General features: G+C 34.8%; 4 protein-coding genes and 1 long non-coding RNA gene across 5 annotated transcripts; 4 read left to right on the top strand and 1 right to left on the bottom strand.

The window, feature by feature from the left end:
• The first annotated feature begins 18,901 nt into the window (after positions 1 to 18,901).
• LOC110452323 lies at positions 18,902 to 21,889 on the top strand. Its single transcript, XR_002463176.1, has 5 exons — positions 18,902 to 18,968; positions 19,515 to 19,586; positions 20,761 to 20,838; positions 21,246 to 21,317; positions 21,825 to 21,889. It is a non-coding gene; the product is annotated as an uncharacterized LOC110452323 (long non-coding RNA).
• A 92-nt stretch (positions 21,890 to 21,981) lies between these two features.
• On the top strand, positions 21,982 to 33,273 carry LOC110452314 (leucine-rich repeat-containing protein 15-like). Its single transcript, XM_021500751.1, has 15 exons — positions 21,982 to 22,022; positions 22,210 to 22,368; positions 23,116 to 23,193; positions 23,473 to 23,607; positions 23,869 to 24,021; positions 24,410 to 24,544; positions 25,724 to 25,789; positions 26,607 to 26,750; positions 27,288 to 27,431; positions 28,495 to 28,620; positions 29,629 to 29,769; positions 30,798 to 30,944; positions 31,229 to 31,297; positions 32,086 to 32,229; positions 33,033 to 33,273. The coding sequence occupies exons 1-15, from the start codon at positions 21,982 to 21,984 to the stop codon at positions 33,271 to 33,273; spliced, it is 1,923 nt and encodes a 640-aa protein (XP_021356426.1).
• Positions 33,274 to 34,013: 740 nt separating this feature from the next.
• Positions 34,014 to 61,225, top strand: LOC110452322. The gene is made up of 38 exons (XM_021500766.1): positions 34,014 to 34,094; positions 34,369 to 34,474; positions 34,987 to 35,420; positions 35,730 to 35,847; positions 36,261 to 36,470; positions 36,600 to 36,686; positions 37,264 to 37,442; positions 37,765 to 37,862; positions 38,286 to 38,517; positions 39,108 to 39,224; positions 40,051 to 40,244; positions 40,866 to 41,035; positions 42,724 to 42,983; positions 43,965 to 44,084; positions 44,510 to 44,715; positions 45,243 to 45,399; positions 45,760 to 45,929; positions 46,958 to 47,120; positions 47,583 to 47,908; positions 48,259 to 48,507; positions 48,912 to 49,061; positions 49,462 to 49,566; positions 49,943 to 50,050; positions 50,536 to 50,740; positions 51,228 to 51,351; positions 51,983 to 52,068; positions 52,851 to 52,946; positions 53,263 to 53,496; positions 53,877 to 54,058; positions 54,443 to 54,615; positions 55,124 to 55,267; positions 56,245 to 56,322; positions 56,746 to 56,948; positions 57,122 to 57,207; positions 57,855 to 57,923; positions 58,355 to 58,481; positions 59,421 to 59,491; positions 60,625 to 61,225. The coding sequence occupies exons 1-38, from the start codon at positions 34,067 to 34,069 to the stop codon at positions 60,664 to 60,666; spliced, it is 5,907 nt and encodes a 1,968-aa protein (XP_021356441.1). The 5' UTR covers positions 34,014 to 34,066; the 3' UTR covers positions 60,667 to 61,225.
• A 2,008-nt stretch (positions 61,226 to 63,233) lies between these two features.
• Positions 63,234 to 73,807, bottom strand: LOC110452320. Its single transcript, XM_021500763.1, has 6 exons — positions 73,750 to 73,807; positions 72,247 to 72,433; positions 71,489 to 71,641; positions 69,969 to 70,163; positions 68,645 to 68,829; positions 63,234 to 66,757 (listed from the first exon to the last, which is right to left on the bottom strand). The coding sequence occupies exons 1-6, from the start codon at positions 73,796 to 73,798 to the stop codon at positions 65,640 to 65,642; spliced, it is 1,887 nt and encodes a 628-aa protein (XP_021356438.1). The 5' UTR covers positions 73,799 to 73,807; the 3' UTR covers positions 63,234 to 65,639.
• Positions 73,808 to 91,114: 17,307 nt separating this feature from the next.
• On the top strand, positions 91,115 to 94,337 carry LOC110452313. Its single transcript, XM_021500750.1, has 2 exons — positions 91,115 to 91,251; positions 93,064 to 94,337. Exons 1-2 carry the CDS (start codon positions 91,236 to 91,238, stop codon positions 94,335 to 94,337), a joined length of 1,290 nt encoding a protein of 429 aa, XP_021356425.1. The 5' UTR covers positions 91,115 to 91,235.
• Positions 94,338 to 124,901: the final 30,564 nt, after the last annotated feature.

Raw genomic sequence — 124,901 nt, 5'->3', positions numbered from 1 at the left:
CGGAAAATATTAGAATTGACGAAAATTCAATTTTTTGGTATTTTTTCCAAAAAAATCCCCAAACTATCGGAATGTTTAGATTTTCATAAAATCAACTCGACATAGTTGCATAACAATTATATGAAAGTTTCAACGAATTTTGCTGGTTAATTGCGAAAGTGTGGAGCCACCTTAATACCGGTGAAACCGAAATCGCTGTTTTTTTAATCATATTTTTATATATATTTCGATTTTGATATTTATCTTACAGCTAATCAAGATATTATAATCAAACATGCCAATGTACACAATCAGTGCTAATTGAACTTCTTATTCAATTTAGATATTTCATTTTTGTAATTTTTGATAGTGCTGTGTAATGTTTCCAAATACAGGAAAACTTCTTAACATTTAACACAAATACTCTGAATATCACTTCCTTGATTTTAATATACATTACCTTATATAGATTTTACTGATGCTTCCTGCTTTCACGCAGAAATTTGTGAATACAGACTTTTTCTCGGATACGGTATGGTTTATCAAGACTTCTATGTAGAATTGATAAATGAATATTGATCCAGAAATATCCTCTTAGCTTCCGATTTATGTATTATTTTAATGATGAAATAATCCGTCCATTTTACATGTATTTATACAAAAGTGTCGTTCTATCATATTTTCTCGGCGCTGGTCGCTGAGGGTTTATTCATTGTTATGATTTATATTATTGTTGATATTTTCCTTAATTTAATGCATTCCACACCTTTTGTTTCACGCCATATTGTTGCAAAGAAAAGTGACAATTTGAGTAACATTAATGGCAGATTACAGATAATAAGTGTTCAAATATACTTACATTTTCATGTTCACAGAATAATGGAGTTACTTATGCTGTCAATTGTACATGTATTGTTGTTTCCTGAAAAGAAAGAAAGAAAATGTAGAAATAAAAACGACATAGAAACATGTATCTACAAAATGTATCACGTTATATATATGAAAAAGAAAACTTTATCAGATAGTGACAGTAAATGCCCTTAATTAAGGTTTTATTTTAAAAAAATAACATAATGTTTTGAATTTGGTTATGAAGAAAGATATTTTTATTTTATTTTCCATTGAAAATTGTCTATTCATTATTTTTAGTTCTTATGATAATAGTACTTTGATATCCTGATTTACCAGTAGAGGTTATAAAGTAGTTTTTAAGCTAAATTTCCTGAAAATGTTTAGAAATTTACTAATTGTCAAATCTTTGCTAGTGTCCACATCTTATTCTTTAATCATCAACTAATACAACATTATGTTTTATATAAGAATTATTTTTACATTGATAAATACATATCTGAGATATGTTAATTTATACAGACGTTCATTTTATACAATAAAACAATATTTTCCTTTCTTGTGGTTCTTGGTTTTCCTTTACTGTCACATAGCTTTTATAATATAACTTTCAGCAGTGAAACGAACCATCCTGTAGACGATAGTGTTAGCATTAAGAATGGTCCTTGTCAAAATGTCATTGCAGCTTTCTCAATATGTTGTTTCCGAGAGATAAACTTTCCTGACCAACAGTCAGTGTGATCTGGTGGTCAATGGTAGTACATTGCAGATTCGGAAGGTAGGGGAGTATACGTCCGGTATAAATGTAAACCAGTCGCTTGCCTACTACCTCGGGATGCTATCTGTATTAGCTTGGACGAATATGGATTAAATTTCTATCCTCCTAGAAACAATCATCTACTGACCAGTGCCCACTTCAATTATTAGTTTGGACGAATATGGATCAAATTTCTATCCTTGTAGAAACAATCATCTGCCGGCCAGTACCCACTCGACAGACATGCAGTGTGAACCAATGTTTCGGTATATTTGTTGTGACTGGTGTCGTATTATTGGCGTTTACGATAAACACATCCTCCCTTCCACGTGACATGGATACATTTTGTTAATATCGGTCAAATCTGGAGAGATGTTTTTTAAAAACGACGTTTTGATATGTCGCCTATTGAATTACCATAGATCTTCGACTCGGATCGACTGTTCTAGCCAATGTTTTTACGTACTGTATTAAGGTAAAAATGGATCAAAAATGTTAATCATCGTCAATTCACGGAGAAAGCAAAACCAAGAGTTAAGGTGAAGAGTAAACATAACCATAATAGAACTTAAATCAATGAAACTAGGGCAACCGTATACACAAGGGGACGATTTACACATGAAGTCCCTGGAAAATACCATTGATAATACGGCTAGGTGTTCTGGAAGGGTTAGCGTCGTTTGTGAAATATACTGGTATCAAAGCATCGACACACAATAGGCGTCATTACCACACAAGGGCACCATAGACCACAGCCTCAATGCACATTGACAAATAATTCCATGCGTCAATTCACAAGGACACAACCTCAACTGAAGTATCGGATAAGAAAGAACAACAACACGAAATGAGGAAACGCAAAAAACAAAAGGAACCCCAATTAAACAAAGTATGAAATCCGTGTCCAATAAGTCACTGCTATAGGACCACATGTTTTTGTATTGGTAATACGTTGCCCAAAACGATCATTTTTTTAAATCATCGCCATATCTCTTTTATCCTACCCGTGTCGAGTCTATATGTATTGTTCCTCGTCGGTCATCTTCGTTGCTTTCGTCTCAGTGTTGTTACTGTATAGCAGAAGTGGCTTCCAGTATTGCCGCTCTTACCTTTAAAAAAAAATCTAAAGTTAAACGCGCTTCATTACAGACCATGATTTATGTTCGTTCTAGATCTCCACCATTAAATTATTCATACTTGAACAAATTCACATTTGAGCGGTTCAATGCCCTTTCATATCGGCATGTTGTAACTGAGTGGTTCGGGTTTTTTGGGTTTTAAATAAAAAGGCTTATTCAGACCCAACACTGTACCTTTAGAAATCATTGCTAATGCCATGAAAGCAAATCCAAGCGCATGTGAACATCTGCATTGGTTATAAATTCTGAAAATCAAGTGTAGTGCGTCTTTAAATTCTGTTCTGATAAGATCAGCGGTGATCGACCTGTACCTGACAACATTATGGGTACTACGTGGTGCACAGTAAACGCCTTTACGGATATGATGATTACATGTTTAATTGTTGTTATGTTTTTGTTTCAATTTCTCAGCGGTTTCAGGTGGTTTTTGTATCGACTTTTAATTCCGATTTGATTATTGTTTTGCTTAGGTCATTTTTTTTTTCCTTTTCAGGTTTCAGCAGATTACAAATTGAAAATTTTGGGTAAAGTTCAATAGACAACTCTAATACAGTTATAAGCGGAGGCTGAATCTCCTTTTCACCTTAAAGACAAGGAAAAGGAAGGGGGTGCGATTAGTTAAGACGTATGACCATCTACGATCACTATAGCTCTCTTTCTCTGGGTCTTGGGTTCCAGGCCTACGTGGGGCATTCGCCAGTTACTGGACGGTGTTTTTCCCCGGATACTTCGTTTTCCTTCACCACCATACGCCTGGCACGTCCTTAAATGACCATAGCGGTTAAAAGTACGTAACAACAAGCAAGAGAGCAAAAAAGGCCTTCCAAAACAGCTGGTCTTTATGGAAAGGTTATTGTATATTAACTCAACCGAAGGAATAGGCCTGTTGTATCCTACATGTTACTGTGAAGCGATATTGGCCCCCTGCAGATATCCAGGGGTTACGCTCACTTTCGCTCTCTATACCCCTGGAATATGTCATAGCAAAATTGAAGGCACGAAGATAGCTGTTTGATTGGTCTCAGGTAAAACAAATCTGACCAATCGCTAGGCTAATACCTGTCATTTGAAGATACGCCTGATTTCAAAGCCTGTCGATGTTTACCTTTACGTGACCGCGAGATTCTTTTGATGGACATCAAAGGATCGAACTAGTCTTCTTGTCTCATCTACAAGTAGGCGCTGTGTGAACCTTCAATTTTGCCATGACATATTCCAGGGGTGCAGAGAGCGAAAGTGAGCGTAACCCCTGGATATCGAGGATGTTTTACTTATAGGACACGGAGTTAACCAAAACTGATCTACTAATTCAACCTAGTTGCACCACTTGGGATCTTTGTTATCCTTTCACACTTCCCTTGTGTATATTTTCGTCGGGGTGTTTCTGTGCACCGTCTTAAATGACTTTGCTATAGCGAGAACGTTAAATCCATTAACAAACAAACAATGGTATATAAAACGCTGTTTTTAATATCCTTCTCATTGTAGATAGAACCAGATTGTTTTTAAAGATTATAATATTGATAATAATGAATTGATCACGTTTAAGTATCGTTTCTATCTCGGAAAGGTTATCTGCATACAAAACACACACTTGCTTACATGATATACATAAATTTATATAAAATATTTGAAATAAATTTAAACAATGCCATTACACAGAATAGATTGTTTTCATGAGGAGGAAATATTATATACCGGTAATAGCCTTATATACACGTATTTTGGCACTGAAGTGATTGAGAGGTATGTTGTTGTTCAGGTCAGATTATATACTACAGATGGCGCGTTCGATACTAGATTTACATTTGATATCCTGTCGTATACATTGAGCAAAACACTCTGAAATTACAGCTGTTACGTAAGTACGGCATTCCACTTCTATTCGTTAAAGGTTTATAACTTATGCACCTGCTTAAATGAAAAGAAATGTTAGTTATAAAATGCTCTTTTTATTAGTCAACAATGGAGTGACTTTCTCAATGAATGGTTAACTTGTGCATGACAAAAACGGGTAATACATAAAGAGGTCTTTTATGATATGTTTTATTATAAAATGGTTTAATTGTTATGATTTATATAGCTGTAGTTAACACTTGTAATAGTGCTGATATACCCTACACCAGTCAATGTTGCACTTTAATGTACAGTATCACTTTACCAACAAATATTGAGGAGCAGTAAACAATCAGCGTTTCTTATACATCAAACTTAATACTACATTTTATCGTCACATGTAAGAATGTCCCTTTAAACGTCTTCTCAAACAAATAAAGCGGCACCCCGTTTCACCTGCAAATTCATTCACGATTGTAGCTAAGGATATATAGGTACTGATATTTGGATACCCGTGTTTGCTTTAAAGTCATCTCACCTGAAAACGATTAACAAACGTTAAGAACTATGCCTACCTGGTATGTTTGTATTACCAAGGTATGCATCCTTGTTTCATCAATTAAGTTAATCCAATTAATTCGTCAAAATCATAACCAACAAAAGAATTTGTATAGGGTAAATGTAGCTTCCCTATATATAGATATTACTATCTAATTTCCACCTTCGACAGATCATAACTACTGCGTGTAGATTCCAGTGAAGATAGTAATGTACTGTTAGGTCGTTGTTGTTGTGATCTCTGTCTTAGTAAGCTTTAAACCTTGACATTTATATACAAAACAATACAGATCAACTGACAACATGATGTATACTAACATGGCGAGTTTAAATTTCACGACTGTAATGTTCAATTTCTTCATTACAAACATATCTGTCTTCTTAAGAGGTTTACGTCGTACAATTAAGGTCCTATTCAAGCTAACAAATATTAAAACAACTTTTGCATACTAAACTATGGGTTGTTTATGTTTTAAGTACTTTTAACTGACATGGTCATTTAAAGACGTGCCAGAGTTTTGCCATAATAAACAACAATTCTAATACATTGTATACCCACCGTTGAAAGCTGGACTTAACAGAATGATGTTGAAGACCACCAGTACATAGCCATTGTGTAACATAACTGATCTGTAAAGGTAGATGCACATAATGTATCAAAGAGACTCGCAAAGAACAGAACGACAATCTCGCCATCTCTGACAATGCACTAATACATCGTTGTCACCTTAAGCAAAAATTCCCTCGACTTAAACAAAAATTCCTCCAACACAAAGGTTTTCAGAAACACTGTACGTTGAGTCACCGACATTGTAATATATATAATCACTAAACCAGTATTTTGTTATCTGTTCTGACCATACACATGTTAATATTAGTAATGACTTCGATATTGACCAGGAAAAGACACATTCATATATATGTAAGTACATGATAATATGTGGCAGATTTTACTTGTACATAGGATTATAATCGCCTTCTAGATTCTCGCTATAGGAAAACATCCTTTAGTTTAGTAGCAGAGCGTCCAAATAGGAAGTCGGGGATCGAGGAAGCACACCCTTTCCTGTTACATATATATTTAAAATGTGACATGACAGGTAAAAAGTCTTTTAACATGAGATTTTAAAATTTGATATATTTCAGTACCATCATTGGTGAAATCCCACATAACCATGAAGTTTTGTACAATACTAATTGCTGAAAATGGGTATATGCAGCAATTGATATTCGATATATTTAACACTTTAAATCGTTTTATGCCCTAGTTAAACTGTACAGCCCAACGTCAGCGTATAGGAGATTGAGTAATTACAGCAATACACGTGCGAGGTACATGATGCACATATAATATTTATTTGCATGTTTTATGAGTTATATTTATTTATTGAAAAATAACCATACCAATTCTGGTAGTGTAAGAAATTAATTATAACTGTCATATGCATGTAGCTATATAATTCATGCTTTCATTTTATCGTACAATTATCGATAATAACAATACCGCACAAAATCGCGATCGTTACATTGGCACAAACAGTAACAGTACATACGGTATTCTTGATTGAAGTAAGTGACCTATATTGACATTAAACAGCACATGTACAAAATGTAAATCTGTCGAACAATGACATGTTGAGATATGGCATGACAGTCACATCTGTTTAAAAACATAGCTGATATGGATAAAATCTAATATTTTCATAAACTCACAGAAATAAAAAAAAATAAAAAAAGAGAAAGAATGTTCAGGATAAAATGAAATCAAGAAGACATTATATGAATGGAGGGAAAATGTAAGCCACCTGTGAGAGAATTGGAATAAGCAAAGAGATGCTAACATGTATAGCAGTCTTATAAGGTGGGTTTGTTTGAATTCTTTGTTTTCTATAACTAACAGTGTTAGAAAGAGCTTTAACGTGTGTCCTAATGGTTGTAAAACATGTCAGGTAAAAAGTCTTATATCGTGAGATATAAAATGAATTACAAGGAACAACGTTTGTACTTTAGTATACATCTGTTGAAAGACTAAATCAACTGAGCCGTTTGAAAGGGGTGTGTCAAGACCTACAGACATTTAAAACAAAAATGTACTTTCACACAGCTAAATCTATTTGATCATTTTAAACAATGAGCAAGTGTTTGTCATTAACAAATGCCTGGACGCTCAATGTCATCGTCAGCATTCAAAAAACAGTGAGGTAGGGTATGATCAATTTATATTTTGACACAAAAGTGAAAAATCACGAAACAAACATTGAATTAGCATCTCACATAGATTACATACACACGAGCTTCAAAACGGAACAAGGTTACATACTGTCACTTCAGTTTGTAACACACCGTCGTTGAAATTTAAATTGTTTTTTAAAAAGTGCTTTTTATCTTGTACTTGCATTTTTTTCTATACGAAGAGTGGACAAGATTTAGTAACTTGTCTTTATTCGATTATTGCCGCCAATGTATAAGGGATGAGACATTTCTGTGATACAGCAATTTGCTGTCATAGAATTGTCGGCAGTTAAACCAATCAAATATTGGTCAGTTAAGTCACAGATTTATATATTTAAAAACTGATTAATGTTAATATATAAAAAGAAATATGATACAACGGAGCAACCTCGCCCGGTGAACTCCGCTTGTGGCAGACAAAGACTTCTGTTTATTTCAATAATTACAGAATATAAAATGTTTCAGCAAATATCTAAAATAATATATATATACTTTTCTTTCAGAACAACAATTGTTCAATTATACTTTGTCAAATTTAAAATGTGTTAATGATATAATAAAAATATGGGCTTTGGTATAGGGCACTAATTCCTTTTAAACCTTTATAGTTAGTTTGTCAGCGGGAATTGATATTTATTGATAACATCCAGAATCATTAAATGTCGTGAAATGAGTTGAGCGAGTGTTTAAAAGTCATCATAACTCGCCCGAGTACACATTAACACAACCTTCGCTGTTGGTCACACTGGATGTGTTGTGCTTTACATATAACAGTAATAATGACATGGGATGCATAAGGTAGGTACATCTAGAGATATCTAATTAGAAATTTGAACCAAAATCTATTTCATTTATAGTGTTTAGACATTTTATGCAATACATTTTGTATTTAGTTTCTTTCTTTCATATATTTATATATTTTTTTAATTTTATTTATTTATTTATTTTATTTATTTATTTATTTATTTTATTTATTTATTTATTTATTTTATTTAGTGTATTTTTTATTAAGATATATGCATTATTATCAGTTTTTTTTATTCAATTCCAGCGTTAATATGAATGCTATAATACTGATATTTCATTGCTGAATAATTGTGGTGGTATGTGTAGATAATTTAACACTGATATGCCTATTCATGTAAATGATTTAAGACACCTTAGAACTCACGCGCATAGTTAACAATAGAAGTGGACCGGAGATGTGTGACAAGTTTTATAATCAGTACATACTGAAACATACTCATAAGAAGTTAATTACTTATTGCACACTTAATAGATTTCTGCTACAACGAGGGGGATCGGATAACAATATGTTCGAGAATAAACTAGAAAATGATAGTTAGAACAAAACTTTGTTCCGCTCCAAATCATATATCAGGTGCTTGTAGTGTTTTGTGAAATGTTTTTCAGTACCAATTGTATGGAATGGCAGTTATAATGAATAACATAATACGAACATGTACCATGATTGTAGCCATACCTCGCTATAAAATAACAGTCACCTTTATATATACAGTCTCTGTAATCAACAAGTATATATGATTCTTGTCTCGTTCGGAATTTACGAATCTACTTTGAGGCATTTTAAGACTGCTATTTCGTTTGAAGCCATTGTATCATTAGGCACTGCTCACAATATAAAAAAAACTGCACACTGGCATTATTCTTCAATATTAGAGCACCAAGTTCACTTTTTACAACATTACTACATTTCCTTTCCTCGACCTGTACAACAGAGAACAAAAGTTGTCATGCAAGACACCAGATAGAACATCGTCTCGGTGATGGAAGTAGGTTGTCACACACTGTCCGCCTCTCGGTCACAAGGGTTGGAGTCAGAATGCTTTGTAAAAGTCCCAAAAGTTTGTACTGTGAATGAAATATTGGGACAAATGTTTCGGAAAAACTGCAAAATGCTAGTCGACTTCAAGAACGGGATAAAATCCCACCTGCTTAAGTAAACATTTTAGCTTTTTTTTTTTATATAAGACGCTTTTTTGATCCTGTCATTACAATGTACATATATATATATATATATATTCGTAGCTGGTACTATTTAAAGCATAATGATCAAGATTGATTATATAAATTATGTTGGGCACTAAATGTTACATGTTCCTGACAAAAAGGCTCACAGAGGTATTAGTTATAGTTAATGTATTTATGTTGTCTTCGTGATATAGCATCTGCTATTAAAATGGGGAACTGATAAGCCATGATACAGAAACAAGTAAACATCACTTTCTTTGATAAAAAATAATACGGTCCTTTGTTTGGCCAGGGTCAAATGAGGTCGGGTTACTACGGAGATAGCGCCTGAAACAAAAGGCGGATAGAATAAAAATAAAGACAGAAAAGATAGGAAACGAAAACGACCTAAGGTGTTGCAATGGGGGCAGCAGATTCATTTTTGGGGGGCACATAAGTCGCCCCTTACGATCATTTAGTGGGATGCAGCAGGGCTAATCTACAGGGGTTCATATTGTCCTATTACATAGAGCAATTGCCGTTTGAACAAACGTTATCTTGCGTAAGAGTTTATGGGAGAGACATCTCTTTCTTCCTCTAATGTATACTTCGAGATATGTTTGCGTCATTGAAAACTCCTTGATTGACTAATTCCCGCTCACGAAACGCAGAATGATTCTTGATTTATCATAAAGAGTTGTGAACAACTTTTAACTAGAAAAAAAGTTTTCAATCAAAATGATTCATTTAGCAAAAAATAACATGTACCATAGTATCACATTTCAACTTAGTTAACATTAATGGTGGGGCTATCGTTACAATCGGTCTTGTACAACAGTTGATTGATTGACAGCAAAGCAATTACCATATTTCAATCCAATGAAGCTTGTCCTAGATTTAAAAACATGTGTACTTACGGATTTGTTTTACTAAAACATTAACTTCGATAAAAGTTTAATTAACGAAATCGTATAATAGATCATAAATCTTTCGTGTTTGAAATATTTGTCATTCACTTCGGAATTATCTTATAGTATTTTTATTCTAATAACGAAGTTTCAAACACAAACATTATCACTATTTCAAACATTTGTTTTAGTTTTTAATTTTGGAAGCTTAGAGCTAAGGCACATTTTTGTAAAGGTTGTTTTAGATGTTTAATTAAGATGTCATTAAGGTGTACTTTTAACAAAAACGTTAATGAATTTCTGGTCTTGATATCATAGAATAGTACGTCTTGTGGAACTACGGTAATTGCTAGGGCAGTATTTCGACGAAGTTCTAGATGGAAAGGAGATGTGTTCATTTAAATACTTTTGATGTAGACTTTGAATAAAAATGCAGAACACATTACATAGTACACGAAATATAGTATAGATACACACGTCTGTAAATATAGAGATAGGATCGAGACAGTGGTGCTCTCTACAGTATATAAAAAAGATGAATGTTTTATATTTGTTTCCTTCTATTTGAAAACATTATTCAATCATAGCCTTTGACCCGAGAAAAGATATATAAACACCCAGTCCTTCAACAAAAATCACGCGCTCCAAGTCAATATCGGTTTTTATCGGTGGACACGTGATGCACTCCTGGCGAATCACCTGTTGGGAATAATATGAAAAAATGTTAAATAATTTTGTCAGATTACAGTTTTGAAATTATTAAGTTTATACAAGTATGAATCTCAGTTAGTGTGAAATTTCATTAAAAAAATAATGTATCAGTTTTTTATAAGCTGTAAACATTACATGTACAAACTTTAATTTACTACAGTAAATGTAATGGTCCTTGCAAACATGGAACTTCGACAGATATCAGAGATATACAGTATTAACCGTTAGACATTTGTTGATGTAAATCGGCTAGTTTTGGGGCTAATTTATATTTTTGCGATCGTAATTTACTTATCTACTTAGATAAGCAAAAGTTGACAACTTATAAACAAAACAGTGTATACACTGTTTAAATATGAATGAAAAATATTGAATTAGTGATTTTCGCTTGTTAAAATATGCGCAGTTTAATTCAAATTACCACCATGTGGGAATTTCACGTTTGCGATGCTGAATCAATGTATTTTGATAGTGTGTGAATATCTTCGGTGAAGCATAAACTTTCGAGCTAACTTAATAAACGTAAAAGTAGCCAAAAAATATACAAACAAGCATTTCTACCGTACCGGTATATCAAGGGATAATATAACGTGCGATCTGTCCACATTGCTCGGGGACTATCAGAACAGTAAATAACAGAGATTTGCGGTATGTCCAAACTTTGCAATGCTAATTAATATAAGCATTTAACGTTTGATGCCTGTATTATATAGTTGAATGCTAATATTACTTTTTCAAACGCCTACGCTTATGGATCATAAATATTTGTTTCTATTTTAGGGTCATAATTAGTTCACCTTTATTATGGAGTCAGCTCTGTTCGTGGTTATATTTTGATCTGCTTCCTGGTGGTTTTCTTTTTACATCTCTGCGGTATCTGTTGTTTTATTCTGGTGTTTACCTGAGTTCCTATTGTTTTATTCTGGTGTTTACCCTGGTTCCTATTGTTTTATTCTTGTGTCTCCCTCGGTTCCTGTTGATATATTCTGGTGTCTCCCTCGGTTCCTATTGTTTCATCCTGGTGTCTCCTTGGCTCCGATTGTTATATGCTGGTGTCTTCCTCGGTTCCTGTTGTTTTATTTTGGTGTCTCCCTCGGTTCCTGTTGTTATATTCTGGTGTCTCCCTCAGTTCCTATTGTTTCATCCTGGTGTCTCCTTGACTCTGGTACTTATATGCTGGTGTCTCCCACGGTTTCTGTTGTTTTATTCTTGTTTCTCCCTCGGTTGCTGTTGTTATATTCTGGTGTCTCCCTCGGTTCCTGTTGTTATATTCTGGTTTCTCCCTCGGTTCCTATTGTTTCGTCCTGGTGTGTCCTTGGCTCCGATTGTTATATGCTGGTGCCTCCCTTGGTTCCTGTTGTTTCATCCTGGTGTGTCCTTGGCTCCGATTGTTATATGCTGGTGTCTTCCTCGGTTTCTGTTGTTTTATTCTGGTGTCTCCCTCGGTTGCTGTTGTTATATTCTGGTGTCTCCATCGGTTCCTGTTGTTATATTCTGGTTTCTCCCTCGGTTCCTGTTGTTTCATCCTGGTGTGTCCTTGGCTCCGATTGTTATATGCTGGTGTCTCCCACGGTTTCTGTTGTTTTATTCTGGTGTCTCCCTCGGTTGCTGTTGTTATATTCTGGTATCTCCCTCGGTTCCTGTTGTTATATTCTGGTTTCTCCCTCGGTTCCTGTTGTTATATTCTGGTTTCTCCCTTGGTTCCTGTTGTTTCATCCTGGTGTGTCCTTGGCTCCGATTGTTATATGCTGGTGCCTCCCTTGGTTCCTGTTGTTATATTCCGGTGTCTCCCTTGGTTCCTGTTGTTATATGCTGGTTCTCCATCGGTTTCGGGTTTTTTATTCTGGTGTTTTCCTTGAGTACCAAAATTTGTTTTTGCCGATTTGGTTTACGTGTTCTAGTTTAAAAATATTGAAATTGATGCTTAAGAGCAGACATTATTATTTTCTCTATACGTTAAAAGGATGCATTTTGTTATTCAACTGCTATATTTTTTTTTATATAAACCGATATATAAAGTTTTGATACGGATACACCTATGCTTACACAGAACATCTACTTTCGAACAGCATTAACAAATAAAAACTGTAGATTGACAAGGGCAAATTGCAATTTAAAGTTTGCTTGTTTGTTTTCAGGTTCAAAACTATTCCTTATATAATACCGGTGCATGAATATCATCAGAAATCCTCTGATAGCATTTCAGATACAAAACATATGTACTATTGTGAGGATTTCGTGGTGTGATTTTCCCGTGTTATCTTCTCTTAAACATTTCACAAATCCTTCATTCATTCAATTTTGGTTCCTTTATACACCTTGTGCAAACTACATTTTGTATTATTTGGAATATTTACAAATGATTGATATTTTAACAAACACCTCCAACAACGTTCGATGTATCCACGTATGTTTTATTACTCCATGTATTGTGTCAACATCATGCGGGGTGTTCTATTGTCATCCTACTATATTGTTAACTGTTATTTTGAAGACTTTGATCATGATAACAGGAACACAGCTACCACCTGTAACTTTCGGGCATCACGACATTGAAATCACAAATCCCCGTGTGCCACTCCAGTGTTGTCTGCGATCACAATGGATACGCTTGGTGTAGTCCTCGTTCTTTGTTTTGTTGGACCAAACATTGCTCAACAATACTGGTACGGTGCGGAATATTGGAACGCACGGCATTCTAAGCATGGAATTAATTATGACAGTACGTATTAATGTATTATCATTTTCTTGTTAAATTGGTTACTTATTTATAGAGTTATTTTTACTTAGCTATAGAGTTAGTTACTTAGTTACTTAGTCATAGAGTTTTTTTACTTAGATATATAGTTAGTTACTTACATGTAGTTACTTATTTATAGTTATTTTTCCTTAGCTATAGAGTTAGTTACTTAGTTACTTAGTCATAGAGGTTTTTTTTACTTAGTTATAGAGTTAGTTACTTACATGTAGTTACTTATTTATAGAGTTATTTTTACTTAGCTATAGAGCTAGTTACTTAGTTACTTAGTCATAGAGTTTTTTTACTTAGTTATAGAGTTAGTTACTTACATGTAGTTACTTAGTTATATAGTTATTTTTACTTAGCTATAGAGTCAGTTACTTAGTTACTTAGTCATAGAGGTTTTTTACTTAGATATATAGTTAGTTCTTACATGTAGTTACTTAGTTATAGAGTTATTTTTACTTAGCTATAGAGTTAGTTACTTAGTTACTTAGTCATAGAGTTTTTTTTACTTAGATATATAGTTAGTTACTTACATGTAGTTACTTAGTTATAGTTATTTTTACTTAGCTATAGAGTTAGTTACTTAGTTACTTAGTCATAGAGTTATTTTTTTTTATAAATATTGTTTGAAATATTACTTAGCTAGTATAGTTAATTATAGCGCGATCCAGTACTGTAAGCTATAGAAGTGAGTAACTGACCAGATATTGTTTGTTATATATTATCACACCCAGTATCACCCCGAAACTGCAATATCAGCCCAAGGGCCGAATGCCCGCGGGCTGATATTGGTCGAGGGTTGATACTGGGTGTGATATGGAAAAAGGCGTGTTTTAATCTGTTTATTACATACTTACTAATAAAAACTACTATCTTATGATGTATTTTCATTTTTGAAATATTGAAAAACGATTGTTTTTCCAAATGGGGTGTGATATGGGTTTTGTGGGCTGATATGGGTTTTGGGGTGTGATACGGCGGGGGCTGATACGGGTTTTGGGGTGTGATACGGCGAGGGCTGATATGGGTTAGAGCAATTGTGTCGTATCGCATATACAAAAAAAACGTATTTATTAGCAAGTATGTAATAAAAGGTATTACTGACCAACTTTGTTGTTTTAAGTGTATCAATGACCAAACATTGCTTTTTATTTTACAAAAGTGTATTACAATGTACTGACCCAATCTTGTTGGTTATAGTGTATACCAGGTATCTGACAAAAGTGTATTACAATGTACTGACCCAATCTTGTTGGTTATAGTGTATACCAGGTATCTGATAAATAGTTGTATGCCGACCAACATTGTTTGTTAAAATGATGTATTAATGACCCAATATTGTTGGTTACAAAGTGTATCAATGACAAAATAAGGATAGCTTTAATTATTGTCTTACTGACTCTGTAGTGCTGGTAATACATGTAGTATATATCGGACCAGGTATTATTGATTTGTTTAAATGGTATAACTGACCCAATCTTGTTGGTTATAGTGTACACCAGATATCTGACCAAATGTTGTTTTTTTTTATAAAGAACGTATTACTGACCCAATATTGCTGTTGATTGATGTAGTAAATATCTGACCATATATTGTGGTTTTTTTTTATAAAGAGCGCATTATCTAGTACATGTCTGGTTGTTAAAAAGTGTATATCTGACTCAATTCCAAATTGCTAATGTGAAACAATCATTAGAGGCATTTCGGGATATTTTAATGTCTACAATTTGTATTTTAATGTCATGATGACCAGCCGTGGCGTAAATATAGATCTAATAGATGATACATGTCCGTATGTAGCAAGGATATGACAAATCCGATTGCATTCGCCAAACTTATTTGTGGTTTATTCTTCCATCAAATACATGAAGTTTACTTCTACATAAGTTGATAGCAATTGCTGAAACTTATGAAATAGAAGTTATGTAGAAAGGATACTTACACGTATCGAACCCTATTATCGATTTCTATTGCATTGCTGTATCCCACAAGAATAATTTATCATACAGTGTCAGTTCAAATAAGTTGGTAGATGGATCTGACATAAAATTGAAGGTTACTGATCACACAAAAGATATAATAACAGAGTGAACCTATTGATTGCACAGACAGTAATGTCATTGGCTTAGCGTAACCTCGACATAGCCGTTGCGATAACATTTCTTTTAAATATACACATGAATCTGTTTCTGTTAAGCAAGGACGTGGACACATTTGCATAGATGTTTAAATCATCCAATTCCCTTTAGATGTTTATCTCACTTCCTAAATCGGGTTTAATGCATGCGGAAAAAAGAGTTAGCACAATTTTGTTACCAAACATTGCTAAAGTAAAGATACCATACGGGTTATTGGTCTTATTAGGTAGACTGTATTTTATTCAGAGAGGGTCTTTTTAGAGAATTATTATTTCCCCTTATTTTACAAAAAAGACACATAAAAACGATAAAGTCACTGACACGTGGCACCTTGGTCTTCTGTCCGCCTGGTTTAACCAGATCGTAAGATATTATCAATTAAAACTTGTGTTTCATATTTGTTTCATCAAATATGTAATCTGGCCTCAGATTTTTTTATTTATATTGAAATAAAAGTTTGATTTTATTTTCAGCGACCGATAGGTTCTGGGGTATATGGAGCAATACTCCGTCGGTCCAGGATCACTACTTCCTGAACACGGGGAGTTATAACAAGCTTGTAAAGCGATGTACCGGATGTGCGTGTGATTCAATCCGTAAAACAGTCAGCGGCTGTAGAGGGAACATGTAACTGTTTATTTATGTTGGATATTTGATATTTGTTGGAGAACATAAGTACCACCTAAATTAAATATCTTTTTGTTTGTCACTAATCTCTCGAAAAGCTAAGTGTCTCGAAACGATGAAATAACTCGATGTGTATATGCTCCTTAGCTGTTCCCGTGCGATTTGAAGCTTTAGCAATTATAGGAATGACTTTGAAATCGTTCAATATATGATTTACCTGAGTATTTAAAATGACATTTCTTCAAAAAAGTAACTCTGTTGTTTTTCAGTCATTTACAACAACAGACGTTTACTCGGCTAACAGCTGACTCCTTTGCCGAACCATCTACAATCAAAAGCATGTGAGTGCAAAACGTTTAAACCCCTCTCCCCCACCATGATCTGGGGTTGTTTATAACATTTCGTAATAAATTAACTTTAAAGTGGTAAACTAGGCATCCATTAACAACAATCACGTGTAACTGAGAATTTTCAACCGAATTAGTTACTACATGTATTTCATTAAGGTAATATAGCGTATCTGTTATCCAGAAAGATCGTTCGGGAAAATATCTCACCCTGCAACATTTTCAGACATACAAAGCATGTAGTATAGTGAAAACATGCCGCCTTTGAGAAAAGCAACCTTATGTTATAGTTGATTTTAAAAATTGAACTGAACACTAATTTTAAATTTAATTAAGAAAGTTATACTGAACCGAACATTTTGTTCTTGGTGACGAATTATCTTTACAGAATCATCATTGATGTCCCAGAATTCGTCGAGTTCAAAACAGGTTCATTGAGTTCACTTACAGCTTTGGAAGAATTGTGAGTACAGAATAGATTCATTGCATGTCTTTCATATTGTATTGATTAGTCAATTCAGGATCCCCGTACCACTGCCAATGATGTTACAATGCATTATAAACTGTTATTACTGCAAGCCTCTAGCTTTGATCAATAAATCAAAATGACCGACAACAGTGTTCTGTGTGTAAAGATTCAGCGAGGGTAGGACCGGAATTCGAACAGTGTCGCTCAGGTTGTTATACTCTCCAAATCTAATAAACTATGCTACTTAGTCACCAGTAGTACGATGGATCTATCGAGTTAAAACATCAGGTATCTTGACTCAGTGTAGCGAATCATCGTAGGTTTTGTATCATTATGTTGATCGACACAGATATTACATATTACATTACATTCTTTTTCGGTTTACTGTATTTATTACAAAACTTATATATACAATATGTTGTCTCTTTTTTAGAATCGTTACCGTGACAGGTTTAACCATATTCCCTGACATATCGGCCACTGCATTGACTAAAATGTAAGTCATATGTTTGCCAAGCTATTTTAACAACGGCATTGTCACCCTTACATTTGTTTACATGTACGATATCTTAAAAGAAGGACTTAAATCCTATCCCATAGCCGTAATCAACAACAATGATAATTGGTAGAAAAAGGGTTATTGTTTACTTGGAAATGTGTCTATATTTAAATTAAGCTAAATATTTATGTTTAAATAATTTTAGTCATTTAGTTGTCTCTTGCATTTTGCATTAATTGACAGCCTTATAGTTTTTAACTTAGTTAGTTGATGTTTATAAATTGAAATATACAAAATAAAAATGCAATTTTTCTGATTTCAATAAAACTGGAACCTTTAAAAAACACTGTGGTGTGCGACAGTCACAAATCTGGTTGATTCAAATAATAAAGGGGCAGACATGAACAGGGTTATAGTATTACGATACCTGTTTATCGCTAAAAAGTTACAGCACTTTCAAGGGTTATCCATTACTATCGTTTATCAAACATGTTTTTAATTCGTTGTGATCTGTTTTGACATGCATACAGGATGCTTGCTGACAATGCGTTGAAATTCTCGAGTGTAACTCCGACAATCACGTGGCCAGCCTCTCTGAAACGACTGTAAGTTTGGTACCGTATTTAAGATCTAAAACGAGGTTCCGTTTCATGTAAACTATTTTACAAATTCTGTTGCAGTTGGTCTTTGTGGATGATTTAGAAAAACAAAACAAAAAAATCATGAACCTGTTTTCATTTATTTTTTTAATTTTCCGAACTTGAAGTCGTGGCCTTGATACTACTGCTGTTTGTTACAAAAATGAAATAGTTAACATATGTATTTAAGCCTCGTTACGTCGAAATTGATTGGACACTAGTACAAAAGGCGAGATATATGTTGGATTCGATATTTCTGAGTTATTTTAAAAGGTATTTAAAAAAATAGATCTACAAAGTGTATATTAATAGATTTATAAATAACCGAAATATATGAACACAATACATATTTAAATATCATCAAAGCACAAAAATAGATCTACAAGTACATAGTTATAAGTTTGTGATAACAGAACCTTTAGGACATCCTCTTGAGCTTTCGAGCATTGTACAGAACGATAAGCCGTTTTATGTAACTACGTTATCATATTTCAGATCTTTGATCCAGAACAAAATCGTGCATATACCGGATGGTTATTTTACTGGAAGCCAATTGGAATATATGTGAGTCGTAACCATTTTTCAAAAACCACGTTTAAATAACATCATACACTTTTGTTACCTCTCGACATAGTTTAAGAAGCGTTGAGTGGAAAATATTAAGAACGCATGCATATTAAAGTCGACAGTTGTATTTGATATATCGTCTATCACTACTTCACAAAAGAGTATTATTATATGATTGTCAATCAAAAACAACAAAAGAAAACCAAGTATAAACAAGAAAATAATTGAACTCAGAATCGATGAAAAGTCGACTAGGGCAAAATATTAAACGAAGGTTAGATCAAATAATGGAGATCCTTAAAACTCAATGATAGATTAGTCTTTTTGTGAAACCAGTATGATTTACTCCAAAAGATACTATTTATTCTTAGTAGGTAAAAAGGGAGTGTCCTTCGAGCGAGTCATTACTGTACATACCGTTCCGTATCGACTTTGATTTCGAATATTGTACTTGCACGATTACGTCTTGATATTTATTTTGTTTTGAATTATATATGAGCGATATCTTCAATAACGTATATGATGCGATGTTTCGTTTTATAGAGCACTAAGCCGAAATCAAATAAAATATGTACCGGGAAAGGCTCTAGCCGGAGTGGACAGTCTGACATTTCTGTAAGTAATGCGTGTATGTCATAAATGTTCTAATGCTATTTCCTTATCATAAGAGACTTAAAAAGGTTTTCTAAATTTAGATTTTGGCGATGAACTCTTATAACGTATATATATTAATTGGTATTGCCTTATTGATAATTTTCCTCTTCACATTGGTGAAAGATAAATGATTAACTCTCTACTTAAGTTTTATTCATTTGCATATTTTTTTTAAGAAATTACTTTTTTAAAAGAAGATATATGTATTGAATCCAACTTGAAGTACATACACAAACAAAAAACATTATCCAAAAACTAGGACCCCGATCCTATGGTATTAAGCTTTGAGCTGTTAAATAAAACTTCAAACACTCAGTTCATTATTTATTATAATATACTCTCCGTATATCTCATATAATCACTCTCATAATTGTATGCATAAAATTATGTATATTTCAAAATAAATTAATGCAATTTTGTGCCTTCAAGTGTACCTTTAATCAATCTTTCGTCGGGACTCCGTCAAAGCAATACTCATTAGTTTAATCGTGTATTAAAAGGCCCGTTTTAAATTAAGTGATAGTTTATTAATTAATAAAAATCAAATCGAGGTATATAGGTCCAAGTGTTCAATATGATCACTCTCATTTGACATACAAAGAAAACATATATCTAAACAAGTTTATTTGCGAATTTTAAAATATGAGTTCACATGTCAAAATTTTGTTTAGATTGATACAATTAAATGCTTCTCTTAAACTCTTATTGACGACTGAATAGCTATCGATTGCTGACTACATTTCCCTTTAAACTGTGTGTTTAAGCAACGCCTCTCTAACCTATTCGACAATGTAAAAAAATCTTAAATCTGTCCCATTTGTGCAAACAGCAGTAACACTTTTTACCGTGATGGGAAACATAAAGCGCAGTTTTAAATGATAATTTGGGTCATGCTTCGAAAAAATAACATTATATAAAAAAAACCATCAAATCACACTTCTATATTATCTACAAAAATACTCATCAAAGTTCATTGTGAATTAAATATATCATTAACGTGAAAGCTATATAGAAATATTCAAATATATATTTCCCATTTTTAGTTCCAGTTATCATGAATTTTTTAGTTATATAGCCGCAAAAAATTCTCATTTAAATAAATAGTCAACATTACATTTCACTTTTGTTTCAACAGGAGTGTGGATGACAATGCAATCAAAGGGATATCCAAGTCTCACCTGTCTTATCTAGCTACGTCACAGCTGAAACATCTGTGGGTATTAAAAAATATTGACATAGAGGCACAAATCTTTATATCTTCTCCATCCTTACTCATGTACGTATCATTTTATGATATAAAGTGTTAACACAGGACTGGTATAACTCCTAACGAACATTACAGACAATCTGCTATGAGGTTTAAGCGAGTGGCGTCATTTGTACCCTGGTGTCATGGTAAATTTGGGTTCAAATGACGGAGTCGAAGGTAGTGTATCGGTAAGGGTCATGATTCTTTTCAATGCATATATCCTTTTCCTGACAATTATCGGTGTACCATTGTATTAAATGTGCATATGAATTTTAAGCATTTAAAGAAATATATGATGGACGGAATACGACATTATTCTGAGATGACTATCTTATCACAGGAAGATAACTCTGACGTATTTGATATTCTAGAAACCTGAGTAACAACGTTATAAATTACATCGAACCATTGGCATTATCACAGCTCGGCCAGCTTCTTATTTTGTAAGTATATCTACTTTAAACCTTTAAAAAATACATAGTAAGGAAACTGTTTCGAGTTAATTATTGTTTTAATCATTATTGATTAGAGAATTGACAAACACTTATTAAATAAAAACTGTATAGTTTGTGTTAAATCAATTACGTTTTACAAGTAATTATTTTCACGGTAATTCACAAGATGAGAGGGATGCAAAACTATAATAATATTATAAAGAAATGTGTCAAAATAATTCTTTGTATCGTTCTCGAAAATAAAATCTCAAACAATAGTTTTTGAACGACAGTCAGGTAAATAAATAAATAAATAATTTTGCAAAGTGCGAAAATGTGTTGCTTTGTGGTATATAAGTATTAGATATATCGGACTAGAGTTTTGATACATCAAATATTGATGCAAAATATTGATTATATATAGCAAATTGAGAGCACTTCAAATATAACGAAATTTACGCAACAGAAGTCAGGTGATATGGAAACGATATGTACAACAATTGTATTTTGTTACAGGGAGCTACATAATAATCAGCTGACTGGGCTAAATAGGGGTGTATTCACACACATACCAAACCTAGTACATTTGTAAGTATCTACATATACAAAAACATCTCCAGTAATAAAAAAAATACTTTAATTACCTCTTAAGATGAAATAGAGAATTTATATAATGCTGTCGCAAAATTGTACACCAAATCTGAAATTGCGTTTGTGAGATTGCTATAAAGACATTGAACTCTTTGTTATATTTAATTTGATAAAATAAGATATTTAAATTAAATACATGATGTTCAAATAAGACATTGAACCCTTTGTTATATTTAATTTGATAAAAAAATAAGATATTTAAATGAAATATATTATGTACAAATGAGATGCATATTTGATTTACATGTAGGGATCTAGTGAAGAACCAACTAACAGTTCTAGAGGAAGACAGCCTTGCAGGGCTTCCGGCTCTATATACTCTTCGTCTTCACAGTCAGCAGCAGGGAAACGGTCTTACGACAATACACTACAACGCATTTAAAGACATAAACGGCAATCTTACAAATTTGTAAGTAAAACATCTTGTAAAAGATCAAGAGCAATCACGAAAATCTGTAAGTAAAACCTCATTAAAAACATAAACGGTTATATTAAAAGCCTATGATAATAACACAATTAAAGATGTCAATGACACTCTTACCAATCTGCACGTTCGAGGCCTTTTAAGACGTCAATATCAATTTCACAAATTTTAAGTACAACACCTTAGAACCATTAATTGTTATCTCACAAGCCTATAAAACAACGTTTTCAATTCAAACCCTCAACGGCACACTCAATTTATATCATTATGCTGCAATAAATTACTTATATACTACATATTTCGAATAAAAATCAACTTAATAAGTTAACAAAGTAATGTCTTTGCAAAAAGTCTTAATTTCATTACTGAGAAAACAGATATTACCGATTGTGTATAAACACAATATTAATAAAACATGTATATGTATGATTTCATTTAGAGACAAGGTCATTCATTCATTATGAGTCCAGAAAACTCTGTCATTTAGTAAACAAACTTTGTATATTTTTGATTTTCAACAATCTTACTTTTGCGTTTCCTGATTTACAAATTTACCAAAAACTTTAATAAGTCAGTCAGGAGTTAACATAGAATGCAGTTTGGTGATTACTAGAGTGTTTTACTTACACATATTAGTTGTATGTTAATAATTTATTCTGTTTTATTATATGCGGAATATGAAGATTAACTTGTAAATAATTTACTTATATATATTTAAAAATATGTTCCTAGGTGGCTGAGTGACAATGCATTGACCACCTTTCCTCATGGCGTGTTGTCAGAACAACAATACGACAAACTAGTCAATGTGTAAGTATGGTTGTCACATTCCTTCTGTTGATATAACGTAATGTGTCTGGAGATATTTAGTTATAATTAGTTAAAGATATTCATGGCAACTAAACGTATGCATACTAGGTACCGTAACTGTATTAAATGTAATTAAATGGGCCTTGATATGATTATAAAAGATTTTAATATTTATGAAGAATTTTTATTATTTCTATATCCTTATTGCATGAAGATTAAAGAATTAATTCATTCTCAATGTTTCTCTGTGATAAAATATTTTCTTTTGTTTTATTACAGACAGATTGATCATAATCGGATTTTCAATATAACCCTATACAGTGACAGGGACTTTCCTCCTAGGACCAAGACGATACATACAAAGAAAGAGAGAGCTTTTAAATTATGGAAATCTACACCATACATTGCAACGTTGTAGGTTCCAGCGTAAAGTTTGGAGATACTTATTTTCTCAAATATTTTCACCTGTATATTTTTGCATTATATAGGTCCAAGCAGTGTTGATCACCAATTTATTATTTCGCAATTTTGTATTCAAATGCATGTACAATGATAATGTATATTATAAAAGTTATGTTATCCCGCTTTCTGAAATCGTTGACCTAGTTGAAAAGGTTTTCTCATTCTCTAATGACAAATAGAATGTTTACTAATCACTTTTTTATATTCAAACAGGAACGCTGCTTACAATGTTATCCTAGGGATATCGCCGACTGATTTGTGTGGTCTGCAATACCTCCGAGACCTAAAGTTGGCAGCAAATACCCTTCTGAATAGTCAAACTTTCGGGGATGGAACTGTGGATTGTTTAAAGAGACTGTATCGAATGTAAGTCACCTTTTCCCTAAACTCAACCATGCGTATTTAATTTATATGTATGTATGTTGGGTCAAGTGATACTAAGGATGTTTTATCAATCTGGAACAAGTTTCGGTATTTTGAAACAGTCTTCAAGTCATTTTTTCAATTTGTTTTTAAAACAAAAGCAATTTCTAAAAAATAAATAAAAACTAACGGTCCTAGTTGAGTAAAAACACAAAGGTTATACAAATACTTGAATAAACAATCACACTTCGGTACAGTAGTAAAATTGAATCAATGCGTTTAACTTATATCTATGCTACTGCATGATCCTGCACGTTTACTTAATAATTACACAGTCAAAATGTACAAATCTAACAAAGATCTGCCGTTGTATTCTTGATGTTGCAAATAGAGACCTGAGCGATACCAGTTTTTCGCTGGTGCCGACGATGACTGATATGCCAAACCTACGAGAACTTAAAATGAACCGATGTGACCTCACTGCTTTACAGGCTGGCATCTTCGGGGATCTCCAACTGACACACATGTAAATATTTAACTAGGTCTCTAATGAAAATGTTAATGCATCCCTCTTCTATTTCAACAGTAGTTCTGGTCAATTTGGATGCCCCCCCCCCCCTTTGACCCCTACCATCACCGATGAGTCTCCTCGAAGGACGGAACAACTGTATGTCGCAATGCTATTTATTTCTGGCATACTGTATAAATAACTTAATAGATACATTTGCTATTGCTTCCCCTAGCAAATTAACGCGAAATAGAAATGATAAATATTAATTCAGTTAACTCAAACAGCTTGTTCGTCTATTCGTCTGTCCGGCTATGTATTCGCTCATTTTTCAATCTTTGAAACTTGTTGTGTATTGGCGGTTCCATATGTAGTTGTGTCCCCTGAAATAATTTTGTAGTTCGAATCATTTTAAGAAAGTTATGTCCCCTTACGTAAAAAGTTTGACAAAACTTTGTCCGGCTATGCATTTACTAATTTTTCAATAAAATAATTTCTTTGAATTTGTTTGTGTAGTGGCAGTGCCATGCAAAGGTTCCAACCCTTCCTCTTATGGCCTAATCCATATGATTTTAACAAAAAACATACGCATTACAATTTTGCACATTCACTGTATGATTTTGCCTATTTCTGCCGATTCTTGAAGTTTCTGTCCGTTTCTGCATCGTTTCGTTATAATATCCTGATTGAATTCTTCTCGGTGTTTTGAATAAGCATAAAAACTGAAGCGTATATGTAACTGTGATCACACTTTCTCTTTCATTAGCGAGAAAATGGCGGAAAACATGCTCTCGACGAGATAGGTAAAATGGATAGTTCAGGTAGCCCACCCTGAAAAATCAAAAAAGCAATGGGATCAAAACTTTAAACAAGAAAACAGAGAATGACATTTCCATTGTCATTATATACAATTTACGTGTATGCGGGGTTATACGTGTACCCTCCCTCCTCGGCGACAGCATTAGTTATTGTAATTATTATTATCTATTGAATGTTGGTTAATGGGTAGTCTTCGTTTAATACTATTAAATAACAAAACGGAGAATGTGTGTCTATATAATTACAATAATTATTCCTCGCTTTTTCACATTGAACTGGATATGTACTCTTAACATAAGAGCTAAATGTATACAGATACAACACATTTTTATATATCTAATAAAATTTATTGGCTGGTTTTGATATATCTATTTTCAGAAATATGGATGGCAATAAGATCATCACAGTTGAAAACAACGTATTTCCTCCATCGGTTATCTATATGTAAGTACAAATAATGTCAAACCTGAATACCTTAGGTTATATACTGAATGAAATAATTTAACGGAAATCATAAATTTATTTAAGATAGAAAAAAATACCATTTAGATAGAAATATATATACCATGAATAAGAGAGATGAATGACTGGTAGATACAGTTGTCTTGCTAATAGTTTAATCGAACAAGTTAAACCTTCTCCGTACTTTGATGTTTTCAGCTTAAACGTATATAGGTTAATTATAGGCTAGGTGTACATGTATAAACATACTCTTGTGAGCAGGTATTGATTGTTACGGCATTGGTTTGTGTGAGAAAATTACGTCGTTTTCTCAAAAATTGATGACGTTAATCTCACAAACAAATGACGTAACAATCAACACCTGCTCACAAGAGCAGGTAACTCTGTAATACGCAAAGACGGAATTGATCTACGTTTGTTTGGTAAACGGCATAAAATAGAGTTAGCTAGAATTAAAGACCCCGTAACGCTGTTGCACGAAATGTAATACCAAACGAATTTATTTCAGGAAAAGCACTATGAAAGTGTGAATCCGCGAAAATAAAGCGCGACCGAGTACATTTATTGTATTTGAAAAGCAGGAAAAGCAATACCGTAAAACTCCTACACATAGTCATTGTCGTTGCAATACAATTTACGATACCTTGGCTTTAAAACCAAGTGTTTGATAACATACTAATAAAAACACATCATCAAAAACCTTCAATCTCAAGCACCGTGTGTTTTATTCCAAATTCAAATTGTGTTGGTCAAACCAAATTTGCCATATCAGGATTAAACTATTTTTCATCTTTTACAGATTTTTACAGAGCAATTGCTTTAGATTTACTCATGACAATCCGTTCACCAATCTACTTAATCTAAAGTATCTTCACCTTGGTCATAACAAGATTGATTACATACCAGACACGGCATTCCACAACTGTACCTCTTTGAGAACACTGTAAGTACGTTAAATGCTCCTCACTGTTATATACAAGTCGCACCTTATCTCTGTGATTCGTCAAAGTACATGTAGAATCATAACAGAACAATGTTCGAACTTTCTAAACATATCAATAGTGTTAAAGATAATAGGGTTGGGATCTTCTGCTAAGATCACATCATGGTAAAGTAGCCATGGTAGTTAAAATGTCTTACAATTTACTATCGTCCGTACTGAATTCTCTTAATCACACTCATTAACGTATATTGTTTGTGTTCATTATGATTGGCTCATAATTGACATGGTCAAAACATATTAGATATTAAATTTTGGAAAATGTTCAAACAATAAAAAGTAGCTAACAGCAATTTAGATTTTTACTTTTTTTGTCTCAAGCATCACCGATGACTCATAGAAAGACAAAACAGCTGTATGATACAGTGCAATTTATTTTTGGCGTACGTTTTCTATAACCGAATGTTACAGGTGAATTCACCTGTGCATTTCTTATGTTCGTCTTTATAATTTCATTAAAACACTGATTTTGTTCGACAGATTACTTCACAGAAACAACATCGGTTGGCTATCTAAAGGCATGTTCAAAGACAGTCCATTAACTGATCATTTCTACGCCTATGACAATGATATCTCATGTATAGAGGATGGTACATTTAATCACACTAGTCGAATCAGCTTTCTGTGAGTATCAAATACTAATTATAGTAGTGCTTATTATAATGTAATGATAAATTCATCATAAAGGCTTTTGTGGGAATACTCGAGAACAACAAATGGATTTTCTCATTTTGGAATGTATTTATAAAAAAAGAAACGCCTGTTCTTGCTAGGTAACGTAATGGACCGACAAATCTATCCACCCACAGGTTGTGCTTCTGTGAAAGCAAAATATCCTTCAAGAACAAACATTACATTTATGAAAAATGTTTCATGTAGCTTTTTTTATCGTTAATGTGCATGAGGAGAAGCGAAGAACAAGAATATTGTTTTGAACATATGTTTCTACATAGATACATTCTTAAGATTTATGGTGTTCCTCAGAGTAAAACTTGTATTTGTTAAAGTTGATCATTAGGCCTACAAGTCGGTCAGAAGATATAGTATTTGCTGACTGTTTTATGATTTAGGAACTATATTCGGTAGTAGTATATGGATGACACACTGGTTATCATACAGTGTTTTGACGGTTTGTTGTTCGAACATGTTTTCTCATCGCTCGTTCCTTGATAAAATCTCGAGTCCACTTTTGGTGGCATATCGGTTTTATCGACGTGCCTGTGATGAGAAAATTGTTTTCACAACAAACCCTAAATACATAATCTACAAGTCTTTCCAGAACATCTAGTTAACCTCCGTAGATTTTAAGATAGTACACAATGTTTATAGTTATGTTGTGGTGAATGGTCACTTCCTGTTATCTATGTGAATCGATTAACGTTTACATGTCCTCCTTCTATATTGATGATATCATATTAATTGTAACATTTTAACTTAATCGATTCCTAGAAATGTACTTTTTATTGTAAAACCTCGATATAATTTTCCTTGACAATTGGTTGTAGTAATTTAACGACTTTTTAGTTTATTGATATTCTTAATAAATAAACAAATGAGTCATTTATGTTTAACGAGAAATACATTTTTGTGTTTGATAGCCAATCATTTAGTCGTTTGAAATACTTGCGACAATAATGTGACTTACGGTAATCTTTTTTAATTCCTGACCTGTATTACATTTTTTCAGGTATCTGTATAATAACAAATTGACAAGGTTACCGATGGGCGGGGATTTTTCATCCAAAACTGTCGTCATATTGCAACTGCAAAATAATCGCTTCACAGAAATACCATCAGGAGTGTTCGAGGATCTGTATGTATCACACTTATTGTAAGTACCCTTGGAATACCATCATGAAACACGTTTCTTCTTCTGAAGTATTTCAATTTTTCCTCGCAATGCGTTTTGTTTACCCACTACAGTAGAAGGCCACACTACTGGCAGTGAAACGTTTCTGTTAAACATACGTATTTCATCCCAATTCATACAGAAACAATGTCTTTACATTGCAAAATGAGTTGGAAACATTTTGAAATTGTTAGTAGTGTTGCAGAACATCATTGACAAATAACATGAGCAGCCGTACAACAAATAAACCCACTGCTTTTTTACTTAATAGATCCAATCCTTGAGTCGGATTTATATGAAAATAAAAAATAATAAAAAATATATTTATAATTCTTTCGCATATGTTTAAATCCCTTTAGTACCAGTAAATGGGCAAGCAAATCCAAGCAAAAAGCAAAAATAAATAAGATACTGATATTTGAGTATCAAAATATCGTATCTTGAAAACATAAGTAACGCGTTCTCATTTATTATTGAATATGACGGTGTATGATCTATATGATTTACTTTCACATCACATTAGTAAAGGAATCTACACGATTTTTTTGGTGTTTTATCCAGCTCTAAGGTACCATTGTGAATGGAGTTGCACCATTCCTATATTAAATGGAATGATATTAAACCTCTTACATTGTTTCAACGGCGCCATGTGAAAGCCTACAAAGTCGCGTTCATTGTCTCCAAATTGAGAATTCAGAACCATGTGATACTAAAATGAACAATGTAAAGAATTATTATACTGCTTTGCTGTAGTAACAGATAATAAAAATGTAGTGGCATATTCACTTTATTACACAAACTTAATGTTATAACGACACGTACAACGTGAATATGATATTTGTTTTGTGTTTTCGCTTTCAATACTTTCCACAATCATCACAGTCAAAAGTGTTATAGAAAGAATATGTATTGAATTGATATCTATACTAAACACAAACATTAATCATTATTACATTCTCATCAATCTTACAGTACAATAACTGGTTCCTCCATCACTACTGTGAGGTCAGGTGCTTTCAGGAATACCAGATTTGGAAAGGATTTTGACTTGAGAGGTAACCCACTAAAAACAATAGAAACGGGTGCATTTGATTCTTCGACGTTTAATATGATGTAAGTAGACGCTTAACTGATACGTAAAAGAATATTGTATATCATGTGGATATGTCGTCAATGTTCCTGAGGTTAGAAAAGTGTGGTAAACATTCTAACTTAAAAGTATGTATAAACTTAAACCTCAATACAAGAGCTGTATAGCTGTTAACATTGGCAGGGTTGAATCTTCTTTTGGACCTATATTTAATGTAGGTGTTATGTAATCATGCTAGCTGTATATCTGAATTCATTGCAAACGTTGTGTAATTGCATGCCTAAAATAGCCTGTATAGCTGTGTAAATTATACAATTTGATTCTCTGGGGTATAAAGGTATATAACGTTTGTCTTGTAGGTACATGAATGGTACGCAGATTACCCATTTACCTACTGGAGCATTTATGTCGGTGACCACTAGCTACTTGTTCCTACAGTCAAACGGTATATCTCACATTGAAGACGCTGCATTCGACAATGTCCATGTGAATATTGGTTTGTACGTAAATTTGTAACTTATGACAAAAGTTTTAGAAATACCGAACCATTGCAGACATTGGGAACGTTTGTTAAACTATACGCTACACATTAAGATTTTGTTTAAGAAATTATTTTTGTTCCATAAGTCTATCATGACAGGCTTGGAAAATGAACACAAAGCTATCTATTTTTTCTTTAATCTTCTATTTTCTATGGACGTGTGCATGGAAGTAGGAAGTGGCAATTGGAAAGACCAAAAAGATCGCATTATAAATATGTACAACTGAGTAATAATAGTAAAATATGAAAACAGATTTCCATATATCCAACTTAAAGGGAACAACATTTCATTTGAAACGTATGATAAAGATGAAGAAGTTATCTTATTTGAAATTTTTATCTTAGCATTTTTTGTTATTTACCCAAACTTCAATATAGGAATCAATTTCCATTTCTACAAACTATAAAGGATGGTTATGATTATTTAATTCTTTACATGTTAAACTATAAATATAATGTATTTAACAGCTGATACTGTATTAAACACGTACATGAACCTCTATGTCACAGATACTTACAAGGTAACAAGCTAACCAACCTGACGAATTCAGTATTTGCCAACGCGTCTAGTATCAATGGTATTTTAGATCTTGGTATGAACGAAATAACAACTGTTGCAAGTGAAGCATTCGATGGGTTAACATCGGTTTCATCAATGTAAGTTTGTGTTTTATCGATGGTAAGTATGTGTTTTATCAATGCAAAATGTGTCTATGTTCGTCGATACGTGTTAAACAAATGGAGTGTTTCGTGCAGATAGTAAATTGAACACATAAGCTAAAGAGTGTCTCTGTTTGTAAATATGTATTAAACAAATAGAGTGTTGCGTGCAGAGAATAAATTGAACACTTAAGTTTTTTAAGTTGAACATGTTGCCCCGATGAAGTATGCATTCATATAGGTTGTTTTTAATAATGAACTATTCTCGATTTCCATTGCAGCTTTTTAAACGATAATGACATTGGAGATTATCCAACGGCTGCCCTTGCCAATCTAGGAATTAAGCACGTGTAGGTAATCTATATATTTGACGTCTATCGCCACTCAAAACCGTTGCATCTATAGTTTTCTTAGAACAATAATATTTTGCATTACTTTATATAAATTTTAAGATGTTTTACTGTAAACGTACATCTTTCAGCGGTAATCTAATTTAAGAGCTTTTCAACATTTATATATTCCGAAATATATGATCGCGCTAAGTGAAGATTTGTATGCATTTTGAATTATATATACTGCGAATGCGCAAATTCACTAATCTGTTTGAGCATCATATTGTTCAAAACATCAGTTCTATAATGCTTACCAGGATAATGGAAAACAAACAAATAAACAAGCAAAACAAAACAACAAAACAACAAGAATACCGGAGTGTCAACAGAAAATAATTCAAACACAAATTCGATAAACTTGGCAAGATATGAACAAAGGAAACATTTACATGGATGACATTGGAAAAGTCAAGGAGAATAAGACCAGATGTTCCGGAAGGGTAAGTGTCTTCTTCATCGATGCCATGTAAATCATAGTCGAATCCAAGTATTTTCACGTCGTGACACCGAGAGCTCTGGTAATGACAACAACACCACAAAACACTCTAAAACGCATATTTAAAACATTGACCCTCAAATCACACAAAGGAATAACATATTTTCTTCTAGATCATGATAGCGACCTAATATACATATATTTATAATGTTTTGCATACAATTCAAATTAAATATTCTATAGTCATTTTGAAAGTTCATAATGAAAGTAACTGTCGGTATTTGACTCTAAATTCTCTTCGTTTCTTTAGCAATATTTCCAACAACAACATCACGGAATTGAGCCTAGTTGCATTTCGGGACCAGAACGACCTGGTCACGGTGAATATGACTGGAAATAGGGTTACAAGACTACGTAAAGGAACATTGTCAAATCTGGCCAACATGCGAACACTGTACGTTTATTACTGAATCAGAAAACTCATCATAAACATTTCCTTTTGTGTGTTCGTACCAAGATATTCTTTACAATATGAACAAGTGATGAAAAGTCATTAATTCCTTTCCCTCGATATAAGATTGATTAAACTGTTTTCGAAATTGTCATTATTGTTCTCCTAATGCTCTCTGCAGTGAGTTTTTAGACTCGTTTGATACATTTTCATTTTTTTGCTTATTATCCTCTAGAATTATGTTAATCCTTCGCCACATTTTACCAGGAGAAACCTTTTTAATATAATTACTTAAGCGTTAAATGTAACGACAATACGGTTCAACTGAAAACGTTATATATATAAACGAGGTCGGGATGAGATCGGGTTGGGTATTGGGGGCGAGGCGATGGTGGTTGGTATACCTCACATATCTGGTATTTTTCTGAATAGTTTGAATGGAATCTTTGAAATAAATTGAACGTCCTTTTAAATGTTTATACATAAAAGGAATAAGTTTAAGCCATAATGTTAAGCATGCATTTTTTTTATTAACAACAATAATATCATTTTGTTATTTACAATGTTCTTATAACTTTTGTAAATGAAGCCGCCATTTTCCCGGCTGGAATGTTTGGCGGTTTGACACTTAATATTTTGCCAGTTTTACGTTTGCGTTGCTGCTGCAGTTGATAGATAAAGGCTGTTTGAGAAAATGTGAAAGTAAAGAGATTATATCCATACCGTGAAACTTTAGATGTTTACAGTTATACGAAAATACATTGTAACACTGACCGGTATTGTATTATGGTTTTGTCTTATTTCAGATTGTTGAGCAATAATCTCATCAGCTACATCGAACCGGGTTCGTTTTCAGGTCTCTATTCCGTTGAACAAATTGATCTGGCTGACAACGAAATTTTCTTTTTTCCTGCAATGGAGAATTTGACGGACCTAGCTTTAATTGATTTAAGCAACAACCATCTCAAAACATTTGAAATTGCTGCTTTTGATGAGTTGGCAGACAACAAGGCTTTTATGACACTGTACGTGTATGAAATGAATTAACTTTGTTGTGCCTGAATGGGAGATTTCGATAACGCTAAAACATCATGACAAAATATCCGTTGAAGCTCAGATTTGAGTTTGCAAAAAAAAAAGGAATCATTTTACAATTTTTGAATTTATGATCTTTTAGAAAACGCCCCCCACTTATATTGATAAAATGAATTGAAACAAGAAAAATGTTTTCATAAAGGAATGCAAACTTAACAATTTAAAAATTGAAATGAATACTTTAAAAATATATATATTTTGTGGCATAAAAGTACGTGAAATCATTCATCCCTGTTGTGCAGACGTAGTTCTGAATGAGTCTTTGTGAGTGGGTATGGGATATATTATTTCCACCTACGTTGATATTAAGAAATACAGATCAGTAAGATATTTCTTCACAAATTGAAGTCCAACATTTTTGTCTCGGGTAATCTGGGCCTTGTCTTTAAATATTTTCAGGTGATATTAGTTCCGTCGGACATTTATTTTTTGACATTTGAGTAAACATTTCGTCTCCAATCAATATATTATTCTTTTATAATTTGCTTTCATTTCAAAAGTTCCCTGAGTATATCTGTATCATTTTATTAAAATAATGTCGTACTTTCCCGTTACTTTTGCTCTTAAATGTTTAAGTGATTTGACGGGAAATCAAGATATTGGGTGCGATTGCTACATGATTGAAACCTTAAAAAAGGTACGTAAGGTCATTTCCGGTGGTGCTTGCGGGTCACCAGAAAAGGCGGTGGGAATTCTTCTGGACTCCTCTTCAAACATTACGTCATCGAATGCGATATACTTTGTTATGGCAGATCCTGAAGTTTTCCTTTGTTGTAAGTATTTTTCATTAATTTAAATTCCTTAGATAGGGTTGTAAGATGTACGTTCCGTTAAGAGAACGGGATTTTGATTACTCAAACTGAAATACTTTTAAACTAAAGATCATTGAAGATCATTTCCATCATTTTTATTTTTATATTTTGTAATAGCTTTATTGGGTTATATGTCGTCTTTCCTGTAATTATTGTTTACTAGTTTCATATGAAACGCTTTATATATTTATATTCATAGAACAGTTACACGTATTGTCCTGTTATTATTGAACAGCTCCTGTGAACGTCACGGCGTCAACTATCACGTCAACTGATGTCACACTGACTTGGACGAGACCTGATCGCATCACGATATTGTCCGACACGGAAGCTGAAGCATGGTGATATTTTTGCTACCATATAGAACATGTTAATGCAACAGTGAGTGTACGCTCGTTGATAATTCCGGTGGCATGAACAGAATCAGTTCAGAAAATACAATTAAAAAAGTAACATCATGGAAAAAGATAAACAGAAACTAAGGTGCTTCTTTTCATTAGTAAGGAGTTTACTGATTTAAACGAATTTTACACACTTTCACGTGGGTTTAGACAGCTAATGGTGGAACGAATCTCTCAGGTTTTCTGCTTTAATTTTATTGTGACTATTAAGATGTTCAATGACAATTGTCATTGACTGAAATATGTATTGGAAATTGTTTACATTCATTGTTTACTTGATTTTTCTGTCGCCTATCATGATAAGTATGTACGAAGATCTGAATTAATCTTTCAACCTCTGTCTCAATACCTATAACTTCAGATACGTGGATTAAACAACGTTGATTAATTTGATTTTTTCAACCATGAATGACTCACCCGGAAAGTTATAGTAAATATTTTTATAATTTCAGGCGATATAACCTTACCTGTTCTAGTTCAAGTGGCAATGTGATAACTACCACAATACCTAGTATACAAGACTCGTTGAAAAACACGAACCCGTCAAACAACACTTTGGTAAATACAACCGACGCAAAGAATAACACTGGGTCGAATACAACTGACGCCTCCAACAGTACCGGAATGAATACAACTGACATATTCAACAACACTGGGTTAAACACAACAGACGTCTCTAACAGTACAGGATTGAATACAACTGACACATTCAACAACACATCTACAACAAGTTTACCTAATACATTTTCGCATACGTTCACAAAAGACGACAAAATTCAGGCTGACACGGAGTATGTTTGTGTTGTTGCTGTACTTGATGGAAATTCCAATTTCACATCTAGTCCGCCGAGTCAACCAGGAATAGTCAAGACACAAAGGGAAAGAGGTGAGTAACTTAATGACAGTGTAAACACATAGATAAACAATTACAAATACATTGAATATGTATATGATTTGAATCAAGGTCCATTTAAATTCAGTTCTATTTCAACTCCGTTTAATTTATCAACATAATCACATCATGACATCGTCATTTGTTTTGTTGACATTTAGAGCATCTTCGTTAGCAAACAGACGAGCCATCATATATTACAGACATATTTTACGTTGAAATATATCAGCTTTATTTGCAACATAACACCTTACATTATATTGATATAAGTCGTAGTGTATATGTTGTTAAATTCTCCTGCAGTGACACAACCAAATCTAACTACCAGTGACAATTCAACTAACTCGACAAATTCAACCTACGGGATCACACCTGCTGATATATTCGACTGGGTACTTCCAATTGTCTATTATGATTTTAGGTATGTACACATACTCTGTGTTTCTTTTTTGTATTGTACCTAATGGTATCCTCAGACATTATCATTTATCAAAATAAAGGTGTCCGGTTCGTTAACACTGTAATTTTTAAGCTCTTTTTCCTCCTGGTTTGTTGATAACTCAAAAAGAATATTTTGGAAACAAGTTTGTTATTTTTTTATATAGAAAACTTATTCATCAACATATATACGTAGTTAGATTGCAAGACCAAAGTAATTTATTAATTAACATTAAATTTCTGAATGATATTATTTTCTATAACAATTGGTTTTATTTCATGATGGATGGAAAGAGACATTTGTTGACATTTTCACTTTAAGAACTATGAATCGTTTTAGCTATTTATTAATTTCAAAATGTTTTGTTTGAATGGGAGAAAACGTTATAATTTTAGTCAAACACATCCGGACTTCGTGGGATATGAGACCGCCATAACCACTAAACCAACCTACGTACCAAGTCCGTTTGGTTCATGGTTGAAGCGGTCGGACAATCTTAGCACTGACTCCTTTTCCTCCTGGTTTGTTGATAACTTACCAACAAACATGGCTGTTCATGGTTTGATCACTTTGCAGATAATTGGAACCGTTCCACCGACACATAGGTGAGAAAAACCTGGTACATGTAAATATGTCGTTTGTTTTAATGAAAGTGCGTACGAATTTTTTATTTTTTGTAAATGCATCTGTGCTTTAAAGAACGTATCTAAGATTAGTTTCAATTTCATCCCCAGGTACGAATCTGAAACATTTTATCCAATCGATGGGATTGGTTTTGGGGACACTCAGAAGGACTGCTTTGGAAAAGACCACAATTTCGGGTGAGGAGTCGATACCATTATATTTCTGAAACTGAATTAAAATGGTGTACTGTACCTGGTTACATTAATTTATTAGCCTAGGCAATCGAATTATCTCGTGGATTTTCCTTTTTCATGTGTACACGACAAACTATACAACGTGGTATATTGTATACTCTAAACTCCCTTCTCAATCAATTACCTCAATAAATAATATGGTATTTTGTACTTTTCATTACTAAATATAAGCTTGCTTTGCTGCTGATTGACCATAGATCTCAACATGATTCCGTTAATTTGACTGTGACAATAACGGTAGGCCTATGTAGCAATAAAAGTTGTTTAATTCGAACCAAGCACTGATGCCTGCCTCTTCAGTCAGTTGTTAATACATGTACTTATATCTTTGTAAATCCAACATTCATTATTAATAATATTGTTAAAATCAAAACATGGCTGTCAGGAAAGTAAAACGCGAGAAGGAAATGGAATACGATATGAAACAAAAAAGTGTGCAATCAAATATATTTTTGGATCTGAAGTATTTGATAAGGGTACATGTAGAGCTGCTATGTATATGTATCGTCCGTTTGTTTAGCTTCACATCCGCTCTCCGAGTAGGATTTGTTTACCAAGGCATCGAAAACGAAACAATAGCCGTCGGGGGAGGGGATGATCTTTGGGTCTTCATCAATGACGTTTTAGTGTTAGAGGTCATTACTAGAGGGAGCGGCTTTCCATGTAAGATGATTGATCTTTCACCAGCATCAGCTGCAGGTACGTTTTAATTACAACCTATATATATTTGCTTTAATTAATGAAATAGAGAAGTAACATAGAAAAAAGATTTTGTTCATGGCATACAAATTAAAAATCAATACAATGCTCTTGTATTGAATGTGCTTTGTTTGTGAAGAATATGATGGATAGTTTTAGATAATCACAGCACCATATGTTATGCCTGTGCAATATATCTCCTCGAGTTAAAAGGTTTCATATTTAACGTGTGCCACTGTAGTAATGTGTATGCTTGTGAGTGTGTAGTGTACCGTAGTATACCTATTACACCATGTATGACCTCGTTTACGTATTGTTACAGGTGGTGCCGCAGTCACACCTAAGACAGGCATCATAGTCAGTGGACAATGCGTCGTTACAAAGACAGAATCGATCGACAGCGTGTTTCTTGAACTAGCGGTACATATTCTCATAGCTTCACCCTCCATCTGAATTGATGACGTCTTCTCATTTTTATTTGCTCTGTCATTATAAATGACGTTCGAAAATTAGTGTTAGTAATTGTCATATCATTTATTAATATAACGTCATTATAAATTATGCAATCCATTCCTTATAATCTGTGGAACTGTTACTATATATTGATGATTTACTGTAAACAAACAAAAGCTATGTAACAAAATATTTTCATCTATTGTGTTAGATTTGAATATTTTGATAATAGGTAGCACAATTATATTTGTATGTGGATTGTTCATGGGAACATGTTCCATCTGAAATCAAAAATTACATAGCATTTTACGAGTATATAATCTTTTTTTGTGATATCATCTAGTACTATTTTTAGAAAATACATTTCTAGATAATCCTTTATACATTTAGGTTGGTGAGAGATACCATATGTCAATATTTCACGCCGAGCGTATCACGTGCTCCTCAGGTCTGTATATACAGACAGAAAACATTCAGTTCCTTACTGACCCACTAAAGGAGTTCCCACCTGATTACGTCATCAATCCGTTGGAGGACTTCCATGTCAATGGAACGCTCCAAGAGCTGTACCTCGCCGACATTTTCTCAGTTGGACCTCCGTTCAATGTCACAATCATACAAGGTATGACTGCTTAGCATCAGATGCTAGGCTTTAGTGAAGCCTTAATTCAACTTCACTATCGTCTGAGATACGCATGCAAATTGATATGCACAGGCAAAAGCCGGGGTTAACCATGTATATATATATAGATAAATGCCTATTTCTATTAAATGCAAACTGGCGTAAGTCTGCATCTGTTTATATAAAATTGGCTTTTAGCGGAAAGATGATGCACGACAATTTGTCGATGCTTTTTTTTTTTTTTTTTTAAAGTATAATGTATACCTTTGCAAGAATGTGATGTTTTTGATAATGTAATTCCTATTTTTATTATCACCATTTCAATATAATCACAATCGTTTGTTCGTTTTCAACATAATTAATATGACAAAATGGGTTGATCTATGTAGCAGGTAACTATGTTGGCAATTTCAATATATACGTAGCTATCTATTCCAGCAAGTTGGTAGATTTCCTGCTATATAACCATACAGTCTCAGACCCAGAAACATATTTTAATTGTGAAAATTTCAAATTCATAGAAAAAAGAGCCTTTTTTTCCAACTAAGACAAAGACTAGTATATGAACAAAATAATACTCAACAATTTAGGGAACGAGGCAAGGCATTTCACAATACTGGACAATACTGCTGGAAACAATTTGGCAGCTGCGCCCCCTACCGTCGTAACCCAAAACTACACTACAGTCGACAGTTTATCCTATGTTGGTAAGTTTCCTCTCAGAATGTTTTAGACTTTCTTCGTATGATTAAGATTTAACAATATCACGAGAAAAAATGTTGGAAAATATATTTGGAGAGTTTCTGGCGTTCATATGATCATGCGCCGTACCAGGCAACATGTCATCAGGCTCAGACATCCATGAACAGTCTCAGCATATTTATGGTTCCTTTCAGTGCTCGGCGTCAGAGATGTTCCTCAAATCTTTTATCGAGGATCCCAATCTCATTTAGAGTATCGGTGTTTTTCTTACACCATCCGCCTCTTGTACCAATGGCAAAACCTGACTTTAACTATGTTCACTTTAAACTGTTCCTTAACCACATCCACTAGGTGAGAGTACTTTGTCACTTTGGCAGCGTTGGCTTTGCCTAACGCGCCACTTTGCTCATATACAGTGGGTCGGGTCAAGAACAACTGCCGTGTTGCCTTTTGTCAGGACCATATCCATATAAAATAAATGTGAACATTTCATATATGTATTTGAAATTAAATGTGTTTATTTATCAACTTCCATGTTATCCGTATCATCAGAAATCATCATCTTCTGAAATAGTATTTATAATCACCGTAAATTTTCAATTTTTTATATGATCATTTATTATGTAAATTATACAAAGCGAATACAGCCTAGTCTGTATCAGCCATCAATGCTGATGCATTCCAAAAGTAGTTCAGTGGCATCATAACGTATGTCTGTCTGTTTTGTATCAAGTTTGAAACCCTACAACATTTCACTTTATCTAAGGTTTCATTGAATTCCTAGGTCTTCTGAAAACAAATTTGATCCCTGATTTTTTTTTTGTTATTTAGAGTGCCCCGACCCTTCACCAGTGACTCCTCAGGGTAATGACACATCTATAGAAACATTCATCGTAAACACTGATGTGGCTCTGTTCACTCTCGCTTTGCCGTTTGATTACGAGGTTAGCAGCTCATATAATGTTGTAATGGAGATTGTCGATCCTGGAAAAAATCCGCCATCCAACGGCACAATCACAATCAAGGTATGCAAATACTATAAATATACATTTGTACGTAATAAGTTGAATATAGTTTGATTCTTACTGTACCAAAAGTATCGTATTGTAAAGAAAAATTGTAAGATGTTTAAATAAACATCCTGATTACAGACTTCATCTAGGTCACGGTGTTTTAATTGTTTAAGGTCACACGATTTATCACTATCATTGTTCAAATTCCTATAATTAATTGTAGTGTAGATCATGATGGTGCTTTGTTTAAAGAGGTTTTTTTGAAATATATTGTGAAAAATTATTAATTCTAGCATTCCAATCTCAAAGGAATATATTAAGAATAGAGAATAAGCAAAGGAATCATAAAGAGATAGGTTAAGTGACACCAGTAATTGTAATAAAATTATTGTATCCCGATTGAAAGCTCCGGGAACGTATAAATCCTCAAAATAATGTGTGCAGATATGTTCTTTAAATTTACTGACAGGTCGGTTTCCTTTGAATGCGAGTTGTAATTGTCAGGAAGCACATCCTGTTTCAGTCCAATTAATGAAATACATATAATTAGCTACTAAGGTTTATTCATTATATCAATTCTTCGATTTATTAAAGCTCTAAATTAACGAGGTGTCGTCGAAATTGCGTCAACAGGTAAACGTACAAGATATCAATGACAACTGTCCGGTGTTAAACGAGACCAACCTCCACTTAAAAGGCGATCCCGCCCTGCAGATCCTTCCTATCGCTACAATGACAGCAACTGACGCAGATAGTGGCAACAACAGGGTGGTTTCCTACTACATCTCTACTGTTATAGAAAAGTAAGTCTATCTTATCTACATCTTTGTTCACCTATCCGAGGAGGGAATGCTGTCCGGATAACTCCCCCTTAATTCTTCAGCCGAATTTTTCTGTAACTGCTCAGATGTAATCACCACTCTTAAGTTTTGCGTATCTATTACTTTTTAAGTCCGGCTATTTTTGCGGGAGTTATGTTCCTTTTACAAAATAATTTGGTTCTCTCATACCGGACAAATTCTGTAGTTTTTATCCAAAACGCTACATATATAACTACCACATGCTGAAAGCATTGGAACCGGAGAGGGACGTTGCATTGACTTGTTGCTTACTAGCCTTAAAATTTATTTAAATCTAGTTTTAAAACAACTACTTTGACATGATATTTACATCATAGTCATACCCACTGCTTTCCCCTCCGTTCATGTTTTCTCATCCTCTTTATGGGCACTTTACTTTTTTTCTATAGTTTCTCTGGAAGAGGGTTTTCACCTGTATTAAAGATATATACATTTCTTTATTGTTGTATGATATATTGTTTTAATCACGTTAGCTCATATCATTTTCACTTATAGCATCAAACTGCATATATTAGCTACGTTTTACTTTTTGAAAACAATACATCCGTCTCATATACGTGCATCATACCTGAGTGTATCCTACAAGAGCAAATCATTTCGTTGGTTTCCAATATGCACAAAAGTGATCTTGTAGGCCATGCTATTTGCTCTAATGAAACGTTAATGGTGCCCCATATCGGCATATAGTCATGTTATTTATGACGATCATATCACCGATGTCATTAAAGTAATGCTTCTATATTTTACCTTAGATTGCATAGTAATGCATTTAAATGTATTTTAACTTGCACAATACGATTATTTGCCATGTAATATTGCCTATACAGTAATGTTTCTAAATCCTGCATATGACGACAAGTACTTTAACGAAAGAAAATGGTAATATTTTTGTTTCAATTGTTGGGACGTTAGTGATATTCAGTCAATTCATTAGATTTCACAAATGGCTGTACAGTTGTTGTTTGATACTATTTACTACATCGTGTAAGATTGTTAAGATGGTACGCGAACAAATTGATTTCAGACAATACTATTAGTCCACACATGTACGAATTTTCGTTGTTTGCACTGCTCTCTAGTAGCCTTGCCATTACGCATTGTGTAACCCTATCACGTTTAGTTATCACATCAGATATGGTTTGTACTTTGAAACGCCATATTCATTATCGCGAGACATTGACGTTGCTATTACAACGTTGTAGATCTAAATAATTTGCCTTTGTCCCATATCGGCATTATAAGTTAATGATTTATGACGATCATATAGTCCTATATAGTGGTTGAGAGATATGATATTTCAATTCTTAAAATATAACTTTGGTACCATAATCCTATCACAAAAAGGAAAAAAAAACCGGTTTTGATATAGGATATTACGTAAAGTTACCATAAACAGTGTTATTTTGTTGTCGACAAATGAAAACGCTTTGAATTGCAAAACAAAGGATACAAAAGGTGTTTAATGTACATTTTAATTTGGAAAAGCGATCTCTCATGTAACGCATGTAACTATAAAATCGTTATATACATTTTCGTCATATAAACTATAAAAGTGTATAGTTTATGCTCATTGTACAAAATGAATTAATCAATGATCAGTAATCACACTATTTTTCTTATTCCTGAAATAGTCCACCGCTAGACTTAAACCCCTCCCTGGACCTGTTTAATGAAGTATACACACAGACCACGAATCTCAGCTTTTCGATAATTGCACTTGACGGCGGATCCCCAGCCCGTGGATCCAGAGCAACATTGATGTTTGAGGTGGATAACTCCTGCCTTATTGATGCTTTGTACGGTCCTGTAAATTACTCTCTTTCTGTGGACAACACTACGGGCCAGCTCGTGTTCAGGGCGCCAGGATATTACGTGTACTTACACAATCCAGGTAATGACACTTTTAGTGTCAAACCAATGCAATGCAAGGCAATAAGACCATACTATATGTAACAATTCTTTGTACTTCCGGCATTTAAATGTTTGATTGTTTAACAAATTATTATCAATAAGAAAATAAGAATTCGTGTCGTTTCGGGAGTGCAGAAAGATCTCATCGGTACACATATTAAAACACGGAGAGCCTTGTGGCTACGTGTATACATTAACTTACAATGATAGCGCACTAGTCTGTTTGTTTAAGTTCATATTCATATATATTGCATACTTATTGTCTTGTCCTCCGAAATAGAAATTGATAATACCTCTTTTTATCGATTTCATATCCTGATTTTACCCACTGTGCAAAAGTATTTATCACGTTAATGTCAAACGATTTTAATTCTATAGCCGTTACTACTCCTTTCCTCCTGCGTATGGAGTTTACATGTTAAAACCGATCTACTGTTCAAAAGCCTGTTCTATGTTTCAATATTTCTGGATTGCTGTGTCTTGTTGAAAATGCTAGTTAGTCAGGGATTTCAACATGAGATGTTTGAATCTACGCTGTGGAAATCATATTGAGGTTATCACAACGTAATTTTCAACGTGAGCTTTAAGTAACAGACAAGATTTAAATCATCGTTTACCGTATCTGTGGTTACCTATATACATGTTTTCCCTTGATTGATATCATATTTAATTAAACACTTACTTTTCAGGAGTAACTTTAGGTTCATGATATATTTCCTTTTGTTTTGTATTTCGTCAGTTCACGTTGTTTTCTTATTTGAACAACCTTGAGTTCGGATTTTATATGTATTAGCAATGAAATACATTTTCTTTTTTTATGTTAAAGTTTCCTATAGAAAAATGTGTATGAGTACATTTATGCATGATATTTTGACTTTACTAATTTAAGTTATAACACATTGTGTGTGGTAGCATACTCATTTCACAAATAACTCATCTTTGTGAATTTTATTTTTTTGAGAATGCGATCAAGTGTTGGGGATGGAGTCCGGGCATATAGGAGAAAAGGACATTACAGCATCGTCCTTTACCTACGAGGGCAATCCATGTCGTGCCCGACTGAACTTCCCTGGCGTTCCACGTAAGCGTGAAGTAATATTAATATGTTTCATACTTCATAACATTAGTAAACATGATTTTACATCGCAAACATAATTAAAGGATAGTTGCATTTCGTTATGTCAAAGACCTTGTTACCTTGCAAAACCTTAATTTTGTGTCAAGAACATAATAACCAAGGTCACAAACAACCATTGTACAATGTACATATCATTTGATAGCAATCGTACGTTTTCTGATATTATCCTTCAGACCACCATGTATACAGTTAATTTGTTCAAAATACATATCATTTGATAGCAATCATACATTTTCTTATATTATCCTTCAGGTCAACATACATACAGTTAATTTGTACAAAGTACATATCATTTGATAGCAATCATAAGTTTTCTTATATTATCCTTTAGACCATCATATATTCAGTTAATTTTTAACATTTTACAGATACTTTGGGAAGCATCCACGGAGGGTGGACTCCAGTACCGGACGCTGACCAGTGGATACAGGTGTTATTAAACAGCTCTTATAAGATCAATCAGCTGATGCTACAGGGACAGGCGGATGAGGATAACTGGGTCACCAGCTTTGGTATCACATACTGTACCGACGGTGTCACGTGGCTTAACTATACAAATGGGACTGGTGATACAGTACATATACGTTTTAAAACATAGTTAAAATAATATATTTCAGATCAAATTTGATAAATTATATTTCTATTGGACTGCGACAAATTAAATGATGTGATGTCATGTTCGTAATACCAAAATATTAGATATATGATATAGTTAACAACATTTAGAAAATATATTTTCGTGTTTACTTCGCTCCAAAATTGAATATAAAAAAAAATGAAGTTATATTCCTGATGCCAATATAATGATACTTATTGACATTTGATTATTCATATTTTAATTAATTGTAAGTCAACAGGTAACATAATCAGGCGAAAACAGCTTTTGAAATATTACATTGTTTTTTAATAATTCTATTAGTACACCTTGATACATGTACTTTATCATATTTATTCAATAAATTCGATTTGTTGGCGACATTTTCCTATCTGAAATCTCAAAGACTTTGTATATTTCTATGTATTTTAATGTCCCAGGTACCATAAAATAATAATATTATAAATATAATATTAATACTGTAAGTCTGTGTTTTTCTACTGAAGACTTTTGAAGGAAACAGTGATAGGGATACAATAGTAACCAATATGTTGGATCCGGAAATCATCACTCGGCTGATCCGAATACACCCACTGACTTGGAACAATCATGTGGGCCTCCGCCTAGAACTCGTCGGTTGTTCTGAATTGCTATTTAGATACTGTGAGTAATGCACAAGCTTACTTAGAAGACTAAAACTTTGTTTTAGCTGACTAAAGCCATTTGCCACCTTGTTTTGTGAATCCAGTTTCAATAAAAATAAATGCAAACAGTATGATAAATAATAAATCGTTGAAGTGTCCCATGCTCCACATTCGTTGCACGTTGATACATGCATGTAGATCCACACTTATTGATAATAATGGACTTACATTTTTCACATGTTTTAAATGTATATTATAAAGCGATACCATTTGTCTTTTAGTCACACTAAATGTTTCAAGAATCAATATCGCTAAAATATTCCTTTGCGTATGGTATCAATGACATCAATAGTCTGATTACGTCTTCAACATCCCACAGACCGGACGACCTGTGAGCGATGTCTGACCACCAACTACTGTGTAGGAGACGGGACCTCGTTACCATGTGGACGGTGTGATCCGCTCCAGGCCAACTCCACGTGTGGACGCTCTCAGACAGAACACTCGTTTGGACTTGCGTCAGAATGTACCACATGTCCACTCGGCTGGGTAGGTAGTGTGTTACGGTATTACTTATAGATATTTTTCATTTTGGTTTCAATTTTCTGAATGTTTCTTGTTGTTTGGTTAGTTTTAAGGTTTTACGTTTCAGTCTATCTCTTTTGGTACCTTTTTATTCTGATAGATGAACTTCATTCTGCAATGGTAAACTTTGTTTGGACAATTAATCTATAGCAATATTTGTACTGAAAAATCAATAAATGATTATAAATTTTGGTCACTGTAATTGTAAATGTTAGAGTGATATCTTATTTTAAAGATCGTTGCTTATGAAAATTCGGTTTGTAACAGACAACTTTCGGATGTCTGAAAATAAATGTGCTATATATACATCTAACGATAACTTTTGTTAATATCAACATGAAAAAATTGATTTGTGAAAATAAACAAAGCAACTTCTTAATAGAGTATAAGCTTCGTATTTTGATATTTTCCATACAAAACAATCACCGCATTTCTGTTTTGAATAATTTACGCAATAAATAACACAATAATCTTGGCAGTAAAACAAATGACAAGATTGGAAACAAAACATATTCCTACAAGTCCGAATATTTATTTCTTATGAGGTTTATACTTAATGAGAAACGAAACTCAATTAATTGCTCAATTTTCACGTCCTCAATTGATTAGCTACTCAAAAGCATGACCTTTAAGATTTGGATTCAACTGTGCCCTTTTGACCCATTAATGACTATTAGGCCTCTAATGTTTCATTTACTTGAAACGCATTAATCTATACTGAAGAAATTAAATATACGCAATCATGAACAAAATTATGTTTTACATCGTCGGCATTGGCACAAAAAACCACCGGTGCAAAAGTATGACACATGAAACCTTTGCGGGAACATTTAGTACTCATCTGTATCTTTTTGTGAAGGATTAGCAATGTCTTTTGTTTTGTTATCTAACTTTCTTTACCTCGGTGTTGCATTTTTTCAATTTCGAGATCCTTTTTCGTTCCCGTGTGCTAATGTTGTGGTACAGTGTATTGTTTTGTGTTTACGCTATAGTTGTGTAAGGACGGGTACACGACACCCTGTCAAGATTTTCACTACGTGAACTGTTCGGATATTGACTGTCCTTCGGAATGCTACCCTTGTGAGTCAGGGAACGCATGTCGGAAGGGGGTGAGATTCCAGTGTATTGAGGGGACATATTCGGATGGAACGGCCGGTTTGTAAAATTTCTCTTAATTATTTCAAACTTTCTGTTATTTTTTATCATACATATTTTCCAAATACCCCCTAAAACATAAATAAAGTGTCCCGAGGCACATTTCAATTAAATACATGTACACGTTGATACATGTTACAACTTGATTCATGTATGCACAGTTGACATATGCATATTATTTCACTTTGTTTTCTGTTTTGGCACTATCAATTTACCCATTAATTCATTTTTACAGGGACGTACATAAGTTTTACAATAGATAACATACATGTATCTTTCACGTTCAGAATGCCTTGTCGAAAATGATCATTGACATAATAAAATGTGTTATTTTACTCAAAGCCGATATTTACTTTGGACCAAACAATAGCAAACACATCGGAAGCCCAAGAGCAATATAATTAATGATCCTCTTGATATGGTTGGAAGTGTTAATGCTTTTTTTCGATGACAATATTGCAGAGTTTTGTCAGCTGTGTGATCCAGGAACTTACCAGGATAAAAAGGGTCAATCGTCATGTAAGCCCTGTCCGACAGGCTACGCATCATCAAACACCCGAAGAAGTTGTGACGTATGTCAAAGAAGGGCGTACCTTGACTTTGACACTGGGAGTTGCTTAGCATGTGACTCTCATGTCCAGTGTCCTTGTCTAGCTGATACGTCAATCTGTCATACCATACAACAATGTTATAACTATCAGACTGGACCAGGTACATACAGTCACGGTTGTCTCCCCTGTCCGCATGGTTTTACAGGAGACGGAGCCACGTGCACTGACATCGACGAGGTAATCCTCAGTTCATCACATTTAAGTTAAACATTTTGTTGCCAAGAAAAGCAGCCAAATTGCACTTAATTCTCAATTTCGAAAACTTATTGTTGGAAATTGTTAACAAAACTAAACTGTTAACTCATCATTTTGATTGTGGTTTGTCATATATACTTACAGAGGAAACGATCAAAACTGAATCAATTTTGAGTCAAATACAAATTTACAAAACGTTTTCTTAATCTATTTGAACAAGTAAGATGTCTCGCAATTTGATTTATTTCTTTGCTTTAACATGTTAATGCTTTAATGCCTAAAAAATTGCAATTATATTAATTCCACTAACTTCATTGTTCTTACCAATCTAGTGTGTAGTTTACGAACCTTGTTGGAATACAAGCAGCTGCATTAACACGTCCCCGGGGTACCAGTGTAAGGCGTGTCCTTTCGGGTACACGGGGACTTACGAAGACGCTCTAACTATAGACCTTCACAGACGGACATTCTATAGGCAAAATCAAGTACTATCGTCCGAAAACCAAACCTGTACCGATATTGACGAGTGTTTGTTCAGCAATGGCGGATGTGACGTCAATGCCTACTGCCATAATACAATCGTATGTTTGTGATAATATATTAAGTTCACTGTTCTAATTTTAATCTGTATAATAGTCAGGTTAACATTCAATTAAAAGTAAAATTTGATTTATCTAAAACCTTTTCAAAACATTTTACTGAAACTGGTTTACAGGTTGAAGACGTATACAGAGTGACACTGTCAACCCATGTCTTCGATCGCGGCAGACACTAACCTGACATAACTGAAAACCACGCATGTTTATTATTTTGGAGTTAAAGTAATCTGGAGACCACAATGTTTAATTTTCAAATTTGAAAGTTAAAGTAAAATACTTATATAAATAAAGGGCCAAATCGACCATAACTGCAATAATGCTAATGTAAACATTCTCTACATAAACAGTTGACTACTATCATATAACACCTTTCTACTATTTTCCAGGGAAGTTTCTATTGTGCCGACTGCATGCCTGGTTATATTGGGAACTTGATCGTTGGTTGTAGACTAGGCGACTTCTGTTTGTCTGGGGAGAACAACTGTCATGAAAATGCTGAGTGTCATTACATCGGTTTGGGGGAGTTCCGCTGTATGGTAAGAGCCAATAAGTTATACATATGTTGTTTGCTGGTTACATTCGACATATTGCATATTGATATAGTGTGATATGGAAGAACATTAGGACCACATAGAAAAAAAAGCAAATTTCGTTTTTTTGTGGAACTAGATATGTCGACTTACTACCTCGACATTTCGAGGTAATAACTCGAAATTTAACTGAACTCGGACATTTCGAGTTATTAAGTCTTAATTTCGCATGAGAAACACGAAAAACGAATTTTATTTGTGGCTCTAATGCTCTTCCGTAGTGAAGATATTATTTAATGATGTCCTTTTCTTCTATTCAAGTTTGATATGGTGACAATAGTTACTGAAAAATAATTGCAATACAACAAGTTGAATATCGCATTTGTTTTTCTGTATTTGATGAAAGTGTCGGAGCGAATGGGCAGGTGACGGAATTCAGTGTGGAATTGATTCTGATGGGGATGGTATATCAGATTACATCATTCCCTGTAGTTCTAACAGCTGTTTGGCCGTAAGTAGAGCTTCAGTAATAACTTCACACTGGTAAACGGTAATGTCAGTATCTTCCGATGTTATTATACATACTCTCTGTTATCAGCTCAATACGGTTTGATCACATTCTGACAAGAGTATGGACATATAATGTATTATCTAAGTGGTTATTTGAATAGCATTAACCATTAATAGTTGAGGTGAAAAGTAATACATATTTTGCCAATTAGCATCATTACATAATTAATTATCAGAAAAATTAGGATTGTAATGTATGCATAATTCCTACAAAAAAGGTCACTGAAAGAAACGCAAGTAGGTTACATGGGTTGCTATTTAAAGCTAAATGAGGTCCTTTATAACGTAACTGTATAACGATTGATATATTATGTCAGGATAACTGTCGATATGTGGCTAACGGGGGTCAGGAAGACAGCGACGGAGATCGCGCCGGTGATGTGTGTGACGATGATGACGACAACGATTACATCTTCGACACAGAAGTAAGAGTGATTATATAACTTTTATTGACGTTTAATGATAAAGATAATGACAAACTCACATAGCTTCTACTTTTGAGTGTTTTATACCGATTTAAAATATATAAAAATAAATTTTACGTTGGCAATGACATCTGTTCTCGTATCGTTGTAAAGGACAGTTTTTATGTTAATTTGGAGGATATTTGGATATTATTTTGTGATCTGCAGTGTTAAATAATACTGTAGAATGCCGTTGATTTTCCTACTTCTTATTTCTTACGTATGTAATTTTTAAAGACATTTGTAAATCAGAGCTGACGGAACATGCAATAAATATAAGTAGAGGTGTACATATGTATTCAAGTATTGAGTATGTCATTAGGAATAATTAATGATTGATAAAGACTAATCCCACGCAAATAGACTAGTCATTGTTTGCTATTGATTAATTATGTCATATCTTGTGATTGAAACCAGTTGTCGTTTCGTTTCTTTATAAATTTTAGGATAACTGTCAATACGTTACCAACCAAATACAGACAGATGTGGATGGAGACGGTCGGGGAAATCAATGTGACAACTGCATCAATGACGTCAATTATGACCAGTCTGACGTCGACGGTGACGGGCTGGGTGACGTATGCGATGACGATATAGACGGTGATAGCATCCTAAACGGACTTGATAATTGTCCGTATAAGGCAAATTTAGGTAAGTCTTAACCCTAAGCAGGCAATCTTTGTTAAGCCTAACCCTTTAACCCACTGTAGACCATAATGGACGCGTCCATATCAATGCATGGTAGAGTCTACTAAAGTTGCATATGGGTAAAAGGGTTAAACCAGATGTCGCCCTGAAGCTTTAATTGTTTCAAATAAAAGGGAACAGTATACTAACACCATAACTCAGTTGAATGAAACGGCAAACTCCACTTCAGTTCAATCTACAATGACACAAAGGTGTGATCTTTGGGACGAGCTTCGTTCATTTGTTCCAATGTAAACACTTATCATGATCTGTTTATGGGATGTTTCATTTGTTCTCTTTTCGCTAAGATTTAATTTGTTCTGTCTCTCTTTCGTTGTCTTAAAGAAATATTGATATTGCTCTTATAGTCATATCTGGAAACTAGTGTCTGTGCACTTAATTGGGGGAGACACATTCCTTTGAAATGATAAAATGTATGTTGAAATTACAGGACAGGCAGACACTGACGGTGACACTGTGGGGGACAGCTGTGATAACTGTAAATCCGTCCCTAACGCAGCACAGACCGACACAAACCAGAACGGGGTCGGTGATGACTGTGATGGACAGGACAGGTACACATCACAATCGTTATAATATGGCTAAATCTTGCAAACATTGGACTCAAATATTTTATTTCGATATTTACCTAAACGAGCCAGAAGAATACAATTTGTACAGATGTCGAATTCTGTTTGCTTTGTTGGGAGAAAACAAATTACTCCTTGAGTGACACAAGACTGGCTACCAGCCCCTAAGTCTTTATGAAGGATTTCCTGGCCACATTTCACTTCTACCTTACATGTTTCTCCCCCTAGTTAAGAACTTAGGATCAGACATCCAAGTGATACAAATTATTAGAGTTCATTTTTTTCTCTAAATGATTCAATATTCTAGAGACGGGGCCAGTCTAGAGTGACACCCTTGATAGTATGTTTCTGTGTTAAATCAGTAAACATGTATATACCTTTACAAAAGAGAAGTCAGTTAAACTTTTCTGAATGGGGCAGGTATACTTAGATTTGAAAAATCGTTGCAAGATGGTCGTACTCTGAGAACGAAAAAGTCATTATTTGAAAATATAAACTTTTGTTTTTAAATTCGTCATTAACTATTTGATGTAAATAAACGCATTTATGTCGTACCCTCTATGGTATTCCAAAGAAAGTATAACAATTATTCGTATTAATAACTTTTGACGAACAGTGATGGTGATGGCGTAATTGACAACTTAGACAACTGTGTTAATCTCCCCAACTCCGTACAAACAGACACCGACGACGACGGAATGGGTAGGTATCAAACCCTCTTATACAACCATGGTCACTTCAACTGATTAAGATTTAGTGGCCAACGTGACCAACTGAACACAATTACTAACGTGTCAAAGGAAGTATTGATGTTAAAATGAATAAACATATAATGAACGAAAGCAGCGCCATCATGGCACCTACATTGTTGCTGAGGCATAGCAAACATACACTAACATTGTACTCGCCACATACACATACATTGTACTCGCCACATACACTTACATTGTGCTCACCAATACTGCGAAAGATCCCTCTTCATCCGCCTCGAACTAGCATGCAGGCTGAATACAGCAGGCTATATTTCCATCACTCTGCTCATTGTTAAAATTATTGTTTTTTGTTCAAACTGACTAACTTCTCAAAGCATTTAACAGGAACGAACTTACAAAAACAAAAACAAAAAAAAAGGAACTAAACGCTAACTACATGTATCTAATTATACAAAACGTTTTTATTTAAGCAATTATAGCCTATTTGAAAGTATGTTAGCTTGTAGAACAACAATAATGCCAATAAAGTAAAAGTCACGTTATTTCACAGATGTATTTAAACCAGACACCCTAAAGCATCTAATCATATGATGCATACACTAGTCTAGTTGCCATCTGTTATTTTTGTCGTTTATGACAAAGGTGAGGTTTAATGTATCAATCTTGTAATATTTTGTTCTTATTGTGCCATTTCCATCGCATGTTTATAGAAGTTCGATACTTATCCACTACAGATAACATGTATAATGTATAAATACGGTTTTAATTTAGGTGATAGCTGTGACGATGATATAGACGGTGACGGCGTACTGAACACGGCCGATAACTGTGTTTATGTTGCTAATCCAGCACAAGAAATGTTAAATGGTAAGAACAGGTCCCTCACAACTATAGATACGATAGATTGCAAGGTATATTTAATGATGTAAATGACAACACTTTTTGCCAGATACACGACTGATAAATTGGTGTGTTATTGCCAGTGTTATTTTGGTTTGGTAACTTATTTATATTAGGAAGAAAAACAATATCTTATTTTGCACTTTTTCATCTATAAATCAAGAATATCATCCTCTATGATTGAATTCCTTTGTCAAAGAAGATGTATAATAACAAAATGCATATCCTCAAATTTCAGTTAAACTTTAATGAAAATACTTGATCCAAATAACTGTTCACACAGGTCACAGAAGCAGGGGTGATGCATGTGAACAAGACATCGACTTTGATGGAACACCAGACTTTGACGATATTTGTCCATTTAACAGAAATATTGCAAACGTCACGTTCTCGCGCTTCTTCACCGTCGACCTAAACCCAGAGTGGACTACAGAACTGTCCCCTGAGTGGTCAATCCAAAACGAGGGCAGGGATATACACCAATCAAAACAAACACTTAAACCAGTGGCGCTGATCGGTACGTCATGTGACTGACTATATGTAATGAAAACGTTGAAATAACTGAGAACTGATTTTTTACGTCTTACAATTCATGCATTTTATCAGAATTATAGTAAGGTATTTTCTACGTGTCCACGACTGAAAGTCAGTTTGTATAATACGCCGTACTATATTTGCGTTTCCATGTCAGCGACCTAAATTTAATGCACACAGATATACTCTCGTTATATAAAATATATAAATACATACCAATGATATTTTATACAAATAAATAATAATGATATATAGATAAATGGTCATAATATACAGAACATATAAATACTTGGAGAAAATGATCGTATTATACAGAAAATGTACCCATCATACAAAATGGTTTCCTTTCTTATGTCTTTGAAGGGGAACAGAAATTTGACCATGTAATTCTCACTGCGACTACTTTTGTCAGTAGTAGTGAAGGATATGGTATCATCGGTTTCATATTGGGTTACCAAAGCAACCGGAGGTACTACCTGTTAACCTGGAGACATAACTATTTCAACATAAAAGACCGCGGAAACGTAAAAGGCGTTCAAATATGGGTATGTGATGTAGGCCAAATTATATCTCAAAGTATAATAAAAATGGAATTATTTTCGAATTTTCTAACATAAGCATTGGTTAAGACACGATATATATATATATATCAGCTGTAAAATAAAAACAAACCCGATACATTATGGTACATTGTAAGCGCAGAACCCGATATGATATCCTTTCGGGTTGTAAATAGCTGTTGTGTTAAATTATTTTGATTGTTATTTTAAAAGTGTCGCGTATTCGCGGAAGTTTGAGGTTCATTTTAGTACGTTTACAGTATATGCGTTTATGCAGGCGTTTGTAATAATCAGGTAATAATTAGCAAACACTAATTAAAAATGATACATTCTCACTGAATAAACACTCTTTTCTCTCTGTACTACAAGCTAGTAGACTCGGGGACTGCTCCCACTACTTCGTATGCGTATGCGTTATATCACGGTTGTGACACTGATGGGATTACAACGCTGCTGTGGCAAGATCCAAATCTGATTGGCTGGGAGTCACACCAGGGATACAGTTGGACAATAGAGCATAGTCCGTCTGTTGGACTCCTTAGGTACACAGCATGTAATTAACGTCAGTTAGCAAGAGTCGATCGAGGGAGTATTAAAATATAAAACATCGCGAGTAAATCATTTGAAACACTATCCTGGTAAGAAATTCGCTGATATTAATTGATTTATTATAGTATATTGTTTTGTATATAAATATGTTTTTATAAAATGGTAAGTACGTCCTCCTATGATATAATTAATATAGTGTTACCACAAACGTATTTATTATTGTCCGATTTTATAACGTACAATTCAAAAGGTCGTATTATGATAATAAACTGAAATGCTGTTTACATTTCAATATTGTCATTTAGCATGCTTATCCTAAGGTACATGCATTACTTGTGCAATTGCCGTCGAAAACAAAAGCATTTCCTGTTGTTATGCTTCTCAGTTATACTCGTTCCAGTTCAGTACATTTTTGTATGTCACAAATTTGACAAGCCCTGTCTGTTGACGACCTCACACTGATTAATGTTCTTGTTTTAACCGTTAAATATCATTACTTAGAGTTCGAGTTGAACAAGGAGCCAATACCATCGTGGACTCCGGTAACGTGTTTGACGTGTCAATACACGGCGGACGACTAGGGGTGTTCTCTTACAACCAGACAAGGTCCCTTTGGTCTAACCTCCAGTACCGCTGTACCGAAAGGTAATAATTAAAATCATATAATAATAATGTTCAAGCTTAAGGGATTTCGCAAATTAAATATGACTATGAGCGTAGTAACATGAAAATCTCAATTAATAATATAAAATATCGGAAATAGGCTTATGTTTTGGTGTTTTTTTTTAGAAACGAATGCCTTCTTTTGTATTCATTTTAAACGGTGTACGCCATAGTCGTCATAGCTGCGTTATTGATTAAAATATTTAATGATTTTATTTGCTTTTGCGATAAAAAAAATGAAGTTAGGCTGTGCAAAAAAATGCATAATTACAGATATTGTCATTCCGCCATTGATTGTTAATTGACTGCAGGGAATACAAGGCATACAAAGGCATGATTTCAAGGCCGGCTAATTGTCAAATATGACTCACTTTCGAGATATGTTTGATTGCAAAGGATCCAAAACGTATTTATAAAGCCGGTCTATTTTCAAAATATGCTCATTAACGACATTTAAGGGTATTACAGGAATTTAATATTTTGCGAAGAAAGTCCAATAATTTCGTAGTTATAGATGTATCAATAATTGTAAATATGGTTATTTAGAGGAAACAGTCATATTTGAATTTGTAGAATATTTACAGTGTGAGCATAATGAAGATTGGATTGAAACAAACTAAGATATTTGATATGGAGGATTGACGTTGTGTTAACATCTTCAAAGATGTTTTTTTTAAATCCTCAAATTGCTGTTCTTTTTTTATGAAAAGTAGTTGTTAAATAAGAGGAGTCGTTAACGTTTTCATTATCCACGCTTGTCACCAGACGTTGAGTTAAATTATCTAATAGATAAAAGGGGGAAGTTACAGCGACTTCTTGTGCTTTTACTATAGAAAACATTGTCAGAAATACACTATTCAGGAAACAGAATGGCTGTGTGATGAATCACAAAACAATACTCCCATTTATATAAATAGACGTGCTTTAATTTCAAAGATACATGCATTCGTCTTTTACAGATTAAATAAGGCATTGCAGTTTAATGGAAGTACATATGGCGAAATAGGGACACTTTCTTCATTATCCATTGATAGCAGGTAATATTATGTTGTATTTATCACTAGCCGACTGCAAGAAAAGCAACCATAATGCGAAGCTTTGATTTATGTTGCCATAATCCAAACTTACATCTTAGAAAGTCATACAAATGTAATCTGTTAGAAAAACACACAGCGAAAGTCATATTTTATGGTAGGCACGAATTTAATTTCTTTACGGAAAAGTGAATATTAACATTTTACTTTCATCATATAGCAATAACCGATTTGTATATACTCATTTTATTTTAGATACTTGACAAAATCTATATACTTGGACATCGGTGCGTGCTTACATGTAATATGTTAAATGAGTCGCTGTTATCCAAAATGGCCTATTACGAAATCGCTGTAGAGTTTGGTTTAGACACGTCTAGCTATCCCCTGGGAGTGTATAGTAATTAAGTAGTTGTATTTTTCCAGTTTCGCACTTGAGGCTTGGATCCACTTGTCCGCTGGTAGCCTCACCACCAAGCAACCGATCATGTGCACCAAGTCCGATGACGTATGTCTTTATATTGAAAGCAATAATTTCCAGGTGAAAGTTGGAGCTAGTGTCATCGAAGGAACCAGAGTCATAATGGCGGATACGTGGACACACATTTTAACAGTGTACCATGCGCAATGTATGTAGTTTTATTGCATCAATACTCTTTAGTTGTTCATAGGTCAATTTCGCAAAAGGGTCTTTTTGTATTTTTGTTTTCATAGAGGCATATAGCTCGACAAATTTTACGTAAACATCTTGCATCTGTTGCAAACAGAAATTGACATCTTTTATTCAACATTCGTATTTCAGATAACAGAGTGACTTTGTTTGTTGACGGCACAAACGGTCTTTCTACGCAAGATAAGAGAGAATACGGAATACCGGCGCTAACATGGGTACGTGTATTTCAAGGTTGTACAATTAAAGCATCTATCAAATATATTTGTAAGAAGGCAAGTGGCCACAACGTGAGCACAGTTTATTGAAGTCTATTGAAGTCGACACAACAGATAACGAGTACCCAATACGATTTTCATACTTGACTATTTCATGGTTTAATTTGTTCTTTGATCGTTTGTGACCAACGTAATTTCGCTTTCAATTGACTTGAGATTTCTGGTATAAAACTGTAGGAAAAGCTTGTTTTGGTGATAACCTCCTGCAGGTCAAATATATAGGTTTCCACATTGTTACATTTTGAAGTCTTTTTTTATTTTCGTTTTTTTCTAAAAATGATAATCTTTGAAATGTAACAAGGGTTCGAATAAGTGGGTACATTCATTAGTGCGATGGCCGATAATTGCCTGTCCAAATATTGTTTAAGACAGGAGTCACAAAAACGATTTTACTTACAATATAGATCATACTCGGAGAAACACGACATGTATAATACTCTTTTATAAAAATATTCACAGGACCATTAAATGTAACAATGCGATGTCCAGAAAACTCGAGCAGTCGTCGCCATTGTTTAAAAAATCAACACAGGATTCAATATCTTTTTACTGTCGATGTACATGTACAATATGTGCTTATTTTCTAGAATACTAGTGACGTGATGTATATGGGGAGAGACAACAACGACAGCTATTTTACTGGCATGATTGATGAGGTAAGCGTATCCACATATTGTCTCAATGTTGTATATATGCGAATGATTAACTGTATATTTTAAATCAAATTTGTTGCAAAAGACCAAATCAATCAATTGTCATTAGCATAGATTTAATCAATATAGTTTTTCTAAAACCCTTTTCGAAAGCATACCCTATTTTGTCAAAATAATCGGCGATTAAGCTTTGAAAATGAATACTTTTTTCATACGTTATGTCAGCTAACTTACCTACGAATGTTTAGAGTTTTGAGGACATAACCATACTTAGTTTTGACCTAGATTTGGTGGTGACAATTAATTGCTTGCCTTTCCCGGAACATCTGGTACTGCGTGTACTTTTCAGTGTTCTTAGCGTAAACATTTTCATCCTAAGTTACTCTAATATTTTATATTCACATTTGTGTTCTCTTTTATTTCTAATTTAACAGGTTAAAATTTACAATGCTGCAATCTCTGACGCCGATATAAACACTTACTGGCGGAAGTTTGACATGACAAGAGAGTACAGGAAGTGTACATTGTCGGCACACTACAACATGGACAACCAGACCCAATGTCAGTATCATATTTTAATCGGTATTACATAATTAAGAATGTACTCTTCTGAAATTTAAATCACGTTCAAGTCTCGTTTTGATATCTTGTAACAGGTTTTTGTAATATTTAAAAAAAGTTACGATCAATTTTATAGCAAACACAAAACTGAAAAATATGTCAAAAAATTCGATGTCTGCTGTTTGAAGAACCTGTTTACAAGAATTTAAAAAAAAAACAATTTTTATTTTTATTCATTGAATATTAAAAAACAGTGTAATAGCAGAACATGTTATATCAAGGGTTACATTTCCAAAAATTGGTGAAAATTAGTATTTTTTTCATTCAAGTTTAAGGGGTTGGTGTAACTAAAATAACTTTTTTGAACTTTTACTGCCATAATTTAAAAGAAAATATTATTTTTAGCAATTTTGCAAACATTCAATTACATTTGTATATCTGATTAAACACTTGGCAGATAATTTATTAATTCGTTCTGCAAATGGTCAAAACCAAACAAATCACCTAAAATCACATATTATGTTAAATTGATCTAGGTACAAAAACAAACACACGAATATATATATACATAAATAATATATATATATTGATAATATATATATATTATTGATAATATATATATATTATTGATAATATATATATATTGATAAATAAACATCAATCCGCCTGAAGAAGCCCTAGCAGGCAGAAAGGCCTAGCGGACGATCTGAAAAAAATGTTTTTATTCTATATATATATTTATATTGCATTTTCTACCATGCCATCAACTCCTTTTTCACCAAATGCAAAATTGTTTAAACGTTTAAAACCAATGCTACAAACAAGTTAGTATACCAAAACAATGATGTTTGTATGTTTATGACAAAATAATACTATCCCATAGAAGATGTTTTGTTCGAACGCGTTCACATCATATATCTTTTTTTTTTTACATTTCAGTGGCCCTACTTGTGGATCAAGGAACACGTAATCTTGATGTTCGCTTGTATGGGTTTCCAACTTTTGTCGAGGTGAGCATGTTCAGTAATTAAAAGAAAGCCATCGTTATTTTCTACTAGACTTACCGGCAAAGGATTTAACTAAAATTTTGTTCTACCGACAATTCATCACACAGAGAACAATAAAGATGTTATAACTGGTGATTCATAAATTTGTATGGAACAATCTTATAACAATCTGCATCTTAAGAACAGATATACATATATTTATCTTATTAAACTACGACATTGCACATATGCGTACAATAGAAACAAGTTCTTGTTAAAAAAACCTTGAACGACATTTAATGGACAAATATTTAAATATGTTCTATTACTTTCTGAAAATTATTATTTTCAAAAGTTGATTGTCTTTTTTTTAAATTTGCGTTCCTTTAATGCTTGTTGTCTTCTTTGTACAGACTGTTGTTCTGGAATTTGTCAATGTGTGTCTGCTCATTTATACAGAACATATTGCATTACAGGTTACTCTCATTGGTGAATTATGTAAAGTAATCAAGTGGAATTGACAGTATGTGGTTAAGGTTTTTGATTTCCATGAGCCAATTTCGTATTCTGTGAAAATATAGGTAGAAGAGCTACCAAGATGTTCATTTTTTTGGTCTGTCAATAAGCAGGCGGCCAGTTAGTGTAATGAAATGCAGCAGCAGAAAATGAATAACAGTAAAGACATACATCTAGATTGGAGTCTGCTTCACGAGCCTGCAATATGGAGGCTCTTTGGTCGTAACAGTCGACATGTAAGACTTACTGGAACTGTCATCTTCCTTCATAGTGTATCTCAGTATTTAAGTATCACTTTAATTGTAATCTTGCTTACGGCGATTGTTTTTAGATATTCCAACGCCATTTCCAATAAAGGATAATGAACGCTTCATTGTCAAATCAAGAATAGGCTTGGTTCCATATGCACATTCAGTTTAATTTCAAATGGCATCTCTCACGTTTAATCTCTCGACAATGACCTTGGTCCCCCTTCCTTTCAAAATCTCTGTATCTGCCGGTACAAGGAATCAGATATTGTGTCGGTGTGTATCTTCATGACGGGATACAAGCAAGAACAATATGTAGAAAAGACAATCAAATACCATACACCCTAGTTTGGTGGTGTTGACTTTTGTGACGTTCATGTTTTCATTTTGCAGAGCACGACAGACTACCATCGTTTTTACGACTCGATCACCTAAATATCAGATATGATGCAGAACCCAAGAACAACTTCAATGACGACTGATCAATGTCACCTGGTGTGTCAGTCTTTTGTTACAGTTCCTGACAGTGCTCGCAAGCAGGTGTATACTACTTTACTAATTCCTGTGTAGCATTATAGCTAAACTATCTTTATGATATATTATTAAACTGTTATTACTTGTTGGTTATGCATGTCTATGATTACTGAACACATTATTTCTCAACTCAAAGTGAAATGCAGCAAGGGTACCATCTAAGATATAGCAGGAAATGGTACGTCCCTAATACATACAAAGGAGTCTACAAAATACTGAAGGAATTGGAAGATCTTTGTAATTCAAACTTAAAAGCTGCAAAAACGTCGTCTAAGGCAATACAGAACTAACGTCAAGGCATGCATACAATGTAGTATCAACTTCTCATACAGTCTTCCTTTACCAGCGATTCGTTATGCATAAACAATATATTTATGCGAGTATTGTAAGCATAAATCATAATATATTGATGTTCTGATGTAGTTCAATTGATTTCCTATTAAATATTATTCAATTGTAACTTGTGCCATTTCTAAATGTGTGTATATATCTATTCATAAGATTGTTGAATAGTATTTATTATCATTAATAAACAAAAATAATTCTATATTGTACTTTAAATGTTTAAATATCACCTTTTGCATTGGGTTATATGTAAAAGGTACACGGATCATTTCGCTTTTTAAAAGTTGCCCACAATTTTCCCCTAGCTGAAATATGACAAATGAAAATGATTATCCTGGCTTCTATTTTTCATAATTTTGCTTCAATCAAGTTTATTGAAATATTTTAATACGTAGTATAAACAATAGTATTAAATTCATTACAGCAAATCGTTTACATTTGCGTTTTTATAAATTGTTTATTTGTCCATTGATCTTGCGAAATTTAAGTACTTTCAAGTATAGGTGCACAAATATGAAGTTATTTCTTTTGAAGTATATTCAGTAACAAGACCGTTTTTAAACTAGTCAATAAAATATAATATCATACGAGTTCTTTGGACTTTTTAAAGGAACTCGTATGTATCATTCAATATCCATAAATGTTAGCCGAATTCCTAAATGTTCACGCTATGCTACATATATTTACTTCAAAGAATGGAGGATTTCGACGAATTTCTTCCTTTCACAATTAGCAACGAAATAAAATGCACAGCTATTATTGAGGTATGGTCTTAAAAAGGAAACTTTGACGGACAGCTATTGGCAATGTATAACCTTAATAGGCCTTCGTGGTATATGTTCAGCATAATAACTGGTACAATGCACATAACTCGCTTGGAAGTTTCAGCCACACCAAGTAACCTGAATAGGACATTGTTCTCTAAACCAAAAAGAAAAAGAAGAAAAAAAGCAAGAAAAGCTTCAAAATATGTATTATCTCATTAACTTTTATTCATTTTAAATTATTTTACCTGTAAAAAAAAACAAATAATAAAGAATGTCATAATTGTTTATCTTAATTGTGTTTTATATCTTCCCGATTTAACAGAAAACAATTCAGGCTATAATATGTGCTAAGTCAAGTATGAAATATAAAACGATCTGACAAATACAGTCAACTTATGAAGAGCTATATATGAATCTTAAAACAAACAGTTGCATATATTTAACCTTAATTTCTACATATTGGCTTCAATGATAGCAAAGAACCGACTGACTTCAGTCTAAGGGTCATACAATGAGTTCAACAAACGCATATATTGCTTTACAGCCAAGCCCGCAAAAACGAGCGTTTGGAAAAAAATGAAATTTAACATCAGAGTTTGACGTTATACACAAACAATGTACGTATTAAACGGGTTGCACCATTTAAAAACAGACTCAAACATCAGAACTTCTGACAGCAATTCAACAAATAACAATAACAATACATAGCAAGAGACCAGAATAACCTACTGACATCTAGTTACTGATTTCTAGTGACTCAATCCTTGGGGTTGAGCTTTGAGTGTAGTGTAATTTCAAATCATTATTGAATTAATACCAAAAGTAAATTTGAAAATATAGCCCTCCAATCAATTTCCAAACTGTTTAATCTTAATATGAACACATTTAAATGAAGCTAAAGCAAATATTTCTTTGAGAATTTATATTTCTTCTTAGAAAGATAAACAAATAATTTGTTATTGCTATTTTAATATAATGAATATACAATGGCCAACTCATGACCTTAATCACTTCCTTTTTGTAAAGTATTAAATATGCACAAGTAAAAGTATATTAAATGTTGATATTATCCATATCTGTTTTAGAAAAATGATATCTTGCTCATATATGTTACACTACTGCTATCTCAGATCTTGTTCTTGTTTGCCTGTTAATTAAATGTATCATAATCTTTTAATTGTATATAATAATAATTTTAGGTTCTTATGTCCTAGGTCATCTCAAAGCGGTTCACATATTATTATCCGTAGTTATAAGGCCTTTGCAACCAGCCAATATTTTTCTCAACTCCCTGGGGACCATACAGCCGGTGCTGCCTTTTTCGAGCTCACAGTGCTAGCATTCAACAATGCCAGCACTGCCCAATTCAACCACATACTCATTTACAGCTGAGTAGACTGGAACAAGCCGAGTAAAGTATCTTGTTCAAGGACACATCACAGTGCCATGGCGTGACTCGTACATGCAACCTTTCGGTTACAAGCCTGGCATCATACCACTAGACAACAGTGCCTCATATAACAGTCGGTGTCTGTATATGGTCCACGATTACATTCACATCTTATTCTATTCCATGTAGAAATATACAAAGGGCAGAACTCTCACAACATGTATTAAGATGTGATATAGATCAATCCAGTGATTCTGGTCCTCCTATTATGCTGTCTAGTATATAAACATCATATAGTTATTTTGTACAAGGATATCAACGCTATTACATAAAACTTTATCAACGTCAACAAAAAGGGACAGTAATTCCATATCTATGACACAAGTCAAAATAACAAAATATTTAACCCTTTCACCCCTATGTAACTTTAGTAGACTCTACCATGCATTGATTTGGATGAGTCCATTGTGGTCTACAGTGGTGAAAGGGTTAAAGTATTGTATGCGTTGAAAATCTGTACAAGTTGGAATACCATTTTACTATTCATTTATATTATATATTCTGCAATGTAAATTGTATTTATATACCAGGTATAACACATGTTATACCTAGAATGCTAAAGACATCATACATTTAACATGTAGCATTGTCAATTTGTGTCCTGATATAATTATCAAAATCACTTTATAATCCATAGATGTTTTATATTAAAGCATATATACAAATTAGTACATGTTATAATCAAACAGCTTTTATTCTTTTCAACAAAGAGTTTTGGGAGAACTTAGGAGCACATGTAACCATATACTCCAGATCTAAATAATATACATCTGTGCACAGGAGATTACAAGTGGATTTATAAGTTTTGTAACAATAAGTCTTTTATAAAGTCAACATCACATTGGCGGAGCACTGAGATACAATATATACACTTATGCAAGCTGAACACTTATAGTTTTCGTCAACACAATGTTTTAAAAGGTCTATAATTCTTTCACATCAAAATTTCTACTGAGAGTTCCAATTACCACACCTAGGTTATAACACGACTTCAAAAATGCAATGCCCCGATTGATTTTACAGGAAAATATCAAAACAGATCGCAGATTATCAGCAAGAAAAGTTAGTGTATTTGAAAATGTATCATATGTTCTGGAAAAAATATGGATATTTTATATCATGATAATTTCATCATGATAGGAAATTAATTAAGTAAATAAATGGCAACTCCAATAAAATATTGACACAATAGAATTACCGGCAGGTAAACTATTAAGTATTTAAAAATAGTGAGACAATTCATCAAATCATATTCTAGTTTCTATGAAAGGAAAATGTACAAAATGTCATATACGAAATATTTTCTAAATAACAAGATAAAAAATATAACTTTAAGAAAAATATTTATGTCATGACTAACATATATTCACGTTAACAAAATGGAATAGAATATATTCATGAGATCAGTGTTACAGTATATACAAGTAATAAAAAGCTGCCTTCTCTGACCTAGAGAATGACTGGTTGATTGTGATGATTAAATGTTATCTGTGAAAACTTCAATGGCCATGGGCGAAAATACAGTGACATGTACAAAACTTATGTCACAATTACAGTGACATAAAACAAAGTTCATCAAAACAATAGAGCAACAATTAATTAGAGATATAATGGCGAAAGGAACACTATAAGGATTATGAATGCAAATCAGGTCAACTACAAAAGGAAGCTAGAGCATGGGGGCTAATTAAATCAGATACAGTATTTCCTTTACATTAGAGAAAACAAAATTATCCAGAAAACATGTTTGACAGTATCACAGGATATACATTTCATTATGCTATTTGGTCAAAATGTAGGACCATAAAAATTGTGGACTATATCAATTTTCATTAAAAGTTTTTTTTTTAGTTTAACACAGTGCTTCAAACAGCAAGAAATTATGATTAATCTGGTCCAGCCATTAATCATATAGTAGAGTAAAGTATAGTAATTCTTCTTTGAAAGAGATGTCATTTGATGTAAATGTTAATGATTGACGGCAAGATGACAGAATGATGATGGACTAAGCACCAAGACAGACAATAACAGTGGTTTTACATGTACTTATCAGGTGACCTAAGTAAGAACACTTTTAAGTCAACAATTTCAAAATGCCATAGGTATTAATGAAGTAAAAAAAAAAGTAATCAAGTTTCTTAATATAGGTGTCATGGAATCGAAGGAAAATCAAGAAATCAAGTTTTCTAGATTGTCCGAGTCTGAATCAACTACCTGGTAGGTTCAATCGTGTTGAAAATGTCAACACAAAGTCGTTCGTTGTTTTTTAATCTGAATGTTTGCCATTATTTTTAAGAGAGGTTTGTTTTTGTTTAGTCCGAGTGTTTTCTCTTTCGCCCATATGCCCGTACCCATTCTCTAATGGTTTTACCATCAGGCATGTGCCACTTGGCAAAGCAGTTTCTGTCTTTGTAAATACACAGTGGTACACAGCAGTGTCTACAGATGAAGCTTGTCTTTGTACTTGGACAGCCGTTGCCTTCAAGTCTTGCTTGGGCATTACAGACGGCACAGTCACGGCGGGTCACCACCATTTCTGGCATACATTCCCGACAGGGAGACAAGTCCACACCACGCCTCTTCTGTACCAGGAGGGACTTGACGAGTGCCTTCCTAAACTCTAACTCGTTACATGGAGTTGCAAATTCTGCTGGGAATCTGTCCACATACTCAGTGTATATGATATAGGAATTCATCACCATCATGTCAATACAGTGTATGAACACACATTTCCACCAGTGGAGTGTCTCCTCTCCAACCTTGAATGGGTAATTATGCATGTTGCTGATGCTGCGACTGAATCCGTCGGAGCCTTGTTTGAAATCTACTACCAGTTTAGGTACGTGTGTTTTGGAGTCAACTGCTGACCCCATGTGTAGTGTGGATAGATAGGATTTGGTGCTTATGTCCTTATGTTGTACAACCACATAGTAGCTGTCTGTCTCCCGCTGCCATCGGAAGTCTCCCTTCTTCGCTGCCTCATCCCATTCCTGCCAATCCCGTAGAGAACTCGGCACTACCGGGCTTCCAGCCTTCAAACTACTGGTTGTGAAGATGGAGCTGCTAAATAGATCCCGCAGTAAGGTCTTCGACATGAAAAAGCCATCCAAAAATAACTGGTAGCCTTGATTCTGGAAATCAACTGTAAGGGTGTTCACCAACGAATATGGAATACCTTCCAGATGACTGGCCAATTTATAATCGGCTTTATTAACATATAGTAAGAGTTCATAGGTATATCCTGTGACTGCACAGACGAGAGAGAAAAGCTTACAGCCGTATCTCTGTGATTCACTCTCAAAATTACCCAGCTTCTTTTTGGTCTCCATCATACGGTCCTTGATGGCTAGCTCTCGGTATGGGAAGTATAGAGTGTGAGAAACAGTCTTCATGTGTTTCAGCAGTGGTCTGATGTAGCTGATCTTTTCTTCTGTAATGATAATAATGTTGATTTTTAATTCGTATATGCATTTATGTATGAATATTTACAACTACCACTGTTTCTGAATCGATAACCTAAGTGTGGGCAAGTCTGTTTATTTATTAATAACGTGAGTGTAGAACGTGATCCAGTTCACCGCGTATGAATATATGTAAATATGGGCAGACATCTTTCCGCAAACCTCGTGTCAATGTTTACAAATAAACGCTAGCATTTAGACTACCGTGCGTTTGAGTCACCAAAATAAAAACATTAAATTTTATTTTTCTTGTAGTGTTTTTTTTTTTTTTTAATTAAGATGCTTTTGTCAGCTAGTGTCAGAAGCTACAGTCGCGATTGTTCATCAGTACAAAAATGCTCCGTCAGATCCACTCTCTCATCTATGAGTGTCGGCCGCTATGACACAGAAACGATGACTATCGTTCGTAGAAATGCAGGTCAAATTTCTCGTCTCTCAACAGTCACTCGGCCGACAAACGATTTATCCACATCATACATGTCATATGTACAAACTTCTGGTATGCTTACAAACAGCAATTTCAATAACACTTTTAATTTCCACTAGGCCTAAGCTAGTCATTATCACTCGACGACATGGTAGCACTCTAGATCTTTATTTCCCGCCTTCGGGCGCATCACTTTCAAACAATGGACCTACGCGGTCATTAGTATTTTCTACTTAGTATTTTGCCCCCATACATCAATTTCATACAAATATAAGATTAGTTATTCCATTACCTACTAAAACAATTATGAAGATATTGTATTTATTAAAATATGGATATTTTATGTGAATACAAATATTGAAATGGAGGAACTTTTTTCTTTTGTTGTGCCGGAAAAGGTGGGCAGGGTTTAGCTGTCTGTCAACAGCTTTTGTTGATGGCTGTTTCGCATGGATTAACATGACATTAAAATAATTTTAAACGCAGATTAAACAAGGTAAATGCTAGTATCCGACTCTTTTAATGGTGTTATTGTTAAAAGAAAATATTGTTTAATAAAGATTGACCTTTTATTTTGTTTAGTTTATAAGATAATAAATCCAATGGAGCACGAGGTAATTTACCTTGTTTGGTATGTCTCGCCTGTGCCCCGCTTTGACCATCAATGCACATATCAAAGAAACTTACTTAAACACAAACATATTTATGTTGTTGGAGATGTTGACAAAGTCAATGGACCATAAAAGGTAGGCCGCATCCAGCATTTGATGCATGGGTTGAGATGTACTACCTAAGATGCACCTATGGTCCAAGTTTGGTTGGTCTAGCACTTACACTTTCAGTGTGACTAAATTAAAAGTAAAAACTTAATGTTGACACCGCTGCCGGAAAAGCAACATGTTAGTCTCATTTCGGCTACTTCGTGGCGGTGAGACAATAAACTGAAATTCAGTTTTTAATAGATTAACCCCCCCCCCATGGACCGGCCCTAAGGAAGTGATGTCGTCAGACACTATATCCTCAGAGTACGCATTAAGCTATAAAAGCAACAAGCCACAACATTTAAGAAGCATTATCCTGTATTGTGACATAAATGTTCTAAAATGTGCTGTCCTTAGATTGTCTGATCTCTTTCATGAACCTATTATTCAATGACAGATCTTGGAATATTAGAATATGTATTTTATGGACATGAACAGTGAGCCTGCTTCATCAAGCCTCTCACTTTATGTCTAGTCAGCATTAAAGGACACAATTTTTATTTCAAAATGTTCCAATAATCTGTCTGTTTTGCTATTTATAAAAAGCAACTTTAACGGGAACAACCATGTCTGCATCAATTCTGCTTAATTATACTGCACAGCAAAGAAAGCCGCTGACACCACCAAAATTAATCTAAATACTAAGGATTATAAATAATGATAAATACCTTTTTTTATATTTTCTGGTGGAACAACATGGAGAAATGCAAGCAGGGCCATGAAGCGATGTTTGGTCATGCTCTCCCTGACAAGGTCACTTGTTGGTCCGAACACAGGGTCATCTATTTCAGACCAGTAACAGTCCAGGTTGGGTAGTTTGTTCAGTGACATGTACATGAGGATACCAATGAATCTGTAAAATCAATCAAAATGGTGTTCATAACTGATACTACTTGAACAATTGAAAACGAGTTCCTGGATTGCATTTTGTATTTTTATTTTTTCATGGATACAATAATGACAAATAGTTTATATCTTAAGTTTGGTCATCCTAATCTTTACTCCAGGGTTTAAGCTCACTTTCGCTCTCTGCACCCCTGGAATGTGTCAGCGCAATATTGAAGGCACAGTGTGCGACACCTTGTTGATGAGACAATAGGGCGAGTTTGATCCTTTGATGTACATTAAAAGAATCTCACGGTTGTGTAACGGTAAAAAATGACTGGCTTTGAAGTCGGGTGTTACCCCTCTATAATCCTCAAAGGACAGGTATCAGCCTAGCGATTGGTCAGTTTTTCTTTTACCCGAGACCAATTAAACAGCTATCTTTATGCCTTCAATTTTGCTATGACATATTCCAGGGATGCAGAGAGCGAAAGTGAGCATAATCCCGGAGTATCAAGGATGTAGGTTAGTTTGCATTTTACGTTACATAAACACCTATGGTCAGGTTTTGGTGGTGGATAAAACTGGAGTACTTAGAGACCAACAGAGCTTTGGCCAGTAACTGTTGACTGCCCCCACGTAGGTCTCAAATCCACAACCCAGTGGTGGAGAGCTAGTGATCATAGTCGGTCAGACTCTTTACCATTCTGCCACCACGACCCAATGTTTAAATCTTAAAATCTCTCAATAAACTTAAGTCATCTATGCTATATGATTCATTGTTTATAAATGGATATGTAACATGTTCTGATTGACTAAATAATAATATGCAATTAACCATGCTTTGCTTGAGTAAATGATAAATTTATTTCAAACACATTTCTGATTTATCTGATTTTTATGAAACACTCTTAATCTCATTTCATTAAAACATTTTTTATAAGGGGAAATAATTTGTGATCCTCCATGTCCTGGGATATTGAATGATAGGTAATTAATATACATATAAAATACTTGATACTCAAAAACTGAATTTGAATTAATTTGAGAATATGACTTAACATATCATTACAGTAACTAAGCTCCGAACATCAATTCTGATCATTTGTAATTTACATACACCATACATAGCATTAACATTCATGCCGACAGCACCAGTAAACCTACTTGTACATCTCCATGGTAGTGACCTTCGACCAGACATCTTTCTGCTGGACCTGTGTGGCATAACACTGGAACTGACCCATCTCAATGACCATCTCGGCGTAGGCATTGGTGGCATTACAGATGGAGGCCACCAGGTCAAACGACAGGAAAAAGGAGAAGAAATGGATTGGAGTCTTGGCTGTCTGTCGAACAAATCTGTTTCAAAGAAAGAACTAATACAGTTGAGCTTTTTTTATCCTGCTACCAGTTATTTCTCTTTCCCCACCATATGTATCTGTCCATTGTTTCTGGGAACTTATTTTCCTTTTTAGCTATTTAAAATATTTTCCCAGTTATCAAACTGTTGCCTTTTTAAGTTTATAGTAGAGAACTGTTTTTTTTTATTTATTTATAAATCTTCATTTCTCAAAGTCCCATAAAAACATCTGCAAAAATGGCAACCTCTTTACAATCCCAAAGTTCATCAGGAGAATTATACTGGCAGGACTGGTGAAAACATAATACACTTTGCCTGATTTCATTTGTGACCACAGATTATAGTCTATTTTATCTTTTTTCTCCTATCTTTTTCTGCTGGAAAAACATGTACAATAATTATGAATTGCCAATTTTCTATGAGAAAACATCTGCTGAACAAAGGGTGGCGGCGTGACATTTCATTTCATTGGACCAGTACATGATTAAGTTCACACAGAAACACTCAGAAACAATCATAGAAATATCTAACAATATAGATCCAGATTCCTATCTAATAAATTATTTTTGTTTAAATCTTAAGTGAAGGTTATAGCCAGAACAAAAAGAGAATTTCTTATAAGCTAGAAAAACAAGCTAATAACTGTACTTGTCATTCAGTGTTTCATTTCAACCTTGTCGTTTTGCTTTCCATTATATCATTTGGAAATTCAGATATAACAACATATTAAATTAAAGGAAAACATCAATAGTTTTTAATAACATTAGGAAATAATATTTTGTTTTATCATATCATACACACCAACAATATTACATATAAATATGTTATCAAAATATCTGGTACATGTTTATTTACAGGTATAAATCTCATAAATTCTGTCTATAAAATACATGTACCTGCATACATAGTACAGGGGCATGACACAAATCCCCAACCTATGGTTTGTAGGTACATACATGCAGACTTTGCCAGGTAACATTTACGACAATAAGATAATGCACAAACAAAGTCAGGTACAAAGACATTAGCTTCAATATCCTTTAATCAGCAGACAACAAGCTAAGACCAATTCAAAAACTAGGTTGGAGAAATAAAAAAAATCACAAGAATTAATAGGCTAATGTATATTGTTTGGTTTGTTGATCGGTTGAAATAGATTCAAGAAATTATATATATCTTTAAGTCTGTTACATAATTATACATTACATGTATATATATAAGGGTACTATGCTATCTTCATACATGGGGCTATGCTGAAAGTAATAGTAATTCAAGGGAAATAACCCTCGAAACAAAACTAATCTTTGTTAAAGACAGAAATTACCGTGTGAGCATTCGCATCTGTATTCCAGGTGGTGTGTTGGGCTCAAAAGGGAGTGAGCCGAGCTCCTTGGCCCCTTTGTCTGTAACCTTATCGTCCTGCCATGACAGTCCCATCTCCTCCTCTCCGTCACTGGAACCCTCCGACACATCGTCACTACAAAAGACATAACTTATCATTATCAAAGTGTTTTACAAAGTAAATAAATGTTGATCTGTGGTTCCTGTAACAGTGAACATGTTATCACATTTGCAACTACCCGCCAATAATGACCACCATACCTTATATTAATCTTGTCCACATTACCTGTGTTGTTCAGCAGTATAAAATACAATCATATGCCAGCCAATTAATTTACAATAGACACATCAAGTGTAGTGTTCGCTTTTTAAAGTCTTACACAGAATTTTTTTTATCATGCAAAAAGGTCCTGAAACAATTGCTGATAAGGTTCGTATTGATCTGCTTAAAGAGCAATAAGCAATAACCCTTTCACAATAAGCAATTAACCAGTAGAATTCGATCAAACTTTCCCATAATGATTATGTACCTATGTAGAGGTGTTTTTATGAAAATCTAAGCATTCTGATAGACTGGGGATTTTGGGGACATTGGAACAGTTTCCAATGGGAAAACATTTACATGTAATACGTAGGTTTTACTATGAGTGATACAACAATATTCATAGGAATATACTGTAGTGATAAATAAATCTGAACCCTATCTATTTTAAATACAGTCTATACATTGGTGATACCCACCAGTCATTGTTGTGTGCTAGGAAGTCATGTTCCCCTTCCCACAAGTCTCCATGGGGCTGACCACTGTCTAATAACATGTTGTCCAAGTAGTCTTCCTCAATAGGTGCCATTCCGCCATCACCGGGGTCAAATGGCTGGCGGAACTGATCAAAGTTGACTTTACCACGGCGCGCAGTCACTTCCTGATCTACATCAATATAAAATATATAATATGACATTGTATTTTATTAATTACATTCAGAATTGTACAAAAATGCAGGCTCAATTCAAGCATTTGATGTGGATTCATTCATTTATTTATTTTTGAATATTTTGATTACATTAAAATTATTTTTTTCCTGTTTGCTTGAACTTTTTCATTAAAATCAATTTTGTGTCCTAGCAGTTAAAAAAAACAGTGGCATAAATTGTTTATCAATCATGACCAAGAAAAGGGAATTCCATTTTCCCTGAACTGTTAAAGGTATGGTCATCTTTTTTAACCCCAGTCATTTCAATTTCATTTCAGATTGGAATTCTATTAATATTGCCGACATAATTCTAACCCTATCAATTTGGTTTCATTTGTGATTATATAAATGAACATCTTATTAACTTCACAATTCTTTCAGCGCTCAATAAGTTCATAAACCATTTAAAAACACCAGAAAATCCTTTTTTAAGTGAAAAATTCCTTTATATAATGTTAAAAGTTCAATTTCTAAAAAAATGACTTTTGTATCTAAATGTATATATATATATATAATCAGTCATTAAGTGAAAACAGTTGTGACATATTTTATTTTGCATCTATTTGTTACATAAAATTGAAACATAATCAAACCAACGAAGTTAACCATCAATAGGTGGTGTGGTACGTTTTTAAAACGGTTTGAAGCGAAACGGCGAAAAATGTAAAACATTACCCCTGATGGACCCCATGGTATTTTTCGTTACGAGTTATCTCCCTTCGTCCACACTGTCTAGACAATGTTGATATTTAAATGCTCCAAATTCTTAATGTGTGTCGCGCGTTGGACACGTGCATGTTAAGTGCAAGGAAACAAATATTGTTATAAAGATGCCATTATGCCAGCATCCTTAGTTTGCATTCTGTGTAGGCTACAACATGAGCACGACAATTGAAGCAGGGAGACATCATTGTTGTAATTGCTCGGCATATGTGATCACAAAATTTTATGAAAATACGTATTAGATGAAATCCTCCCAGCGTATATCACACCTACTGCTCAACGTTCATAAGATCCAATATATATAAGCAATTGTAACAGACTAATTAGTCTGAAATAGTCCAAAACTGTTATCGGTACCGTTAGGGATATCAGGAAGATAACGCATGCTCCCCAATAATGGAACGAAATCTACCTGGTCGATAAACAAAGGATGTAAAAAACTTACCGCCAAATATTTCAGTACTGAGACTAATCAAATGGATATTATAAAGTGTATATTTCAAGCATGAATTCCTAAAAAGCGATAAAATAACAAACTTTAGGTATTTACCCTGCAAACTCATGTGGTCCTCTAAGGTATTCAGTTTAATCGCGGCCATGGTTGTGTCTAAACCACAGACTCGGAAGCGGACAGATCATACGGACCAGAGTGTAAAAGACGGATTTTTGAAAAGAGAAAATGATTATACTGATATGGAGACTTTTATGCCAACACGGATTGCTTACAAAAAAATCGTTAAATTTGTACGCTGCACATCACAGACATTCTAAAATATCTATATTTAGGTAAATCACCAATAGTTGGAGATAAAACTGATTTTGACTACGTACGACATGCTATTTAATAAGAGTACTGGGTAAAATTATAGTGTAAGAAATGAAATTTAACTTTTATTCCGCGTAGATGTATTTTGATTCCAGCTAACTTCTATTTGTCATTATACACAGCTTCTTAAAATCAGTTTACTGTGAAATCTAACGTGGTGCTGCTTTATCACTTCACCCCATTAATATTGTGGTACTGTATTGTATGTGGATGAAATAGTGCCTGATTTAGGCATTTCATTGTATTGATATGCTTCTGTTATAAAAAACGTCCTTTTTCCATTACTGCAGCAAAATTTCAGAAAGTAGCTTTTACATGTATAACAAAAAAAAAAAAAAAAAAAAAAAAAAAAAAAGATAATCTACAGAGGTCAAACATAGGGCTGGTTTCAATGTTAATCGCGATATTTTTTGTCGTCTGTTATCTGCGGTATTAAGATAACAGACGAAACCCAATGTACAGGTATTCTTATTTAAAATCTCATATCATCACGAGTGTGACAGATTTAGAAAAAGGGTTAGTTTCGTACTGGAAACAAAATCTTTGTCGTGATCATATAATAGGCCGGACCAGCGGCACTAGCATTTAATATATAAGGAGCAGGTCAGTTCTATTCTAGTGCATATTGGTTATCCTGTAACAATACTTAACCACTAAATGTAGTTTTTCGAGATTTTATGAATATGTTAAATTGCTTTTGCCAAGCGTATTTTAAAATTGGCCGAATATACAATTGTAAGTAGAATTTAGATTTTCTTAAACCTCGGATTACTATTTATCTTGAAAATAACAAGTTTTGTGACTTTCGTAATGACGTCAACAAAATGTTAAGGTCATTTTCTACCGTCCATCATATGTGACGCAAGTAATTAAGGCACGGGCTATTCACACGTAATTGATTAACTGCGTGATATCAAAGAGAAACTGAAAGACGTCATCGATACAATAAATGACGTCATAGATACACTAAATAACATCAAATAATGCCATTAAGGTAACATTGACATAATAATGTCAGTGATGCTTTGATTAGTTATGTATGTACTGAAATACATGTTTGTTTTTTGGTTTGATTATAACATAAAAGAGTGAAAAAAAACCAATCCTCAGTTTAACATAAATATAATTATAAGAAACTGATATTGCACCGTTCCCCGTAGAAGAACACCAGTTTCGTATGTTAGTTCCTGGTACTGGGTAATATCACTACGCCAGCCTTGTCAACAAACACATGTGTGTATGTTATTCAAATCAAGTCACACTCCAGTTGCTTCTGACTAAGATTGTGGTAGAAACAGATCACACGACTCGTGGCTGTTGAGTATAGTATTTATTTCACTCTCGTTAGTTAATTCTTAACAGTTACAGGAAGTTACTCGCTAAAGCTCGTGTCTTTTGTAACTTTTGAAAATGCACTAACTCGAGTGAAATGAATACCATATTCAACAACCACTCGTTGTGTAACCTTTATTTTTGTGTTACTTTCAGAAAAAAGCGGTGCTAAAAATCCTAAGTTACACAATTTAGAGTATTACCCCTGTTGTGGTACAAGAAATAAACGATATGCATCTTTGGCGTGTTCAGCCTCTTCTGAAGAGGCGAAAGACTTTACTTATAAGTATTGTCGGAAAGAAACTTAAAGGTGCCTCCAGAAATTGTTTGTGCGCATATCTCCTAACTTTAACACCTTGCAATAGATTTTGACACGTCAAGCTTACGTATTTAATATAAACAAAGAACAAAACACCAACAGCAGTTTTAGCCTCCTTTTAGAAGGGTAACCGATATACTAAATGTACTTGTGGTATACTGTACAGTTGTGTCATTGGAGAGAGTTGTTTTTTCTTTCAGATGTTAAGTGCTCATAACTCAATAACACAATCAAACACCCAGAGGGCTGGTACGATGCATCGCTGCAACAAAGTAAATAAAGAAGCAATCAGCGGAGTGACTGAAAACGACAGATAAGTCAGGTGTGCCAGACAAATACAAAGCAAGGAGCTTCAAATGTGCACTGCTGTGAAGACAACATGGCTTTTGTTGCTTAATGAGATTCCCGTGACAACAGAAGAAGGACCGAAGAGATCCGCCAGAAGGTTCCTATACAGGATTGGAGTGTATCTAACATCGCACTTTACATCCACAAATCAGCGCTGCAACTCCCGCTGTCATCACTGGCGAGGTGTTCAAAGACACAAAAGGTCGGTTTGACGGCAATGCTGAGAGATTTTGTAGGAGATTACACCTGGTACGCAAGAACCCAGACCAGAATAAAAGATATGGATGATCTTCAAGCCACTCTCTACGGCAGGATGAGGGTGCTCTAAGACACCGTGATATCGGCGGAGAAAACTGCACCGGAAGAAAAGAATCGATTATTGACAGCACACTTTTAAGAGATGAAAAGCTATGGACAATATACAGAAAAGAGTATGTTAAAAGCGGATATTCGTAGGGAAAAAGAAAGACAAAAGAAAGCAGGGACAATGGCGTAAGAATCACGGACAAGGTGGAAATCAGCGGAGCGAAATGTGACCTGAATCGAACTACAATGTATAACAAAATTGACAAATGAGGATCCAATATCTGCACGATGGGCAACATATTCACAACGCCAGTCAAACTGAAACAGTGGGTACTAAACGAGGATTTATTGCCAGCACTGCGAGGGAAGGGGAGTCATGTGGCATATCCTGTCATCAGATAGCGCTGACGAATAGGATCCATGGGACATATCCTGTCATCAGATAGCGCTGACGAATAGGATCCATGGGCCATATCCTGTCATCAGATAGCGCTTACGAATAGGATCCATGGGGTATGTCCTGTCATCAGATAGCACTGACGAATTGGATCCATGGGACATATCCTGTCATTAGATAGCACTGACGAATAGGATCCATGGGACATATCCTGTCACCAGATAGCACTGACGAGTAGCATACATGGGACATATCCTGTCATCAGATCGCGCTTACGAATAGGATACATGGGGTATGTCCTGTCATCAGATAGGGCTGACGAATAAGATCCATGGGACATATCCTGTCATTAGATAGCACTGACGGATAGGATCCATGGGACATATCCTGTCATCAGCTTGCGATGACGAAGGGGTGCCATGGGCCATATCCTGTCATCAGATAGCGCTGACGAATAGGATCCATGGACCATATCCTGTCATCAGATAGCGCTTACGAATAGGATCCATGGGGCATGTCCTGTCATCAGATAGCACTGCCGAATTGGATCCATGGGACATATCCTGTCATGAGATAGCACTGACGAGTAGCATCCATGGGCCATATCCTGTCATCAGATTGCGCTGACGAAGGGGTGCCATGGGACATATCCTGTCATCAGATTGCGCTTACGAATAGGATCCATGGGGTATGTCCTGTCATCAGATAGTGCTGACGAATAAGATCCATGGGACATATCCTGTCATCAGATAGCACTGACGAGTAGCATCCATGGGACATATCCTGTCATCAGATAGCGCTGACGAATTGGATCCATGTGACATATCCTGTCATCAGATAGCGCTGACGAATTGGATCCATGGGACATATCCTGTCATCAGATAGTACTGACGAGTAGCATCCATGGGACATATCCTGTCATCAGATAGTACTGACGAGTAGCATCCATGGGACATATCCTGTCATCAGATTGCGCCGACGGAGGGGCCCCCGGGAGCCATGGGACATATCCTGTCATCAGATAGCGCTGACGAATTGGATCCATGGGACATATCCTGTCATCAGATTGCGATGACGAAGGGGTGCCATGGGACATATCCTGTCATCAGATTGCGCCGACGAAGGGGCCCCCGGGAGCCATGGGACATATCCTGTCATCAGATAGCGCTGCTGAAGGGAGCCATGGGACATATCCTGTCATTAGATAGCGCAGAGGAAGGGGAACCATTGGATACATCCTCTCATCAGATAGGGCTGATGAAAGGGTGTCATGTGACATCTCCTGTCATCAGATAGCGCTTAGGAAGGGGAGTCATGTGGCATCTCCTGTCATCAGATAGCGCTTAGGAAGGACGATACCAGTGGAGGTATGGCTAGGTGCTTTGAGTAAGCGCACATCCTTCTTCATTCGATTTATGAAGGCATGGGTAAATGGCGGCAAATATGTACCAGACAACGCTAGCATTCTGAAATAGAGTGACAAAGTAGATGAGGGTAGGCCTCGCGATGAGATTGGCCTTTCCGACGTGGTGTATATAAAAGTTAGACCATGTGTGGTGAAATATAGTCTGCCGAATCCTGGAAAATCATAGTGAGTGACCTGGCAGTCTTCCAGGAGGAGAGATGCGACCAGGCCAAAGAGATGAAGAGCAACAAGTAAGCGGAATGTCTGCACGAAGAAGCGAGGATAGCGTATTTGCTATTCCTTATGTAGACTGACAAGAGTTGAAATGTTCGGAGACTGATGGACCCGGATGATGGCGTAAAATGGATTTGCAGCACTTTAAAGTCTGTATAGGTACACGTTTTTACAGTTTTGAATCACACTATTGACAATGAACTCTCTTATTCTGGAAGAAAAAACAGTTACATTTAGACAACTGACTTTTAGAATAGTATATACAGTCCAGCAAAATATATTTAACTTAAACTAATCAAAACAGCTGCTTAGGATCTATTCAAAGTTCTTTCTTATGTCATGTATCGCCCTTGTTGTACACAAGTCTTTTCTTCCCGAGATAATTTACTAGGGCGAAGCCCGAGTTAAACATGAATAGTCGAGGAGAAACAAAGTATCGTGTTTCTCTACCACAAGGATAATACATATTTTGTTATGCCAAAAAGAATAACCCAATAGTAAACATGACCAGGTTGACGCGCCATTGTTGTCGTCTGCTTCAGTCATTCGGAATTCGGTTGTGGGGGCTCTCGACCATTTTTCTAGAGAGAATCCGAATAAGGAAATATGATCGGAGAAACTCGAGCGCACGAGAGCAACATTATGTTTTATTTCCCAGCAATGTGAACCATATCATCAAACCGGAACGCTGTTATAAAGATGATACATATTATCTTGTATTTCAAACTCAGTTTCTTTCATAACATTATTGTACAATTGTATAGGGATGCTGTTTTGGATAGGCCGTTGATACTGATGAAACAACTTGTGTCCAATCATCTGACCAAACAATGGGCTAAATTAAAGAAGAATATTGTCAAATTCAATTAAAAAATTGGTTTATTCTACAAATAGCCTAAAATTATTTTGAGAATAACTGGAATATGTCTTTACATTTCATATTGGAGATCACCAATTGTGGATAACCATGTTTCAGTACATGGCCCTTATTTAAAATGATTTTTTAGATTTTTCAAGTGAGTCATGAACACGATTATAAAAATTTGAATGAGCTCTATAACTAAGAAATAAAATGGGTTCCCGAAATTTGAATGAGTCGCTTAGAAAAACTATGAGTCCAGGACTCAAATACACGCAACAGTGTCCCGATTTATCTGTTTTTCGAACATGTCAGACAAAGTTGTCAAAAAATACACAAGAGTTAATATACATATATCTATTTGAGAAAAGGGTATCAGTATTTTAAAATGTTATAATCATGTTGCTAATCAAGGCAGTAAAGCTTGATTTTGATGGATTACTTTTTATCTCAAAGCATTGAGAATGTGTATAAAGTTAATGAGGTAAGATACTGTGGCTATATTTTGACCGCAAAATATAAATGTACAGTGGAATTTCTAAACCTCTTTTCATAATTATATACTATTCGTGGTCATAGAGTTTTGTCGGGTGTTCATCTAATGCCCTAACCTGTCTTACAGAACAAATAACCAGGAAAAGTATTTAATACCTAACTGGTAATCTTTATTTAGCCCAATTTTTATGAATGATTCTTAGCTTAAGGCCTTCCATTACACCAGAAGAGATTTTCTGTTGCGTCTTTAGGGTGTTGCATGTACCTTAATCTCAGCAAGTAGCATTCGTGAAGCTTGGACATGATTCTTCATATCGCCTGCTATTATTGTCTTCGGATGTTGGCAAATTCCACCATTGTACCATTGATTTGAAATTATATTCAGATTATTTTAATAGGATTTTAGTTTATTAAGATAAATCACAAGAGAGTAGCTATGACGCTCACAAGCTGCACGCCACATACTGAAGTTCGTTTCCTAGCGACATACACAGTGCGCGATCCTAGGGAAATGACGAAAATAATTATAAATGACACATTATTTTCTAGTGACAAGACAAACACTAATCATTTTATCTATCATCATAGATTCCCACGCTGAACGAGGGTGTGTCACCAAGCACGCGATATATAGTTAGTGGTCAATTTCCCTCATGGTGGTTTGTTTACAACATCTGTCATCCTTCGCCTGAATGTATTAGCCAATGCCTGATCGTCCAAAATAACTGCGCAAGCTTGGATCAGAATGGGCCCAGCGATTTGTCACTGGTCGCTTGATTGCCTTGTATTATCGACTATTGAGTCGCTATCCGACGTTTTTGTGACGTCATTAACAACTAATTCCAAATCTTGAAGTTCATGTTTTCACAATAGTTTTTAACAATGATATTACCACAGGGATATAAAATTATATATATTTGCATGAATTTAAGTCAATATTGACTCAATTAATCCAAAAACTAATTAAATCTCGATAATATTACCAGAACTTAAAATTAATTAGTTTTATGTGAATAGTTGCAGTTACTCGTGATTATTTAACTAGAAAATCCATAGGAAATAACTGGTGTTATCAGTAAAGGAAGAGGAAGTGCGTCACAATGATTTCTGTTCAATATATCATTATCACGAATTAATGCAAACTATATTAACAGAAAACAGGTTTGAAAACGATGACTGTAATTAAGTTACCATAGTAACAAATGACGCCAAACTATAGGGATAGGGCCGTATTCGTTGTTCAATTGAATAACTAGTCAACGACCGCGGAATTAAGGCACATTAACATTAGAAACTATTGAAAGGCTTAGTCAAGGTTATGGAATGTTTTATGCCTCTCCACCCATAACAAAAATAACTCCAACAAGAAATGTGAGTGAAATGGCCACTCGAAGGGTGACATTATATTTATTATACTGATTAAGTCAACATGTGGCTTCTATCAAAAACTTAAGATTATACAAAGTGGTTGCAAATATACCAAACATGGTAGCAACTACAATCAAAATATAACTAAAAACCTTAGCTAGCCTAAGTGGGGTTGCCAAAAAACGCCGAAGGTGAGGTTGCCAAACCCATCTTTACATTATTTTCTGCGAGCCGGCTGCCCCAACCCTGTTAATTAGAGGAGGTAGGTTTACCCAATGCTCTGACCAGTCGGCAAGTGTTGTCTCACTTTAACACAAACTAGCAACAACCTGCCAAGTTACATGTTACAATAAAAAAAATAAAAAAAATAACTTAAAACCTTAGCTAGTGGAGTTGCCACAAAAAACGCCAACGCCATCTTAGCTAGCCTTATTGATGGTAACATCACAAAAAATGATAATTTTGTACTGACCACAAAAACAGTGGATCGGAAGTGGGTGGGTTTTAAATATCAAAGATCTGATGATAACGATTCGCAAGATGGCTGCCTTATGAACAAAGGTACGCGACCCTCATGTCACCTTGACCAATTAGGGGCCAGCATCCCGAGTTACGTCATCAGCAGCCAATCAATAACCTCCAATAGTGTCTTGTTTCATAATATTGTAATATTAATGTTACTAACTTATAATAACCCTCACACATTAATAGCAGTTTAGATAACAAATTTAAACTTCTTATGGTGTTATGAGCATAAATTAAGCTAATTGCTTAGCTGCCTTTTATATTTGTGTACAGGCTTAATCTTCAATGCCTTTCAGACAATACACGGACTGAGTATCAAAGATGACTGGAATACGGGACAGAGAGGAAAAGCCATGCTGGTTTGTAATGTAATGTGATATAGTCGGTCTTAATATTCATTAACATCGTTTTCGTGCACTTTCGGGATACCTCGTGCAATTCTGCTTTAAAAAAAAGCAACTAACATTAATGTTATAAATTTATCGCTCCCTTAAAGTTATTCTTTTTTTGACTATTTCAGGAATAAATCTTATAAAGATGAAAAATTGCCCGTATATTTTCATTATTAAATTTTCCATGAGAACATTTTCTAATCCTGCTTTAAAAAACAATAGTTATAACTACACATTATGATCCCCTTTTCTCTAAACAGATTGCACGCATTGTTCAACATTTTGTAAATATAAAAAAGCCTTCGATTGCATATTTGCATTGTAACATTGCTCTCGGAAAATGAACGAAGACAAATTTAAATGCAACTTTACTATGTCACTTAATTACGATATGTTACGGGATTTTATAAAGCTGTGCACATTTCTTAATATTCTTATACCAGTGTCTACTGACGGATCAACGTTCCATTTAGGATGATTAGATGTTAATTTGTATATATTTGTAACGTTGATACCAGGATATAGTGTGAATCAGAGTTAACGATATTTTGAACAAAGAAAATACGAAAGGCATTCTTACATTCTAATATAATAATATCAATTTCATAAGAAAAGGGATGTGTTTGATCAACCGTTTGTGTTTATACGACAACTGTAATAATTTAAATGTCAATTAGAAAAGGCTTCTGGCACAATCACCTACATATGGGATTACGGAAAACATAAAAAAGGCATCTATGACAAACATTCGGTCAATACGTTCAATGTAGGTGTTAATGGTAAATTACAACTAAACATCAGGTCATACAATTTCATCTGCGCATCTCTTCAAATACCTGTATGTACATTAATTGCAGAAAATTGGAAAAACAGAGCAACACAGAGTCAGTGAGCTGGGTAGACTGAAATGCTTGCTTCTAAAAAACCTAAAGTTCTTTTTTGTTTTGTTTTTGTTTGCTTTTGTTTTGCTTTTTTTGTTTGTATTAGTTTTTTTTCATGTAATGATTTTATTTGAGATGTGAATAATTTATTTGCATTGTATACTTCAAATTTCAATTTTAGAGGTAAATAGAGGATCGCAATAATATAAAGTTTAACTGAATATATTATATGTGAATTAATCATAGTTACATGTCAATTGTGTTTGTAAACATTTTAGAAGGGGGAGTATGAACAACAGTAATGTACATTGGGTACGTAATTTGCACGTGCAACAGTGAAGTTGGTCATTCTTGTAAGGAGTTACATTGGCGGAACGTAGTGACACGTGATTAGTTTTAACCGTAGAAGGCAATCCCCAGTTATCTGATCATTGTCAATACTAGCATATCGGCCAACTCCGTTAAAGCACAGAGTTCACTGACGATTTGAATAATATCCCGGTCAAGGTATGGTGCATATTTGTAATGTTTCGGTCAAATCCGTGAAAACATAGGATCAGATATTTGATTTCGCTCTCTAACTGAGTTGGAAATGGAAACGGAAATGGAGTCAATGTTTGAAGATATTCCATACTTATTCACAGTATATCATCTACCCTTGATTTTGTGTATTGGCTCATGTTATAACCAACACCGTGACGTCAGTGTTAGGACAATGTAGTCATGTAATTGTGACGTTACATTGACGACAACAGCATAACACTAAGTTGGCGATATTGGGGGCTTTACGATTGTCAGTGAAAACATATTTTTGCAAATATTCGCATACTCTCTTGGTAATGTGATAAGAAACCTCATCTTTTACATGAAATATTTAAGACATGTTTCATAAATCTTGAAATGTAACCTCATAAAGAATCCATACATATATAGCTCCCCTAGGGTATAAAGCGGACGTTATACCAGGTGGAATCCAATTGGGCACATTGCGTGTAGATGCTTGGATATATCCACATATGTAATAATAGTTCAGTAGAAATATATGGGCACCGCCCTAGAATACGAATAGGATTTTCTTGAAAACGTGTTTGCCGAACGCTCCTAAACGTTCCACAATACAATCTACAACAGAATTTCCGATAATCTTCATAAAATATCTAAATTATAGATGTAGCAACAGTAGTATATCTAAGATAAAGGTAGCGACTAATGATTTACAGGATTGTTTTTGAGTTCCACAAGATCAAGAGATAAGTTACTCACGTGTACACGTGATCATGATGTCACGTGTACAATTGCTCTATCTTTTAATTAATTTTCGTGTTTGCTTATGTTATTGGGGAATAACTTAAATAACTACAATCCGGGTAAATTCTACATAATCGGCTTATCGCGATAACCTAAACAAATCGAAAGTCAATCATTTAATACAATCAAAATACCAACAAGAAAGAGATTGCAATATACGAGTATTTCATAACGGTCTTACTCAGGTCCACTCATTAATTAGTTACAGTGCCAGTAATACGTAGAGAGCGTAAACACAGGATTACAACAGTCAACACGTTGACCACCTGTCACTGACTGGCTGACCACCATACATTGAATATGTCGTCATCGTAAATACATGTTCACGTGATGTTTATATTGAAATCGATCTAACGTACCATACTTACATTTGAGAAGCATTATGAGAAGGCCGACACGCTAGGTAACAAAACAAAACAGAATATTTGGTTTTGTTTTGTTCAGAGATTTTCGTCCTCGAAATAGCAAAGGGCATATGATGTATACGGTTAACATCCTCGAATGTCAATATTTTCTACAAAATAAAGTAAATAACATGGTTTTGATAACATTTGGTGAAGTAAAATATATAAATCTTCAAACAAACCGAAATTCAATTACTTCTCTGCACGATAATTTCAAGTGTCTGTTACTGATGTTATGCATCAGTGCTGTTTTGACGTTAGGTACAAATAAAAATCAATAAATAATTTTAGAAATAATTTAAAGGTAAAATGGGACGCCGACTGCCCCGAATAATTTTACTGTAGCAACATTGAATGTTTGCATTGTTTTCAAAACATCCTTAAATATCAACAAGCTTTCAGATGTAAATTAAACAGATAATCCTTCTACCAGCGTGGTAAACTATGAAAACCTATTACGGCTTAATGTACGGTTGATTGTCCTGTGAATAGCAACCTCCGGCCAGGTATACTATTGTACATGTGTAGATGGTAATTCAAATTCGATTTGTTCGCAGCCATGAAACAAAGTGCGAAATAAAATACCCAGCAAATGTTTATACTATGAATATACAGATATAAAAGAAGAGATCTGTTAACCTTTTTACTACCGAATGATGATGATAAATACACCAATTCAGTATTGTATTTTACATTGCATTGGTTAAACACTTGTCAAATACTTCCAATCACCAGAACACAAAAGTTCCCTCTTGAGCGCAATATTTTACCTTGCAATGCAGCATGCAAGGTAATCCCCGCGACCTAGTTTTGGTCAATAAAACCGCGAAATATAAGCCCGGTTGAGATTAAACAACTTTTTTGTTTTACTTAAACATATTTTATTGCCAAAAATACAGTTATAATAAGGTTATTTCACCATTATGAAGATTATTTACATCCTCTCTACTTATCAAATATAATGGCAAATAAAAACACACAAAAGCATATTCAAGTTTTGTATTAAGGTGTGTTCTCCTAGCTCGTAGAGGTGAAAGCTTGCCCCCTTTGACAATCAGAACCTGTTACTGCTTTTGATGAAAATATGTACATTTATATATTGCCACTTTGAAGTCTACGGGTAAATGTTGGCTACCTCAAAGAATTAAATCAAGGTTATTGTCTAGGTCAATAATAAGTATATTTAAACCTTGAAATATTGAGCGCCTCTGATAAGTAAATTGTGTACAGTTAAAAAGAAGCGATAATTATTCTCACAGGGGTGACCAGAATTACACTCAGGACTTTCTACTGCATTAAGCCGAAATAAATCATACTTTAAAGAACTTCATGTATGCCTCAGTTTAGTGTGAATGATATTTTGTTTCCTACCTTCAAAAGTGTAACAAACATGTGCCTGACTATGAATACCGTTCTTTATTTTAATATGTTAAATGAAGACGACGTTCTGATAAATGCAACAAGTTCGTTCTAAGCACGAAGATTTGAGAAATTCTTGAGTTGAGTTAATTGATATTTCATTTTATATAGAAAATAGAGTTTATGTCGTATCCTTCAATAAGAATGAGTTTCAGGTCCGGTTTCAAGATATGAGGAATTATTAGTTGCTAAAGCTGGTAATCAGTGATTATAGGGCGGCTTCACTTTGGGCGTTCGCTAGTAGATTGGATTCATACAGCCGTCCCATATCATATGCGTATGCGAGAACTGGTAATATACACGTAAATCATTTGTATATTTGAAGTATTGTGTTATGTATCAACTTATAGGCCTGTTTAAGTTTGCGAAGGGGATTGACTTTTACATAACTGGTTTAGATATGTTTTCAATATGGTCTTTCCATTTACCCTTAAAGTTAAACGTCACACCCAAGTGTTTATGACATTCCCTAAAGTTGCAAACAAATCATTACTCTAAATTGTAATTCTAAATTTTCTTCTATATTATCGACATTTAAAATAAAAAGCACCCCTGTTTTGCTAGGAGTAAAATCTACTAGCCACTTTTTTGCCCATTTACTTTGAGCTTCAAGGTCTTGTTTTAATACAGTTTCAATCTCGTGACATAACTAGTCATTGGTGTTGTGTCGTCTTCAAAGAGACGAGAAGCCGAGTTGTGAACTTCAGAAACATCTTTAATATAAACAAGGAATAGTAATGGCCCTGGGATAGACCCTTCAGTGTTCCTGCTTTTATCACACCATTATTAGAAAATGAATTTGAAATTATTACTTTCTATTGTCTATAAGAGATAAAATAATTTAGTCAACCTAATAATTCTTCGGATATACCAAATGATTTAAGTTAATTAAGAGTCCCTTATGCCAAACGCGATCAAATGATTTTGAAATATCGCAAAATACTAAACACGTACGCGTTTTCTTCTTCAAGAGATATACAAATACTATGATAAATTTCAATTAATTGATAAACAGTACCATATTTTGACATACTACCGGACTGGTACTTGTACAACAGGTTTTCGATAAAATATAAGTATTTACTTAAAAAATGTACATGTACATGTTTAAATATAGTCTTTCCCAGAACATTTCCTGCTGTCAAAAGTAACAATATCGGTCTATAATTAGAGGGAGAATGCTTAGTACTTTTTTTAACAGTGGTATTACTGTGGCAATTTTTAATATAGATGAATATACACCGGAATGTCTAACTATAGACTTTTCAAAACACTTTCTGCTGTCAAAAGAAATAATATCGGTCTACAATTAGAGGGAGAATGCTTAGTACTTTTTTAATAGTGTTATTACTGTGGCAATTTTAAATATAGATTAATATACACCGGATGATAGAGGACAATTAAATATCATTTCGAGCGGTTTAGATACGGGATACTGTTTGAGCTGTAATCTTTAACATCTGATGACTTATTCTGTCGTGTCGAGAAACTGTACCTACAAACAAAAGGATGTCTATTATTTCGGATGTTTTTATTTTAATTCATTTCAATGTATTATCGGTGTTACCCTAAATAACGTTTTATTTTCTATGTTTGTATCATCTACATCAGTAATAGATCAAAACTAACTGATTGAAATACTTCCTTTATTAACACTATCTGTAGTTAAACCAAGACTGTTAGAATTTGGACGTAGAAGAGTTGGAATTGCTTGCGACTATACAATATTCAACAGAACTTCTCCAAAGTTAAAAAAACCTAATGGGCCACATATCACCGTGCATGGTATACGTGTACATAGCAGCAAATAGCTTTGAGGGATGTTTGATGTAGCTTTTAATCTAAATCACTTTTAAATCCACGTTTAAAAAATACTATCGAAGCATAGAAAAAGGTAAAATCTCTCCGATGAATACATTTTGAAGATAAACTGAAAAAAAAGAAGCTTTGTTTGAACAAAAAAAAAAAATGCAAACTAATATTCGTTGTTATCTCCCTACAATGTAATTGATTTTTGACAAACCTTTCTTCGAATATCAATGAGAATCAATTCGACAATTCCAATCCATTTTTGATTATCTTCTTCGCAAACAGTCACCACAGGTCATCTTTTTCACACGGTAATCCTCTATGATACCGCGAAAGCCACGCGTCCAGTTTCCACGACATACGCCACGAAATACGAATTAGATATCAACATTACTTGTCAAATGGGGGTTAACTACAGTGGCGACACATTGGAAAGGTAGTTCAAACCATTGTCTGCATCAGGAATAATAAACTCAAAATCATAAATATATATTCAATAAAACAGAAAAAAACCCATTCATCTCAATACCAATACGCGAGGATAAACTCGGAACAGACAACACGAGTTACTGAGGATAAGCCACCAAAACCAAAAGAAAAGACATTACTATGAACCCACGAGACACCAACAAAAAAGGGAGGACAACTCCAAGAACCAAGCAGACAAATGGAAAAACAGCATCAGGAACCTAGAAAACGCCACAATAAAAGGGGGAAATATTACCACTTACCGACGAGACACCTAAATAATAGGAAAGACAACACAATGAACCAATGAGGCCAAACACAAAAGGCAAGTCATTAAAACTCCATCAGAAAAACACAAAAGGCAAGTCATTAAAACTCCATCAGAAAAACACAAAATATATCATTTCCTTACTTCATTTATTAAAATATTAATTTCAAAGTAGACAGGGACACATGAAGTGTCGTATCATTGAGGTGGCTGATACAACAGAAAAGTCTACTTATATTCTGTTTAATCAAGAAGTCTTAAACGAATGAGAATCATAACGGTTAGAAAATTGATTACTGCATTAGTTAGAATACATATATGAATCAAAAGTAAAAGAGAACTTACACTTTAAGATAAGAAATAAATAGAAATAAAATAAGATAAAATAAATATTAAAAAAATCGATTATTTCAACAGTTCTCATTCTTCATGCACAAACAAAAAACAGCTATACAGTTTATGGCAGTATACCCCCTTAACTCTAACACACACCATCACAGGTGTACTACGTAAGATAAATTATTACTCTCAACTCTGTAATATTGAGGTTCATTACATGGAGTTTGCCTTTAGGAATCGATTTGGAGAATAAAATAAAAATAAAAGCAAAAACCAAAAGCCATAAAACCAAACACAATTTGTATGAAACTTTGTTCTTGTTGATGGAGATATTAGTTTGTCCTAATTTAAACTCGTTTTATCAATGAATCAGTACAATATACAACGAGAGGACACGATTTTTGGAGAGAGAAAAAAAGAAAACTCTAGAAATAGATCGAACTCTATTACGACCAAAACAGCAATGCATCACTTGGAAGCCGATGCGTTAATTACAGCATTGAGACCATATACACCATTATATGGTTTGATGCATCACAATGGCCTGTGTTAACGAGGAGCCAGCGGTGTCCAAATGGACTGATTATCTACCGAAAGCTTACAAATTCTTTAATATTATACGTTGATTAGAATAGAGGTTAAAAAATTGCCATGATCGATTTGACAATAATCAAACCATGATGAGACGGTTTAGCGGTTCTCAAACCAGTTGTCATAATAATCGCGATTGAAAAAACTGCAGGCATCAGTTGAAAGATTATATATCTGCATGTGGCAAGATAAAATATATATGAAACAAATGTATTTTGAAACAAATACATTTTATGTTTAGAAATAAAAATAAGTTTGAATCGTAGATCATCGAGCTACAACACGGTTCTGTTCCCTAATTGCTAGAAAGTTGATATGGAATTATTTTTCTGCTGTCAACAAAGGACTTGCCGAATTTCCTTTGATCACCTTTCAAATTGGTATTGTACAATAGACAAGGCAACAAGACATAACAAGAGAATACCAAAGTGTCAACGAAACAATAATTCGTTCTCCAAATCTATAAAACTAGGTCAAAATATGAACAAAGGAAAGATTGACATGGCTACCTTAAAGAATAACAGGATGACCAGATGTTCCGGAAGGGTAAGCGTATTTTGCTTCATTGATGACACAAGCCATGGTCACATAAGCCGAATCCAAAACCGCAAGGCACTCTTATGAGGATAATTAAAAATATCGACGTTCATGTCACGCATAGATATAGCATATTTCTCTGTGAGATCTCGATGGCGACCAAAAAATTCGACCGTCTTCATCAACGTGCATATTTGGAAACCCTGTGTTCTACGTGATATTCGGAGCTAGCTCTTTATTACCGAATTAACTGCTACATGTAAATACCTTATGTAGGGGAAATAGGGACGTTTCCTGTCAAGAAAGTTCACGATCAGAAAGTCGAAATCGTCCCGCTTATCGAACAGCTTGATAGTCAGCCGTCCTTCTTGATCATGTTGTAAGTAAAGATCGAGAAATGCGGTTGAGGTAGATGCATCTGTTGTGTCCTTGGTGTAAGCTCTGTCTGGAGGATATTCCGTCTTTGCGTATTGCAGAATTATCTTCTCTTGGGAGCATGTATTGATTGTTACGTCATTTTTGTTTGTGTGAGAAAATTGCGTCGTTTTCTCAAAAATTTATGACGTTACTCTCACAAACAAGTTACGTAACAATCAATACCTGCTCCAAAAAGAAGATAACTCTGCAATACGCAAAGACGGAATATACGATCAATGTGGCCAATTCATGCTTTTCTTGTTATTGAAAGACAGCACATCGTCGATACATATGAATGTGAAATTGAAGGACTTGGATAGGTTTTTGTTACCAGTCCTGATAATTTCATTAATAAATTTAGTTTCATATGAATACAGAAACAAATCGGCCAGTAGAGGGGCACAGTGTGTTCCCATGGGAATGCCTGGTGTCTGCTGGAAAATCTTACCACTGAAATCAACAAAGATATTGTCAACCAGAACCTCAGTCATTCTTACAATATTGTCCTCAATGTTTTTCTTTTTGGCCTTCGTTGTATTTTTTACAATTTTTGCTCCATAATAAACAATTAAAATACAATTTTAATAAATTTTATACATGCGGTTATCGATTGATTCACTTGATGTTATGTGTTCAGTATATAAATAGTCCCTACGCAAAGTTTGTAAACAGTGGAGGGGGTTGTGGGTCAGGAGGTGAAAAGGTCACGCGCATTGATCTGGTTATATAAACTGATTACGCAGCATCAGCTTACTACAGCCGCTGCAGACATCGCCTACAACCACAAAGATGGACACTGGTCAAGGTCAGTTTTGTTGTTTAAAGTACAATAATTTTTTAATCCACTTTTGAACGTAAAATGGATCAAACTAAAGTACTTGTTCTAGGGCACAGTTTTGTGCAACGTTTAGAAGCTGACCTTACTGGTTCATGGACAAATTTGGGTTTTGATAGCGATTTGGTCCACGTCCACTGTGTTGGTCGAGGGGGTGGTCTGGTACACGACATTTTATCAACCATGTCACAATCCATCGTGGATATCAAACCAAAAGTAGTTCTATTACAAATAGGAGGCAACGACTTGGATTCAGTTAATTTTACGGAGGTACAGGGACGTCTGGCTAGGGATTTCCGTTCTATCGCACAGTGGCTGAGGGTAGGTTATTCTGTTCGGGAAGTTGGAGTCATGCAACTTTTTTATCGGGCTAAAACCAGATCTATAGCGGTTGAAACGTACAACAGAAGTGTCGATGCAGTAAACAGTGAGATCAAACGTTTGTGTGAGGAATCTGAGGATTGTTTTTATTGGCGTCACAAAGGGTTGAAAACTGCTGCATTCGACTGTCTCAACAAAGATGGCGTCCATCTTTCCCGCGCAGGGCTACGCAAGTATAAATACTCTGTACGTGGGGCGGTGCTTCAGGGCATACGAATGGCTGACAGGGATAAGAATGAACCTCGTGACATTTCCTTATAAGGTTAGTTATACTATGGCACTATGATATAGCGTTGCGCTTGCGCGAGGTTTGTTTACATCCGCCCAGCTGTTTGCACCTGGGATGACCCCATTCCAGCTAACCGCTTCCTCGTCTAAATAAGTCGTTTCGCGACATTAGTTGATTACGGTGGTTTGTTTTCATATGCCGCCAGTTATGCGACGTTTCATTTAATTATTAATGGCTGTATCCACTTCATTTGTACATTTATCCCATACGAAGTGACAGTTGACGTGAAGTTGTTTATAATTAATTCGGTTTCGTTTTCTACTATAGCATAAGTGTTCCTGGGTCAGGGTAACAGACGGGTTTGGTTCGTTTGTCCCATTATCAAGTCAAAAACTGGGTTGTTGTCTTATAGATACATTGTATCTACACGTATATAGTCGCATCTGTCTGGCTCATTTAGGCTATAGTGTTGCAATCTCTCAGGCTCGGTACTTCTGTAGAGTATTTCGGTTATATTAATGAATATTATTGATAACTCTGATCCTTTTTATGATATAAAGGGTGGGTAACCATAGTAAAATTCGTTTTATTTTCATGGTTTAGTAATATATATATAACATTATACATCACAGTGAATCGTTATGGCTCTAATTACATTAATATCATCGACATTGGGTACAATTTTGTACACTGTGCAGGATTTGATATCCTGATAAATTGTCTGGCATAAATCATTTTACCAGATGTAGTATCCATTTGAACAATAAGTCTTGTGCAGTATCAGGTTTCCAATGGAAACGTGTCGGTTGTGCAGGATCATGCGTCCGGTTGAACAACTATGCATTGCTAGTTGTGCAGGAGCGTGTTCCGGTTTAGCAACTGTAGGTTGTGCAGGACCTTATGTCCGGTTTAACAACTGTGTGTGTTGTGCAGGACCTTGTGTCCGGTTGAGCAACTGTGGGTTGGGCAGTACCTGGTGTCCGGTGGAAATTCACATAGTCAGGTATCCGGTTGAACAGCTGTGCGTCAGAGGTGTACATGGGTTACTACCTCATTGAACACTTTCTGGTTCAGGTTGTGCAGGATTCTGATTCTTGTTTTCAATTATTTATTGTGATTTCACATATGTATTTTATGGGAACATAGCTTGCCTTCTACGTTTACTATTCCAGGTTCCATGGGCCCTATACGCCGTTCTAGGCGAAGGGCGGCTATAAACCATAGGGTCGTCTCTACACGGCGACGACAAAACCCTTCAGGGGTTGAACCTGCACTTCCTACGCAGACTGAGGGGGAACAAACACAGAATGATGCAGCTGTCCGGCCGGCCCCTGCATTCCCTTCTACCAGCGACATAGCTGCAGAGGTACTGCGGCTCATGATGGAGAAGGGTGTAACTTTCACTCCACAAGGGCCACAGCCATCAAATATGACAGCCCCAACTATGCCCCTACCTACACATTCGGGTACCACAGCAGGTTTGGAGCAATCCTCCTCTACCAATCAGTCACAGGCTACAAATATGCCGGCCTCATGGGTGACATTACCTCATTCTGCTACTGCAGCCTTCGCACAACAATCCTCAACCAGGCCCTTGCAGCCATCTGTTTTAGCAACACCTACTGCCTCCAATCTACCAACCAGACAACTACTGCCGTCTACTTCCCTACAAACAACTCCACCAGTCCTGGACCCCTACAGTCTCCAGTCACCCATCCAAAATGCAGTTGCAGGTTTTACAGGTACAGATACATGTTTACCCCATACTCCTGCTTACAGTAGCATTTCCCGACCTCTGGACGTGCACTTAGATTCCAAAATTAAAGCCAAAATTATGTGCAATGAATTTGTGGAATTTGGGGCATTGCTCTCCACCAAATCGCACCCTGATCAATTCCAGCTTCAAGTTCAGGGAAACAACCTATCTTTGGTACCCAATACAAAAAAAATCCAAATTAAAACCACTGAACAATGGGTCCAAGCCTTCCACATTTTCGTTTCGGTTTATGTTCAGGCACACCCCACTCAAACTGTCAGTCTTTTGAAATATGCTGACACAATCCAAACATTGTCCAGACGGTCGGGTTTTGCTGCCGCTATGTTTTACGATAATAATTTCCGAAAATGGCTTCAGGTCAACCAAGCCATGCCATGGGATGAGCTCAATAACGAGCTCTATATGCAGGCACTGGGTATCGGATTAAAGTCTGTCCAAAAGGCTTCACAACACACAGCTCAACAGCCCTTTCCTGCTAACAACCCCAACATGTTCCAAAAAGGAAAATGTTGGGATTTCCTCAAAACTGGAATATGCTCGAGAGGGTCCAACTGCAAGTTCCTCCATGCATGCTCAAAATGTGGAGGACAGCATGGTCCTCAACAATGTAGGAAGGGAGCTGACTTCAGTGGGGGGAAGGGTACAATACAATTCAAGTTCAATTTCTAGAACATGGTTTTAAATATGGTTTTCGGTTACAATACAAGGGTTTACGACAATATAGGGAGTCGGACAATTTAAGATCAGCACGAGATAATTCAACAGTGCTGATACAAAAACTTGAACAAGAACTTAAGGCCGGCAGAATTGCAGGTCCGTTTATGAGCCCCCCATTTTCAAACTTACAAATTTCCCCATTAGGCATCGTCCCTAAAAAAGAACCAAATGCATTTCGATTAATCCATCACCTCTCTTTTCCGCAAGGTCTTTCGATTAATGACAATATTGCCCCTGAAGATGTCTCTGTCAAATACCAAACCATTTCAGATGCGATTGGCCTGATCAAATATTTTGGTAAGGGGGCACTGCTAGCGAAAACAGACATTGAAAATGCATTTCGTATTTTACCTATACATCCTGAAGACTACAGTTTATTAGGCATGAAAATTGGGGAATATTTTTATCATGACAAAACCTTACCAATGGGTTGTTCCATATCATGTCGTCTTTTTGAGACATTCAGCACAGCACTCCATTGGATCTTGGAAACAAAATTACAGGCAGCAGGCATTGTTCACGTTTTAGATGATTTCCTCTTTATAGCACCAAAAAAATCAACAAAATGCCAAACAGATTTAGACAAGTTTTTACAATTATGCCAAAAATCAGGTATTCCAATCAAACATAGTAAAACGGTTACACCCTGTACAACTATCACATTTCTGGGTATCGAACTTGATAGTATTCAGATGGAGGCTAGGCTCCCTAGGGATAAACTAGAAAAGATACACCTTCTTTTGGCACAATTCTGTCAAAAGCAAAAAGTTACCCTACAGGAACTTCAGTCATTGATTGGTTTGCTCAATTTTGCTTGTTCTGTAGTCTGTCCGGGTCGCCCCTTTTTAAGACGGTTGATAGATCTAACCAAAGGTTTAACCAAACCTCATCATCATATCCGACTCAACAAAGAGGCTAGAGCGGATATAAGGGCATGGCAGGAATTCATCCATTCTTACAATGGTGTTTCCATATTTCTACCTGACATCTGGGAGTCTTCCTGTCACTTACATTTTTATACAGATGCTAGTGGGCTAGGTTTTGGCGCAGTTTTAGGTACACAATGGTTTTTCGGAGCGTGGCCACAACCATTACAGGGGTACTATCATAGATTGTACCCTATATCATAGATCGTACCCTATATCATAGATTGTACCCTATATCATAGATTGTACCCTATATCATAGATTGAACACTATATCATAGATTGTGCCCTATATCATAGATTGTACCCTATATCATAGATTGTACCCTATATCATAGATCGTACCCTATATCATAGATTGAACACTATATCATAGATTGAACCCAATATCGTAGATTGTACATATACCCTATATCATAGATTGTACCCTTTATCATAGATTGTGCCATATATCATAGATTGTGCCCTATATCATAGATTGTACCCTATATCGTACACTATCCCCTATATTATATATTGTACCGTATATCGTACACTGTCCCCTAAATCATATATTGTGCCCTATTTCATAGATTATACCTATATCATAGATTGTACCCTATATCATAGATTGTATCCTATATCATAGATTATCACATATATCATAGATGGTACGTACACCCTATATCGTACACTTTCCCCTTTATCATATAATATTTACATTTGCATGGCATTGTCACTATTAAGCCTCTTTGAAAGCTGTGTCGTTGATGGGACTTTAATTACCATGCAGCACGAGACATAATTCTCAGCGTATTAATACAACACTGACCGGAACTACAATATCCAATGTACATAAACATGACGGCTGCTGAAATATCGCTAGGCATTGTGAGATTTGATAATGTCATTGTAAATTTATGTGCAAAATAAAAAATAAAATAAAAAATACTTTTATTACAACAAAAACAAGACCAAGGTCTGCAATATCGTACAAAATGTACATCGGTTGAAATCACCAATGCCGACAATGGAAACAATTTTAACGCTCATGCAATTTATCAAAAATATCGTGTGTTACACTGCACTGACCAACAATGTGTATTTCAGACATTTGTAACAAACCCCTGTCGTACACTGTCCCCTATATCATATATTGTACCTTATATCGTACATTGGACCCTATATCATAGATTATACCCTATATCATAGATTGTAACTTATAATGACACTGTCCCCTATATCATATAGTTTACCCTATATCGTACATTGGCCCCTTATATCATAGATTATACCCTATATCATAGATTGTAACTTATAATGACACTGTCCCCTATATCATAGATTGTACCTTATATCGTACACTATCCCCTATATCATAGATTGTGCTCTATACCGTACACTGTCTCCTATATCATATATTGTACCCTATATCATACACTGTCCCCTATATCATATATTGTACCTTATATCATACACTGTCCCATATATCATAGATTGTACCCCATATCATACACTGTCCCCTATATCATATATTGTACCTTATATCATACACTGTCCCTTATATCATAGATTGTACCTTATATCGTACACTGTACCCAACAAGACTTGGCTCAGCAAAATCCAACGAAATCATACACCCTTTAGACCGTTTGTATTAAGCAACTATGATGAATGTTTATTTCCATCAATATTGGGGACAAGCGATGTTGGTAGCGTACGATCTTTCCTGTGTTATAGCATTCCCGCGCAAAAAGCCAAAGCCTGGATCTGCCAATCGTTATATGATCTTCCACACATTTTTGGTCAAATATGTGCTAAACGCTGGACGTAAAAATGCACTAAACCATAAACCTCTCAATAAAAACGTAAAAAACTGGTCAGAGACATTTCAAGCGTTTAGGGTCATATATAAATGTAGCACGTGAAAAGTAGCAAATTTCTTAACATCACTATCTTTAGGGAAAGGAATCAACACCTAGAGTGATTGTGTCGGAGGAGCACTAAATCAAATGCAAAGTAACAGAAGCTGAAGAATAAAGTAGCGACAGTCATCATTTAACCGAGTGGATCAAACTCCCTCGGGTGTTTAACCGAAACATTCTGTCACATGACCATCAAAGATCATGTGACAGTCAGCAGTGAACATCACTTAGTTGATGAAGACCATGCATGTGCTTTGGTAAAACTGTTATAAGATAATAATGTTTTGCTGTTGTATGAGAACTAAAAGTCAATTGCGACAAGGCTGGGTACCCGAACCGGTCGGCGCTATAGACGTGGTTAGACTGAAGTGTCAACCAGACGTTTGTCGCTGTTTTTTAGCATTACATTAAGAGCTTATGTCAAGTATATTTGTTAGTAAAAGCAAAACATATTTTATTTTATCACATAACTGGCCCATTTTACTATGTCATACGGCCATGTCATAAATATGGTATTACACACGTGTAATAAAACCTAAAGTTGCTGTGATTAGTCAAAACCGTGGGAACATATTCCTGCGCCACTACTTTTATTTACTACACTGTAGTAACAAAAATGGCTGAGTAGACACTGTTACAATTGACAACAAAGGAACAGGTACTGTAAAGAATATTGTTCCAAGAGGTTTTGCAACATTGTTAAGTGTAGAAGTTTCTGGAATTGATTTTAAAGTTGCACTTGAACGAGATCGTATTGAGAAGGTCACTGTTACACATGCCCGGTCAGAACAGCGACCAGAGCAGACGACAAACTTTGATGCTGGACCTGGGGCTGACAATCCCAAAACAAACAGATTTGTTACCGTAAATGAAGATGAAGTGGGAAATTTTATCCTCAACCAATCTAACAAAAACACTCGAAGCAAAACATTCTACGATGTGAAACTTTTGTATCAATTTTTCAAGTTGCCTGAAGTCAATGAAAGTAGACAAATCCACGATTACCCAGTAATCGAACTGTGTCCTTTGCTGTGTAGATGTTTTATTGGTATCAGGAAAACGGATGGTTCTGAATATGAACCAACCAGTTGACGGGGGATGATGGCAAGTTTTGATCGGCAATTACGTCGCAACAACTACGGTCACACAATTGTTAGCAGCGGTATGTTTGCACAAGTGCGCGAGGTTATGAAAAGTAAACAGCGTCAGTTGAAACGCGAGGGAAAAGGCAATTTAGCACACAGAAGTGATCCAATAAATGACACTGAAATAGACATGCTGTGGAATTCTGGTCAACTAGGTTAAAACACACCCGACAATTTACTACAAACTTTGTGGTTTTATAATACCGTTCATTTTGGTCTCCGGGTCTCCGCAGAACATAGGGACATGTGTTGGGGTGACGTAACTCTGAGAAAAGATGGGGATGGGCACGAATTTCTGGAATTTACTGAACGCCAAACAAAAACAAGAACCGGAGAAAATCCTCGCGATATAAGAGCTCTTAAATCGAAACTGTGGGCAAATTTTGAAAACCCTGACAGGTGCCCTGTGACAATTTATAAACTTTACCGTGAAAAACGCCCGACTGGCTACGGTGCCCCATCTGATCCTTTTTAGGCAGCAACCAAACAAATATCATAACCTAATACTCCAATTTGGTTCAAGAAACAGCTAGTAGGAGTCAATAAATTGTGCACCATGATGCAAAGAATAATCAAGTTGTCGGGAATCGAAACTGAAAAACATCTGTAAAATCACAGTGCTCGGAAATATCTCGTTCAAAAACTCAATGACAGTAATGTTCTCCCCATCCAAATTATGCAAATTTCAGGACACAAGAACATTTCATCAATAAACAACCTTGGCCATATCAACATAGATCAACATAAGCAGATTTCACGGATCCTGAGCTCCGGAAAATCCGTTCTCTCACCTGCCAACATGTCAACGCCGTCAAGTAGGCCTATTTCCACGTGGTTCACAAAATCGTCATCTTCATCATCGATGATAGAGATAAGTGGCGGATTTGAACCAATTTTCAGTGGTCCGGTTAGTGGAGTGAACATTGACATTAATATTAACCAAGGTGTTCAATCAGAACCACCACGAAAACGTATCCGAAAAGCCATCATTGAAAGTGACAGCGACTCTCAGTAGGCTCACGACATATGAGGGGTGACGTCACACAATTGTAAACTTTATAAAGTGCATTTTTTCTGATTAATTTAAATTTCTCAGCTTTTAAATGAATTGGAAATGTTTATTTTTGTCATTGTTACTTTCATTGCATTCAAATCTGTTCATAATAATTTAAATAAACAAATATGGAACTTCTTTACATTGCGCGAAACGGCAATACTATGATCGGAGTACTTTGGTTTTGACCTATATAGAGCAGCAGATAATGCATAGTTGTGTTTAAAGATTTTTTCAAATAATGATTGTTATGTGATAAATAGAATCTTACACTCGTGTCCATGTCATATTGAATTTATTAAACTCGTTCAATAATTTGATATGAAACTCGCTTAAGGGCTCGTGTCATATCAAATTACTGAACTCGTTTAATAAATTCAATATGACATGGACACTCATGTAAGATCCTCTATTTATCACATAATGTTCTGTGTTATCCAGTATATATAACCATGTCATAATTTTGTGTATTTACCCTTGTAATATGACCTATCAGCCCTGTGATTGGTTGTGAGGTTCAATTGTTTCAATTGTGACGTCACGCCTAGGACAAGTACATGACGTCACAGGCTAACGTACTGGAGTCAAAATGGCGGTTGTTTACATTTCAAGGTTGCATAAAAATTATCGTTTTACACGAATAAATGCCAGAAATCTTGGTTATGTGATAAAATTGATCTTACACTCGTTTTCATTTTATATAAGATTTATGAAACGCGTCACGAATTATTTATTTGAGCTCGCCAGAGGCTCGCTAAATTGAACAATTCTTAGACTCATTTCATAACTCTCATATGAAATGGAAACTATATGAGTTATTGTGGAGCGAAATGTAGCATGGTCTACGTTTTGTCGCCGAATTCATCGCTCGTTATTGTACCAAGACGATAAACAAACAAAATATATGGGTAATATGGGATTCAATTTAAGGATACATACGGGATTCAAAGACGCCAATGGTGTGGAGGCCAATCTAGGTAAATTCCAGGCTATTGGTGTTGAAAAGAAAACCTATGAAGCAATATCATCTTTTAGCATTGCTCGGGTAGAGATTTTCTGTCAAGACTGTGTCAAGCTGTTAGGTTTAGATATTGATTTCCTTCTTAAATTTGATGTACATATCTCTCGTTTATGTAGAAATACATCCAATCAATTAGCAGAGTTAAAGAGATTAGGTACTCATCTTACAAAGAAAGGAAAGATTACTATTTTTAAGTCTTTTATCCTATCTAATTTTAACTACTGTCCTTTGGCTTGGCACTTTTGTAACCTGACAAACACGAGAAAGATGGAGAAGATCCAAGAGAGGGCTCTACGTTTTATTGAAAATGACTACACGTCATCAGTTTTAGAAATATTGAAAAGAAACAAGCTTGATTCTTTACATGTTGCTGGTTTAAAAAATATGGCCATAGAAACTTTCAAGATTATAAATAGCACTTCACCATCATTTTTACATGATCTTATTGAACAAAGAAATGTTTTATATAATTTTAAAAGAGAGGACACTCTGAAGATTCCAAGGGTGAATACCACAATGTATGGTAAGAAATCGTTTAGATTTGAGGTGGCCCGGGTGTGGAACAGTCTGCCAAAGGAGTACAGAAAGATAGAGGACTACCAAACTTTTCGTAGACTGCTCCGCACCTGGGATGGCCAACTTTCTAACATTTTGTATGGTATATACAATTCCGTTCCAACATTTCTTAAAGATTCCATGCCTCCCTTTTGTACATTTTGATCCTTAAATGACTGCTCGGGTTCTGATTAACGATTGTGATATACATGCATATTCACAATTATGATACTTAAATGAATATTGAAGTACAGCGATTTTAATTGGATAATTAAGTATGAGGTCCTTAAAATGTGCGGCAGTTTGGATAAACAGAGTCCTTGCGATATGGGATGGCTGGTACATTATTGTTTACTAATAACTGATAAACGAACCCAGAATCACCGACTGACTAGTGGGACAACCGGATTGGAGTTGGCTGGTTTATTATGTTCGACTACGATGCCTTTCCTTGGTCATATAATGAATACACGTTTCTAGTTACAGATTAATATCCGGATTTCGATGCGCATTTACTTTCAAATTATAGCTGTGGAAATAGTCGATCCCTCGTATCCACTTGAGCTTGGATTTTGCTAGGCAAAGATAATGAGATGGTTTAGTTCAAATCGAGACTTAGTGTGCCTACATTGTAATTACATTTAACCAGACAAACTCTCACGGTTAACGATCTTAACTAATAGCTTGCCATGTGCTCGGTATAGTTAAATGTCCCTGGCATTCACCTTTGGGTCATGAGAAGGTAAAACTGCAATCAAGGATAAGAACTTAACGAAAGGTCAGGGGTTTTCCCTATATAAAAGGTTTATCTGAAAACATGCAGATGATATATCACCGCCACAGTATACAAATGTAGTAACAGCCAATGAAGATCCATCACACGCTTTGTGATATCATCGAACACATTTAGAATAACATATCTAAATAAAAAGGTCGCCGAATGAGTGAGCAAAATCGAATACAAGAACATTGATGCAACGTATTTCGAAAAACTGGAAGGCGATTTGGGGTCCGACTTTGTAAACATCGGAAAGACACAAAACCCCAAGAAGGAAAGAAATTCACCCGATCAGAAAGATCGGCAATCAAAGACAATGCCATACAACAAAATCATGTTTTAAGCTGAGAAACTCGAAAATGTTAGACTGAGAGGAGAGAAAGAGCAAGAGCAACTTGTTCAAGCGACATGAAAAGAAAGCTATCTGGATACGCTGCAGCGGACAAGTTCTAAATCGAGATGAGGGGGTACAAAGGTTCTCGTGCCACTGACACCAGGTACATGTTGTAAACAAAGGAAAGACATATGGATTGGTAGATTTGATTAGTCATTTCGCATCTATGTAACAACTAAGCGTACGTACTCTTTTAGCGAATGTACGCAGTCTTTATATTACGAACTAGTATATATACCGAATCACCTCTGTATGGGAACCTCTGATTTTATACAGCCTCAAAACTACAATTTGTAACAAAATTGAGGGATTGTTTTTCTGTTTTGGTTTGTTGCTGTGTTTCGTCGGTGATTTGATATATTAATTTATACATGTTCGATTGTGTTTGCTCTAAATCAATGTAATGTCATTTTCTGATTGTTTTATAACAAAACATATACCGAAGCATTCTATCTGGTGTTTTCCGGACTGCCGATTTTTGTATGTCTGTTAGATATTGCAGTTACAAGTTTCATTCTCAAATACATACAAATCCTGTCGGTTCAGCGAGTCAAGATATCCCGCATGCAGGCAACGTTCGAATTTCGAATCAACAAAGCAATTAAGTATGAAAAAATAAGGTGAAGACGAATGGAAAAGATATCGTAACTTTGGTAGTATCACGCGAGTGACAATTCAGTGCAATACGACGTATCCGTGTTATACATGTAGTAGCTTGTTACTATTAAACTGTTTTCCGTCTCTAGCATTTCCCTTTTGTAGACAGCACACATGCGCATCACTGAACCCATATGAACACAAGGCACTGTCTTTTGTGTAAAATATACACTACGTCATATATTCGTCCGCCAAATCAACACGTTGGTTTTCGCATTTAGGAGATATATATAGCTTTCAGTTTATAAGTCTTTGATTTGAAAGAGTTCTTTTATTACGAACTCCTCAAATGGCTCCGTCAAAATTGGTCAAAACGTTAAAAATGACATGTGATTGGTTCAAAACATTTCTATTTAAATTCACAAATAGAAAGATGATATGGTACCCTATATGAGAGCATTCTTATATGAGTGGTTGAACGACCTTGCCTCTTCAGATTGTTCTATCATACACTGTAACAAAACGCATCAGAGTGTAATCCGATCGTGCTCTTTGGGCGTAGTCAGTATAGTCTTGAAGATCGAACGCATGGCTGGTTGGAAGTAAATAGCAACGCCGTGAGAAATATATAATCGGTGTAAACCTGTTTTCCTATCCGTTTGAAATAATGTAAAGTCGTAACTATGTTTGGTAATTGAATAACTTATTATTGGCAACAGCTGTTGTCATTAGAAACAAGAAATCGTGTGACGGATATTTGTCATGCGCATGGTTAAGTATATCACCTAAGATCAAAGTACATGTCCTCAGAATACAGTTTCCTCCTGTTAAAAATTGAAGGTACACTTTTAATTGATTAAAACATATAACGAACCCCGTGAACTGCACTGTTTGTATAGCCTTTACTTCACAAGTTCTGCATGTCGGTATTCTCAATTATACGCGCCATGACTTATTATTGCATTGGTGATAGTTTGATCTCTAAGGTTATTAAAACCATTCGGTGTGGCTTAGTTCGAAATGCAATCTTGAAACCTAGAATTGTCGCTATTATTCGTCACGTTTTGTTGTATCGATGTCTTTGATACCTTCAATAACATACACGCTCTTTCGGTTGCTCCCGGCTCTCTGTCGTCTATCTAACCCCAGCTATACCCATCTACATCATACACAGTGGCTGTTACAATATGTTTATTCAACATAATGTGCAGTAATAACATCCATTGTGACGTCACAAGGAACACATCGAGGTCGTCACAAATTTACAGCAATGACAGCCTTTTGTTTTGTCCTGTCTCAATGATCATAGAATGTATACCTAAACATGATATCGTTGGTTATATAATAAAAAAGGTTTTCTCATCATATGTAATTTTTATGATATTCCCTATAGATCGTTTCATGAAACTCTTATGTAATGGAAATTGCTGTGTGATTCTCTATGCATCGCACTATAACATGAAACTATATAAGCGTTGTGTTTTTATGATAACTTTGACCAGCATACAAAACATGCGTGATTGAAAGGAACAAAAGACCATTTCAAAACTACATTTTGTATAATAGGCAGAAGAATACAAAGAGTGCAACTTTGTATAGTAGCTTCATCAAGTTACACAGACCCTACATTAACCTGCATTGGTCAATAAACTCCAGATAAATCAATGTCATCGTCTCGATAAAGTTGCTGGCTTTGAAACAGAAAACCTTTTTAATTCACATGACATCATTTTACGTTTTGGGAGAAAACACGGTTACAATATTACTGTAATATTTATTCAGGCAAAATTAAACTTCCAATATGCAGAAAGCGTTTTACCTTTCATAAATTCGCATCCGGATTTTAAACCTACACAATTTACATTAAATACTAGTTTAACTAAAAGATGTTTTTGTTAGGTTATAGCATGTTTAATAGGCGTTATTCCCTTCTTGTTTCATTCTACACATTTAACATGCTACTTTAGACAAGATATTCCATTATTTTGACCTCAGTGGATTTAATTACCATATGGCGCAATGAATTATTGACTTCGTCTGCCTTTTTGCATTCATAAGTAAAAGTTTCAAAATGTGATTCTTTTCTTCGTATTAGAAGTGAATACACTGTTCAAATTTCCGAGAATAAATTGCTCGAAGAACAACTAAGAAAATAAGAATTCATGAAAATTCGGTGATTTACAGTAGTATGTTAGTGTATCTATCACATTTTGATAATTCATGTCAGTGCGGTGAAACCTTACATTCTATATTTTTAAAATGACCAACAGATTTAGTGCCTGTTGACAAATCTTTGTTTTTTACAAGGTGACATTTATATTCGATTGCATAACATTATCTTTTAATTTACGTCTGTACAGACAAAGCACACATTTGATGGCTTATCCGTTGCTCTCTCTGTAAAGCGTCATCAAATGCTGGGATGAGTTCACGTATACAATACATATATGTGTGCGATTTAATTAAGAACACGATCGTTTCGCACAGCCTCGTAGGAACCCAACCCTCATCGACTCCATCGAACGTTGTCTCTTGATTGATGACGTCGTTCCTAATGGTTGATCGATTTCATCAACGTTTTGTTTTTACTTCATAAAGGTCAACCGACCTGAGGCACTGACAGCCCGTCTGGTACTTTACCGTCTTTCTGTGCAGAATATTACTGCATTTTGTAAAACAATCATGCTGCATTTTCATGATTATTGTCCGATGTGGACAGTTGTCATTCCAAGAATGTGCATACTTTAGATTTTACATATTTGATAAAGGCAAAGAAGAATCAGTCTAACCTGATAAAATGTCCCACTAAGTATAACGACCATATTATATACACTGAACTCTTCAGTAAGAGGTCGCTGTCAGAGATATATAAAGCATTTTTACAGCATTTTTAATGTAGTAGTTATTTAGGGACTGAAATGCTTCTTTTTTGAATTTATGATATCAGCAACACAGTACGGTTCGATGAAAGCTGATAACCTTTATATTTAACTGTAGGAATAACGTACACACTACATATAATTATGTGCCACTGGTTTTCTTACAGCCCGTTGGAAAAATGAAACACTTGAAAGATCGATGAGATTTCTACACCATAACGTATTGTTTGTATGTTTTATATCTGGCTTTAATTCTTGGGCACACGAATTGTATGTACAGTATTGTACATGCCAGTAATGCTTTAAATACCACAAAACAGGAATGCGTTTCAGGCAAGCTTAACTATATACTGTAGACTTTTGTTTAATAGTTAATTCTTATATAAATAATATGGCAATACAATGCCAATACTTACGTTTGTATAACATTGTATATGTACATTAACAAGGGACAGGAACTAGGAAGCCATTTCCTATACCTTTATATATGTGTTAATGTCCATACTAGGTGACTTTACAACATGGCTACGCTTTCATGTTAAAAAGAAAAGGACAAACATATTTGTATATCTTGTGATATAATGTATTTAATGTTAAAACTTGAAAGTCAAAATGTTTTAACGAATTCCATAGAACATTTGCAGAAATTGTTTCGGCTTTCCGGTCTTCTTCAGTCTCACTGCAGAAAAATTGTGTGTACACAGTCGCTAATTTTCCTCAGCGGAACTGAAGGGCAGGAAGCCCGAAAATTATCTTCGAGTAATTTTCTATGGAATTGGTAAAGATATATGTTTCCCTTTGGTGACTGTTGAAAGTTTTGGATATTTTTTTTTTATCTTCGATACTTTCATTTTTAATTATCGTGTAAAAATCCATTTAATATGTTTTTTTGGGTTTTTTTTTGTTTGTTTTTATATTCTTCGTGGTGCTATCAATGTCTTTATCACGTTACACATTAACAATAAAATCATCAACACATATAATTTAGAATTTTGCCAAATTTATAAGTCAGGTTACATCTCATTATTAATATTTTTCACCTGATAAGTATAGATTCAACATTATTTTATTTCAAAGCTTACGCGAGAGCACCAATTATATTAATGTGTTGATCCGAAGGACTCATCATCTATCAATATCTTAAGTTTCTGGAGAAACCAAACATTTCATATATCCCTCCTTATTATGAGAACCGATTTGGCAAGTTGACTTCTTGTTTATTGATGCGTGGTTGTTTTGTGGAGACAGTATTTCAATTGATTTATCCAAAGTGTTATGTGATAAACACAGCACAGAATCCACCAGCTCACTGAATGCGGTGATTTGAGGGACACGAATGGTATGCTGGAATCGTATATGGAGTTACTAATGGTTTACGTCACATCCGGTCCCCCCGGTTACGAGATACAGACGAGTCCATCGATTGATATTAATCATTTTATTATCAGGTATTAATTATATATATGACGCACAGAATTATCCTTTGTATGTTTAATATGATACACCATCATGACAGCACATGTAATGTTTTGAAATTCCAAAATGAAGAATCAGGAAAATTGATCTATATGAAGGAAGCATTCTAAAAAAGATTTCTCCGAGAACAAAGATAGATATGGAAAGGTATTAAGATACTCTTATGAAAGTAGATCTGATTAAAATTAAGTTATATTTTTGTCTGGAGTTATCACCGAAAAAACTTTTTCAGTCGAACAGCTAAATCGATAACAGTGATGACGCAATCCTTCATTAGTAGTTCAAAAACCGTGCGTACATAATGCGGTAATCTGTTAACTATACCGTTTTAGGCTTATATATATATATGTAGTTATAGATTATATTGATGTGCTTCACCCTAAGAGGATAAGAAACTCAGACAGATATTTTTATTATTACTCATACTTAAATTGGTATACTTCATCCTACGGATAAAAGGATTAGTACAGGTATATTTTCATATATATATATTTTATATTTTATATTGGGCAAGGAACTAATTCTTACAGTGTAGACAATATGATATCAAATTTTCGAAGCTCCTTTATCGAGACAGAGAAAAAAACCCACAAAACAATAACATTACAATAAACACAATATTAGAAATATTTAAGCATTGAACTCTTTTTGTATGGTATTTATGATCTATTTGAATGACAAAGCTTTGCAAGCAAACAACATAATGCGCACTAGCGCATTATGAGTTGTTTGCTTGCAAAGCTTTGTCATTCAAATAGATCCTAAATACCATAAAAAAACAGTTCAATACTTATATTTACGTTTTCTCTGCCTCTTATGTTCTTTTTTAACTTATAATTTATATTTAAAATTAAAAATGCCCGGTTTATTGACAGTCCACACAATTTCGTTCAATAGTTTGAACAGCGTATTGTCGCGCGCTGATTGGCAAACAAAGTAGTACTTTGAAATTTTAACACACGCTTCAATTTTATTCCACAATTCAGTATCAATACAATTGCGTATGGTATGTCTATGGGGTGATTTAAGTTTATCAATAGAACTCTGAGCTAAAAGTTAGATTTTAAATTTTTTCGATTTTTTCCCCGGAACGAATTTCGCGCATTGACAAATACAGTGAACACCGTAAATCCGATTTTGCCCTCCACGAGGGAGTTATTTTTGGAAGTTTATGTGAAGAATCCAGGCGCAAATTTAGTTGTTGATTGTATGGGAACCTGACAACAGGTTCGTTTCAAATGTCTGAAATGTTAATATGTGCTGTGACTCATATCAGTAGGTCTGTAACATATGTGTCAGTAGGGCTATAGAATATGTGTATTTCAGACATTTGTAACGAACCCCTGTTGACCAGTGCAGTGTAACACACGATATTTTTGATAAATTGCATGAGCGTTAAAATTGTTTCCATTGCCGGCATTGATTATTTCAACCGATGAGCATTTTGCACGATATTGCAGACCTTGGTCTTGTTTTCGTTGTAATAAAAGTGTTTTTTATTTTATTTTTTATTTTGCACATAAATTTACAATGACATTGTCAAATCTCACAATGCCCAGCGATATTTCAGCAGCCGTCATGTTTATTTATATTGGATATTGTAGTTCCGGTCAGTGTTGTATTAATACGCTAAGAACTGTGTCTCGTGATGCTTGGTAATTAATGTCCCAACAACGACACAGCTTTCAAATAGGCTTTATAGTGACAATGCCATGCAAATGTAAATATATTATGATATTGCTTGACTATTTAGAAAACAATAAGCCCCTTGGCTAGCTAGTGTTAGCCGAAGGCACAATCTACACTGACCGCATGCTTGACCACTGACATCGTGTGTGTGTGAACAACGACCTTTCTCGATAAAGGAGGAGCGGATTGCAGTCTACACTGTAAGAATTGCTTCCTTGCCCCATATAAACTTCTAAGTAATTCGTATCCAACAACCAGACGTTTGCAAGGATCCAGTGATATTTGGTAACCTACCGTTTATATTATTTCTTTGACTTATACTTTATACGGATAAACATGTACTTTTCTCAGGATATGGAGTGATAAAATAGATATCATTATTACCCATACTTTATATTGATGTACATCAACATAAGGATATCAAGATTAAGACAGACCTTAATATATTTTAATTACCTTATATATAAACAGATATTTATATATTTTATATACCTTATACTTTTAAACTTTATCTTAAGATTGGTAAAGCTCAGACAGATAACTAAATGATATACACTTTATATAAACTGGTTTCATCTTGAGGATATAAGGACTTATTAAACAGATATTTATATATTTTATATACATGTACCTTATATATAAACAGATATTTATATATTTTATATACCTTATATTGATAAACTTCATCCTAAGATTATAAAGGCCCAGAGAGAGTCATATAATATATACTTCATACTTACTGCCCTCCTGTGTGAGCTGTGTCCTTCTTGTTATGAGTCAGTAGTTTAAACGGCTCGTTCAAGGTAACATACTACTTGAAAACTACAGTACAGAAACCGTAAAACTCAACTTTGACCATAATATCCTCCACTCTAAAGGGAACGAGATGGCAAGTAATTTATTGATAATCATCGGTCAACAGAATGTCTAATTAACTAACTGTGATTTCTTGATATTGTCATTTATACCTTGTGAACTAATTGCTTGCTGTGTTATAAGACAATTAATGCATACGTTTAGACCAGTACAACTAACTGGTGACAGAAAGTGTCGCAATCAGAAGATCGGATTTACAATAACGTTCTCATCAACGAAACAAGTTCAATCGTTGTTTTCAAACGATGGTTGATCGCAGCGGACATTTTTGATTTCTTTGATGTTCAAAAATGTTATCATATTTTGGTTTTTGGTACATTTTTGATACCAAAAGAGAAGTTCGCTAAATAATATCTGATGTGTACGTCATAAAAGTGTACCACAAGCTACATTTTGAATGTAATTAAAATAAAAATATCCGGCAGCTATTAACAATCGTTAATGAATGACCAATTACTTAAGAAACATTTCATGTCAGAAACACTTATATTACCAGAGGGGGATTAATATCAATTTTCAATATGATGTTGTCTAAATTATCTTTTGTTACCACGGGAGTAACATCACAAGTACAGTTCAGCCCTGGTCAATCACTGAAAATCAGAAATAGACATGATCAAAGACAACATGATAAGGTCATTGCTTTCTGCTAAAATAATAACATTTAATAGGTCTCTGACTTAGATTACAGTTATCTCTTTTAATTAGCTTGCTAGGAATGGCCCTGAAACGTCTTTAAAATAATGATGATGGAATGAGAAGGTTTCAGTTGGACAAATATATTAAGAGCAGCTGTTCTTGGAGACATTGACAAAAATACAAACAAAATCCAACAAACCATAATTAAACATGTAACTCTGAAAAACAAACATAACAAAAGAACGCAAAAGGCGGTCGTGTCGAGTGCACGTGTTGACCTCTGTTGGATAGTACCCGGATGTAAAGATGAAGTCATACTCACAATTTTCCATAGTGTGTTATTGGTTTGTACTGAGTAACATGGAATATCAGACGACCCGTGTAAGACTTTCACAAGGATGAAGAATCACATCAGTCTAATATTAGTCATCAATGCCAGTCCGAGGGAGGACAGCATAGATTAATAAGGGAATCATCCCCTTTACACATTCCAGAATATCATCGATTTTGTATTTACATATTAAATGTCACCAAACAATAACGTTGTATTTCGTTGACTACATCACATGTAACATGGCGGCGCCATTGACATGTGTCATTACACTGCTCTGGTGGTAGGTTACAGGTGGAACATTTCTCATGAATGGCTAATGATGTCTCGTTACACTAGATAGTAACGGGGGATGATGTATCTTCGTCATATTCATAAAACACATGAAAAAATGCACATCTGCTGTTTGTCAGCATGGATTCCTTATTGATTCTTCATTGTATTTTTATGCTTTTTTTGCTTTGTTTTCATATTGTTGTAATAGATTTTCACTTGAGTAGAATAGCTGCTAAGAAAACCATCGAAATTAAATTGTTTCACAAATGATGTTTTAATAATCAGCACAGCTAACAAAGACATTGCAAAGAATGTTCATTTCACTTTCAAAACATTGATAATGTGATGTCTTAATCATAAGATTTTATTGACTACGTCGATTGTAAATACTCGCCTGAATCTAAAATCAAGGACAATACAGCCTCATTCATCTTCATCAGCTGCTTCCATGATCCAAACATCACAATTTCGGTGATAGGTGTACAATGCTCATGGACAAACATGAACATAGAGATTCGTGAGAAGCAGGTTGGTCCAGACTATCAGCAAGTTCTACTGTAACCATGTTGCTCTCATTGGAAAATAATCTAACGTCTTGAGAAAATTGTATGCAAATTGATCTTTTCTATAAGTCTGATACATTCTCTTGTAATTTTGTTTTCACCGCTTCGTTTTTCGCCTTGAGAGTGTAGGAGGATGTGACAGAGATATTTAGATTGGTTGGTCATGCAGTTTGAGCAATATACGCTTACTCTTCCGGAGCGTTTGGTCTTATTTTTCAATTGATGAAACACAAAACCTCAACGGTTATCAAACAATACGACAAATGCAATAAATTAGGAAGATAAGTATACAATGACACGTAACGTGTGAAATATACAAAATTGTCACATTAGATCGACAGCCTTACAATCTATTTCCATTTACTGGGAAAGAAGGTGGTAAGACAAATGAGGTTCTATTGTATATAAGTGTAAATTTAAAACACTATGATTAAGAACATCTGTTCAATCTTAATATAATTACTGTTTTTTTTACGTATCTTGGCATGTACTTAATGACCGTACCACGTCGGTGACATCCGACAGGTATCGATTTCTGTTGTTTTTGACAAATGATATACAAATACATAAATGATCCCTAATAAAATTCCCCTGACACTTGTATTACACAGCACAATACTACTACGTTTACACATACATGTAGGCGTGTCTTTATTCCTGCTTACCAAGCCTGCGAATATGCCTGTATGATTTTATATGTTCGAGCTAATCACGTGAATTAATCACGTATGTAATCAATATACAATGTACATGTGTCATATTCATATGAATTATTGAATACATAATCAGTTTTGCTGTTTTCATTTTGTTCACGTAAGCTATTCGTGTTCGCCTTATTTTGGCAATTAAATCATTATTGAAATTCTTTCTTGTTTTAGAACATTAACGACAGATAAATAATACACAAGCAGTACGGTATTGTTAAGAAATGTCCTAGTTCTTTGAATTGATTCAAAAGCTCATCCCGACAGACCATAGTGTTACATGTACCAGGGGAACACTTTGTAGGGTAAAGGGTTGATCTATCCTGACTACACCGTATTTGTACTGGCTAAATATTTTTTATTTTTATCAGTTATCTTTTGAATTTTTGTTTAAAAGTAACATTCTTGGAAAGGTCTTAAATATTTGAAAAATAAGAAAATACTTTTTAAATCCCTTTTAAAAGTGACGAAATGCCTGCCGCCAATCAGCTGCTTGAGCCAATATTTAATGAAAACAAATTGGAAATTCAGCATAATAATGGATATCCTTCATTTCGTTAATTGGCATCATTAAAATCATAAGGCTATCAAAAATCATTCCCGAAATAAAGTACTTTTGCATTGTATTGAGAATTTAAGTGACAATCATTTTCATTGAAGAATAATTTCTATATGATAGTTGATTTCTTTTTATGTTGTATATTTGAATAAGAAACATGAAAGCTTCCTTTTAAACCTAACGTACAGAAGATCATCTTGATGTTTTGGAATGATAAAACTTTTTCCGTTCTATTATGTGGCTCCCCTACACTATATAGAGATGTATACCGGACTTACAACACTATTTTGGTAACTAGAAATTGAAAAGTGTCTTGTAAATCTAATCCGTGTCAATTGCAATTAAGCATATTGTTCATTTTGTAAAACGGGTTCATTTTGGTTTGTTTGTGCTTTCCGTCCTATTAACAGATCTGGTAATTTAAGGACGCGTCAGGTTTTTGGTGAAGAAGGAAAGCCAGAGTTCCCGGAGAAAAAAACATCGACCTACGGTTAATACCTGGCGACTGCCCCACGTAGGTTTCGAACCCGCGACCCAGTGGTGCATGACTAGTGTTAACAAAATGTCAGACGCCTTAACCACTTCGCCACAAACGGGTTCAAATCAGCATAACCAGCTATAACGCAGAAATAGAACTAACTTGAAAGATTGAAATTTGCCCCAAAAATAATTAAAGAACAATTTACTTTGAGCACGGACATTCATAATACGTCTCTTAATCTGGTATGAATGAACAGCGCCTTAGTTTTTGCTGCGTTACAGGATTGCAGGTTGTATCTAGTTGTGATAAACGTGTGTTAGCTCATAGATGTAGCTCGTTAGATAGGTAGGACCTGGTGATATTTCGTTGCTTGCACCAATGATCACTGCAATTAATATTACAAAAAGTGGTTAATTATCCACGTGCTCATGTCCTGTTTGTGACATTTAAGTTCCGTGATCCAGTTGAACATTGAAACCAAACTGACAAACTAAAATGAAATAAACAAAACAACCTGTCGAGTGACCAAGAAAACAGTCGACATCGACATCATATTTTCTTAATATTCTTCCGGCGTCATACAAATCAAATAAACAAACACTCCATCATAAGAGGAACTCTCTGTGCTCTTACTGTATAACACTATTCCCAACGGATAACACAATCAAACACTGTATGACGTAACAGTAAAAGAAAAAAACCCAGCAAAAAACGATCCGCCACAGGAGACTCCGTCGTCATATGACGGTAGTTGTTCCAAAAAGGTAGATACATTTTCGAACAGAAATAACGACCCGCGGCGTCATTGAACAGACTCACTACTAGTGGACAGTAGCCTTATCGTACCACAGCACTACTCATCATCATCATCTGTGTACATGTGTCAGCCCTTGTTACCTGTCCTTTACTCTTTGTAATTGCTTGCTAGACAAACCTTGCTATGAATGTATTACTAGTTGTTCTTAACGGTTTAGGAGACTTCGCTATGAATGTATTGTGATACAGGTATAAATAAACATGTGATTGCTTGCTCGACTAACCTTGTAATGGATGCTTTACTACTTCTTGTTTACGGTTAGACAGATCTTATAATGTACCAAGGGCGTGTCTCGTCGTATTACCTATGGATAGGTAGATCGCGCTTTGGACTCATTTGGTTATTTATGGTATTTAATCAGGAGCAGCGTCTAGTATAAAGGACCGCAGGTAAACATGGTATAATACCAGGTAAACAAAGCATCAGAACAATTGATGGTTAATAATCAGAAATCAGCGGTCTGGGGTAATGCCTTCGGGCTAGCTAATGATCTTACTCCAGACCTCCTGTTCGTTTGTATCATTATAGAATATGCAGGTAACATATGCAATACGTATTGGAAAACATAAGTATAGATATTAAAAAACAGGATTTATATATTTAGCTTCTTTTTCATTGGAGGTACAGCTAAATTTCAAATTTAGCGCTTACAGTTCCAAAACCCAAGTGTTTTCTTCCGGACATTATTAAGACTAGATTTAATTTTATTGCAATCTTAGAATTATCAGCAAAATGATCTTCTTATTTTAAGAAAAAAATACAAAACAAAACAAAATCCTTCTGGAAAGTATTCTCTTTTCTTGTTGTAAAAATACAAATAGCTTTTGATTGCTGCAATTTCTTAAAATACGTTAGAAAAGCAACTTATACCAATTATATATTCAATATTTGGTATGACTTTTTAATTATTTAATATCATTTGAAAGTTGAATTTGAACAAATTTCCATATCAAGTTCTGCTTTAACAGCCGAGCAAATAAGTGGATACTATTATTATCATGTTTTACAATATGATGTTAATGCGTAGACCTTCGACTTCAGTCGGCATCAGATCTGCGCCATCACAAGAGGAAAATAAACCAACATACTCAGCCTCCAGCACACATACACACACGCACTCATACATTACAATCATGCAGACACGACCTTAAATGCCGCTTTATGTTAATGTATTTGAAGGACGTTAAATAAAGTAACACCATACCCACTCCTTCAGGGGTCACAGGTCATATATGATCAGGCCAAACCTCAACTACAGTCAAACCTCGTTATCTCGAAGTCGACGGGGTCGTAGGAAAACTTCGAGTTATCCGAGTGTTCGAGTTAAGCGGGTTCATATATATTTGGTATGAAATGTACTGTTTGGACATAGCACTAGCAGTCGTTGATGCGTACTAATAGCCAATGTTTATAATCAATTGATGGATGATATACGTAATCAATAGGACATATACATGTATGTTATTTTATAATAAACACGCTTACAAAAATAGTGCAAGTATTTTTTCCGAAAAACGTACTTTTGTTTAACCAGGGGTCCCTGGTTTAACGCGATGAAAACGGTTGGACCATATTGCAAATTCGTTATGAAATATGGACGGGCCTAGTGATTAAATGTGGATTTGGCTAGTCTTGGCAAAGTCTTTCTAGGTCTTCATTTATATTTGCAAGTCCGTCAAGTTTTACCTCTGAAGTGTTACATTTAAACTAGAACTATCCCGCTGTCTCCGACCTCGTACTTTACGATGCGGAAATGAAAGTGCGCAAGACTGAAACAAATCACTGTAATGGAGCGTACGCATAGTTAGTTCTTTAAATGAAAACACACACAAACAGATTATATCGTGCATGTAACACATTGATTCATAAAAGCCAAATGTGACACCTCCTCAACTTGATATAATCAATAGCAATTATCGTATTGTTCTTAAAATCTCTCGATTGACTTTCAAAGCCATACTGGCTCCTGTAAAAACACGAACCCATGAAGCTGTCCTATGTTGTGATTTTAACTGTGGAACTCTTTTATGCATGACCACGCTTTGTGACCAATTTTTCTGGTTTGGACTCTCGTCAGTTTGGGTGTACAAATCATTAAACAAAATCGCAGTAAGTACAGAATACTGTGATGAAGTTTGTTTTTCTTATGAACGACGTGGTTTTGACAGTCCGCACACTTTACAGTCTTAAGCTTTATCGTAAATTATTTTTACCGATTTCATGCTAGTCTACTCACGAAAGATGTTCATAAACATGGAATGGCGAAATGCCGTAGCTTTGCGTTTTATTTGTATCATTTAATAAATAATTGACGAAATAAAATTTGAACACTGTTTCAGTAGACGATGTTTTGATGTTGGATTTACACTATTGAAACCAATATCTTACTTCGAGGTATCCAAGTTTTTCGAGTTTTCAGGGTTCGAATTATCAGAGTTTTATTTACTAAGATAAAGAAGAGATTTGGCCGGGACCGGAGAGATACTTCGAGATAAACGAGGTCTTCGAGTTATGAGAGTTCGAGATAACGAGGTTCAACTGTAGATACATGTGATCAAAATGAATAAATCAATCAACTTATTGATTTTTACATTATTTGGAAATATCTCTAAAATAAAATCCTGTCAAAAGTTGTACACTTGAACGATTTATCGGGATGGCATTGTCAGCTGGTCCATAAATGTTACGATCCAACCCATAATGTAAAATTATTTGTCCAGCTTCAACGTGTGAATGATTTGTCTGTAAAATAAAAACAAGTCTGCGATAAAGTGATATTAATACCAAAATATGCAATTGCGTCAATACCAAACTCAATGCCGCGTCGATGCAAAGGGGAAATAGCTGAACCCGTCAATAAACAAGACCGAAATCCAAAGAAAGTTTCACCTCAACACACAAAACAAAATTCAAACTGAACATGGAAAGCAACGTAAAAATCAGATGTTACGAATGGATAGATGTGCCCTACACCTGGCACCCGTCATGATGTCACAGTCTTTCGTCAAACCCAGCAAGGCAAAATTGGCGATTCCAGTTTACTGACGAACACCGTTTTAAGTATTTTTGTTCTGATGGCGGCCAATGTATCTACTGATGTCGCAATGAACGATATACGAATGTATGCATTGAAAAAACAATAGATTTGGAGAAGGGTCTGGTATGGTTTGGGGAAACATTTTTATTAATGGTGTTAAAAGTGGGATCAGGTCCTCAAGCTCCACGTTATTCTCCATAACCATCAGTGGAATCGTTCCTTCCAAAAGGATAGTGCGAGATCTCACACTGAAGGATGTTTCGTGCTTGCCTGAGTAGCCGAAAATAATGTCCCAGTATTTGATAGGCCATCAAACAGTCAAGATTGTGTCACAATGTACATTTATGGGACGAACCGGGCAAGCGTTAGAAAACGCGCCAACCCCACAACGACATTACTCAGCACACGTACTACTGGGGGAGTAGAATAGCATCCATGTGGCAGTGCAAAGAATAAACACAATGATGGGCTCTATGTTGAAGTGAGCACCGGAAGATGATATCGGCCCGGGGAGGATACACGCGATATTGAATAAATATTGCGTTAGGGGAATGGGTGGCTCTATTGCGACGTCATTCATGGCGCCACTGTTTGTGTTACAACAATGATCCAAATAACTGTTGACCTTATAATTCGCTCTTCTAACTTTTGCGAAATGTACAACAACAACAAAATGCCTTCATGAAAAATTCTCCAAACCAACCATTATACAGGTCCTCCACACAAGTCACCTCATACTGCCATGTAGTGTATGCATATTTTATTATGCTTAGCTGCTTCGTAAACTTATTCAAAGATCGATGTCATAGTGAATTACAACATATGTGGAAATGTAGTTGCTTAATATTTAAATGTTATAAATATATAATTTATTTGTTCGAATTGAAAAATGAAGGAATTTCGTACGAGTTGATTTTTTTCAACTGATTCTTTGCACTTGTGAAAAAAAATGCAATGATAGCTGATACGGAACGGGAAAGAATTGCATATTGTCGATATATCCGATATTTAATCATAGACAGAATATAAGAATTCGCCTTTGATCATATCGAATCAAGAGAGAGAAAGAAAGACATTCCAGTGGCGTATCTATCAGACTTTTTTGTATGTCGGTAAGTAGAGAAAGGTATCTGTGGCATTCGGCTCCTCAGATTTGTTTGGTATCGATTGAAACGTTTGTATTTCGACCTGAGAGGCGCCCGGTTATAGCGTCACACCATCTTTTGCTAAAGACGCTTTACGCAATAGGCAACCACTGATTTACTGGCAAAAGTGGAATGGCATTTTGATGAGTTTGAAGAGCATCAGTTATATGCGTGAGTGTCTACTGATAAATTACAGGGACCTGAAATGGAATATAGTCGAAATTGATTCCACACCATTTGAACACGTCACATTTATGAGGGTAGGAGAACAAACAGCTTGGATCAGGCGTATTAACACGTGGTATTCAGTAGATCTTCAATTATTAATCGTCATTAAGGCTTATAGCAATTTCTATTAACCAGAAAATTAAGATATATATATTATCGTCTGTTGGTACATACATATATCGACCATGCTATATTGTCAATAGACAGTCGTTCCAGATATGCTTTACTAGGTTCCTTGAACTGTTGTGCCATCATTACTATTGCAAAATAAACAGAACAACATCTTACGATATATTTGAGTAATTGGGGGTGTTTAACACATATTAACCATCGGCGTGTGTGGTAAGTAACTCAATAAAGGCGGGAACATTATTCCGAAAACATACTTTGGGTGTGACCTTGATTGGAGTTTAAGTACACATACAAGCTACAAAAAAGAGCGTTTTAAAAAAGTCAAACTATCAAATCGTCGTAAACCGCTAACACAAAATGAAATATTATATAGGTTCTCACTTTTCACTTTATTTACAGATGTATGGAAGTACAACGATCTGAATGACACTAGCAAATCGCTTATTGATTTTACTGCAAAATGTTTCAATGATATGGTGGTCCGTTTCATCCCGATTAAGATGTATGTCAGTGTGTTTTGGCTGTTATCGAATGAATATATTGCAGGATAAAAAGAATGCATGCTTGATTCTTTAAAAACCACAAATGTTATTTGGGCTCGAGTCAGTGGGGACGGTAATGGCTCGGCAAACCGAGAAAATTGGCCACAATATAAAGCTTTATTAAGACGATTCGAATGTATTCTCTGCAACTCGTCTTTCAGACTTTTGTTATATCATATCGATACTGATGGAAGTTGTTGTAATAAATAAACATTTGGGAAATAGATAAAAGGATGAGTGTCTGTAAGGCCCCATTTTCTGGCCTCGGTATATCCGGATTTTCAACCCCGTTATTTGTTCAAAGATGTCCTCTTCTATTACATGCGTAATAATTAAGGCAAACAATTGACCGAATGTGAGTTTTTGTGTAACCAAAATGGGAAGGGTAAATCACAAATATGATTTGCTGTTATATAATACCGGTATGACTTGGCCTCTCTTGGCGTTTTCAAAGCATGACATGTCTGGCTTTTGGTCAGCCTATCATGTCATGCGCACTTCTGACTACTTTAAACACTCCTCTGAACCCTGTTTAACCTACATACATACATTCAAAACGACTGGTATTGTAAGGAAATATTTAGTGTTGAGTAAGGCGATGCGCTTTCAGTCTTTATTTGTAAGCTAACTTTGATAAGTACGAACATAAATCAGGGCCTGGAACTCACTTCAGCCATAGGTGGTGAGCACATATTAAATGATATATATATTGCACAATATCAACTATCAATATATTATACTTATAGCATATACAGAGATCTTGCACATTTTAATTCACTGAAGATAGAGAGGTATTCGAAATTGCCAAGTTTGAAATGTGTCCAGAAGCCATATTTAGTGAATATGCATTTTATGTAGGTGTACTCAAATGAGTAACGTTATATATTTCAACTCAAAAGATCAATTAGAGCGGAACTTATTGAGAAAACAAAACACTTTTCATTTGAAAATTCCCTAAAGGAACCTACTGACTTAATCCTCCGTTTTATATAAACAATCTTAAAGCGACGATTAAAGTTCTGTAAGTTTCTTTCTTTTATATTTGCTTGTTTAATTTAGACATGTTCTCAAAAACAGAAATGGTATTATTTTGGTTGTTTTAGCTCATTTTGAAAACAGCAAAGTATATTTGTGATTTACCCTACCCCTTTTGGTAGCCCGAAAACCCACTTTCGATCAAACTTTTTCCTTAGTTATTGTGCATGTAATACAATAGGACAACAAATTAAGGGGGTAAAAATACCGGGGCCCAAAAAAAGGGCAATAAAAACACTCATCCTTTCAACTTCGATGTCCATGAAGCTATTCAAACACCCTTGGTTATAAAAGCTATGATGAAGCCTTCCCAAAATGTCAACAGCAACTCAAAATTGCCTCGATGAATACAGCAAACAAAAATCTTCAACTTGTTTCAAAATCTCCTATGGAATTGAAACTAATTAAATTTTACTCACTCTGTGATCCACGAGCGCAAAAAAGGTCTAGCTTGATCAATCTTGTTTCTACATCTTTTACGTCACCACGCCTAAAACAGAAGCTAGTTTTCAATATATAAAATAATTAATTAAGTAAGCCGCACATTGGCGAAGTACGTATAAGCTGATCAAGTCCCTCTGCAAATGAAATATTCACAAGTCTATGTAATTCTTAGCCGTTAATTGAGTCACGGCACCTGTAATTTACTTGGAAGTGGGACGAAAATACATTGGTACGTCTCTTTCGCATTAAACATGCTACTTTGTCGGGATTTTTATGTTTATAGATAACGTAAGGTAGGGAATACTGACTACCAAACGAAATAATTAGAAAAACTACCGTATGTTGTTTTACCTGAAAAACTGCGACGATGAACTCATAATTTGTTGGTCTGGCTGTACGCCTTCTCTACTGTTAAGACCAAATACGGAGGGTGTTTACAAATGGTGCACATGTAGAAAATAGGGTGATACTTAAAACTGCGGTCCCCATGAACTGATTAACCTTGAAGCTATCGTATGACATCCTACTGGTCAAGCTATTCTGACAGCGATGCATTTGGGTACATTGCCAATACAAGAGTAAGTAAACAAAAATAATGACGATCCTGCTGCCATCTTTTCGGATGTTTCTGTGCTCGAGGTTTACCTATTGGTATGCGCAGAAACGGGTTTTCTCAAACCGCAACATGATAATCTAAAGGTGGATGGATCATGAGGAAAGTTAAAACCAAATATATTTGTTAACCATGAACAAAATGTTAGATTTTCGAGATTTTTTAGTAGTTCAATATGAGTTAATAATACGGTATAAAGCTTCCTAGCTTATGCTCCGGCTATGACGGGAATATCCTTTAATAAAGGTTTGTTTCGAAGTGTTATAGTTATAGATAGGTGTCTCGGTCCTACTTTGTCTATTCTTAGTGACGCTTTGGTATCTAATAATTGAGAGCAAGTTATTTTGATATTTAGATATTTTTATGCATCGACATTTCCGTTACAGAAACGTTTAACTATACAAACGAAAAGAGCTATCTATATACAAACTTAAACATACAATAACGTACACATATCGTAAAACTTTGTTTATATATAATGTAAAACATGCCGTTATTTATATAGAATGTGAAACATATAATTATCAATGCATAATTCTTGATACAGAAAGGCTATTTCGCCTAAAAAAGCATAATGTGTATAATTTAGTATGAAATAATTATCTGTAATACGTATTGTTACGGAGCCCGTTAACTGACATGCTACACACTTATTTTATTTCGTTTTATCGAATTAATATTTCGTTTTTTCGAATTATTATTTCGTTTTAACGAACTATTATTTCGTTTTTTCGAATTATCATTTCGTGTTATTGAAATATTATTTCGTTTAAACGAATAATGTCAGCAGTATTTCACTTTGATAATGGCTGATTATCGTGGCGAGCTGTTGAAGAATCATTTCGTATTAGGTTTAAAGCATGATGACATTTGTTGGATTTTAAACCATAGACACGGATTTTCCCTCAGTAGGAGACAATTGATAAGGCTTTTGCACAAAGCATCATTGTACAGATATAAACATGAAGCTGACATTATGACAGTTGCTGATTATATACAGTCTGAACAACGAGGATCAGGAGTAATGCATGGATATCGATGGATGTATCAAAAAATGAAATGTCAAGGTATTAACGCAAGGAAGGAGGAACTTCGACTTTTAATGAGTATTTTAGACCCAGCAGGAACAGAACTTCGCCGAAGACATACACTAAGGAGACGCCTTAATTGTTCGAAAGGTACCAATAACATCGGGCATTTTGATTCTTATGACAAGTTGCGTCCATACGGAATTTGTATCAACGGTTGCCTGATTGGGTTTTCGCGTAAAGTCATATGGCTAACGCGTACCACACAACTATTTGAGCGCACTGGAGAAACTCGGTGGCTGTCCACTCATTGTTCGTGGTGATAAGGGTACATACAATGTACATGGGTGCCAATTTCAACGTTTTCTTCACCGCATTGATAATGATCCATTCCGTGGTGAGTGTAGTTTTATGTATGGGCGTAGTACGAGCAATCAAAGGATTGAAAGTTGGTGGGGTTTCTTACGAAGGGAACGTATGGAGTTTTGGCTGGCTCTGTTTGACCAAATCAAGGCAGATGGTAATTCGACGGTTGATTTCTTGATAAGAATATCATATTATTTTACTTCCTGACACTCTTATTAAGGTACGTCATATGCTGTATATGCTTTGATTGTGGTAGCGATTGATTTCATAATCAGATATCGTTTCTAAGTAGACAATGTTTCAGGTGTTAACATGCAATAAACAACCAACATCTTGTTGATTTAATTAACCAACAAGTACCGCCTTAAAATACATAAAAAAACCACCTTATTGTGTTATATGATATATGTTGGATTAGTACATCCATTATTAATCAAAATGAAACACGGTCAGACCGAAGATAAGGTTATGGTCCTTACATTTAAAATAAAATGTAAAATAATGTCTATACATGTGCAGTATAGTGGCATTCTGCCCCCAACTTACGAGTTAAGTATGTCGACATATTTGTTTTCAAAATGATATCGAGATAATTTTGCTTACAGACGAATAGATATGAACCTTCCTTTCATGTTGGTTTTAATACCAAATCACCGCCTTGAATTTGCATAAGAAATGATAATCATATAAAAGTATTTTCAAAATATCGGCTGAAACCTACGTTTAACATGATAAGTTCATTTTTGTCAGGATGAACTAGATGTAACTGCGGAAGGTTGGGATTCCCACGTTATTCGGCCTTCAACAAATCCTTGTGTTCCAAGTGGTCGTCCAAATATCATGTTTGCAGTTCCTGAACTTTACGCAGTATATAATTACACATATGCGGTAGATGATGAAGACCAGCTACTCTGCAAACATAATGCATTATTTCGCAGTGGGATACCCTGTGACGAAGACGTGTATAATACATGTATACATCTGATGTCCGCAAATGACTTTTTTTCCCCAAATGACGCGTATCAGGCTGCTGATCTGTATTCCAAAAGGAGACACTGTGTGTATAATCTCCTAACGTAGGCCCTACAAAATAGAACTGTCTTGTCGGAATGCGTGAGATTTACTTACATTATCTATAGAGAACTTTCTTCTTAAAGACAACACATTTTTGATTTCTGAAAGTAAAATAAACTGATGAAGTTTTTTTTTTTTATAGTACATACGTTTTAAAATAATTTCACAAACGTTCCTTGAACAATTAAATTGCGAATTTGTTTACCGTGGTTGACGATGTATTGTATTTTTGCACATAAAACAATTCTATCCAATGCTTCTTTGCCCATGCCTTGATACATCGGAGGAGAATATTATGGTAGCTTGACTACAGTACTTATAGCAAATATATTATGTACGTGCGAAAATATCGCAATACATGAAACGACCGTCATATTTCAAGGGACAAATCTTTTATTGTATCCATTCGTTTAAGTAAGATAAATTAGGGTATTTAAATGGTTGAAGTAAGTTTAATGTTAGTAGCATTAAAAGACACTAAGCAGAAACAACATTTAACCAGAATTATTTGTCGAACATTGAATACAAGAAACCCAATGGGCCTGCATCGCTCACCTGGTATTACTCCCAAATATGGTCTAAAAAAGCTACAGGCAAAATATCAGTATGTATGACCATAAGTCATTCAACTGAACATGTTAAAAGATTTAAAAGTATTTGACCCCTGTGAAAGTCGAACAATGTCATTACGTTGAACAAACTTGATAGCCCTTCATCGCAGCATGCAACTTGGTGACCTACAAAGGTCATTGAAAATACAAAATATCACCACCCTAGACCTTTTGTTTATTGAGATTAGGTCATTTGAAGGTAACCAAATGTGACCTTGAAAGTGGGTCAAGGGTTGATAGTCCTTCATCCGATCATGCTACTGGCACAATATCAACATTCTGGGCCTCGTGGTTATCCAGAATAAGTTGTTTGAAAGAGTTTAAACAAATGTGACCCCTGTAACCTTGATTATAGGTCAAGGTCATTAAATTGAACAAACTTGTAGCCCTTTTTATGCCTACTGGCATTTTGGTTATTCAAAAGAAGTTGTTTAAAGGTATTTTTAAGACAATTTACCTTGAATCTGAGTGAAGGTCATTCATTTGAACAAACTTTGTAGCCCTTCATCCAAGCATGCTACTGGCCACATATCATCCTGGGTAATTTAGTTATTCAGAACTTGTTAAAAGTTCAATCTTGACGCCGGACGTTGGACGG

Source organism: Mizuhopecten yessoensis, unplaced genomic scaffold (assembly GCF_002113885.1).
Source record: "Mizuhopecten yessoensis strain PY_sf001 unplaced genomic scaffold, ASM211388v2 scaffold6595, whole genome shotgun sequence".
NCBI lineage: Eukaryota > Metazoa > Mollusca > Bivalvia > Pectinida > Pectinidae > Mizuhopecten > Mizuhopecten yessoensis.
Note: the sequence above shows the minus strand (reverse complement) of the source record. Positions and strands in the feature narration are given on the sequence as shown.

Coding starts and splice junctions, on each gene's coding strand:
- LOC110452314 (XM_021500751.1), top strand. CDS start 21,982: ATGCTGTCGCAAAATTGTACACCAAATCTGAAATTGCGTTT. Junction 29,770..30,797: donor TCTTCGACGTTTAATATGAT/GTAAGTAGACGC, acceptor TCTATGTCACAG/ATACTTACAAGGTAACAAGC. Junction 32,230..33,032: donor CTGGCCAACATGCGAACACT/GTACGTTTATTA, acceptor GTCTTATTTCAG/ATTGTTGAGCAATAATCTCA.
- LOC110452322 (XM_021500766.1), top strand. CDS start 34,067: ATGGCAGATCCTGAAGTTTTCCTTTGTT. Junction 34,475..34,986: donor GACACGGAAGCTGAAGCATG/GTGATATTTTTG, acceptor TTATAATTTCAG/GCGATATAACCTTACCTGTT. Junction 47,909..48,258: donor CGTGCACTGACATCGACGAG/GTAATCCTCAGT, acceptor TTACCAATCTAG/TGTGTAGTTTACGAACCTTG.
- LOC110452320 (XM_021500763.1), bottom strand. CDS start 73,798: ATGGCCGCGATTAAACTGAATACCTTAGAGGACCACATGAGTTTGCAG. Junction 72,434..73,749: donor GGACCACATGAGTTTGCAGG/GTAAATACCTAA, acceptor ATATTGATGTAG/ATCAGGAAGTGACTGCGCGC. Junction 70,164..71,488: donor CAGATGCGAATGCTCACACG/GTAATTTCTGTC, acceptor TCTTTGAAACAG/ATTTGTTCGACAGACAGCCA.